Source organism: Hetaerina americana, unplaced genomic scaffold (assembly GCF_022747635.1).
Source record: "Hetaerina americana unplaced genomic scaffold, ioHetAmer1.1.p SCAF_9, whole genome shotgun sequence".
NCBI classification, from domain to species: Eukaryota; Metazoa; Arthropoda; class Insecta; order Odonata; family Calopterygidae; genus Hetaerina; species Hetaerina americana.
The window spans coordinates 72,329,459-72,431,735 of record NW_027287538.1 but is presented as its reverse complement, the minus strand read 5'-3'; the positions used below and the strand labels follow the sequence as shown (position 1 = coordinate 72,431,735).

The 102,277-nt window shown below is 39.2% G+C and overlaps 4 protein-coding genes across 11 annotated transcripts; 2 read left to right on the top strand and 2 right to left on the bottom strand.

Moving 5' to 3' along the window:
• Window positions 1-7,491: 7,491 nt before the first annotated feature.
• LOC139698745 (NADH dehydrogenase [ubiquinone] 1 alpha subcomplex assembly factor 2) lies at window positions 7,492-14,120 on the top strand. Of its 2 annotated transcripts, none has more exons than XM_071597649.1 (4): window positions 7,492-7,626; window positions 8,890-8,979; window positions 11,467-11,615; window positions 13,982-14,120. In XM_071597649.1, the coding sequence occupies exons 1-4, from the start codon at window positions 7,617-7,619 to the stop codon at window positions 14,045-14,047; spliced, it is 315 nt and encodes a 104-aa protein (XP_071453750.1). In that variant the 5' UTR covers window positions 7,492-7,616; the 3' UTR covers window positions 14,048-14,120. The 2 variants fall into 2 exon arrangements, with proteins under 2 accessions (XP_071453750.1, XP_071453749.1); XM_071597648.1 differs by having other exon boundaries at window positions 7,492-7,746.
• Window positions 14,121-16,504: 2,384 nt separating this feature from the next.
• RpS25 (ribosomal protein S25) lies at window positions 16,505-18,510 on the bottom strand. Its single transcript, XM_071597612.1, has 4 exons — window positions 18,425-18,510; window positions 18,112-18,210; window positions 17,753-17,936; window positions 16,505-16,652 (listed from the first exon to the last, which is right to left on the bottom strand). Exons 1-4 carry the CDS (start codon window positions 18,425-18,427, stop codon window positions 16,573-16,575), a joined length of 366 nt encoding a protein of 121 aa, XP_071453713.1. The 5' UTR covers window positions 18,428-18,510; the 3' UTR covers window positions 16,505-16,572.
• A 41-nt stretch (window positions 18,511-18,551) lies between these two features.
• Window positions 18,552-21,104, top strand: ZnT86D (zinc transporter 86D). Its single transcript, XM_071597611.1, has 2 exons — window positions 18,552-18,850; window positions 19,148-21,104. The coding sequence occupies exon 2, from the start codon at window positions 19,214-19,216 to the stop codon at window positions 20,282-20,284; it is 1,071 nt and encodes a 356-aa protein (XP_071453712.1). The 5' UTR covers window positions 18,552-18,850; window positions 19,148-19,213; the 3' UTR covers window positions 20,285-21,104.
• Window positions 21,105-25,004: 3,900 nt separating this feature from the next.
• On the bottom strand, window positions 25,005-98,273 carry LOC139698947 (ribosome-binding protein 1-like). 7 transcript variants are annotated; one of them, XM_071597915.1, is made up of 20 exons: window positions 98,143-98,273; window positions 97,222-97,692; window positions 96,657-96,839; window positions 92,736-93,102; window positions 70,625-70,767; window positions 69,735-69,992; window positions 68,044-68,193; window positions 65,399-65,629; window positions 64,312-64,580; window positions 62,507-62,618; window positions 59,410-59,505; window positions 53,419-53,511; window positions 52,789-52,947; window positions 49,265-49,438; window positions 42,038-42,112; window positions 36,069-36,224; window positions 33,717-33,881; window positions 33,273-33,332; window positions 29,358-29,447; window positions 25,005-26,088 (listed from the first exon to the last, which is right to left on the bottom strand). In XM_071597915.1, the coding sequence occupies exons 2-20, from the start codon at window positions 97,687-97,689 to the stop codon at window positions 26,068-26,070; spliced, it is 3,270 nt and encodes a 1,089-aa protein (XP_071454016.1). In that variant the 5' UTR covers window positions 97,690-97,692; window positions 98,143-98,273; the 3' UTR covers window positions 25,005-26,067. The 7 variants fall into 7 exon arrangements, with proteins under 7 accessions (XP_071454016.1, XP_071454018.1, XP_071454017.1 ...); XM_071597917.1 differs by lacking the exon at window positions 29,358-29,447 and adding an exon at window positions 28,833-28,872; XM_071597916.1 differs by having other exon boundaries at window positions 92,736-93,099.
• Window positions 98,274-102,277: the final 4,004 nt, after the last annotated feature.

The following is a 102,277-nucleotide window of genomic DNA, read 5'->3' as shown; positions in this document are numbered from 1 at the left end:
TTAATGTTCCTACTACTCTGCTCAACCTCCTCGAAAATACTTCCTGAATAGGTGAAGTCTTCTACTTATCCAGTTAATGGCCCCAAAAATTTGATGTTTATCTCATCTTTTTTACTTCTCATTAGCTTCATTTTAATATGATTAATTCTCTTCCCATGCCTTCAAGACTAATTCCACAATGTACCAAGTGATGATTGTACACCTTTGGCTGATGGCCTAAATAGTACTTGATCATTTGCAAGGGAATTGAGATAATGCAGTGGCTAATGTATTGGCTACCCTCTGAGAGAGTCTGGGTTTGAATCCTTGAGACAGCTGATATTTTTCAGTGGTATCTCGATCCATACTTGAGGTGCCCTGTGGAGAGCCCATAGAGTGAGTATGCCATCTGTTGGATGGAACGTTAAACTGCAGACCCCTTGGCACCTTTCTTTAAGAATAAGCTAATTCCGATGTTGGGTTTCTCCCCAACATTCATCCTTTCCCATCAATCCCTATTTGCGAAAATGACCTTATCTTTTGGTTGTCTCCCCTAAAACTACTACTAACATTTGCAAATCTAGCTGATTTGTGCAGAGTTTCCCATACATTTTTATTCCAGCTCTTTCCATGCCTCTCTTACCATTTCCTCCACATATACGTTGAAAATAACGGCTTAATAATATGAGTGGTGACTCCAAATCATGTTCCCCAGGGTGGGTGTGCGTAAATGGGTTGTGTTTTGAAAATGCAGAGAAAACTGAATTCTTGCAGGATAGAAAGTTCTAGGGAGCGGAGTAAGGCCCAGAACTTTACCGGACATGCCAATCAAAAGAGGTTCAATGGAGTCCCTGCATTACTGCCCATCCTAACTCTCCATTCGCTTACTGTTTCTGCGGGACAAGGGCAGGGTCCAGATAAGTCAACCTGGTGTCTCTCCAATTCACTCCTATCTCCTGCAAAATATTCATTTATTGCACTCAGTTTACTCTGTATAACACTTTCCCAAAGTCTACAAAGTATACAAATGCATCCTCGTTGTATGTCACGATTGTGATGTCATCAGGCTCATTAGCTCAGGCCCTTTCTTCATTTTCTTCTAGGGACTCATTTGCTCTCCTCTCCTTGATCATCCTCTTAGTAATACCTCTGCCAAATGTGAAATCTAACTTAGGTGTCCTCACATTCTGCTGCTTTCCCTATTTTGAAATTGGCAGCTATGCTGACCTAACTTAGTCTTCCAACAATTTTTTCCCCTTGTAATTGCCACAAATGAGCCAATCAAAACTCTCTCTTCCTTATCCTCCTGAATTCTAGCATAATAGGGCCATCTATTTCCCACTCTTTCCTATTTCATTTCCTTTGATGCCTTTTCATACTTATGTTCATGTACTCCTGGTTCTAAGCTATCATTTACAATATCCTATACCCCATCTATGTTCAAACTCCCTCGCCTATGATAATATTTCACTCAGTGCAACTTTATTAGTGCAAATAGAATTTCCTTTTTTACATCCTGACAGCTCCACCTTTCCCAATAGTATGTTCATTCCAGCCTGTCTCCTTAAAATCTCCATACCCTCATAGTGTTCTTTCCATTATGTTGCCATCTTGGTCCTATTCATTTCATGCCTCAGTATACTCTTTGGCTCTAGGTACTTATTCCTCCTTTCTTCTGGGTTCTCATTCTTCCTTTTCCTTCTCTCATCCATCTCTATAAAAATTTCTTCTGTTACCAATGGCTTTCTTAACCTATCCCTATTTACCATACCTATTGTTTCATATACCACTATCTAGTCAATGGATAAGGAATCAGAGTAAATTGATGAAATCCCAGGAGAATGGATCCAGGTGGCTAGAGGGGGTCTCCTGCAGTCCATGTACAATGTGTCCTGCCCGATATACCTCACTGGAAACAACCTATATATTCCTAGGTGCTACAGTCCCCATGCCCAAGAAAGTAGCTGCTTCCAAGTGCAAACACTTAGTCTCATTTCTTATGCATCTACAACTCTTGCACTTGAGAACTTAAGGTAAGTTTAAAGCATTATTATAGCACCAATTTGGGTTTAGGAGAGAGGGATGTGAGAAACTATTCTGACATTAAGACCGATTGTGAAGACAAGTGCAAGCTAACACATTTGGTCCCTGTGCATGGAGAAAACCTTCAACAATCTAGAATGGAATAAGCTGGTAGAGATGCTAAAGGAAACTGGGGTAACACTCAAGGGAAAAAAGAGTATTATGGAGGTCGTACAGTGACGCGAAGGGGCAGTGATAAAGGATGGAACACGCAACGAGAGCAATTAATGTATTAGAGATAGAGAGATTCTGTGATGATGCAAAATGTCTTAATTTTGCTTGAAGAGTTAGAGAGGTGTGCAAGGTAAGACCGTTTACTTTCATCCAAGCTCCTCAATGTGTGCTATGTTCAGTGAGTAATGGACAATGAACTTCTTGAATGGGTTGATGGAGGACTGATCAATGAGGGAGATGCTTCCTCATTCCCAAAGCTCCCATATGCTGATGATATTATTTTACATGACCAAAGAGAAGCTGATAGAGATTCTTTTAGAAATGCAAGACGTATGTGCATGAACATGTTCTTAGATGGAGTATTCATAGAGAGAAGAAGAGGAAGATCTGCTAATTAGGAAGTGAAAAACCTCTGATTGAAGAAGTTAAAGAGAAATATTGAGAAGGATACTACAGGAAAACATTGTTTTTAACAATAAAATGACATTTTTCATTACTGGCACTGGGAAAAACAAAATGTTTGGAGTGTGGACAAGCAGAGAGGAAAAGGCAGGAGACTTTTGACATGCAGTACTACAGGAGGGCATCCAAGATGAGTTTGACAGAGCAACTGATGAACCAAGAGGTTTTAAGGAAGGTGGACAAAGACACCATGAAAAAGATAGATATGTGGGATGGCCAATAGATATGGCATGAGGAGTTGATGAACAAAGTGTGGGAAGTCAAATACCATTGAGGATGACCTAGATTGCAGTAATATGTTAACAGGCAAGAGCAGATCTGGAATGTAGTCGATTCTGGGGACCGAAGAGGATGTCTGCAGATTGAGATATATGGAGGAGAGATACCGATCAATCCCAATGAATTGGATAAATGTAGCAGAGAAGAACTGTGAGCACAAGAAAGGAGGAATGAAGGATTAAAGTAATGAAGGCATTTAAAAGCAAACATATTTGACATAAAAGGTTTCCCTTTCAAATTGTCAAAACATTATCAAACTGTGATTTTCAGTAAAATTCACTCTATTTTATAACAATCTGCTGTGATATCAAGTTGTCCTTTGATGAATTTTGATGATAATACTTTGAGTAATTTTCTGAATTATTTTTCTCCTACGTCTTTTATTTATTTAGTAAAAATTGTGCACATACAGCAGGATTGCCAATTTATAGTGACACGTATAACAGCAACATAAAAGGACACAAACATACAAACATCGACAAGACTATACTATTGAGGGAGGTGTGAGAGATGTGTCAGAGAAAGGTTTATAAATGTGTTGGCTGGGAGTGAGAGGGGGTCAATACTTTCGGGAAGGGAATTCAGTAAAGCGGGGAGACGGAAGAAAAGGGACCGTTTGGTGAGGGACAATCTGGGAACGGGTTGGTGGAATAAAGAGTGATCGCGGGTAACTCGAGGGGGGAACTCTGAAATTGATAAGGGAAATTAGTTCAGGACAGTCGTTAATGGAGTTAAGGGTGTTATGCATGAGTTTTAAATCGGATTTTAGACGTAGAGTGGAGAGATTACAAATCGAGAGCGAGGAAAGAAGTGATTCAGTGGGCGAGTCCCGAAGATGGGGGACTCTGTACTTGACAATTTTACTGAAAAAATTTGTTATCGTGTTAAGGGTATTAAGGTTAGATAGGGCAGACATGGACCATATAGGGGAGCAGTAGGTAATTAATCAACTTATCAAATTAATTTTTCAACTTCCTACTACCCATACTCCCCTGCTTCCTCATAAATTGGTAACTGTATACGTTTACAGACAACCTTCTGCAACATTATGTTAAATTATGTGTAAAGATATGCTCAAACTAAAATATAATAAAATTATATAGAAAATTGCAAAAAAATTCTAATTTACCTTCATCTATATTTTTCTATTTACATAATATTAATCTGCATACTGCAAATTAATTCTGTTGAAACCCAGATGGATTGGTTTTAAAATACCTGGCCTCATTGATAAGGTGGATTCTTCCTCTTTAGGTGAAGAATTTAGGATTGTGACTGTATGGAAGCCTGACTTGCACATAACACATTCTGCCCATTTGCTATTCAAAACTTGCAGGTCCAACCTGAGGGCAAGGGTTAGTATTGATTTTTTCATTCTTACTCTTGAAGACTTACTTGAAGTCTTACTCAAGAAGGCACTTCATGTAATATTTTGAGGAATAATAATAATAGTTTTTATTTGCCTGAGGATCTGGGTACATACATGTTCCAAGATATAAGGCACGTCAATGATCATAACATAAAATAATATATGTACAAAACTTAGTTACATGCTCAGAAATTCATCAATGGAATGGAATAAATGTAACATGAAAAACTCCCTCACTTTAACTTTAAAAGTGGACATTTTTTCAATACTCTTGATAACCTGAGGAAGGTTATTATACAATGCGAGTCCTATTTTCTGGGGGGAAACCTGGACTTGCAAGTTCTTATGAAGTTCACATGTATATGACTACAGGTCCTAGTATAATTGTTGTGAATTCTATTGTTAGTGGCATGTAATGAAATATGGCGTTTAGCATAAACAATAGCACTTAGCATATATACACAGGGAAGAGGGAGAATACAAAGTTTTACACATTAGTCTTAGTATCCTCATTTGGATTTTAAATACAACATAAGCACAGGGTAATGGGCCCCAAAAAAGAATACTCAAAATTACATGGGCGTAAAACTCACCATAATAGATTGACATAAGTACTTCATTATTGACAGTTAGCCTGATAGAACGTACCAAATAGCACACTGAACAGAGTTTTCTGTTTAAACTAGAAATATGGCTATTCCAGTTTAGTCTACTAACCAGGGTAACACCGAGGAAGGAGGCATTATCACTCTTTGGAATAATCACATAGTCAAAAGACTCTGAAATATCTGGTAGAGGCTTATTTTTGTTTACGAAGTATATTAAATTTGTTTTATCCTTATTAATATGAAGAAAATTACGATCACACCACTCTTGCAAAAGGCGGACAATAATGTTAACACTTTATACCAGGCCGTTGATTGAAGAGGCAGACAATAAGACATTTGTGTCATTGGCATACAGTATGGGAAATGTATCAGGTACGGAATTAAGCAACCTTGGGAGGTCATTTATATATATGAGAAAAAGCACTGGGCCTAGAACAGATCCCTAGGGAACCCTGCAGGATATTGTTTTAGCAGGCGATACATGAGATATTCCATCTTTTGTAACACTTACACTCTATTGTTTAGAAAAGATTTAATCCAATTATAAGAAGTACTTCTTAAGCCAGATTCTTTAAGTTTCAGCAATAACATATGGTGATTGACACAATCAAAGGCCTTGGAGAAATCAAATAATAAAACAAGAGATTCCAGTTTATTGTCTAGGTCAGACTATATTTTGTTTATACAATGGTTGGTAGCAGTGATAGTGGACATGGATTTTCTAAATCCATGCTGGGAGGTTGATAACAGTTTGTGCGATTCCAGGTATGATATTAATTGAGAATAAAAGACTAATTCAAAAATTTTACCAAATTGATTAAGTATAGATATTGGTCGATAAAAGCTCATGTGCTATTCATTTCCTTTACCTTTATAAAGGGGGATGGCGTTGGTGCTTTTAAGGGATGATGGAAACTGACCAAGCCTAAGAGATTCATTGACTAAGAATAAGAGAGGGGCTTGATGACATCAATGCATTTTTTAATGATGATACAAGGAATGCCATCTGGACCTGCGGTGTACTTATTTCCCATTTTGTTTAAGATATTAGTTAATTCAATGTCAGAGCATGGGTGGAGAAATAGGGAATTACATTGGCTTGATGTTTGTCTATGAAAGCTTTGTTGAGTCACGTTGGGTGACTGATGTGATGTAAAAAAGTCATTAATAGCCATTGCAATATCAGAACTATCCTCAAGTATGTTACCTTGAGAGTCCAGTTATCTGAGATTGGGGGTTAATGATTTTGGAAATTTTGACTCCTTAATAATTTTCCATATTTCCTATTGTTTCAGGCTTCACTTCTTGGAAGTATTTAATATCCATACTAAAAAGAAAGACTTGTACTTTTCCACAGATTTGTGGAAAAGTACGAGTCTTTCTTTTTAGTATGGATATTTCCATATTTCATTTTGATCTGTTTCCAGCATTATGTATTATACGATCATTAAAGGTTCTTTTTGTATTTTGAAGTAGACATTTGTAATTCTTTCTCATTGCCTTGTATTAGAGAGGTTCAATAGGGACCGATCTGTTTTTGTAATAGAGAGCCATATTTTTCAAGACCCTAGATGCATACTGGATTACATCAGTGACCCATGACTTTCTGCCCTTAGACAGAGATGAATTTTTAATTTTAACGGGTAAAAGGAAGGAAGCATTGGACATTCAAATTACTATTCTCTCTTTCATATTTCAAGCCACAATATATTTGATGCAAAAAATTGTTCCCAAAGATAATTTCTGGAAATACTTAATTTTCTTGGAAGTCATCAAAATCCAGTACTGACACCTGCCCTCCTTGTCAGTGTGTTTTTTCGAAATACCCTGACTCCTATTTACTTTCGACCTTTTCAACTGGCGCGGAGAAAATGTGAATGGACAAAAATATCTTGTTATTTGAAAATTAAATGTCAAAGCAGTATGTAGTTAATAAGTTGGGATGTGAAGAATTAGATACTGTTAATTTCAATAGTGTGCTACAGAGTCATTTAGTGATCCACGATGATACTTAGAATTATACAAGAGCGTCTCCTAGACTACTACTCTCTCCAAGCATATTGTCAACCCACAATCTAGCCAGCCATTCCCGCAGAGGGTCATTATACATTAATATGGTAATTGGAGTAGTGGTAGTTTTTATGGGAGGCGACGGGCAGCCAAGGTCATGTGCGCCATTAGGGGTGGATGGGAAAGGATGAAGGGTGGAGAGAAACCCGGCGTCAGCATTGGTCTACTCTTAACGAAAGGCACCAACGTGTCCGCAGCGCGTCGTACTCGCTAAAAGTGCCCTCCACGAAGCACCCCAAGGAGGTTTCGGGATGCCACTGGTAATTGGAAAATTGTTACTAATTTCATATTGGATAACCCTTGGCGTCATGAGTGTGAACTTCGCTCGAGGTAATCCACGGCGAAATCATGTTAACCATACCCTGAAATAGATATAAACCATTGTGCAAAGTCATAAATGGCACTCATGGGGTCCGAAAACAACAAGCAAACGAAAAGCGTTGAATTAAAATGCAACAAAACAATTGATGCTAGTACCGCGATGTATCAAATACGTGCTAAAATGTTTGATGTCTATGTGTGTATAGTATAAAAAAACTTGGTTAAGAGATACGTGTTCTTTTTTCTGTAAGAACCCTAAGCGTCCAGGGGAAATGTCAGAAGGTAGAAGTATACTTGGCATGATTTTAAGAAATTTCATCCTGTCGTTTAGACCCCGGCAAATACGTGGAAATTTGGCTGGAAAGGATTATTTTGGCAACAAATACTATGAAATTCCTGCAGGTAAAAGTGTTAGCCAAACATTACATGTTTTATTTCATAGTATTCCTGTCGCTAATTTTCCAAATCTTGAAGCAATTTGTTCATAAACGCCCGATACCATGTCAACGATATTCTCCCCCTGACCTTTAAATTCCTTTGTGTAACTGGAGATACTTTAAATTGAAATCCACAGGATATTACGCATAAACCCTAGGAAATACACTCGAGTAAAGGTATTACTTTTTGAACGAATTTCGCAGACAAAATATACGACGAATAAAGCAAATGATGTATCGTGTGTACCAATAGGGTAAGTAGCAGTACCGTAAAATTGCACTCCAATTACGCCATCGTAGGTACTAGAACATGTCGAAATAAATATTTTGTTGGGTATCCACTCGGCAACCTCTCAGTTTTAGGACACAACCCGACATCATTGGCAGCTCTACGTCCATCACATAACATCGTGTAACTTTATTTTCTCATAAGATATTTCGGGAGGTGAGCAGTGTAAATATATTGGTAATATGAACTTTAAATACTTTCCAAGTTTGTGTCAGTTTTAAGTAGACTGAAGATATAACCACACAGCAGTGTTTTCCCAATGAATAATGAAAGCCAAACGATGGTTCAAAAGTGCCTGCTGCTACTAGCAGCATTTCCTTAGAGCATCATTAAGGTTCAATTTTTGATTAAATCTTCAAAACTTATGAAAGCAGAGTGCCTAGATTATACACAATAGCCGCAAAAATTGGGAGTAAAATTAATGCAACATTTAAACCAAATAAGGTTCAACTTGATTCTAAGCAAAGGCTCATTCTCGGAGTGAGGTAAAGCTGAAAACATTGTCACCAAGGTATCTTAAAGCTGTCATTCTGGTTGACACAATTTCCTTCTAACCTAACTTCGGAGTAGTGGCTTGATGGATGAGATGCAATGGTTAGGCTCCTCATTCAGGTCAATGACACTTTGCTGGCCAACCTTAACATTCAATAATGTACTCTCATTAATGTTATCACATTGAGAAGAATAGGAACTATCTTAAATCCATGGTCATTGCCATGAACTTACTGGCAAGGCATATGCACGGTGGTTCCCACAATCCCCTTCAGCCCCTGAAACTTTTTATGTCTAAAGTGGTGCAAACTTCATCTCCAATTTCAGACCCAAGGCAAGGGAAAAGGAAACCATCAAGGTGGTTCGAGCCTCTTGAAAAGGAAGCTTTTGACCAAGAATTGCCAGCTGAATGGGAAGGTAAGAAAATGAACTTTCCTTGTTTAATATGACAACATATTTCAGTACAATAGACCATGATCCCATGACATCCAATGTGCATTGACTTAAAAAAATGTTCTCTATACATTTCCTAATGAGCAACTTGTAGAAAATCAAGGTAACATGGAGGTGTACTAGTGTTGTAATTGGCAAACTGTGGCTGAATGCGACCCTTAACCTAAAGAGGACTCTGTGTCATAAAAATGTTCTCACAGGAGGTAATCAATGAAAAATTAGCTATTGCAATGCTTGTAATCAGTTCAACATTTTTAGTGAAACTTGTCAGATAAAATTGTGCTTGAGGATATGGTGGTAAATCCAATTGCCTAAGTTATCAGATCATTATGTATCAAAGCAGCCGATTTAAAAAATAATTGGTTGCATGGCTCTTTCAGAGAATAATTATTCTTTGCCACATCCAGCAAAGTACTGTAAATATTTAGCTGTAATACTATTAATTAGTGCTGGTGCATGTGAATGATTTCACAGCATAGTTTAATTTTAAATTCCTTGCTAATTTGTCTTACTTCATGCTAAGAAATGAGTTGAAACTTTTTTTCATCGTCATTTTGGAATTCTTTTATAACCGAATTAAAGTTCACTTAAAAATATGTTATTGACTGACTGTGAACTCAATACTTGTTCAATTAAAGGTATATGATTTCCAAACACCTATTATTGTATTACTTTGTCCCTTTGAACAGAAATTTAACATTTTGGGCATGGACTACATGGGTTCCAGAGGGACCAGCTAAGATGCATTTCTAAAATCAGCATTTTTATTTTTAAACTAGGTTTTACCACTCCTTGAGGCTACATAAAATCAAATGTTATTCTCTTGATTACTTCACTCCGCTCCTATCCAGATAGAAAAAATGGATCAAGGGCGTACTGATCGGTAGTGGGATGTTGAAGACTCTAATTGAGGGGAGAATGTTAGGCAAAAGAGGAAAGGGCAGGATAGGGATTTTGGACGGGATGAAGGAAGTGCTCAGAGATGAAGAGGGACCTGATGCATAGTAGGATGCTGGATTTTGTTTTGTTAGGAGTCACAAAATATTTATTTGATTGCTGTGTCCATCCAAAAACCTACCTTGACTGGTAGATTACCTAATAATAATACTTCACTCCATTAATATTTACAGGTGTAGTCCTTTCCTGGTAATATCCGCAATGTTCTCATTGACTGATAAAATATTTCCATATTCTTTGTTCAGTTTTTTACACACCTTCTTCAAAACAAGTGGAATTCCTTTCCTGTCATCTGATATCTAGTCCCTCTTGGTCAGAAACCCATGTATCTTTTTTCTTAACCAATAGATAGCCGTCATAGCTATGTTTTCCACATTGATGTTTGCTAATGTAAATGTTGCTCTTAAAATTTCAATGAAGATATTGAGTTCCCTACATATGCCTTATTTTTCTTCAGTTCTAATACTTCCTGAACAATATTAGTATTAAATCTCATTGTTTGCTTTGAAGTGTGAAAGGCGCCCATCGGAAGGTTGCTTCATGAGCATCATCTAGGTCTTCCAAGAAACTTCAGGATACCTCAAAATAGTATTGTAAAACGTGAGCCGGATCCTCTGGTGTGCACATAAATGGGGAAATGTCACAAGTGCAGAGAAATCATTCACTTAAGATCAGGATTTGAATGTGGATCCCTTGATTTACAACTGAGTGCCATGACTATCTCTCACACTCAACATTTCTAGTCCTTATGGGAAAATATCTCCAGGGAAATTCTTCCATGCTAATTGTTATCATGTGCAAGATGCCATTTTCCCAAAGCTTAAATCCAGTATTTAACCACATATTTGTCTTACCATTAGAACAAACTACATGAAATTGCAAGATATACTGCTGCAGATACTTTATCGGCGATCATGGAATGTGGTATTCAAATTTTGGCAGAGGTAAATGATTCTTTCTTGAACATTTTTCCCACATGCAGCTTTCAAATTTTCATTGCAAATATGCACTGGGATACTGCACCTGCCTCAATCATTGTATCATGGAAAAGTGAATATCAAAACTACTTCTTTGGGATAAAACCTATTATATAGCGGTGTCTAAATCTCTTGTATCTAACATGTAAAGAAAAAATATATGTTAAACATTTGGCTGTGGGAAGAACTGCCAAGTTGCAGGACATCAATTTCATGATTTGAGTCTGTACTCTGTGAAAATTCATAATCACAGAATAAATGAACTTGGTATATTTTAAGAAATAATTTTTTTGTGTGAGAAAAAACCAAGTTTATTTATTCAGTGGTCTCATTACGTATTAAAAATTCTTGAAAAATACAACAAATGAAGTACAAACAATACCTCTCTGGTTAAGTGTCCCAACTCTACAGTTGCCAATGTTCAAACTTAGTTTGAAAACTATGCAGTAAGAAAAAAATGTTAACTGCGGTCATAGCATGCAGGAAAATAACTTGATTTGACTTAATGCTTTGTCAGCATGGCTAAGGGGAAGAAGACAAGATGCTCCGACGGTTGAAGAGCTTGAGAAAAACTTAGAAATAATGAAAATGAAGAAAAAGAATGCACTCCTGATAGAACAAGAGCAAGCAGTGGCCAAGGGTGACACCAAGGAAGTGGAGAAACTGGTAAGACTTTTTAAGGAGATTCTTTTGCAGAGGAGGATTGGTGTCACGGAGTAATTGATTGGTTCCTGAGAACTTCTTTGAAATCACACTATCTGCAGTTTCCCATTAAACATTTTATTAACTGTAGTTATCCATAATTTTATCCATTATATCAAGGGATGATAGGAGTATTACCCAAATTTACCCATCACATGCCTACAAAATACCCGGCATCCCATTCTTTAACATGATATTCGCTCCATAAACTCCTTGGGTCATACACATGGCAGTTCTTGGGCAATCACCAGGGAACAAAACATCCCTCCCCGTCATAATCTCCTAATAAGTAGTCTCACCTGACCCTCATGTATCTAGCACGTGCATAATCACATTTTCAGTAATCTACGTAAGAGAGTTTTATTGCTTTCCTCCTCGTTGCCCATCGTCCTCCCCTTTGTGTTAACCCAAGTAAAGCACTCGACACAATCATGAGAATGCTCTCGAGTGTTTTTTGCATTATGTGATAAATGCTGATAGTAGCTGTTTTTTATAGTTACTATGGACACATTTTAACATATCTGTGCATTCTGGAAATTGCGGTCTCTGATTCAAATGGCAAAATTTTCTGAATACGAATTCTCCAAATTAATTGTTTTTGCTAGATAGTGAAATTATAAAACAAGTAGGATTTGAAAGGTCTAAAACTAAATTTCATTCTCAAAATATTGCCTCTTTAAATATCCATAACCCCAAATCCAGGTATGCACACTGAATATCTAAAATAAAAGCACCATGGAATTGGAGGGAATGCATATTTATGCTTTTTTGCCCCTGTTGTAACTCGTGGCTTGAGTCTGCTTTCACCAAGCCATCTAAATCTCATAGATGATGGTCTAGTGGAACATTATAATGCTCTGGAAGGTGGCAGTAGAGGAGTCCCTTTTCTAGAAGACACGTCAACAAAATTTCAAGCATTGTGCATTTCAGTAAATCGTACCCCTCTGTGATGGAATAGAATGCATTTTTTGAAGGCTCCATACACCCAATAATCTACATTCTTGTATCCGGTGACATTGATGCCAAAGCCAGAATTTTGAATTAGGGAGAGTTCATTCATGCCTGCGAACTGAACCAGCTTCCAATTAATGCATAAGTGGTGGCACAAGCAACCTAACCCACTGTTGAAATTCAATCAGTTAAAAGACCATGGGTTTTGCAATAAAAATTCAATTTGCTGGAGGACTGGCTCTAATGCAGTTAAGAACCACACTGCTAGAAAAGTACAGACAACTAAATAAAAGCTCTCAATAGTAAGTTCTGAGACAAATAATACCTTACGAACCAGCTTAATGTTTAAGGCTGCAGTCCAGCAGCTCTTTGCCGAGGAGGTTTAATAATGCAAAGGCCCGAGCTTCAAAACACAAGGGTTGGTGACTATGGGACGACACTATCCAATGCTGAAATACTTCAATCGCAACATTTGAATAAGTTAAGTCTGTACAATATTTAACTGCATAGGTACAGCTTACACATGGATTTCAACCCTCATCTACCCATTTCCTTCCAGGGAAATCAAGACAGTTTCACATTTCCTGTAGCGATGACTAGCTTAACAATTCTTAACCTTGGGACTGGAAAATATTTTGGGACGCGATCGGCAAGACGCTCACAATTTTATTTGGTGCCAATTTAATGGCTTCATAAATAAGCAAGAAAAATTAGTGTTGCTAATATCACAACTTTTGTCTACATTCCCTCTGGTTTGTTTAAACATTGCTTTAGTTGTAAGTGGAAATGCATCAAATTTGGAAAGTAAAATAACACATCACCATCAATTGGTCGTTAAATCAACAAATTTTTGGTAAAAAAAATCACTTGCGAATAAATTCAAAAATTACAACTTATATTAAGAAAAATGGGGATTTAGTGGCTGTATAGAATTTCCAATGCTAAAATGGGAAAGAAATAAATTTGATCAGACTTCACCAAAGGGAAAGACTACCGCACTCGGTGGCACTTCATCTTGCCCAATGTGCCTGTTTCACCTCATTGGGGAATTCCTTTAGTAAAACACTCTCATTTAGGTAGGATTTAGTAAATGAGTCAAGTAGTCAGTAAGAAGTAATCAATGAATCAGCAATAACAATTGAAGCAAGAGAATATATCCCAGTAAGCTGGAACTCAGGAGTGATGCTTTGGCTTACATCCATGAGAGAAACCTATGTACATATCTGACTACAATATTGTGAATAATAGAATTCTATGTTCTTTGTGGTTTTAAGGATTAATGCCATTGTCATCCTGAGTTAGGGTAATTTTGGTTACTTATGTACTGACTACCAAACCAGATCATTATATTTAACCATGAATATGGTATTTCTTTCCAGAGCCCCCCTACCACTGAGTTCCCAAAATATGAAGAGTATGAGAAATACCCAGGACAAAAAACATGAGCAGTATATGTAATGGTATTCAAATTTGTAAATAGCTTGTTTCTTTTCAATAAAATGCAAAATTAACTATAAACCTACATCAATGTTCTATATAGCAAATCCTTATCCATTCAAAACGCAAAGCAAGCCTTTTGACCATCTGAACCATCAATGTTTGAAGCAGACTGTAACTAGGCACCCAACAAATAGACATTCTTGGTTATATTATGAGGTGCAGTCATATAAAATAAACACCCATCATATCACACAGTCCATGCAAAAGGAGGCAACACTGTTGTCACTTATCGATACTGCTGTCATTGTGGTAGGAGAACTGCATAGTGAGAGTTCAGACGCATGCAGTTGGGTTATGTCCTTGTTGGTGCACTGACTGGTCTATTGTGTTCGTCCAGCTGTAAAAGTTGAGGCAAGCAAAGAAGTGCAGAGAGGTGTGGTTTGTTTTCTGGTGGTTTAGGGCGCTGATGTACTCAAAATTCATCATTGCGTGTCTGCTGTGCATGGTGAACACTGCATGTCCATGTATTCAGTTTTCATTTGATTACCCCTCGTAGTTTTTGTTGAGGTGAGAGAAGGAAAATTAATGACACACAGAAGGGGCTTTATGATAACATAATGTAATATTTTATCGTAATGATTTGAATATCCTTGAGCCCTCTCAGTAAGTATAAAATTAGGGAAATGTGTAATGCAGATCACTGGTGTAGCAGTTGAATCAGAGCCAGTAGATACACAGCCCTTCCAGTGGTAGATTACCAAATATCCCTGTGAATGGCATCACCATAAGAGAAAAAATTTGGTACATTGCCACAAGGTTGGGAATTGAAGATTTCACGGAGTCCAATGGTTCTGGTTGAATAGTTGTGGATCTTTGGAGGAAGATCGAAAAGGTGAGTTGGATAGAAAGGAAAGATGGACACAGAGAATGTAGATTGGGAAGTTGAAGACTGATGGAGGGGTGTTTGGTAACCGAGGAAGGGATAGGATGGAATGAAGGAAGTATATGGAATTGAAGAACTGTAATGCTAGATTTCAGTTTATTTTTCTGGTTAGGAGAGGCAATCAAATACTATGTTATACAATTGTATAGTTTGTGTCATCCATACTCTTCCATAACTGATGCTAGCCCTAAAAATGATAGTCTTTATTCACAGCCACATTTGGGCATTTACTGGTGTAGTTGAAACACCATACCACACCCTTCAAGCAGAGCCACGCTTCACATTTTTTCTTTGGTTTCCATTAGGAACCTAATTTGTTGGTTTTATATACCTACATTGCAAAGAATAATCAAAACTTCAACGACTTTCATTAAAAATCAGCACATCCCATCATGTTGAAGCTGAAAATTGCATGCCAACTTGTATTCCACGTGCAGTTCACTCCAGGGCAAGAATCATCTACCTCCTGTGGGGTGATTCAGGGAATTCAAAATATATTCTAGCCAAAACAATAAAAATAATTCACATGAATAATTTTTGAGAAGAATGGGCACTTGCTGATAATCAAACAAGTGCCATATGCAATGCTCACGATGCCTATGCTGTGGGGCCAGCAACCTTTTGCAATTCACGGATTACTAGAGGCCTCAGATTATAATAATTTCAGGTTCAATGCTACCAACTTCAAGACACTTCTTTGCAGTGATCCAACATTCATGGCCACATTTAACTTACCAATAATATTTCAGCACCATCTCTCCTCCGGACATTCATAGATGGTTATTGGATTGATTATTATAGGTTCAAAATGATTGCTTGCCTAAACCCCACCAATGGTAAAGATGACTTCTCTTCGACATTCCCGTGAATCCTTAAGAACTACTTCCAGAACCTTTAACCGACATAAAACCTATCCAAATTGCCTTTCCCCCACTTTGGAAACTGTTCTACATGGCTGCTGGTTCCTAGTCCTTGTGCTGCACATCTATTATAAATATTAACAAATTATGAAGACCCAAGGTTAAGGCCTTAATCCAACCAAGAATTCACAAAGCACAATGGCATTTTTGTGTGCTAAAACAAATCAACAGAAATGTTCACTAACATTTGATCTTTGGAGCAATTTTGGTTTGATTTAATTCACTAAATTAAAACACAGGCCCATGAAACATACTTGCAGTAAAAAAGTCACTAAGATTCACAGAATTGAGATGGTAGCAGAGCAACTAAGATTTAAGCAAAAATCTTGATATGGGAAGCCACAAGATGTAAACATTTAAAAGTAGCCTTGGGTGCTGGAATAGTCAACACACCCATAACTGAGGAATTTGGATAATTCGAAGAATCCTTGTCTCAGACTTGAGTTTCCCCAATTATCAGAAGTCTAAAACACAATATTGCAATACTGCGAGGAAGTTTAATACTTCCAAAACCTCTGCAATTACTCCACAAAACATTTGCCTTCTACAACCATCACCATAGGGTAATAAATGGGATAGTATAAATAAAATGCACTGGATAGTGTTTTAATGTTATATTGGTACCTCACATGTATACAAAAAACCAAGAGCAACAAAATGGTGACACTTATGCAGGAGGATCGTCCACCTTTGTCGTCCTTGTGTATATAACTTGGGCATGATGTTTGATCACTTGCTTAATTTGACCTACAAAAGAAGAATAACATTTAAAAATAATTGTTAGCAATACTTTCTATTATTAAAAATATCTTCAATGAGATTCCCTGAGCAGAAGGCCCTCCAAGGTAAAAGTCTTGGACATACATGTAATTTTCGTCACTTTAAGGCATCATTGACTTGACATCACCACTCTCTTAGGATTGCTTTAACTCAAGCTCGTCAGACGTAAAAATCAAAAGACAATAACAAAATTGGGGTCAAATTTGATATTCAATTAAATTTTACCACGTTCACGGCATTAAAGATTTGTTTCGCGGAACCATACACCAATCTTCATTCTCTCCAGCCACAGCCCAGCTGCGATGCCTTGCAGTAACCCTTAGAAATACACAAGTGGAGTGAACAAAATCGGGCGAACAGGCTAGTGACGCGAGAGAAACAGCACTATCGCAGTAATACACCGCCTAAACAACTTGAATGATTGATTTCCTAGGAAAAACAACCATGGAAAATGACTAATGGTGGGTAGACGAAGGAAATACAACATTGTATAACTGGAACAGGACCGCATTTTGTTTGAAGAACACTCCACCTTGATACCACTCAGACAATTACAACAAATACTAAAGCTAGGGCATGAGGAAGGCTCACTATTTGAAACGATCACTAAAGAATCTACGCCCTGACATATCGAGAAAAATGAATAACGACAGGAAGCTGGTTAAGGTATGAAATGAAATTTACCTGTGGAAATGTAACAAGCGAGAAAATAATTTCAAACGCCGAAAGAATGAACCATAGTAAACAAAGAACACTCTATGTAATTAATTAAATTTATTATGTGACAAAAACATAACACATATACATTACGTTTGAAAATATCCGACCGAAAAACCACCATTTTAGGCGTAGACAACAATGGGCCGAAGAGGTTAAATAACCAAACTCAACAACCAAGTACAAGTAAAGAAATTAAGGGAAATCACAACAGTCAAAAATTTTGAAGGAGATATGTGAAATCCGCTGGGTTATAACTACCATTGGCAACACAAGTTTGCTTTACGCTATAGTGCTTACTTCCATATGAACATTATAATTAACACTTTGGTGCAATTACGACAACATACCTTTGCGTAAAAGTTCCTCCAGAGCACGCCTCGCTAATGAACCTCGTACCTTGAGTCTTTCGCTAACTACAGATGGAGTGATTAACTTATAGGAGGGGACTTCTTTCAGAAGTTTGTCGTAAGTGGCTTGATCAAAGAGCACATTGTTGTTCAACTTGTCACGAACCTTTCCTTTGGACCACTTCTACAAATAAAAGACCATTTATGAGTACAAGGAATAACAAAGACTAAGTTTTTCGATTGAACAACAAATATCAGACTCATTAAATCAGTTTTAACCAACACAGTTTTTCTGGGAAGCATAGTCATCACATGGATTAGGTCAAACACATGGCAATGAATGAAAGAAACATACGAACCTTCTTCTTTGCCTTTCCTCCAGAACTTCCACCTTCTTTCTTTTTTTGTGTTTTCTGTGGCTGCTTCGAAGCACCACCTTTCGCGTCTTTCTTGGGTCCCTGGAAGTAAGAAAATTCGTATCACTCGTCACGAGCAAAAGAACGCCTGACTGCCATACCACACATATTTGCGTGAACACAAGTAACTGGGAAAATATAATCTCCACGAATATATTTTGCAGTTTAGTTGAATACCCATTTTGTATTTCAATATTAATACTCATTGCAAAGCTCTAAACACAAAGTCAAAACTCATAACACGTGTTCAACCCACCATTATGGCGACGTGAAAGAAACTCCGGTCGACACGGAAACCGGAAATAAGAGGCAGTAGTGCCACCTACAGGTACGACAGCGTTGTTGCCACGTTGTTGGAAATAGTTGAATTCTATGAATTCTTGGAAGTAATTTGCCAAAATCTCTTGAATACTGTTTTGTCGCACATAAGCTTCAGAATAGAATAAAATGTTTCCATAAAATCTTATGAAAACTTTACGCATACTTTTCATGAATCTAAATAACTGAAATGCAATGTTGCATTCGTGGACATCAACAGTGTAGCAGACCAATGGGGAATTCACAACCGGTGGAGGAGAGATATAAAACACAAATCTCAAATATTATACCATTACGATTCAAATGATTTACTCTAGACCTGAAGCAGTCTATAAGTTGGACTGCGAAGGAATTATGATGACTGGTAAGTTAAGTTGTGCCCGTCAAAATCGCTATAAAGATTGGTTCAACATGGTGTATTGTCACTGTTGGCATGTAGATGTGTATATTTTCCTTGTAGTCGAGTACGATTATCTTATGTTTATGCAGAAAATTTAGCTTTCATTTTAAATTGATTTTTGTAATTACATGGCCCCAATAACCTCGTTTCCCTCCCTCGAATTGCTTTACTTCTTTTTCACCAGAATAATCAATTTATCTGTTTGCCATTTGTCTTAAGGCCAATAATGAATAATTCTGAGAAATCTTTCATTTTTTCCAGGTGTGTGAATTTCATCTCGTCTCATTTTACTACTGTGCTCTTACTGCACAACTTAGGACAGTCAACATGTTGCCTGTGACTTTGAAAGATTCTCCGAGATCATTTACTTCTCGTATGAAAGAAAAGATACAAGGATGGATGCGTTTAATCTTTTCCGACAGGAACTCTAGAAATTTATTTTTATTTCTCCTGTTAAATCTTACATTTGCATTTGTTGAGTTGGCATATGGGGTATGGAGCAATTGTTTAGGGCTAATATCGGACTCCTTTCACATGTTCTTCGATTGTACAGGATTGTTAGCGGGATTAGCTGCCTCTGTGATCACCAAGTGGCGAGCGGACGATAAATATTCATATGGGTATGTCCGCGCTGAAGTGTTAGCAGGTTTCATTAACGGCCTATTCCTCCTTTTTATTGCATTCTTTATAATGTCAGAAGCCGTAGAGAGAGCGATTGAGCCCCCCGAAGTGAAACACGAGCGCCTTTTCTTGGTTTCGGTGGCTGGTTTCATTGTTAATCTCATCGGCATATACGCCTTCCAGCACGGACACTCCCACGGAGGCAGTCACGGGCATTCGCACGGGGGAAGTCACGGGCATTCCCATGGTGCGCATGGCCACTCACACGGCGACTCTGGGGATCACGGTCACTCACATGACAACAAGGGACACAACCATCTACTATCCAGTGGCAACTCACAAATAATGAAGGGTGTTTTCCTCCACATATTGGCTGACACTTTAGGTAGTGTTGGTGTGATCGTCTCGGCGGTTCTGATGCAGACGTTTGGTTGGATGATAGCAGACCCCATTTGTTCTATGTTCATAGCCCTGCTGATTGCTCTTAGTGTGCTCGCCTTGATCAAGGAATCTGCAATGATACTGATGCAGAGACAGCCCGTTTCGTTGGATTCGCAGCTTCCGGGATGCTACAGGAGAGTGCTGCAGCTTCCTGGAGTGCTAGGTGTACACGAGTGCCATTTCTGGACGTTGTGTTCCGATGTCTTCGTTGGGGCTCTGAAGGTGGAGGTGGCTCCATCAACCGACGCGCACTACATAGTGTCGAGCACGCATTCCATTTTCGCTGCCGTTGGGGTAAGGCAGCTCTATGTGCAAATAGACCACGCACCCATGTGACCTCCCTTGGCGCAGTCTGCAAGATTTCAAGTGGCACCCTGAGGAGAGGAACTTTTGAATGATCCCATGTTGTTTCAGTTATGTTGAAGACTCAAGTCACTTGAAATGTGGGCGAGGTCTCTCTCATGTGCTTGTGGACACAATGAATAAATGACAGCATGCAGGGACACGTGAGTGTAATCCTCTGGTCCTCAATCATTTCCAAATAGGTAATTAGAAAAATTACAAACCTTTGTGGGTAAGTCTTGTAACTGCAATTTTCTATGAATGAGTGTTTTAAAGGAATGTGAGAGTTAACTGGAAGGATAAATGAAGATTGTTTAAAATATCCTTTTTGGGCATTTAAATTAATTGCATTTTTATTATTTTTTTACAATCGATGGTCTTCCCCAATGCTGTGTCTGGTAGAGAAGTCTACTTTCCCTGTAAATTTAACATTGTGATACATAAAGGTTGTCATTTTGTATACAGTATTGGAATGATTTGCTTATGAACATTTTTACATAGACTTGTCTCGGTAATCGCCTTTAGAGTGCATATTCGCTTTCCATGTGCCTGATATGTCAACAGCAAATTCCATGAAATAGTATGTGCTCCTCACAAGAGAAGGCACTATTGTGGCATGGGTGAGCACTGTTTACTGTAGCCATTGTGCTGTGTCCAGGAATATTCCCACGTGCTTAAAAAGGGAAATGCCCAGAGAATATCTGTACATGACTTGTTCGGAAACTAGTTCAGGATTTACAATATTTTTTTACATTATCTTAATTTGATATTTATTTTTAGAATGAATAAAGTTTGCGCCAAAATTAAATGTTCACCCAAGTAGTTCTACATCTTCTCGTTTAGTTCTGAATCTCCAATCTCGTTGAAAACCTTGGGTTTCTCCAACAGAGGAAAGAAAGGTATGTTATATGAAGTGGATCAAGGAGAATGTGTGAACGAAAGCCCTTGTGCTATTGTGAATGATGGGAACTTGCTTCACAGTCATACTCCATCATACATGTTTTTGTTATTATTTTTATTTAGAATGTTTAAGAGTTATCATGAGTTTTGAAATGGCATTCAGCAATTATAGAAGTACTACTGTTTGATACATATTTGTACCTTCTTTGCAATTTAATTTTGTTGTTGCTCAAATGATGTAATAAATTGAGCAAACTGTTACATCAAGATTAGTTTATTATGAAATTTTATACTATTTTTGGTTTTCATTAAGTTTGAATCATCCAGGCAATCTGGCAATACACCCACTTAATTCCTCTAGGCTGATCCACAGAGAGAGAGGTTTTTCTCATGTGCACTGACCAACTTGCTCTTGGTCTCAAGGGCTTCCTAATTGTCCCAAAGGCAGTGCACGTGATTTGGTCATCAAACCAGCGTCACAGGCATTCACTCGGGAGGAAACCTAAGAACGATTAACTCTGAAGATATACCAGGTAGGAGCACCAGATCATTCATGTGCACAGTGCTTTCTTGAAACCTGGTTGTCTCTTTTGTTATGATAATTTGTTAATACTAGTACGTGGCTATTTAAAGTGGATGTCATTTAGATTCCCAGAGAAGAATGAACTCCTACAGTTTTTTATGGCTGTGCATTGCTGGTGCAAAGGAAATCTGATTTAGTATGCACTTCATTATGTTAGAGTTGATAGACATTTTTATACAATTTCTTTTACGCAGCGTAACCTTTGTATGATACATGCAAGGACATGAGTGCAGTGCATATCCTTAATGAGGGAAACCCTGTTTTGACTTACAAGGTCCTCATCTGGTGAAAAGTAGCAATAATTATTCGTGGAGCTGGCAGACAAGACACAATCATTTGCACCATGAAAGATAGGCGAGTGATTGGGTGGAGGTAGGATGAGCTGGGAATGGAGGAAGAAGAAGAACGTAGAGAAGCTAAGCATCTACATTAAATCAAACCAATTAACAAAAGTTGCCAAGGGGTCACAATTTAACATCTCATCCGACGGACTGCTGGCTCCACCTTAACTGCCCTCCTTAAAGCACCTAAAGTAGGGATCTAAATAAATTAAAATTCTTGCAATTTTTGGGATTTTATCTTGGGCCCTCGGGATGGGAAGCCAGTATTAAAGTCTAGTGGGGTCTTCTGTAGTTAAGCTACCCCGGCATCCTTAATATGCACTGAAATTCCAAGGTTAAGGTGAATGATTTTTTCGCTTTGTATTTGTTGCATTGTAATGCACATTAGTGGATGACTGCGTTAATTTTACTGTCATGAAATCCCCTGCGGTTCCTTTGAAGATGGTTTCTGTTCATACTATATGAAAAATTGACTTAGAGCCACTGCCTCAGCACTTAAGATATTTATTTGGCCAATAACTGTGCCAACAATTATGGAAGACTGATTTTTACAGAATAAGTAATAGAGATGAGAAAAAGTCTGATAGGTTCACGACCAGCCCTCTTCTTTTCATTCTTAAAATTCAGAAATGTGCATTTCCTTTTTGTCACCTTTGCAGGCATTTTATCAGGCAAACTGGATAAGAAATTCAAGGTAATGCCTTGCTTGAGCTTCTACCTTGTCTAAGCATGAGATTTGGGGGCATTTCATTGGCCTGCATTCAACCCCATAAGAATGGAAGGGGAGCAAGAAAGTAAATTTGAATGGTGTGCTTGCATCAATATTATGAAGTGCATTCATCAACAAATGCTCCATTCATTCCATAATCACTTGCACGTACAATGTCAAGCAGTTAAGTAATCTCACCTCTGGAAATGAAACCCCATGGTTGCTTGGTTATTAAATGGATTGACAGCATCCTTTCTGATGGCCCAGCAATTTATATGCTAATGAGAATGAATTTCAAAACCATGCACTTGGACCAGACTATATTTGTGTGCCTGAGAATTATTAAATATATTTAACAAGTAATTAATCTCAACAAATGCAGACTTAGGGACCTGCCCTCTTCCCATTGATCAACCAAATTGCATTATGTTTAAGTAACCAGTTATATTGCACATTTTGATTCAACCATATACGATCTTCATTTCTGTGTGTGTAAGAGGTATATTTATGATAATCTGAGCATAAAATCTTGATGGGTTATTAACCACAAGATTAATAGGAATTAATAGAAAAGAATATCAAAATACACCCATCACACAATAATATGTACATGCAAATAGGAATTACTTGTTAAGTCCTTCTCTTTCACTGAGGAAGTAAAAATATCTCCATGGTATCTTTCGATTCAATGCATGTTAATACACATGCCATCATCTGATCATTCAAGTATTTCGTGCCTTTAAAAGTTGGTACATATATTAAAGAAATAAGAAGTCATGATAAACATACATATATGGCAAAGACTAGTAAACTACACTCATTTTTCTGAATTGTTGCATTGAAATGCACATTAGCGGATGACTCCGTTAAAAGTTACTGTTGCGGCATCTCCCGCAGTTTCTTTGGAATACTTATCATCATTTACTGTTACACTAATTTACATCCCTTTGATGACTTTTGGAATTTTTTTATTACATTAGTAATGAAGTATCCACAATCATCTTGCACCTTCCATGATTTTCATTCTAATATTTGCTCGGCTCACATCTTCTTATGCTGAACAAATAAATTTCAAAATTATCCAGAAAAGAAAGTGTCACGTGATGATAGCAATTCAGCCAGCCGCTGGCCCTTGAGCGGATGCCGCAGCCGCACTTCCAGTGCAGTTGAGGTTGTGCCAAAGCTGATGGTTCTCTTCAACTGAGCAGGCATGGCCATAGGGACCCAATGCTATTTTTTCAAAACGATGTATCTTTTCTGCAATTTGGAAGAACATTAACTCTCTCTCATCTCTCAATAAGGAAATTAAGACTTTCGGAAATGAGAGGGCCACTCGAAATTACTTCTCATGGGACATTTCAAAGATTGAATTATCACAAACCCACGTGACCGTATTTACAGTTCTTACTGCCTGGATAAAATTAAAGATAAAATTTTTTATTTTTATTAATTAAACACTCGTCTTTCCTTTCAAAACTCACAGGCACAACAAAATCAAGGTTAAATTTACATTTGGCAAGGGTCACCATGGAAAGTATGCAACCCTGTGGCATTGGCTCTCAGGGTGTCGGATACTCTAGCACTGAACGCATTTGTCTCTAATCTGTCAACATCTCCACTAGAGCTGGTACATTGTATGGGGGGAAAAAATCAAGCAATGCATTCTGAAATGGCTCTTAATACAAATTCAGGCCTTGCTCATCATCTCCGTAAGCATTTTCCAAGGGGACAGTCATGCAATGCTTGTACTCATCATTTGGCATTAATTTTTACTATATGATACCTAATTTATGTATTGCATAATAAAATACACAACTCCAATGGCAACTTTGTGGAGCATTCCTTGAATGCCCTCCTTGGATTATAAACAATGATTTTTGACATTCATCCATGTATTTTCATATAAGGGGAGACAAGGTAGTCCAGGGCCGAGGACCCGGGTTCGATTCCCGGGCAAGCATCTCTGGCCCCCCCTAAGCTCCACCCAAGCTGTGTGATTTTTCAGGAACCAGATCTTTCGGGGAACACACAGGGAAAGGAACTGGCCCCCCTTACTAAATCCTTATAGGACTATTCAAAAATAAAAAGTTGCTCCAACAAATTTTTTTCATTAACTTACCAAAAAATCTTTAATGGTATAAAATTTTAGTCATGTAAAGCAAGAATTTAAGGAGTACAAAGGACTGTCAACATTCTCTATTAACATATGAAATACATAAAAGACTACTTTTTACTTGTTATACAACAAGGAACAGGGACATTGTTTTCATCCACACGCTGCATATGAAAATAATATTTTTTTACACAGTAAATTACAAGTAGCTACAATCATCTTGGAAACAATAGTAAAATTACAGGTCTTCTCATGGAAGTGTCACTACCCCAGACATACTCTCAACAGATTAAAACAAAAGAAAGTGCTTCACCAATTCTCAGTAATCTATAAGTGACTGAAAAACAATGATAATCATAATTATGATGGGAGAAGTTGAATTATAGAAGAAAAAAAAAATATATATATATCTGTATATATCATAAAGCTTAGGCAAGTATATTTCCACTGATATGCCAACCCAATTATAATATGCTGTCATTCATTCAAATATTGCACTTCATTGCTCAAAATTTCATAGATTATATGAATTTATAACAATTTCAATACCCAATAAAGACAACATGTTACCAAGTAAATTAAAACCGTAGCAATATCACCAAAATTAGGCCTATAAACAATTCATATTTGCATATTCAAATTCTTGAAAAAAGAGGGGAAGAAATAAGAAATTTCGAGAAACTTTTTTTCAAATGTCGCATCGTCATTGGCGAGTTTCCAAATGATGCACGGTTTCATATTTTATAGATTTCTTAATTGCTATTAAGCACCATAAGTGACCCCACTCCCCAGCATACATATGTGGGCCTTGGATACACGCACAATCTTGTGCACCTCTCCGCTCACACCAAAGTTGCCCACCACAGGCACGCAAATGCACAAAACCACTCACTCACACACACGCACAAACACTCGACATATAAAAAATGTAGAGTACAAAACCCGACACCTTGCACTCCTCATCATTGTTACATGAGGACGTGCTCAGTTCCTCAAGAGTGATGAGACTAAGAAGAATGTCCTAATTTATTTTGATCTTTCCACGCGTCCACTCGCTCCACAGGACTTGCTCCCTTTCTTCGACTCAAGACGAGGAATCAGTGGCCCTCTTGGCTTTCTTCCCCCTGCTCATTAGTTTCTTGCTGAACCACCCTAGGCAACAGAGAAGGAGAAATTAGAAACGTTAACCGAGGAGAAAAAAAAGGTCTTCATAATTGCTCAAATGAAAAAAATCACCCATGATATATGAACAACAGGCAATGACAAAACATCTCCCAAAACTATGCATTCTATCCATTATGAATCACACAAGAATTACATGTACATGGAAGTCAAAACTCTTGTAAAGTGAAAAAATTAAAAAAAAAAAAAAAAGAAATGCTTTCACAAGCAATGAAAACACACATGCCTTCACTACATGCTATTCAACAAACAACAGTGATACCTGTCCCAGGAGCATGCAGTCTCCAAGCTACCCAAGGTAATGCTGCCACTCTTTTCAACCACATCTCAAAGAGTAATGACAGCGACCACAGAAAACTGCTAGGTTAATTTTGCTTGTAATAATATCCATATTCCACATTTATTTTCCAAAAAGCTGCACTTAACACAAGGTAACTTCAGGATTACTGAACATATCTTAAAAATGAGCCTCCAAGTACAACCGCTAGGTAATTATTAAGCAAAAGCAAGAAAGCTGCCTAAAAATTAACATTTTGCAACTTCACCATCCAGTGCAAAGAATTGTTCCTTCATGGCAAAATTATATGACTTTGAATTGCAGTTGCTAATATTCTTCATAGTGATATCAATAGATGGGCAACATTTTGGCTTCTATAACATTTGTGCACTGACCCACCAAGCATAATTCGTAACAACGGCAACAGTTATATCCAATTTCATCAAGCGCAACCCACTTACATATGATTCCCTCCGCTTGAATCACACACACGCATGCACAACCCTCAATTTATTCCATGGCAGCATTCGATAATAAACTGATGCCTCCGGCATTGCAAATGGAATTGGATAACACCAGGATGGATGCTTCAGAATTCTGAGGGTGCCTAGTTTGGTGCACAAAATGAGAGCAATGAGAGGCTATTGTAATTAACAGGAGTTGACTCAAACTGAGGGTGACATGCGTGTATGTATCACATCTATGCAACAGGATGGCTCTAATAAATTTTATTCAAATTGAGACAATCATTCACTCATTCTTTTACACCTGACTCAAAAGCAACGAGTGCATAATTGCACTGATTGCAGACCAATATACATAGTGAGGGTATCACTATTAAGTTTCATGATGTGATGCAGTTTGCATATCTCCCCTCGCCTCTGATGCTGGGAGCATGACATACAGTGCAGGAAGGCCACTCTTCAATCTTTTCAAGTCAACCAACCTATGTTGCATTAGGACCACAAGTACCTCTTCCCCAACTGGCATTCACCCAGCCAGCCTAGTCTGCAGGAAACAACGGCTCATTTCATGCCAAGAAGGTTCTCCGAGCACATATGGTCTCTAGACCAAACAAATTGCTTTACGAAGTGATACCCAAGTGAATAAGGACCCTAAGGACTTGAATTTTAACGTCATCAAAATGAAGTCTGGGCATAAATAACAATGTTATTTCCCAGAATATGCTATACCAAGATTGCTGAAGATGTCATATATTTTACCATCTCTTTATTACGAACACATGTAGGGATATTATTCCATTTTCCCATAATGCAATACGCAATGGAAATATTTGGCACCCAATCCAAATTAACGATCTGCATTTGGTTCGCAAATACTATTTCAGGTTAAATAACTTCTAACATGGCACTTCAATTCAGACAAATTAATTGTTAAAATAATTTGATACTTAATAAATGAAGAAAACGTCTACTGGATGTTGACGTGTTAATAAGTATTGGCAAAAGAACATTAAGTTTAATATATATTTTCCATTTTTTTTAACAAAATGGAGGACATAAACAATTTAATAGAAGCTGAATAGGGCATATTACGTTTTGGTTTAGCATGCCCTTATTTGTATATGCACTACTCCCCATTTCCTCCTCCATGATTTGGTTTAAATTTGAAAGATCATCCAATTCTATGCGGTGATACACATGTCAGGGCATAACCGTGACCCAAAAACTGCTATAAATTAATGATTGCCCACTCTAAAAAACTGAAAGAATTCCATTCTTGAAGACTCGAAAGAACCTTCATTAATGAGAATCCTCGTGCATGGGCTTAAAGGAATGAATTCGGTATCGACACCAACCGATGACATGGCAGAGAGAGCCAATACTTTGACCCTAACAGTGCAATAGCACTGATGAAAATTAACTACATCTTCAAATTACACTAAATCGCGATGAAGAGTGATAGTTTCAATTTTCCTGTATTGTCAATGATGCTTCTGGATCTTTTTTCATCTATATCCAACAATGAATACGTGGACCTTTAGTGTCACACAAAATTACATCACATCATGCAACCAAAAGAGTGACGAGGACTCCAAGGATTGAATGCAAGTACACTGAACAAGCCATCACCACATTAAACTTGTCCGACAACACTTCCAAGTGGCCCAGCAATGAGGCTCATCTACAGGCTGCAAAATATCCCAAGACTCATCAGCTCCACTCCAGAGAAACTCCCTAAAGCCATGGCAACGCACAGAGGGAAGAAGCAAACGGCTCAAACTGGACATGAGCAATCAGCACCAAGAACAAAGTACATATAGTACGTGCCCCATCCCACTAAACAAAAGAACAGCCAATGACTCACGCAAGCACACTCACGACCAAATGTACAATTGATGAATCTATTCACAATTCATGTGGATAAGATTGAAATGACACTTAATATCTTTTTAAGCCCCCACCAAGTTCCCTACCTGATAACCTCCGTCGCTTGACGGAAACTGGCTTAGTAGTCTGTTTGGAGACAAGAAGACAGTGTTACTTGCAGCATAGAGAGAGGTACACCTGGGACAGGTGGAATCACTTTTTGGTTTTTACTTTTGACACCCACTAATGTTTATGTCAACAGAGGGCTGCCTCGCATGGGGGGCAACTAAAAGAGGTGAGAGAGAGAGAGAGAGAGAGAAAAAGAGAAGGAGGGGGAAAAGTGGGAGAGGGAGGGAGGGAGGGTGTGAGGGAGTAGTAGTGCTCACACATTGTTCACGGGAAGAGGAGGACGGGTCTACAATTAATGATTGGCTCTAATGAGTCATCGTGCCATGCAGCAGCAACGTGTGCCGTAGAGGGTAGAAGGTGAGGTGATGGTGGTGATTGTTTTGGCGTCGGCATGGCAAATCTACAAGACTCAAGTGAACACTACTCTGCACGCGGCAATCAATAGAGAGATGAAGAGAAAAACAGCAATCAATCATCCAATCCGCGTGTCAGGCACATATTACCTTTTTCTTTTTACTTTTTCCTCTTTTCTCCACATTAGGGAATTCAGATGACACAGCATTCGACGAAGATTTCACTTCTTTAGAAAAGGACTGAAATTTGAGATTCTTTAATGCACGCAACGAGCCAAGAGACTTAATCAACAAAGAAAATTGACAAAGAGTCAATATAGAAGATTGAGGTAGTAAAGAGAGTTACCCAAATTTGAACTACAGGAATTCAAGAAATGCTAATAGACTATGAAGCTGCAAAACATCAGGTTACATTGAGATCTGAATTCCAAATGTTCCCTCGACCAAATATAAGGGCCCACCATTGAATGCCAGCACACAACCAAAATGAGCTTATGTTACTGAAGCAAATGAAACATCAATAAGTATGAAAACATTAAGATCAATCTCACGAATTATTCTGGCGACATATGAAACTCTTAAGGCCATTGTACATGATGCATTTTCATGTGCCCTTGTGCAATGAATGGCACTTTTCTTACTTGAGATGATATTCAGATATGAAAAATTTGCAGGAGAGGGTGCATCACAATTATGCCTTGCTCGCCTGGCGACCTTCCGCTCCAGAGCCCCCGCCCCGAGCAACTTGACGCTGTGATGGGAACACAACACTGTCATGCACCAACACACACTGCAAAGTTACCTGAGATCGCCCACCTTTATATGCAAAATGATATTCATCCCACGAAACATTTGTTCGAATTTATTTCCATGAATATTTCCTTAGAATAAACATTTCTCATTCATGCACTGAGACTCACTATATCCTTTGAAATTAATCCATCCTTGTTGAATATATTTCTCATATTTGGGGAAATGGCAATCTGCACACATGTGTGGATCCGCCATTTACAGATGAAATGTAGCAGGCCTTGAAAACGAATGCACATGCATCTTTTATGCAAATGTTACCCTTTCATAGTTTCTGACATCCTCTACCGAGCCACGTGCGGACTTCGCCCACTCACCCACTGCCCCGACACACCCACTTCCTCCCTAAGTCACCGATGGGACAGACAAGACTATTGTCCGATGCTTCAACTGTAACCTTCCCCAGTGCATGAACCCCAAAGTGACCGAGTAACTAATTGAAAACCACAAGCTAGATATTTTGTGAAATTTCCATAGACCTCTTAACACAGAAGTTTTCTAATTTCACTTTTAGTGCCACCCTCAAAGTCTCCTTTTTCATATTCCATTGCACTTTAAAATATTCATTGCAAAACAAAATCATTGATTTAATTTTTATTACCAAAATTTCACCAAATAATATTTTGGAAATCTACTACATTCATTTAATTGATAGAGAGTTTAAATGACGACCCCGGTCTTTCCAACCTTCTTCCAATGCCATTATGCTCACTCATAATTATTATAAGCAGATCTAAGTAAATTTTTCATCTGCCCACATCCGTTGACCCTAATATTGCAAAATGCTGTGAAATTTAATCAAGAATTTGACAAAATATACATATGTAGGGTAAAATCTACTTTCTTTGAGTATGGCTTATGCCATCATTTTATACTCCTTTCACCAATAGAGTACTGCTAAACTCGTCCTGTTACGCAGTTGATATAGGTTTGCCAATTCAACCAAATGGGAAATTCTTCCAATCGTTTGGTCAAAATTACTGGTGCATCCATAGAAATGTCATCTTACTCACTACATTCCAATAGCACTTTGTGGTGCCAGTTCAATCTGGCACAGGGGAATCCTATTAAATGAAAATCAAACCGGCAGGTTCCTCTATTACTTGTAATAGATTTGCAATAGCATTGTCTACTTTTACCATATTTCAGTAAAAAATTCAAATTGCACATGAAATGCAGAATTATACCTTTTCGAAAAGCGATATAATGCCATTTGTCATCAAAACGCAAATTAAAATTTTTGTTTTGGTTAAAAAAGTGTCAATCAATCTATGTTTTTAGGCTTAACTTTGTGGAAATCCATGATCACTGTAGTAAAAAAATCACCCACTGTATCTTTCCACCTATTTTGGATTGGTAGGGAGATACATTGTGTAATCCACTTCGGTTGATTCCATGCCAATACATTGAAACTAGTCATACCTAACCAAATTGGGGGAAAGATAGACTGTGTGATTTTTTACTTCAGTGAAGTGTTAATTACTTGCAATATATTGCCATTTATCAGTACAGTTATTTTAACCCTTGAATCCCATGTTGGGGCCTGTGAAGAATGTGTCTGGTTAGAAAAAAATGTGATTCACTTAGTTAATTATTAGTTTATTTAGAATCGTTAATTATAAGATTAATTAGAAAATATTTAACTTTGAACATCCCTAAGGATTACCTCATTTTGTGTAGGATGATAATTTGATAATTTGTCATACATCCCTGATCAAATGCATTCATCACTTGGCACGAGACAAAAAACAGCATAAGCAGACAGGCGCATATTATAGCAAACTTTGACATGATAGTAGTAATTTTCTTGTGAATGACTTCAGACATTTGAAAATATATAGTTAAAATATTATGCCAACCTTTGATGCACTCATATACTCCCATCTATTGGAAAGGCCTAACGTTTTAAAGGTAACACATCATATTCTGGTCTATAGATGTCATAATTCCATTGCAAATTCATCGCTCTTGTGGAGGAATGGTGCCATTATTTTCCCCATCATTTACATTCCCAACTAAAGGCCCGAATATCAACGTTTAACAACAAACTGCAAACAAATCAAAGATTATACAAAAATTGGCCAGCACATATTTTAGAAAGATCACAGACTGTTGATAAAGGTATCCATTGGTGAGAGCCAGCATGGGGTAAAAATTTCATAATAAAGCCAGTTTACTTGCTTCCTTTGCTACATGATGCCACTTCCGGGTAGTGCGTCAAATACGTGATGGGCCATTTAAGCATGAGGTAAGCTTAGCATGAGATGAGCTATACCCTCACCTACCTAACTAACTTTTGGATTAACTACTGCGATTTGGCCCCAGCTTCGGATCGGTGCAATAATTACTTCAATATTTCTTCTATGGATACAGACTTTCTGAGAATAGGTCTCCTCTTAATTAACTTAGTAAAAGCACATTCCGTTGAATTTCCAGTGATTTATATTTCCGGAAAGTTAGAAGGAAATCTTATACAGTGATATTTATTCTGCAATCCTGCATTGCCTGCCTACAGTACGCAGGGAGCTGATGGTGTATGGAAATAACACTAGAGTTAAATCAATGATGGATCACATTTTGGCAGGCCTAATATTCTAGAATAAAATAAATTGGGGCTAAGAGATTACATTTGATAATTTGGGTGGATATCCCCCAAATTTAAAGCTTGGCTGTGTCATAATTAACCAATTTCAGTTGAATATTACTCATTAATGCGCACATGTTGCCCAAAACATAATCTGCAGTTTCTTCAATTGCTCACATTTTCATCATTCACCGCAATCATTCATGTGCATACTCACTTCATTTGCCAGCATGAAGTTTAATGAGCCTTAAAATGTATCATGTATTATGACCTTTAAAATTTGGCCGCAATTATAAAGTTTTGCAATACTTATAAATGATATTGGTGGCATGCCAATTCTCTACTTAGGTACCAAGGGTCTGGAATTCAATTGAATGGTAAAAAAGAAGTTAAAAGTGGATTGACTCAAGCAGTCATTAGTCTCCTTCCATATTTTCACAGTTTCTAAAGGTAAAGATACAAATTAAAGAAATTTATTGCACATGTAAGGAAATATGTTAAAAAAATAGATGTTCATGAGTACAATAGAGCAATACATACATGTAAATGGAAAATAACTGATGAGTATAAACAAGCAAATTAAGGCTTTAATGATGAATAATAGTTGAAACACTTAAGTCTGAAATGATAACACTATTCAAGATAAACCATAATTCATGAAAGTAACTTACCTCAGTGATAGATGACTCATTAGCAGGTCCATTTGTGGCAGTATGGTTTTGAGGTTGTGCCTATCCAGAGAAATATTGTAACACACGCATTAGATGTCACGAATGAATACATATGCACATGACAGAAAATTTGTTACATACCAATTTAACATTAATAAATACACTATTACAGGAATAGCAAGTTAAGTATCCACTGTCGTGGACTATGTGGGGGTATTGTTTTTAAGAAATTATTACTGTGAAATAACCAAGATATCTGGATAAAAATTAAAATGCATATTAATTGATCCTTATGCACATAATGTTGCAAATTACAGCTATTAATGTTGATTTGTTTCAGGAAGCCATAGATTGTAGTAAATAGCAAACTTGGCAAACTTAATAACTTGGAAAAATGAATTAGATCGTTTTCTTGAAGGTGAGAACAGACAAATGAATACCAACCTTGAGCTTTTCTATTTCTTCCTCCATTTCCTTCACTTGCATTTGCTCTTGACTTAAGGATGCTTGGCCTATCTTGACCAAACTACTCAGCTTCACAACCTCCTTGGAAAGGTCATCATTCTGCTCTTGCCTCCTACTCAGCTCACTTGTTAGGGAACTCACCTCCTGCAGTCAGGGGGAAAACAATCGCAGCGTTGTAAAGAAGGGCTTGTGTGCAAATGATATGACACGCCAAGCTGATTCTGGCTTCATGATGAGACCACAGGAGAGGAAAGGCTAGCAGTGGGGTACACTGTATTGCCATGGCATTTAAGACATTGTGGCACATTGCAAAAGAGGAATGATGGTGAACACAGAATGAAACTTGAAGATTAACTCCTTTTCTGGTGAATCTGCACACATTAGAATTGATAGAGGGCTACTAAGATGAGCAATGGTGGAATTCTTATTCGTCGAAAACAGAGAGAAAGCAAACAGATGGACAGAGAATGTTAGACATTTCCATGATACACGAGTAGATAAATTCTAATGAGAAAGAAATCTGATTTTGTGAGACATTAACATTCATTTTAATTAGCTAATGACACAGTTGGTTAATTATTGCAAAAAGTTAATGGAGGCTTTCAGCAAAGTCGTTTTTCTCATTGGAATTTTTTAAAATTGAATATTTTACAAACTGTAACATGGACGGATGAGTTATTTTGTTTAGGTACTGGAATCCATCGCATGGCAACAACATGACCTCTTATCTTTGATTGTGACTGCAACTGGAGTGTGGGAAGTTTTTTAAAAAATTGTGTAAAAGGACCGTTACAAAATCAAAATAGGGACATTAAAAATGTAGGTGATGACATTGAGAGGATCTTCGTACAATTAGTACCCCATCTTTGTTTAACAGTCATAAAATGTTCTGACAGTTGTCTATCCTGGCAAGCAATGGCTAGTGTGGACACAAGAATAATTCAGAACCACCGTCAAGATTATGAGAATATACCATAGTAGATAATGCGATGGATGCTTGCTTTGACTTTCATCACAGTTTATTAGTATGCCATAACATATTCATTGGGCAAAAAAGCAACTCAGCACATAAACATAATGGGCAAAGACTGGCCAACAGTGGCGGCGGACTAGTGTGTATCATATCATGTGAATAATTGCCAAACACCAGGCCAAAATTGAAAATGAGGAACAAAAGTCTCATCCATTTAAGAATTTAAAGCATATGACATAAAAATAAAATCAGGTCACTTTAATTTTTCAGAAATTTGAGAATATGTAACAGAGGACAAGGAAAGAACTAATAATGGATAAAATTACATTAAAATGGATAATACCAAATTAAATATAAAAAGATTCTAATTGGATATTAGGGGTTCAATGAAGAAAAATGGTTCAGATTTAGGATTCAAGCAAATTATATGTTTGAGCCAGCCCTAAAATTTTACAAGACATTATCAATGGTTGCATTGAAATGCTCCTGCTACATTTTCCAGACACTATAAATACACACTTAACTCAAAAATGTTTACTAGAGCCTCCATTTTTCTCCACAATATGCATGACTTAGCATTTAGATTTAAAATTGAATTGGTTAAATGATCATTAAAAAAAATAACCCTATAGCAAATTACTATCTACTTCGCGGTGAAAAATTTCAAGCAAGTTTGGGTACACCTATTGAACACTTTGGGTTCACCAAACCATAAACTTCTAATTTGATTTTGTTTCCATGAATGTGAAATCATCGCTAATAAATGCGAGGGAAATGATAATGAGAGAGTAAGGATGGTACGAAAATGTTTAAACTGAAACATTAAATACTACAGACTACTTTTGATTCCGTGTAAAATAGCATTTTTTTAAAAAAGTATATCGAAATTTCAAAGCATTTAATTATCTTTAAGACTGTAATTTTATTAAAATTTCAAGGTGAGAAAAAGAGAATAGTATGGATAATCCTCAAAATGGACAATCTACAAGACAGAGGAATGGATAGTTATTTATAGACAATATATATACACACATATACAGGGTGCAGCGCTTAAATTCGGACAAATTTCAATTTGAATTTCCCACCATATCATATTTTCACGGGACATTGCGATTGGTGTTATTAAAAGCTGTAGGCATCTAGTAAACAGTCATAACCTCAAAATGGCCGAGATGCTAAGTACAAGTCTGGGAAGTCTGGGGAAGGTTTTGCTAACCCAGCGAGGAAATCTCATTCGAGGAAACGCGTGTTTGCCCAGATTTAAGCACCGAACCCTGTATACATACACACACATACATATTTATACATAGTTGCAGAAATGATTAGAAGATATGAAAGTAAAACAAATTACTCATTACCGTTTTTAAATCCTCCACAGTCTTTAAAGTGGTTGTGAGTTCCTTTTCAAGGTCACAGTGTTTTTTCTGAAGGTTATCACAATGAGCGCTCAATTCCTGCCTCTCATCCTCCACCGTAACCAGCCTGGATTCCAATTTCTGCACTTTCTCCTCCGTCTACTCTTCCAACGGCAGCACCGAGGTGGTGTGGGAGGGAGGTCCACCGGGGTGCATGGGACACGGAGGGAAAAGGAGATAGAGATAGAGAGAGAGGGGGTGTGGAAGGAGAGGAGGAGGCGGAGAGGGACAAATTCATTAGAAACACAGAAACAATACAGCCAACAAGTCACCCAACAGCACACAGTTTGAATGCAGGGAAGATCCAAAATGAGGTCAAAGGGGCTCTCAACTAACACTCAATAAGATATGAAAAAAACATGAATTTCCACCCAATAGCATTACATAATTCAATACGCTAAAGGAAAACTATGGCGTGTGAGTGGCCATCTTCCTTGAACCATACTTGCTGCTCAAGATTTGATCCTGAATTTTAAGCTCCCTCTGGTTACTAGTACTTTAATCTCTTGGTCTACTTAGAGACAACTGATTGCAAGCTTTTCGTTTGCATTTGCAGATTTCTCACAGTGCACGCAACCTGTACACTACACCTTCACGCAACGGGAGCAAGACGCTTGTAGTTGATGGTTGTGGATGATACTTGATGGAAGAACTTACGAAATCAGACTTCAGTGTCCCACTACTTAAAGAGATATTCCACTGGTACGACATGCTCCACCAAACAAGCGCCAGTATACTTGATGATGCAACAGTGTGGTGAAACATGCCGTGGTAGCTAAATATCTCTGGCACAGAGGAACACTTAGGTTGCGATTCCATGGTTCGTTCGTTTCAAGAGTGGCACTTCCCTGTCGGTGTTCACATGGAGAATTTGGCATCAGTGTGACACATTCTTGGAATAATGAGTGTGGACTGACTTTTTTAAGTGTTAAAATTATGAGTTTATCTTGCGTGGAGTTGCTTTGCACATTGCTTAATACAATTTTACTCGATTAACCACATATAACTCATAACAATGCGGCAAAATTCATTCCGCTACAAAGCCATCAATTATAAAATAATCATAATCAGAAAAATGTGAGAGTTAAAAGTGCAAACAAACATGATAAAAGAAACTTTCAACTGAAATACGCAACAACTACTACCATGCAAATTGGATAAATATATTTGAAAGTCTACTGATTCCCTCACCCCAGGTATTTCCTTTGAAATTAAAAAAAATTATTTTTAACATCCTAAAGCCCTTTATTCCAGAGGAAAAATGTGCCCAGGTGCAATGGAACAATTTCTGTTACAATAACTTATTCAAATTATTCTTTAGTGAATGTCAATGAGTCTATCAAAAATGTATCTATTAATGACAAAGATCTAAAATAAAAATTCCCAAGTCATTGATTGGCAGATTACAGAGTCTGATCTTGATTTCCATGTCTTACATTTTTCTGAGACACTTTTAAAGATTAGACCATGTTCTTTCAAATTCCAAAGAAACTGCGGTAGATGCCGCACCAGTAACTTTTAACGGAGTCATCCGCTAATGTGCATTTCAATGCAACAATTTAAAGCCCCAAAATTTCAGAGTTTTAGAGGACGCCTCGGTAGCTTAAGTGGCTAAAGCACTTGACCGGATATTGAGGGATCTGGGTTCGAATCCCAGTCAAGGCGAATGATTTTTACACTCTGAAATTGTTGCATTGATGTTCTTTCAACTTTCACTGGCTGCCATCTTACAAATACCCTTACTTGGTGCACGAAGTGATTTTTCAAATGAACGAAAAAAATCTAATTATCATCGCATGCACACTGTTTGCAAATCAGACAGAGCAGCAGAGTTTGCAAATCTTGAATAAAAAATTACTTCATTACTTCAACACAGAAGAAAAATGCTCAGCAACACTACTACCAGGTATTCAGTGTTCTCAAAGATCTGAATTAATTTCAAGCCTTCCGACAAAAATCATTAATAAAATCTAAAACATTATAAACCATGCGGCCAGGGGCATGCAGATATAGCGAGTGCTACTGGTGTTGCCCCATCACCATTGCATATCATATTCTGTAGAAGCAACCTAAATTTACCCTTGCTTGGAGAAACTGGCTCCAGGCAGGACACTCAGCAAAATTAAATGGGGAAGCAAAATAAGGAACATCATGGGAGCCCCTTCACATGAAAATTACATGAACTCAATAGGAAGTTCACTGCTTTCAAAGCCATTCACCAAACGACCTTCAATGCCCAAGTATTTGCCCAAAAATCTTCTACGGGACACGTTTCCTCATGATTTATTATTTTAAAATGCACATGAATATGGTAACTTGGTACTTTTCTGGCTCTGCTCCAAAAAATTTGTTTTCACTAAGCTAGCACTTTCCAGGTGAATATAATAAATTTCTCATTCAAATCTAGGCCACTGGAGGTTACTATCAACGAGCAAGAATGAAAAATCTATTTCATATCTATGTCCTTTTGAATGCATCTATCACCTGAAGTGCTTGACCCTTATTAAATATAATATATATGTATATATTTTTATAATATATATATATATATATATATATATATATATATATCCTTTATGACATTGCATGATTGCTTCTTTACTGTCCTTTCCTCTGGTGTTTGTGTATTTCTCCTTTGGTGGGTGAAACAGCTCCCTAATGCCATCTCTTGGCCAAAGAATCGGGGCACTTGGTTGCATAACTACCCCCCTTTCCCACAGATTTCAGAGTAAATTACGTTTCCTCGACAGCTCAAGTGGTTTAGAGCATCGGCCTAGCAAGTCGAAAAATCCGTGTTTCAAGTCCCGGTCATGGAAATATTTTAACACTTGTGATTTGCCTGATTCCGCCTTCTCCACCTCTCCTGTGTTCGTCCTTTGTGCGTGTTCCTTTCCCTTTTCCTTTTATCTATTTCCATTTGAATGAATACTGTTTTCCACATGGCGGGTTTTCATGTTTGTATGTATTTATATTTATGGATGTATATATACAAGGAAAGCCAAGAAATAATTGCAGGTGATGGGAGGTGGGTGACAGCTTGGACAATTGTGTGCACAGAGAGGCTGCCTGCTTCAAAACAAATCTTATTCTTCCATAAAGATTCTGAATGCTTATGCTGTCCATGGAGGAAATGAACAAATGACAAGGGAGAAAACAATCAATTACAAGGAAATCTACACTGCCCTTAAAAACTTGGAGTTTTCCCTTTTACAATTTAATATTATAGACATTCAGCGCTTGGAGAGTGCAACTCCCCTAAGCATCCCAGCCCCCCTCCATCCTCCCCCTCCCCCACCTTTGCTGCCCACCCATTTGATTTCTCCTCCTGCTGGCCACACCTCTCCCATCTCTATTTAGAAATGCCTCTCACACAGAATCAAGAGTGCATCGAACAAGTGCAGTCCATCCAGTTTCAAGCTGACCCCTGACATACATCTAACCATCACAGAGGTTTAAAACCTAAAAGATCACCATGGTAACAAATGTGAGCATAACTTGGCCATAAAAGATTGAAATGTAATTTTGCTTGAGCCCATTTTGTTTTCAAGAACTGATTTCCAAAATTGAACTATAAGGGAATTATCACATTCATGGGTTTAAAAATAAAAAAAAAATGTTTTGTTCCAAAAATATCATTTGGATGATTAGTTCACTTTGGTGATAAGTTACAACAATGTCTGTCTCAATACGAAGTACTAATCTCGAAAACAAAAACGTCAAACTAGGTACTAAAATAAGCATAAAATTCAATTGAAATGCAATCCTTATGCTCTTACCACAATAGCTCAATCAAGCAATACCCTATATGCACTCCTACATAATGATTTGTAATTCCACATAAGTTCAATCAATTAATTTATGCAAAAGATATTTTGAAAGCATACAATCCTTTGTTTTCATCAATGATTAGTTCAAGCTTTTGATTTTCTTGACAAACATTATCCCCAAGAAAACTCTAATGACAAAGTTCCTGGTTTTGAATGATAATCCATAAAAATAATGGCAATGAAAGAAACAAAAAATCTGGTGAAGCAAAAGCATTGTTTACTAATTAATTTATCCAATGAGTGAATAAGTTAGTAAGTAAGAGGGTTCAACTAACTGCACGGCAGACCCAGTACCCAAAATACCAGTTTGGGAGAGGTTGAAGATGCCCAAAGACAAGAGGAATGGAACTTTGGAACTTGGATCCTCGGGTCTGTGGCAGAGTGCTCTTGCCACTCAACCACTACCCGGCCCATACCCTGCACCACATTCAAGGGTGCATTAGAGAAGAAAGGAAGCATGAGGTGTTTAAATGTATCCAACTATGAATGTGCCGTAGTTCACACTCACTTCAATACGGTTTAACCTTCCAGAACTATACTTGCCCGGCATTAGAATTTGAATTATGTTCATGAACGGATCCAACTTAACTAATACCTACTAGTTAATGAGTGGGATTATTTGAGGAAAATACATTGGCAGATAACATACTCTCTAAGCTGCATATTTCGGTCTTTTAATAGACAAGTAGCCCAACTTAAACCACCACCAATACCTTGTTCATCGATGGCACCCTCTTTGAAATCAACAGCAAAGATCATTAATGCCTGATCACTCTCCATTGAGAGCAGAGGAAGGACAAATGAGAAGAAGACCACATTCTAGCTAGCTCAACATCTGTCTTCAAAACAAGATGAGTGTATTCCTTTCCCTGTGCCGCCTATGGTTTCATGGCTGGTGAATGGTAGCAATGATGACGTGTGTAAATATGTTAGTACCCACGACGTAAAGATTCCAGATTCAAACTACATGCAGAAACCCACACAAACAAGAGGTCGGGAGGAGGGTGACAACGGTTGGTCGTTCAAGTGCAATGGTTCCATGTGATGTGTGCATCATTAAACTCTGTGCCAAGTATTTCCACATTGACCTCTGGAAACATCTCTTAAAATGGGTGTGTGTCATAATCAGAAATTGATGTATCTTTAAAGCCCAAGAGTGAACTTTTTGCCAAAGAACTATTTATTACTGATATAGTACATAAAACAATGGCATCAATGTATTTTATACCTACATTGCTTTATGAAAATATCTGATTATGCTTTCTAAATATGAATAAACTGATTCAAGATAGTGGTCAACTACAAGGAAGGGAAACTAATATTTCTGCTGTACTTTTAATTCCTTGCATTAAAAAATCAATGTCTTTTGTTTAATAGAGCCTAACCATTGATACTTATAGCACCCGAAGACTCAACTCACGATTCATCATGTGCATTAAATCATTCACAGACATTAGCGCACTTGCATAACCTTTAAGGAAATGAGAAATAACACTCGCAGTACCTTTGGCCTACAACTTGAAGAGCACCCATTATTTCGCGTAATTTGCATTATTTAATACGTGCATGTTAAGAATCCTTCAATATCAATGATGGTGAGTAGAAATGAAAATGAATTTTTTTCCCACTAATTAAGAAGTTCCAAGAATGAATGCCATTGCGCACAAACAAGACATAGTAATTCACACAACACAGCAGAGGGGAAACGCCACGGAATGCACATGACGCTCATTATATTTATCTAAATTCCCTGGCATTTCCTAATTTTCGTTGCTCTATCATAACACTATGTCAGCTACTAATGGATTTTCCTGAATGATGGACTGATTCTAAAGGCCATAGAATTGGGGAGAAGATTTAAAGTACCTTCATTCAAGAATGACAAGTTTATCCTAACACAAAAGATGAGCTTTCAAGCACCAAATTACCATAATGCATTAATCAAAATGTGAGGGGGTAATTTCCCAGGTATTCCACCATCTTAAACTACGAGTACACAGATCAAGAGGAAAAGCAGGCAAAGAGGACAAGGAAGGAGCTACAAAGATCACAAGGGAACCCGTCAAAGGATTTTCAACACCATACCTCAGTCAAAATTGCAGGAAGAGACTTTTCAATACAGCTAAGTGCAAACCGGACCCCACATACCTCCATGGTTCCCTGTAGAGGAAAAGAGATGCTAACTACTTCTCACACTTAGCCCAATGCTTCTGAACATGCTCCCATAAAGTTATGTGCTGCAAATTCTAGGCCGGATAAAAATATGAACTTTCATAAAAGTAAACACAAGCAAAAATTTTGTTTGCTATGAACAAAATTCCATTTTGGAAAAACCGGGAGGAGGTTTTTAATGAATGAAGTGATTTAACAAGAAACTCCAATGCATTGATGCTTTTCCTATACTCTTTATGGGGAATAAAGCATTATGCACAATATCCAACAAATGAAAAATGAATGAAAAATTAGCAATAGTTGGGTTTTGTTCTCTTTTTCTTGGAGATAATACCTGTGGCCCCGAGAAAGTACCAGCTATATATGCCATAATTTCCGAAAGTCTGCAAGCAGTCGAGAGCATACCATGAATCGAGGAAAGGTGACAGAGTTCATTGCGCATTGGCATTTGATTGGCATTCTCTGATGGGCACCCCGGTCTTTGGAGTGTTGTAAAATCACCGCGGCTCCAATGCCCACTAGCCATTGGATGCCATCACAGTGAAAATTTTCACTTTTCCCCACAGAGACTACATACAGACTCTTGGAAATTACACCACGGGCATCCCTCGTGCTGCGTGATAAATTGGTGGCTAGAAGTAGCTGCACACGCATAAAAGTGACCAATGAGTCACACCAATAGGTAAAATTGATAGGCACTCAACATGCACCATCTCCTTACAGACACACTATGCAATCACACCACCCCCAAATCAACTACCATGCTGGTGTATTAATGTGAACACAAGTATTCCCTACTGCTAATTGCAACAGTTTCACTGGCCATGCGATCACACCACAGCAGTTTTCATTGCATGCATGTTAAATCTGCACAGTGCAAGAACCTATCATAGGATTGCTTTCAAAGCACTCCTCTGGCTTCAATGAGCAATCCGAGTGGCTCGGAGCAACTGGCAAGGGAGCCACGCAACGAGAAACATCAAGACCTGAAGAGCCTCAAGCCTTACATTACTACTGCACCTGAGCCATCTCCCAAGTCAGACCAAACTTCCAATTTCAAGGCTTTCAATTTTTTTCATTAACTGCAAGAGTTGCAGGTGGCATTTCAAGGCAAAGGTAGAGAAAACCGTCTTATTTTAATAATTTTCATTCAGTATTTACTTCTCAATAAAATTGTTTTCAAGTTCAATACCATTTTTTATGGTTTTAATTTTTAAATTTTAATCAACCTCAAAGCCTCTCCACATAAATAATTGCATCAAGGCCTGGCCCTGACACTTTATTTCCAAGAATTAATTGTAAATTGGCATTTTTTGCATTATTTGAGGCAAGTTTCTTTAAGTTTGTAAGTGCTATAATTCAGCTTGCATGCATTTGGACATTCTACATTTTCTTCAAATTTACCCTAAGTTAACTCATACACGTATTTCACTTTCAGGTGACTGACAAAACCAGTGTCATCTAGATCTGGTGCCTCTGAGGATGGGGGAGAAAGGTGGGGGGAGATAGGTGTCATCAAATGGTGTGGCTACCATGGATGGTGTTTAGGAGACAATAGATGCATAGATGGCCTTTTCTTTTCATTGTTTTTTGGCAAACAGAATATTTAACAGCACCATCCTTCTCCCGACAAGGATATGAGCAGAAAAGGAGATACACATCATTTCCTTTGTAAATATGCAAAAATAGATGCAGTCGACTGTTCATTAAACGATTTAATCTGACAATTTCCCATATTTAACTTAGGCACACTGCAAATCATTCCCTTAAATTTTCATCAAAAAAGTATAAACATGGTAATCGACCCAAAGGAAAGTCAGTTTGGTACACGAGGGTAGATCTCACCGATTGCTAAGCCCAATGGGATGTGAAATTCACACATTAGCAGGGTATGGGGGCCAATTCTTTTCCCTGAGCCTCCTATGGTTTCTATGGAAACTCTGGTATCCGATCATATAGTTCGGGTGCCCAGAGAGGCATGCCAGGGAATCGAACCTGGGCCCTCCGTTCAGTGATTTGGACTCCAACCCCCTTGACTACCACAATCCAACTTATCAATATGCCAGAAAAAACTCTAGGTTATTTTTTGGATGAAATGCTTTTTTCTGCTAAAACTTTCATAACACTGAAAATATGTAATTTTTCCATACATCCCAAAACAATCCACCGAATTTTGGATGAAGAGAACAAAAGATCCTCTGAAGGAATTTTATTTTAAATTTATTTTGCCCAATACTAACAGTAAACAGCTTAAATGTTTGCACTACCATTTTTAATTATGCCACAAAGCATTTTCATAGACAATTAATAAATTTGTTTGTGGCGGCAGAATGTAAACCAATTAATTAACCTTCTCATTTATTCCTGCGTGTAACATACCAACAAAGAAATCTACATAACATGTGAAAAGAAATCATGCACACAATTCCACACAACCACAACTAGATAGATAGACAGTGGTCTTTATTTGGGCGAAATTGAGACCAAATGGTCCCTTCTTCCATTTAACAACTAGAGGGAGTTGTGATAATGCACCAGCCAAAGCTTCTCATGCCACCCTCCTGTCTCACTTAAGAAATTGCGCCCAAGTGGGGGAGGACTTGGGAGTGGAAATTATTCCTGCGATTAAGTGCCATATCAACACCCTGATTTTAGTTTTTATTTAACCTCCACAAAGATTCCGGAATAGCTCCAATCAATTTTATTGAGCCATTTGCATCCATATTATTTTAATATAAAAATAAAATCAAAGTTTTTAAAGACTCTAGAGCTAAGAACTTATTCCAAATCCTTTAAAATCTTTATATTTCCTGAGTCAACAATACTCTTCTACTTGTAACAAACAGACTATGGCTTGGGGTGCAATTTGTCTTATTCTTGATAGATAAGTTGTTGTCGTCTCTAGTAGTGTGTGTGTGTGCCGTTTTGGAGGGTGGGATGAGTGGCACAATCGTGCTGCAGTCAAGATCATGAGCAGCCATGGCTTATTCGGACCACCCCCACTCCCAGGACTCCCTCCCCCACCCATTCCAGGCATTCCATACCACATTCAGTATACCATCAGACAAACTGAAGTTATAATGCCACACAATGACCTATTAGGCCCTTTCTTCATTTATTAGATGGTTTAATGTCTTTCCAAAGTGATCTGTGATGGTGGAATTTCCATTTGGTCCAGTGCAAGAGGAGTTTTAATATCCTGACTAACGTTGGATTCTTCAGAGAGCAACAGTCATAATTCAGATGAAAATGGATTGAGAAACTTTGCCTTTCACTGCCACCATACAAAAATTGTCCCAGTTGTAAAGGTCTGGTGGGATACTAAGAACAATCTCCCAGGAAAACAAATGGTATTAAGTCTCAGGGATAGCAACACATGCTGTAATTTCACCAACCTTAGTGCCTTGTGCGCACATACATATATGACCTCAATTTCCTTTAATGTCAGCAAAAACTTCACAGCATTATGTTTGGCTCATTGCCTTTGTTACATTCACTACTGAGTCTACCGCCAATTCTCAAAAGATAAACCAACAGCTCAAGGAGGAATTCATGGCTGCAACAAATTTGCATTCCACATTTGACCATTGTGCAAAGCTAAATGCTCCACTGAAATTCAAATAAACACATCATTCAGTCATCAAGCATTGATTTATTTTGATTTAGAAACAAACAGCGGTATAAAATTTAACTAACAAATATATAAATTCATTCAACAGTTAACAAGCATCTTCCAAAACTAAATAATATGCAGTACACATATGCGTATGAGGTAACAACAACTCAGGAGCCTCACGTTGTACCCATAAACAATCACCTTTCATTAACGAAATCAGCTGGACTGATTCTTTAACGAATTTCCTCAAGAGCATCCATCGGGAATTGATACTCTGTGTTAGCACTGCCAATCATGCCAAAACGAAACTCATGCTGGTTAGTATCCATTTAAAGGTGCCAATCAAGTGAAAAAGATTGTGGTGCCTGTGGACACATTGCATCCTAAATGAAACAGAAAAAAAAACTCTAGCACTATAACACAACTGAAAATTTAGCTAAGTAAACTGCATATAAGTTTTACTTCCAAACTGATGAAAATATTAATTGTTTTCACATTTAAAAGTGGAATGTGACATCAATCATATAAACAATTATATTGTCTATGAGAATAACAACTCAAAAAATTGTAGCCATTTACTTGGATTAATAAATTATTGAATTGATTGTTCAGGAGCAGATAGCCTCCAATACAATGAGAACACCAGAGGAGTGTTGCCACAGTAAATAAAGACATCCAAAAAAATATATCATTTGATAAAGAAATGCTCCTACTAGTGTTTATTGCAAATTTAAAAATAATGACACTCAATATTGGAATATTTGTGGAGAATTGAGTGGAGAGGAGTGGGGGGAAGATATTAATAGAAGACGATATACCATCAGTGCAGCACCAGAAAGACATTGCTAAGAGTACCATAACCAAGCATTGAGAGTAAGAGATAAAGCCCCATTTAAACACTTTTAAAGACAGTTTGTACAGGATATGGGAAAATTCTAGCACAGACTACTCAACGGTGAGCAGTGAGCCTTGTAGGGCAGAACATCTAGTCCCAACACTTTGTTGAACCACACACACAAACAATCTTTGTCCACTTCACAAGGCTTCGGTCTTATGTGACCGGATGTTCAAGGGGAATGGCAGCGTCAATGCTAAGAGGCCCACACCTCCCTTGGGCCAAGAATGAGAGGCGAGGATGAGCTAAGATGAAGGTGTGACTGGCAAAATGCAGATGGGCCTTCTTTTATATTCTGGGCTCCAAAGATGCCACGCACACAATTCAAAGATCCTGCTATTCTGAGTGGGTGAAGTGAAGACACCCATTTTGAGAGCAGGAAAGCATCAAAATGCCAATTGGGCCTTCTGTGCACATGCATAAAAAAAAACTTAATTTGCTTGCGGGGTATTGTGTAGATTTACATAGATTAAGAAATAATTGGCATAAGGCCTCATGATTTTTCATCTCACAACACTTTGGTCAGACTTGGTTGATGCCAAAGACTGATACTGATTTCCTACCATATTACTATTTAGCTTATTCAGCCACAATCTGTGGGACAAACAGGAAGAGACAGACATGCAGCACAGATAAACCATGAAACATATTTTGAGGGATACGCCCAACTATCAGGCTTTTTCAAAAAGCATGAATTAGCTTCTTAATAACCAGCTAAATTCTTCATTTTTAACTAAAAAGAAAATTACGAATAATCATTGAGAACTACATTTTTCTATTAACAGCCCAATCATAAGGAAAGAGGAAATATGGGGAAAAGTGTTAATTTGATAACAAATCAATTCTGAAATGGACTAACTTACATTTTCAACCACTATTCTCCATATCATTAATAAAACTTGTCCAAGGATCTAGCAATAGAAAAGGGATTTACAAATGCTAATCGCCCATATATTAATTTCAAGTTACAAATTCAACTCCAGGATAATTAATAAAATAATTCACACAAAAGGTGCCATTCAAAACGTTTGAAAATGTGTGTATTAAGTGGGAGTATCGTTTTTAAATAATTATTACTAAGAAATAACAGAGATCTTGATAAAATTTATTCTGCACATAATTGATCCTTATACACATAATATTGTGAATTACACCATTAACGTTGATTCCTTTTATTTCAGGAAGCTGTAGATTGAAGTAATATGCAGTATAGAGAAGATAAGAGGCTCGCAGTGGGATTAAATTCCTTCATTTTAAAGGTTACAGAGCCTGAAAAATCCATGATCGATGAAATGAAGGCTATCTATGCAAATGGTAGCCTGTCTTCATAAGACCCAGTTGTGAGGTAGAAAAGGAATTTTCAAACTGGAAGCCAAATGTATCTCAGAGACAATCCAAGAAGTGGAACAGCACCATTCACGGGCGATGCTGCCACAGTGCCAGACTTTATCCTACGTACTACACTGAAGAGCAGCCATCCAAATGATCATGAATGAGACTTATCTCAGTTACGGCAGAGGGTGAAAAATTATTCACAAAGAATGGCACATGTCAAAGGGGAGTTCCCTGCCTACTGACTCCTCTTCAGAAGCAAATACGGCATGACTTACAATTGCAACCACAGCATGACCAGAAATCAAAGGGATGTGGCATTGAAATTTGGCTATATCCGTCCTATTCTCTTGATCTCACTCCAAGCAACTTTTTCTTATTCCCAAAACTCAGAAAATGATAGCAGGGTCAGAGATTTGACAGCCACAAATGGTGTCATTCAAAAGGTTGAACAAAATAGTCTTTGACACAATCTGTTGAGTTCTACATAAATGGCTTCCTTCAAAAGGTAAAGAAACGCTGAGAGAAATTACTACTCTAGATGTTGAATATGTAAGGAAGTCTTAAGAATAACAAATAAAAATTAAGTTTCTATCTCAATTATTTTTTAGCAATAATTAAAAGTTCAAGATACCCCCTTGCACCACACCACTCGGCTCAATTGTCAATCATAAACAGTTTAATATTTTAACAAGCTGTAATATTACTTACAACATGCTGACATGATTTATATTGCCTGAATGTTCTCATGCTTTCTTGAGATCTCTTTGATACATCATTGTACACACACACACACGGAAATACAGATGTGAACAAAAGACACATGAGGGTGTATTTTATGAAATGATAACTATCCTTGAATTCGTCGACTGCAACTTTTGGGTGGATAGAACACATTTTAACAAAATAAAACGACCATTACGACAAACAATACTGAGGGAGAAAATACAATAAACAATGAAGAAAAAAACGTTCACAGATAAAACAATGTCGCAACAAAGCAGAGAACAGGGCTTGAAAAACTTTCCGAGAAGGATTAAGACGCCATTAAATATCTTATCAGAGAGGTGAGATCCTTGGGTGGCATACTAAGGCCACTGAATACGTAACGAATCCCTCCCATCAGATATTCATTAATTCCCCACAACCGATCCTCGCCCATCGAGGACCAGCATCATGCACCTCTCCTTTCTCAAGCCCTGCCCGACAGAACGCTCTGACTTGGCGACAGAGCCGGCAGCCCCCAGAGGAGGGGTTGGGGGGCTGCTCTCAACTGGGGTGCATGGGGAAAACGAACCTCGGGATTGGCAGGGCCGAGGGAGGCGGTCCCCTGGAGCTCGTGCAGCGTGGTCACCAGGTCGTCTCTCTCGCATGAAACTTCCTTCAGCTCCTTGTCCTTCTTCGCCAGTTGCTCCTTCCAAAGCAACTCTTGGCTCTCCACTGTGCTCTGCAAGCTGCTCAGCATCGACTCCTGTCGGGGCACAACCACATCTGTTAGGGCACGCCTCGTACCTACGTCTTCATCCTAAACCACGGACAATCACTTGCCTTTCACCCTAGGGGCATCAATCGCCTTGACCCAAGGGCAAATCTTGGTCATTTCCGACCATGTTCAGGGAATATTTGTCAAGTGCCACATGTCTTGAACATCTTAACACAAACTGCGACATGCGACTTCTGCATCATCATGGGACTCACTGACCTAGCGAAACAAACTAAGGTTAAATAATAAATCATTGAAAGTCTGCTACAGTTACTTTCAATGTCCACAGTGAGAAAGCTATGAATAACTTAATGAAGAGATCCAAAAAAACATAAAAGGATAACCTTATCGGACATATATATTTAACTTTTTAACCAATTCGCCACTAGAAAACGTCTACAAAATAAAAAATGAACAAAATGGAACACTTCTAATTTTCACTGATATCAGGGGAAATTAAAAGTACAACAGAAGACTGATATAAAGAGAAGGGCATATAATGAGAATCTTTATACATTGAGTAATATCAAGTTAAGCCTCAATTGCCCCAAGCTCTACATGTAAAATAAATTTGGTAATATCAAGATCAACTCCTGGCACTTTCAGTGGTCATTCAAGATTACGAGGGATAAAACATTTGAGTGAATTCGGAAATTGTAATATTACATCTTTCTTTTGTGGCCAAGTAAATACATTCTCCACCATATCAGGCTGCAAATAATGATTTCCAGGCGAATGTGCTTTCTGGGCTCATTTGCCTCCTGCTGAACAGCTTATCAATTGGTCATTGTAATTATTTGTAAATGGATTCAAATTAAATTCTGGACAACAACAGAATCTGCTCTTTTCCATTGGTTTTGTCAGCAGCTGGAAAAGGTGCTAAGGAACAACTACAGGGTTCGTCCGGAAAATAAGTGTACTGACTCCTGGGCTGGGCGCGCCGCTCCAGGCGCGCCCAGCACCGCTCTGACGGGCTGCGATTGGAGGGGGGTATGTTGGCAAGCGACGCTGAAAAAGGCAGTCAGCTCTGAGCTGTGGTGTAGTGAGGAGCTCTGTTAACGAGAACCTCCACGCTCGACCCACGTCACGGTACGCGATGCCGAAGTTTTTGGAGCAGCGTTATTCCATCAAATTTGCGGTAAAGCTGGGGAAATCGTCTACCGAAACTGTCGGTATGATTAACCAGGCTTACGGGGAGTCAGCCATGTCCAGAAACATGATCTTTCGGTGGCACAAGATGTTCGTGGAGGGCAGAGAAGAGGTCGATGACGAGTCTTCGAGAGGTTCCCGATGATGCCTTCGCGGGAGCGTTCCAGGAATGGGAACGCCGCTGGAACAAGTGTATCGACTCACTAGGGTCCTATTTTGAGGAATATTAGCTTAAGATATGTAAAAGTGTAATACATTTTTTTCCTGAGCTCAGTACACTTATTTTCCGGACGAACCTTGTATACCAGCAAAGGACAAAATGTTCTGAAAAGCCTGAATGAACTTGGATGAGAAAAAGCATGGTTTCACCAAAGCCTGACCCTGATGAGGATAATTTCTATCTAGAAGGGCACATTTCATTAAATAATGTCAACAAAGCTCATACTAAGGAAATGAAACATGACTGTTCTACAACCTGCCAATACAATCTCTGGATAATGTGTCACCTATAAGTGGTGGATGCAGAGGATTATTCCAACATCAAAGAAAAGTAAAGCCATCAAAATAGACAATAAATTATTATCAATAGTTACCTCGTTGACACCCTTATTCCTGTCACCTAAAAACCTACAACGAAAGCAACAATATCCTGAGAAGTCATTGGAACCAACCCTTAAAAGATCATTAAATCATCATAGGTAATAGTAATCAAATAAAGAATGTCTGGGACAATTGGGTTCAAATACAAGAGAGCAAATTTAAATAGCTAAGAAAATTCATGCTCTTTTCTAAATGTATCGTATTTATATATCTAGACTAGATGACCTGAAATTGCAACTTATATTACAACCATAGTATAATTTACAACCACATGAGTTACTACATTGAATTAAATATGTTTAGCTTCAATTGTAGAGTGCTTCTCCCCCCTCTATGCTGTTATGAATTGCAGGGCAATCTCAAGTAAGCGAAGCTCAAATTTCTGCCACAAATGGCAGGTGGCTCTTTTTACCACACTGTGCCAGTTTCTAATTCTTAATCTTCAAATTACAGCCATCATATGTACTGTTCACCCATGCCATTACAGACATGAAACCATTCTAAATGCAGTGTAACCAAACAAACTCAACTGAAAGTTGCAAGATAAGTAGCAAGTTGAAGCTCACTTCAACTTGCTACTTATTAAGACACCTGTATGAAACTACAAGTAAAACTGTACCACTCAATTTATACTATGGTGAAATTTAATCAAATATAACTTACAGTATAATCAGCTGCTATTTCTCAAATCATCTTTAAAATGCAAAAGAAAGCTATTAGAATCATCACCAGGATACCTCACCTAATTCCATCAAGGCCTATTTTCCATGAATTAAATTTGCTACCACTCCTGTGCATCTTCATTATGTTTTTAATTCAATATATTAAAAATAACATTGGCAACTATTCTCTTAACTCTGCCTATCATCATCATTACACCAGAGGAAGGGATGACATCCATTATGGGAATATAAGAACTGAATCATTGAAATTAGGGCCCAATGAAATGGGCAACAGATTATACAGATTTACCCGTATAACAAACTACCCAAAAGTATCAAGGATACAAAGGTAACTGCTGCATTCAGGCATAAATTAAAAAGATATCTACAGCGTAATATGTTCTACTAAGTTGACGAATATCTCAAAAATATTCCCAACCAGTAAGTTCATACTTATGGTTTATAGCAATGGTCATGGTCCAATTCATATTGGTATCAATGATTTCTCTGAATTGATATTTCATATGCATATTACAGCCAATGTCCATGGGTGTGTGCCAAACATTATTCAACTGTGAGCATCATTTCTTTGATGTATCTTAATGGAGTCTTTGCTCCTTTTTGACGTGCCTTACATCATGTACATACACCACCTACCTGGTATTTGTGTATTGTGATCTCTGGGCAAATAAAAAGTAATAATAATAATAACTTAACTCTGCAAGAGCAAATAAAGACTATGATTATAATTTGTCAGATGCACGCAGAATACTCCTCCACTAACTTCTTAAGTTACAAATCATTTGAAGCTTAATACATTCGAGCTGAAATATCAAAACTGTACACTCACACTACTCTCACTAAATCTTATAACTGAATAGCCGCAGTTAGAAAAATATTGTAATTTTTTTCTAAATAGGTACTTACAGTTTCCTTAACGATATTTAAATAATGGGACACTCTTGCTTGGAGCTCCTGAATTTCTTTCTGGTGGGCTTGACAGTCCACGGGCTCCTCCACTGCGACTTCTTTGCTGAGGTGCTCCTTGGCTAAAGCCTCAAATCTCTTCACCCAATCTGAATGCGACTGAAAGTGAAACCACTGTTCAGGGAGTAGCCAGGGGCAGCAAGTGAATGAAACATTCATTCACTTCCTCTCTCTACCACTACGATGTAATTCATGGATAATGAGTCCAAGATGAATTAACCATGCCATAAAAAAACCTTTAAATCAGTTTACCAAAATGTTTCTTTGGCTTCACCATGCAGCTATTAGCAGTCACACACTGTAGCCTCAATCAAAAATGATCTCAAAGGTTCTACTGCATCATTACTCAATTACACATAAGCAAAAATGAATTCTGCATCAGGAATTCCATTCCCTTTGCAATGGAAAATATTTGGTAAAACAAGCCTTCTTGCATATATGAACATTTAATGATTTCAATAGTTTTACAGTGTTATAAAAAGAGTTGATTGCTGCAATAGATATTTCTAATGATTGAATATTTGTCAGGAAAAAAATTGCAACCGATGTAAATAATATGGCTGAACTAACCTCTGCACTCTCAACAGTGACATTTGGGAATAATCTCTGCAGCAATTGCTTCACACCCTCCTGCTCTTCCACAATGGCTTTCTGGCTGCCCTCCTGTTTGGGCAGATAATTAAAAAAAATTCCCACAATTTAATACCATGCATAAAAAAATTGCACAAAAGCAAATTAATATGTTCAAGTAGAAACCATTACAATCATTTCAGTTATCGTATCCCCCAAAATGCACTTGCTGAGCGTTTGGCCAAAATATTACCATGGAATGTGGTAAAGACACTCTTTCCCATTGCTAACAAGGGTCATCCGAGATTAACCTCCCTCCCCTGCAGCCATTCCAACATCAGGCATTGCTGCAAAAACTTCAGCAACGGGCAAGTTGCTCATTTGGATCTTGCATGTTTATGAGCACATTCATATAACTTCTCTAACCAAACAGATCGCATTTTCAAGCAAATGATAACTGCTCTTCTCCCAAATGGATGAAAACATAAAACGAATATTAGAGCCTCTGTAGCAAATTGAAACAGGAGGAAAGAGAGGCAATGCTTTGACTAACAGAACACACCTTGATCTAAGAGAGACAATGCTATTCCCTGGAAGGGTGAGCGAGGGAGGGATATATTGCAGCGGAAGAAGAAAGGGTGAAACAAGAGCACAGGCAAGAGGCTGGGGCAAGGAGGGGGGACCATTCTCTCTCTCAAGACTGCTGGCGACAATGCAGCAATGGAAATGGCTCGTTCCCCGGGGTGAAGGGCCCCACTTTCATTGACAGCCACAGGCTGTTTCCCACCTTTCCCCTAAGAATTTAAAGGGTCAGTCCTGCTTTCCTGAAACAACTGCCCTGGATGGAAAAGAGGGTCTGAAGAAATAGGAATGACTTAGGAGCAGAACTAAGCAACGAATTCTCATAGTTCAATCTCGCTAATTTTACTGATACACATAAAGGAAAAGAACATGAATGAGGAGGTTTACATATCATGCATGCTACAAAACTTCTGCATGTAAAGAAATTAAAAATAGCTCAACTATTCACATTCACACTGTAGAAGTGCAAATGATTTGTTTGCAAAGAGTAAAACGCTACTCTGAAAGTGCATTAGATAGAAACAAATTATCCCATAATCATTAACGAGGGTCTACGTTTAATATTTTTAATGAGAATATTAGGGCTAAAAGAACATCTACACTTGATACACATTCATAAACAACTGTGTCCTTAGCTCGAGTCCATTCACACAACAACTGCCTCTGTGGCTGACATAGAATACATTTATAATAGGCATAGATTTTACAACTCTTGAAGAACCCAGGTAATATTAAACCAATAAGACATTGCAACACATCCAAGTTGCAACAGTCAAAAGTCACAATAGGTCACACGGTCTCTTGTAGTTCTAAACAAGAAAATTAGCCATTGATGACCATTTACAAGATTTAGTATTAATCTTAAATAGCAACTAAGATGATTTTCCATCCATTCCTCCTTGTGTACCAATAATTTTATAACTATTCAGATCTCATCAAGACACAATTATGTTAATGAGTCATTTGAAAGCATATTGTTTGCCATAACCAATTATGATATCCCATAAATGAATTCACTCCTCATCCCATTCTTAACCAGAACACATGCTCCAGCACATGCAAAAAGAAACTTTCATCATTATTTATTTATTAGGAACACTAGTATAATTCCACCGTCAGTTTCAATACACCTTGTTTTAATGTAAAAGATGTCAACCAAGATTTCAAGAATGTGCTCTGACCAGGCTGAAAAGCTAAACAAAGCACTAGGCCACCCATCATTTCCATTTGCACATCAATGCACCTGTGCGGTGGCCCTGAAGCAAGCACACTGTGACCACACATCAACTCTGCGGCCAAGAAGTAGGAGACCAGTGTACCACACACTGATAAGCAAAGGTGCAGAAACAGCAAATGGTTGCGCAGATGCTTCAAGGTGCTTCAACAGCCAATCATAACGCATCCAAGGAACATGCTCGGCAAATCATTCAAAAAATAAAGACTGGGGGGACTATATACATGCAGTGGAACCTCCCACCGAGTGAACACCATTCAATGGTACAATCTCTTAAACCTCTGCCATCCAAGAATAAATTAGGCTGCTCCGATGAAAACAGTAGCAGGAGCAGACAGTTTTCCTCTCTCACCAAAAGCTACTGAGCTATGAAAATCTGCCAGTGCCAATTAAGATAAGCAGTCAATTATACATGGTTAACCCTTTCAGCCCACACATGTATTTTTTCATCAGATATGCATGGGCACACTTAATAGAATCAAGTATGACAGTGGAAAATACAGATATTCAAAACTACACCCATAACTATGCAGTTTCCCCACTGGAAATTTAATGGTGATAAATATGGCATAACATATTCAAAAAAACTGCGGGAGATGCCATGACAGTAACTTTTAACAGAGACATCCACTAATCTGCATTACAATGCAATAATTGCAAAGTGTAAAAATCATTAGCCGATTAATTTTTACATTTTGAAACGGTTGCATTATACTGGCATAACATGCTTTGCAATCCTGTAGCACAATCATGGGCTAATTAACAGCATTTTTTTTCAATTATAGATATGCATTGGTTAGAAATATGGGCCACTAATTACTGTGTGGATTTTTTCTGAATTACTGACAATTTTCTGCAAAAATTAGTTAATATTTGCACAAGATTCAAGATTCTGCCTTGTTTATATAGATCTCTGGCAATAGATCCCACCACCTTCATCCCATTTGCATTGGCTCAATTTGAAAAATTTCAGCCATTGCCTCTACACACTCGTGCAACTGCACGCGAAGATTGCAATGATTTTTGCCAGGTAGTCTGAAGGCATGGAATCGTATAAACAAGTACTATAAACCCTTAAACATTAGTAATAAAATAAAGGCCATAAGTGAAGCTGAGAGTGGAATGAGAAGAAGATCATTGTGATACAGTTTGGAATGGATAAGGAGAAGATTAGTCTAGCCTTTGAAGATTCGAGTTTAGCTCCAGATAGGAAAAGACTCAACACCTCAAATCATCTTCAATGAGAAGAAGCAATGTTTCAATGGATGAACAGTGCCGGGCATACACATGTGCAAGTTCAAGGGCCTTTGGTTCATGAGCAAGTTGACGAATTCGCCAAAGATATGGGAATTGAGTCAATTTTAGGCAAGTTAAGGATGGCTAAATAAGTTAAAAAATCAAAATGGAATTCTTAAAAAAAAAGTGGATAGAGAGCACAAGTGTTTCTGAGGCCAACTGTGACTATTGCCATGATAAAGTGCTACCCAAACTCCTGGAAGGGTAAAATCAGAATTATGTGCTTGATGCTGATGAGATACAGGTCTTTTCCTCAAAAGTTTAGTAGAGATGCATTTGAGGATAAAAGGTGCTACAGGGGACAAAAAAGTATGGAAAGAGAAACGGTGAAGCTCAAAGAGCAAACACCCTTGAACAGAAAAAAATGAGCCTTCTGATTATGTGGGCGTGAAATGGGCAAGGGATTCCGCTGGTAGAAAAGGAAAAGCCTTCTTATTTTGGATAGGGGCCTGATTGAGATCTCAAAAAACCTCTAGGTTATTTGAGAGATATTCCGACATTTAATACATGACAGCCAAGGTGCGATCAATTAATCAAGGAATAATTTAATTTTTTAAGTAGATGTACAAGAAAAAAACGCATCCAGCATACACTTATTGTAACATTGAAAACCTAAAGACGACAATTTATCGGAAGCGATAAGTTGTTTTGCTACACAATTAATGGGAAGGTGAGAAAATTGGAAATTTGTTTGCAAAGCTGGTTTTCACAATGGCATTTCAGGCCCTGAAGAGGGAGACACATTATTCCCATGCCTGAAGAATGGCCCACTTTTCAGATTGCACTTTCCAGTGATGAGGAATGCGAGGTTTTTGTGGGCAGGGAAAATCAACTAATAGTAGTTGAGCATCATTGCCTGCAAAACAACAATGATCCTGACCCAGGCAAGAATGAAAATTAGATTTGATTGCAATACCATCAGCAACTATGACATTATCGAGGCTCTGGCAACAATTCAACACATTGTCCAAGGACACAACCATCAGTGATAATAACATTTTCAGAACATTAGAAATGCTGGAAACTTTTCTGAAAATCGACGGGGGTAATCAGGAATCAAAAAAAGATGGCCGACTACTTCAAACCGGGAAATTGAGAGAGTTCAATTTAAACACATCCCATTCATTATAAAGCATCTTCATTTTTTGGCAATGTACAATTTATCTTTCATACATTATTGATATTCCACTTTTAGGTGCCAATGTTAAACTGAGTTTAAAATGGAGGTTTAACAGATTTCATGAAACATTTTGGGCAAATTACCTGAAGCAAAGAATATATGTTAACAAGGTCATATTTTGTGTAAGCATTATTAATATTTGCTATGCATCACCTTGAATTTCATTGTAAATACTAAATTGAAAGCCAATCTACGCATGGGGCATATCAATTCTCTTGATCTGGTGCACCACATCAAAAACATTACCCTTGCAATATGGCATAGTTTCATAATTCTTGGAGAGAGTGAATATAGGCTTTCAATGTACTTGTATTGTTTCCTTAGCTTTCTGATGGTGAAATTATTTAACTCTCCTTTTGAATGTGAAAAAACACCAGGCTGGGGGCTGCTTTCCTATCAAATCATTTAGGACTTAAACTTTTAACTAAAGCAAATTAAAACATTTACAACTGGTTCTTCATACAAATAAAAAAATCTAGAGTAATCATTTAAGTATGAATAGTGAAACCTTCTCCAACAATCTATGAAATGGACCCAATTTTAATGCGCTCAATAATCAGTTCAAATGAAGAAGATTCTTCACTTTACCTAACAGCTGGGTGAACCATGGTTTTCAAATACGCTCTGGGATCAAAAGGGGGAAATTTTGTCCGACTTATGCCTGCTGAGACCACAATAAACGCTATCGGATACAACGAAACACTGGAAAACCCCAGATGGGCACGTTAGAACCAGAGAAGAGGAATGTTGAGTATGGACATAAAGCATTCTCTAAAGGCAATGCTTGCCCCCATATTACCCATCATACCATCGCCCACCTGCTAGTTTAAATGGAACATCATCACCCACCCAACCAATAGTCTGGATTTAGCACCCAGTGATTATCACCTGTTCTGCAAGTTGAAAGAACATGGCAAGCTGGCACGGTGTGGGCATACCAAACTTATCACAGCATTTACAAAAATGCACTGGCTGAAATGACAATTATGCTGCAAAATAGACAAATGCTCAATCCTGATAATTAAATAAATATTATAGCAAATAATTGGATTTTTGAATGACTTAAATAATACGACACCTAATATTTGGGATTACCCTCATATCTACTATTAGGGCTAAAAACTATTAAAGGGCAGACTCTAAAAAGAGATTCTGCTTGTGGAGATGAAACATCAATGAACACTGAAGGTGTATGGGCAAGAAAATGTTTATGAGATTTTTTTCTACATCAAGCAATTATCACAAATTTACCAACTTGCTTTAATTAGAAGTTTTAGTCCTATTTCAGAGCAAAGAAGATGGGTCTCAATAAGTTTTCCACTAGAAAATTCTATGCGTTTTGATGAGCATTACTGAACAATGAACAATATACAACAAAAAATAAATAATGATAGTATTTTCCACTACTATAATAATCTAATTTATAAATATCAATATTGAGATGACTTTAGTTCTTAATAATAATTTGAAAGTGACATATTTCTCATTCTTGTGGATGCTTGACTCAACAATGAAAAGAGGCAATCGATGTGGTATCAATGGTGACATCAACTCAGGCATACGCTTTGTAAAGTTATGACTACTTTGGGATTGGATGTCTGGGACACTGCTCAATAACTCACAGTGACAGAGGGGAGGGAACAGCATGCTGGGGCATTAGGCTACTAGTACAGTGCAGTGCAACAAGAGCAAAACTTACAATCGCAATATTTTGGGAGTTTTTCAAGTGAGCTTTCAGGGCATTTTCAGTCGTTGTCAAGGCTTCCATGGCTTTCCAGTTCTTTTGACGCAACTCCTAGACCACCGGAAAAAGAACATTATTTCATTTATCACACTCTCACAAAAGGAATAAATACATGCTGGCCAGAACAACAAGCAATTATTAATATCCAAAATGATAACCATGCATCGATTCCTTTAAAATGATATATCATCCAACTAATTTGAGGGCAACTTCTCATATCTGAACAAGGAAAAAATATTGCATACTATGATTTATGAATACACATATACCTATATTGGCAAAACTACTGATTCATTAACCCCACATAATCAATCAAAATAATTTCAAATTAGGTACTGGCACAAGCCCTATAGAGGGTTCAAAATAACCTCCAAGAAGAAAAGAAAAAACTATTAGTAGGGTATTATCTCAGATAGCTCCTCAGCAAATGAAATGACAACAAGTTGATCACAAAAAATAACTGAAATGAAGTTGACAGAGGGAATAAAAATTCACCAACCCATCTCAATGGGGAATATTAAGGGCCGGATACGATACTTCTTACGAAAAGTGCCCTCTCTCTGGAATTATCACTTTAAAGGAGATTAAAAACCATCATGAGTAAAATATTTAGACCATGAAAACTGATTACATGCTCAAATTAATATAAAAAAAAGAAACAAATTTTACAAAAGTAAAAAATAAACATGCAAAGGAATAACTGGCAGTAAGTTATTTAAAGCAACTGTTGTACTCCATGTCAATCCAACAGGGTTCCAAAGCAGATGTTCAAACTAGTCTTCATTGTTGTATTTTGGCAAGACAACACACTGCGACGACTCCCAGAAAAAGGCCTTCAATGCCCCCCCTCACACATTTCTTACAAGCCATTATTTCTAGACAAAGGGCTATTTAAGGCAGCCATCAAAATCTTAACCAAGAGTAAATTTAACTGGAAGTGCTACTACACATTTTATTTTTGATTGAGGGTCCAAAATTCACTTGAACAGCGAACTCTCAATTATCTGTGCTTGTGATTTTATCAAAACTCAAAATTTTAATGAAAGTACGGTCATTATGATAATTACATGCTTTGATTTACTTTTAAAAAAAAGTTTGAAATACCTGGGATTTATTTAAGGTTTTTAATGGGACAAAATCGAAAGTTGTCAATAGTATTTTGTTTTAGTTGAAACATGTTTTTTTACCAGCCATACTTTCCCATAATTGCTTCCCTTGAATTCATTAGCCCTGAGAATTACATATTCTCCTTTGTGGCGAGCTAATACCATACAACGAATCAGTCATTAAATATCTTCACTGCATTATTTCAATTGAAGTCACAATAAAAATATCATTCCACATCAGCAATCTTTATTTAAAATTTGTCCTTCGCCAGCCATTTTTTTCCTCTGGCTACAAGATTGGTTTAGCTTTCTGAGAAAAATATGTGCTGCTATTCACTTGATCAGATAGTGCTATGCTCTTGTAAAACGAAAATTCCACTCTCATAAAAATGGCTGAAAAACAAAAAAAAAATACTTTCTATTCTTAAAAAAAACTTGAATTGATAACACTTGAATGAAAAGGAAAGTTTCTGCATATATTTGTACATGTCACAACCATATTTTCCACATATTTCGGTCGCTTGTTTTTTCCATTATTCATCCCTCATCATGCATCAATTAGTATGCATAATCCAGAGTTTACAGTATTTTGTGTCAAATCATCGAAAAAGGTAACTCCAAGGTTTCAAAGAACTGCAAATCATTGAGAGTCATTTGACATTGGAAAACGTTTTCTCCTTAAAATGATAAGAATAACAGCAAATATAAATGTATTGACATTTTATGCCCTTCTAGATGGCCAAATTCAACGTAAAATGAAGACGTTCCCTAAGTGTTGTAATGCCACATCAATGACATACTCAGCAAGATGACTGAATGAGAATCCGCACCACAAGCAACAACGTTTCAGATGGAGCATGCAATCACATGGAAGAACACACACAAGGTGGAAGCACACACATGCAATAATACCACCACCACTTACACACACATTTACACCTCCCTCTCCTCTACAACAAACAACCTTGTGCACATTACGAAGCATATTTGGAAAGTAAGGGCTGTTTACTTTATATATACATAGGTGAGCCAGAACAAAGTTGTATGAATACAGTACCATCTATTGATTACTTCTGAAGACACTGCAATAATTGTTTTTATTCAGTAATCATTTGTCTGTCGGTGAATGCAGAGATCACAATGTCTGCAAATATCTTTGCACCCACCAGTTGCAAAGTGCATGCTGTGATTTGATTTTTGAGAGAAAGAGAATCATCAGCTGTCCAAATTCATCAGGAATTGGTGCTTTCTTAAAGTAAGTAATGAGTCAAGGAAAGGTTAGACAATAGTGTCAAGACTTGAAATGTGGCTGCACAAATTCGCACGATGAAGAGCAGACTGGCAGGCCCAGAACTCAGATTGATGACGTTGTTCAACAAGTGGACCACAAACTGTCATCCGATCGACAATTGTTCTCTGGCTGATAAATTTCCTTTTGTTGGAGGCACCACAATGCATATATATGATTGTTACAGAAAAGGTCAGATATTGCAAACTGTGTGCAAGTTGGGTACCAAAAACGATTACTCACCAACACAAAGAGCAAGAATGTTGCATTGATGAGCATTTGCTAACTGTTATGGACAAGATTGAGATCACTTGACCTCACACCTAGCGACTTTTTCCTCTTCTTGCACTTGAAATAGTCGCTGGTCGGACAATGGTCTGAAGACGTCGAGGAACTCATGAACACCACCGCAAAATGGTGCAATTCCCAGGTGGTAAACTTATATGCCAAGTGATTTAAGAAGCTGGTACAGCTTTACGGAAAGTGCTTGGAAATGAATGGTGATTATGCAGGAAAGTGAATTAGCTTTGTAGGAAACTAAAAACGTCAATAACAACTTTTTCTAGCAAACATGTCTTTTTACGACCAAACAGCCCAGACTCTTCAAAAATGCTTCGTACATACAAATGCAAATGGTTCCTTAAAACAATCAACTCACATCATTCTTCTTCTTTTGGACTTCCAAAGCTTCAGACAGCTTTGGGATTTCAGTCTTGTAGTAGGACAACTCTTCACTGATTTGTTGAATAAATGCATCCCTTTCTTGAAGCCTGTAATATGAATTCAGTGCACTGTAATTATCAACTAAATCAACTTAAGAAACATACTTTAGTAGATCTGTCAAACATCAACCAAATATAAAATTAAGCAACTAGATAATTCAAACTGGAATTTGATACAAACAACACTCATTAATCTTTGAATGAGACAAATTTTTATCCAATTTAAACTTCATGCATAAAAATAAAATATTTATGAAATATTCCCCCCCATGAAATAAATAAATTGTCAATGTAATTAGAGACAGCATTATAACCCTAGCATCTTATTTTCTACACTGACATGGGTTTAGCTGCCGTTTAGCTAGAGCTGCTTGCTTCTACCAGGCCCGTCATTGGGCAACTACACCCAAGCATGGCAAAAAATACAAGGACTGTGGATATTTGATCCCACAAATGTCCCACACACACACACAAATAAATAACCACTGTCTTTGCATAAGGCTCATATCCCAAATTCCAGCCAAATACATGTGTATCACTGAAAACTCTGCTGCTAGCGACCATGTTGCACCTTCTTACTTTTTATGTGTGATCCTCATGAATAGTGCTCAGATATTTGATAGTAGGCTTTACAAACATGTGTTTCAAAATAAACTGCACAAATTTTCTTCACATACTACCCTATTTTTTGCATTTTTATCTAGAATTCATACTTTATGTTTGATTTCTCTTCATGAGAGGTTTTCAATACCAACGCAACATTAAACCCACTATCGCTTTGGGGATGCCGTCAAAAAATAGACCCTCCCCAGACTCCTCCATAGAGGCTTCTGCAACACCAATGCAAGAGAGGACTGTCCCATCAGACTGTGCATGCCTGCTAAGCAAAGGCACCACAAATTTTGTGCACAGCACTCAACTGATGAGGTTCCTTCACCGTTACCAATCTCTTCCTTTTCTCAGAAAGCAACGTCTTGAAGCAAAAGGAATTCAGTTGAGCAAGCTAAAACAATAACTGGGGAGTACTATTCTAACCTTCCAATGAAACTTAATGCAAATATTCATGAAAGCAGACCTGACTTGCAGAGGAATAAGAAAATATTTTCCATCAGAACAATGCACCTGCTCACTAAAGTCTCTTGGTGATGGGAAAATTGATGGAGTTGCACCTAAGTGCTGAAAAATGCACCCTATCGCCTGGCTTTGCCTCCTTTGGATTTCCACCTCTCCCAAAAACTCATGAGTTTCTTTGCTGGTGAACATTTTTCAAACAATCAAGAAGCGATTGCTGCAGTAAACGAGAACTTTGCAGCACTCCTGGAAGAACAGTATAGAGAATGGGATAATGGCACTGCAACACTGCGGGATGAAATGTAATAATATCATACACGTTTATGTTGAATAATAAAACTTTTTCGAAGACATATATTGCCATTTTCATCATCAGGCCGAGAACTTTTCAGATCATCTGAAAATCATAGCCGTCAGTCGCCTCCCCTAAATACTACTACTACTCTTCTTGGGAGCCATCAAAGTAATTTGTACTGACTCTTCAACACTTGAAATTATACGCACACTCCAAAAAGCACACTGTGTAAGAGTATGGAATATGAGAATGTTTATATTAATACAAAGTGCAAACTCCGGTCAATGCATCAACTTCAATGTGATTTGATTGGATGGAATTTTGACATATTTCACACTTCCAAATTGCCCCCCCCCCACCCTCCCTTTAACTCACAGCCTCTGGTGGCTCGACTGCAGTTCCGCCTCCACTTGTCCCCCCGCCACCCTCTGCGCCTCCGCCTGCACCAGCGCCTCCTCCACCCTCCTTGCCCGCTCCTCCGCCGACGAGAGTGACGTCTCCAGCCTCACCTTCTCCGTCTCCGCCTCCGATTTCACACGCCTCACCTCAGCCTCCAGCTCTGCCTCCCTCATTTTCAGGGCGGAGGTCACCGCTTTAAGCTCAGCCACCTGCTGCTCACGCTCAATGCACGACTTCTGCGCATCCTACAGAGGATTGAAATTCATTCATTCAACTTATCTCACCCTCCATCGCACCATATCTACAAACTGAATCATAGAGCATCATTAACTTAAGGAATACTTAAATTGATAAGCAGCTAGAATAAATCCAATGGCTATTACAATGACATTATTATGCTCCAAAACATAGAGCTAAAAAAAAAAGAATTATAAAATATCAAAGCTTGCTGAAGTCTTTCCAACCACCAGGATTCAACAATCACTATTAGCTACATTTGTCTCCGCTTCCCCAAACATTGATTGGCCTAATCATTAATTAATTTAAATATTACCACTTCCTCATTTCCAAATTAAACATCATAGATTGTGCTAACACTTAACATAGTAGTAGTTTTGAGGGGAGGCGACCGACAGCTAAGGTCATTTGCGCCATAGGGGATGGACAGGAAAGGATGAAGGGTGGAGAGAAACCCGGCGTCGGCATTAGCCTACTCTTTACGAAAGGCGCCAAGGGGTCCGCAGTTTAACGTCCCATCCGACGGACGGCGTACTCCCTCAAAGTGCCCTCCACAAAGCACCTCAAGTAGGGATCGAGATACCTCTGAAAAATATTCAACACCGCCGGGATTTGAACCCGCGCCCTCAGGGTGGGAAGCCAGTACGTTAGCCCCCGCACCATCTCGATCCCCACACTTAACATATATTTCATAAACGACCCATTACAATTTTCAGACATCCCAAAAGTTTGTGACATATTTCCCGAATTTCCATCGGTTAGAACTCTGAATGATGACCTGCATGCAAATTTAATAGATATTAAGAGGATTTGTGGCTGGACTTACTTCTTTCATTCTATGAGCCATTTCTCTGGCATTATTTGCATTTGCGTCGGCATTTGCAGCCATTTCTCTCAGCTTCTTGCACTCCTCCTCTGAACTTGAGCATGACGCTTGGAGTGTCGACAACTTATCTTGTGCTTGCCTGAGCTCCGCTGACAGCATCACCTGAGACTCTTCATGGTTTTTCACTTCTTCCTGAAGTCTTGAGATGTCGGCCATCATCTTCTCCGTTTCCTGGAAACAGGACCATCAATGAGTTATTTATGGGCAGGAAACCCAAAGGTGGATGGTACTTTTACCTCTCTGACAACATCATCACCTCTGAATCTATAACATCATTTTACCCTGATGGAGTATGATGATTCTCACGAGTTTGATAAATTGACTGTTGTTGGTTTTTTATTCCCACAACAACACCTATAAAACAAAATATCTTTGCACATCCTTTCCTAAAGCCTCAGCCAAAAATGGAACATGCATGGTGTAAATACACGTGCATTCTAAGTTAAATAAATGGAAACGACCAAAACAAACTTTTCCTGAACTTCTCCAAGCATTCCACATCTTAGGGGACAGTGTCTAGCCACGGCAACTGAAGAAAACAAAAATCTATGCACTCTAGAACATAAATCTAGATCAATACCCTGCGAGCCACCAAAAAGGTTTGTGGCAGGGGGTTCAGCACCACGAGGAAAGGGTTAGGGGAAGACGGGATTAGGGTTTTCCAAATGGATGGGGGAAGGTGGGGGGAACTTGCAACAAAAATATATACATTATATATAACCATGCACAGTCTCTAACTTGTAGGTTAATACTCATTGTGTCGAACTGACTCCTGGGGGATTTTGATTACAAGCATTCTGGTCTCTTATTGTTCTTGGAAAAAATGAAATTTTAAACCTGTCAGTCTTGCAGTCAATCTCTCTAATCTTATATTCGTGATCCCTCCGCCCGTAATACGTTGCAGTTTGTATTATGTTCTTGATTTCATCGGAAAAGGACCCATCTTTAAATGTTTTTAATAAGTTTAATCTATATTGTAAACGCCGCTGTGCAAGGGAATCCCAGCCTAAATTTTCTAGCAAAGTAGTTATGCTACTTCGCTGGTCAAAACAATGTTTAACGCATCCAGCCCCCCTCCGCTGGACTCGATCTAATTCCGAAATCAAATTTATCTCTTGAGGATCCCATATACTGGCGGCTAGGTGGGGCCTGACTAGGGCAAGAAAACATCGTTCCTTCACTTTTTCGTTGAATTTACCTAGCACTCTTTTTACAAATCCCAATTGTTTATTAGCACGACTGCTTATTTCTCGTAAGTGCTTTAAAGGAATCTAACGTCGTGATTTCTGTGTGTTTCACTTGGTAACCAAATGGGAGGGAATTACTCTTTTCCCAAAAATGTATTACTACGCATTTTTTCAAATTTAATTCCAATTGCCATGTATCGCACCAAGTCTGGATTGCATTTAGGTCGTTAGCTAACGTGACTCAGTCTTTGCGACTTTGAATGTCCCCATAAATCACCGCATCGTCGGCAAAAAGACGGAGCCTGCTATTAACCACGGTACTGAGGTCATCTATGTAAATAAGGAACAAGAGGGGGCCTATGACACTTCCTTGTGGTACATCCAACATGACCTTGACAGTATCTGATGATACGCCATCCAGGACGACTGTTTGAACATGATTTTTTAAGAATTGTCTAATCCAGCATGTAATACTCTCGTGTATTCCATAAATTTCCAACTTCACGAGTAACTTACAATGAGGGACTTTATCGAAAGCTTTTTTAAAATCTAGGAATATCACATCAACTGGAATGTATTATATCATGAACAAAGAGTATGAGTTGAGTTTTGCAGGATCTACCTCCATGGAATCCGTTGGTTGGTTATTAATCAATAAATCTTGGCTACTGAGGTACTTCATTATGGAACTAACAATGATGTGCTCAAGAATCTTACAGGAGATGGAGATGAGCAATATTGGCCTATAATTACTCGGGTCTCCATTTTTAAATATGGGCATTACAGAAGCTTAGCACACTTTCTTCTGCCAATGATTTCTGAAATATTAGGTCAAGATAAGGGGCAATTTTAGACCACACGAGCCAGTATCTCATCAGGTCCCGGAGATTTGTTGGAGTCGATATTAATAGTTTATTACACCAAGATAGTCTGCAGACAAATATTCGATTCTTCCACTCCAATATTTAATGGCTCATGCATACATAAGTTCTCATTCTGTCAACAAAATACAACTATGTTACAACATCGAAAGGGTTAGCAAAAATTTATGTCCAATTCAGTACTCCTAACTCATTGAACGAGAAATGTTCACATACTCGTAGAAGGGACAACATGAATATAAAAGCATATTCTTAGTCAACATTATTTTCCCTTCAGAACAAATTTTATTTTACCTTTCAAAAATGTTCTGACAAGGCCTTCTTTAAGTTAAACTACACTAATTTTTCCCCAGAATATGCCATTTTTAGATGACACGAATGGTATGTCCACCGTTCATTTTTAGTCCTGAAGAAATATGTGATTAGCGTTATGACAACACTCGTCGAGGTTTTCAAATATTAATTTGCAGAATAATTTGTGAAACTGATGGATATTTGATGTAAATCCCAGACTTACAACTTGATGTTGCTCACGGAGACGTGACAAATGCACATCCAGCTGCGCATGCTGGCCACGCAACTCCTGCTGCAACGCAGCCACACTCTGCTGCTCCTGCTCAATGACCTTGCTGTGCTGTGTGCGGTCTTCAGCTATCTTGCTTTGGAGCTTGGGAGGAAGGAAAGACAGAGAGAGAGAGAGGGATGTTGATGAAGACGTGATGACTATAACAAGGGCATACCTTTTACAGCTTAGAACCTAGGCATAACTCATTACTCATTTCATTAGACAAATTAAGAACCTTATAGAGACGTTGTTAAACTAATTATCATTTTGAATTCATTTCTATTATAAAATAATTTATAAATTCATTGGGAGTCAAAATTAAAGTTGGGTTTCATTGAAAGTATTTCACGATCATTAAGGACAAAGATAAATTTTAAAGACCAACTTAGTGAAGGATTTTATTTTTTATTCATTTCCATGCAGATTGCCATGGTTGCTAGATAGCACAATTCTGCATTCAGGACACAGCTGGCACTGTAACATATGGATACTCGAAATGGATACAACTAAGAAATCAGCATGTTCAAGTTAACTACTGTCTTGTTTATTCAACTGTTTATCATGAGGTCAAGTTTAATTATAGAAATATTAATAATAATAACCAAAAAGTAAGGGCATTGCAGATTTGTACCTTGGTAATTTGTACAAAGATGCCATAGGTTATGATATGAGGACAAGAGGCTTGAGACTCCTCCTTTTTCTGTGCACATTATACACAACAGCAAGGTCTCCCATTTCAACATTCAACAGTTGAATCAGAGAGAAATTTTTCCTTTCCAATGTTTCCCAAGACCATGTTAAGTATGCATTGCCAGAGCTATATGGCTACATAAACTCATTTACCAACAGAAAAGTCTCTCAAGTATGAAAAACCATGACAGTTAATTAACTATATTACACTATAGGCTATTGCATCGGTTGATTCTCAACTCAAACTAGAGTATTTGGGTGTAATAAGGGGAGAGGGAGAGACCAGGGGGATGGGGAGGGGAAGGGAGAAGTAAGATCTGGTGCTTTCCCAGCATATTTGCTTGATGAAGTTTTCTCAGGTTTTCCACTGGGTCAGAGTTTCCATAATGGCCGACGTTTGATGCTAGATTCTTAAATCATCCTCAGGGTAGATGTGTGCCACGCGGCATTTGGCTGTCTTATATACATGAGCCCTATGATTGGTCCGTGGTGGAGGAGCCTCCCAGTTTGTTGCCATGGCATTGTGTTGTGCTCCTCTCTTTTCTAACCTTCATCAGCACCGGTTTCCATGCGTTGCTGAGGGAATAACCTGAGTCCCTGTTGAAATAACGTCTTGCCATTCTTATTTCAATTGCTTCTTTAATTATTCCGTCCCAGTAACCACCAATGCAGGCACGTTAACTTTGTCCCATCGAAGTTAATGGTATGATCCGTCCCGATACTGAATTCAGCGATGGCCGATTTCTCCAACTGCCCCAGCAGTAGGCTCATCTATGCATAAAAGATGGCAAAATGCAGCGTGACACATATCTACCCTGAGGCCGATTCATGAGTCGAGCATCGAAATACCAGCCATTATGGAACCCCTGACCCGGTGGACGACCTGAGAAAACTTCATCCAGGGGCAGGGAGGTTGGCTTTCTGCTCTTTTGGTGGGTGTCCACACCCCTCACCTCTTGGACCTGGGCCACAAGGGAGCGTTTCTCCTCTGCGTGCGAATCTGACTCCGTGCGTAACTTTGCGGTGAGCTTCTCGATGCTGGCCTCGAGTGTGCGGACGGTCGTGCCAAGTCGAGTGCGCTCCCCATTCAGCTCCGTGCGCAGCTCCCTCACCTTCACCTGCCACTGCTGCGAAGCCTCTTGCTCATCCGCCAGTGACTTCTCTCGCTCCGCCAGCTGCTTCTTCAGTTTCACCACAGGATCCTGGCGGCCCTGTCAAAGAGAGAGCACGGCACTCTCAACGCATGGCATCAGGTATCACAATTCCAAAAAAAATACTAGGACACCTTTAGAATGTAATAAATATCCACTAAATAAAGTACCCATTACATTCCATCGGCAACATCTTTTCCCTCATTATAAATCTATAAATGTCAGTTTAAATCCATAATGATGACAAATAATTATGTCAAGTTTTAGCAACACTTCACCGTGAAATGAGTAGTCCACAAAAAAACAAACTCTTCACAGTTTCGTTATGCGATCAAGCCTTTGTTGTGAACTACTGGGCTCATAGGCTTCATTCAACGGCGAATATTTTTGGAATTAAGCCAACGTAATATAATATTTTCAGGGTGAAAACTAAATCATTATTGTTAAACACTAAAAAGAGAATGTTTTTATGAAATGTGATTTTATTTGCTACTTATAATACGAAAAGTACAGAGCTATCATTTTAATTAAAGATGGATTCCTAAATTTGCAGCTCCACCACACTAGGATCACCAAAACACATTTCCCTTAATTGCATTCTAGTTTGATTCAGGCTGATTGATGAATAGCAAAAACAACAAGTTAGGTACCTCCACAAATTGAAAATATTCAAAAGATGTTAACTGGCTTACCTCCGTCCACTCTGAATCTTCTGTGGCAGATTCTTGTTGCTTATTCAAGAGAAGGTCTATCAAATTTTGAACCTCGGACCGTGAGAGGTCAGCCTTGCGAATTAGTGGCTCCAACAGGCTGATATTGACACCACCTGGTCCAGCTAGAAACAAAGAGAAGAGAATGCAATTGATTAATTGTGCAATGAGGACATTTATTCTTTTTATCTATTGACTTGATTGGGCAAGGTTGAGACTTATAGTCCCTCCTCCCACCTATCCCTTACCCCGCCTGCCCCTGAGGCTGGCCTGGGGCCACATCATTGATTGACAGGTGCACTAAAGTTAGTTTTCAACTATCACACGACTGACCACATGCGCATGTTTTTGCACATCTCAGGAAACTCTCAAATAAAGCACTGCTATGCATACCTTAGAAACATAAGCATTATTTCGGAGGACTGAACTTATACATTACCTCTACTATGAACAAATAGTGTGGACGGCTATAACAACATGGCATGGCATCATAAATAACTTCATCATCACAAAATCCCAAACAAAGCTATCAACAGCCACAAATACGGTCATAATGGATATACACCTGTTGATGGATTCGTAAAACAGCATTTGGAGCAAGCTCAGTTTATATGAGTTTAATTTGACAAAGTCTGCAATGGATTGGAAAGATGAGCCTTTTCATGCAAGTGACTCATAAAATAAAACTACTGTTCTTTTGGCAACCATAAAAAAAGGACATTCTCATTCTCCAAAAATGGAAATTTTTTCTCAAACTTTATCTTGGAAAATGCTATACACGAGCCTTTAAGTTTCAATGCAAAAATTAACAAAATCTGAAAAGTGTTACAGATTTTGCGATGCAACAAATGTAGACAGATGTGACACAACCCTCGAAGGAATCGACACCAAGTCATAATTCGACGAAAAAGTTAGCCAACAAAAGACGAAAGTTTCTTCTTCAGAAGAAAATAAGCTTCTTCTTTGGCCTAAAGAAGAAGAAATTTTCATATGCACTGACACTTAAGTTTTCATTCAACTGATTATTGACTAAAAGTAACCTTCACCTTGCTCTGCCAACACATTTCATGTTTACCTATCGTAGAAATGAAATTCACGCAAAAGTGGCATTGATTTATGAAATCTGTAATACATTTTGCTCCATGACAAACATAACCATGTCATACACTTTAAAAGTCGAAGGTTCTAAAATTTTGACACCTATCACAGCATGATATCACAAACTATGCAGAGTTCTACTAGAGTAACATTCAATAACAGAAGTAATTGAAACATTTTAACTAATATTATGCCCACATGGAGAGACGGTGTCACGTAAATACACTATTAAGGAAGGTAATTGGCATTATTAATCAATCACCTCAATTCTTTATCCCACCATGTTATGATGGACACAGATACAGATATTAGTCAACTACAGGACCCATTCCTCTGGGCCTTATGTCTTTCCAAGCAGTGGGAGAGGCAAGCCTTAAGTGATCATCATCACATGAAATCCTTGCAAAGAAGAACTGACAGCAGCAATTGAGTTGAAGACAGAAGGGGACTGAACTAGTTAGATTAGGGAACAGGAATGTTCGGATGATGTTGAGGACAGGGAAATTTAAAAAACACAAAACAAGAGATGGAGGCAGGAAATATATAAATTTTTGGACTTTGCAAGGTGAAATCTATTGCATGAGGTGAGGGCGATCATTTTAGAGTAATATACAGAAGAGAGGAAGGGATTCATCAAGGAGTGGCAGTAGTATTGGAGAAAAGGGTAGGAAGAATGATAATAAACATATATCAGGCAAGTGGTCGAATGATATTGGTCGAAGTAAAATCTGAACCAACAAACATGGCCATTGTTCTGGTCTACATTCCATCAAGCAATAATGGGAAGGAAGAAGTTGACAGAGTACATGATCAGTTAAACAATATCATTGGGGGTGTTCCTTGATAGAAATTTTTTATAGTTATGTGGGATTGAAACACGGTGGTGGGCGAAGGGAGAAATTTTAGGAAGGTCAGGGACTATGTTTAGGAACAAGGAATAATGACGGGAAGAATGCAATGGAGTTCTGCAGGAGACTGGGCCTAATTATAATAAAGTTACTTTAACAACACAATAGGCATAGTAGGTGTACTATGGATAATACCCGAGGATTCAGAAAGATATAAGACTATATTATGGCTATTCACATATTTAGGAACATAGTTATTCCGGGAGCACGTTCAAATCACAATGTTGTACTAATGAAATTTAATAAAAGATTCAAGAGGATAAGCAAGCAAAACTATAGAAATAGTAAATAGGAAAGGCACAATGAGAGCATGGATTATGGATGAGAAAAAAACACCCGAGAAGGAAATGGAAGAATGGGATCGTAGATTTTCGCGGCGTTTAGATGAGAGCAAATGGAGGAATGTAAATACAGTGTTAGAGAGAAGGAAGTATAAAAAACTGAATACTAAACAGAGGGAAACTAACAGAGTGAAAGAAATATGATAGAAGACGTAATGAGATGATATCGTGTGTTTACAAAGGAAGAGTGACTGGTGCAATGCAGAGGAAAGTGAAAACACTGTCAAAAAGTAAGAAATGAATACTTATGCAAACAATCACCGTAAATTAGAAAACTTATTGATTGAGCCAAGAGAGATTCAAGAGAGCTGGAGGAAAATATTGCAAAGACCAACAAGCTTTGAAATAGGGAGTATTTTTTTAATAATCAACTTATTTATTTCTATTTTTCATATTCAATAGTAGTATAATCTTCATCATATATAATATACAAAGAATTACAGACAATCAATAAAACATACAATTACAGAATCTTAATTATATACCATAGTGATATGATCTTCATAATATACGTAGCATAGAATAGTACTTATGCTGATAAGGATAGCTTCGGTTCTGGCCTACTTGATGGCAAAATGGGAAGGGCTTTAAGGGAACTGACATCAAATGGGCCACAGGGGTAGTAAAAATTTCTGGAGATACTCTATGTTATTAACGAAATAATAGTGGAAGAAAGTGTTTTTAAGGAATAACTCTTAACATGAGGGAGAAATTTTGCCAGTAGTTTTGGTCCCATCAGTGTTGGTTCCTATTCCAAAAACATAAAATGTAGGCATACAGGTATGTGAGGACTATAGAACAATGTCTGATTTCCCCACACAGCTAAAATGGTACTAAGGATTTTAAATGATAGGCTGGAGAGAAGGGCAATGCTTACTCATGGGATTATCATTTAGGGTTCAGAAACAGGTGAGAGATGCGAGATGCCACAGCTGAATCTCACTTAAGAGACTGATGACAACCAATCAAAAACGAGATTACATAACCAGTCTTTGTAAAATTCATTATTCAAAATAATTAAACGGAAGATGTTTTCTCATACCAAGCACACTAAGAAAAATATTTCATAAACAATAATCTGCAATAATTGTACTAAATTTCATTATTTATTTTTCCAAAATTTTTTTAATTGGGAATGGAATTACTGATTTACCATACAATAAAATCAAACATTAAATTTTCAGATAAAACCACAGATAATGTTAGCTAGTTTGAAGTTCCACTGTATTTATTTTCTAGGGAGTGGAAAAAAAAAACCATTTTCTTCATGGGTGTCACGGATGGCCATGGTGATGATGAGTCACAATTGACTTCCATTGCTTGGATTTTTGCTTGTCTACTGGTTATAATTACTGTCGTGGGATCCCACTAAGTGAATCAAATCACATAACTTTCTTAATTCACCAGAGCAACCTTCAATAATCTTCCAAAGCTAGAAAGTGATAAAATTCATGGAGTTTAAAATACGGAAGATGCTTCTTATGAAATCTTCAGAATCAACTTTAAGTTTAACGAATACTTAATACATGTTCTTCCATTGCTGCAATTAAAAAAAAACTAACTGCTGTTTATCGCACAAATTCATCTTGCCTTATAAAATAAGCTGGTGTATTCTACACAATAGAGATGTTTAAGCAATGGAAACAAGTACTTATGTTGAATGGATTGAGTCTTCTGATTTTCTTCAATTTTCATATATTGGTGCTACCAAGTATGCCTTTTTGTGTTAAAAATTCAAAAGTGAAATTGGTGCAAGAACTTCTCTGATTTTGGCCATAACCACCATTTTGCATGGGGATGTCTCAAGAAGAAGAGAGTTGTTATAAGTCACCAAAAATAAATATGAGCATGTATGTGTGATGCAGTGCATAAACAGAAATGAAATAAATATGAAAAGATATGAGTAGCAAATGTGAACAAGCAACTGCATCAAAACCAGAAGGATCTTCAAAGGACACTAAACGCATTGGATCAAGTCCTACAAAGATACAACATAAGCAAGAGCAAGACGAAGACTAAAATCCCAGTATGTGGAAGATAGAAGCGGAATGCAGTAGTCACACTGAAAGGACATAAATTAGAACAAGTGGATTCCTTCACCTATCTCGGAAGTTCACAATGAAAAGACAACTGCTGTGTTCAAAGGAATGACAGACGAGGAAACAATACATGAAAACATTTGTATGGAGCGTGGCACTCTATGGATCAGAAACATGGATTGGCCACACCCTGAGGCACAATGGATTTCTGGACATTATAATAGAAGGAAAAATAGAGGGAAAAGCCCCAAGATGAAGGCCAAGGGAAAAATAAAGAATAAAGTACATTACAAAAAACACCAGGAAGTAAGCCAATTAGCATCAGATGGAGTAGGATGGGGGGGCTGCAGTCACCCAATATTTGGATTGCACGACCAATGATGACGATGAGTAGCAAGGAAGAAATTAGTCATTCTATTTCCTGAAGTAACATAAAATGAAGTTTTGGAATAAGTGGAAGAGTTCTGATATTTAGACAGCGAGACTGCTGGCAATGGAAGGGGCAATGATGAACCAGTAAGCTGAATAGGAATGGCAATGAAGTTACGCAGCTACTACAATGATGAAGAGTACAAGCATCGACATAAGGAAGCAATTCATTACATTTATATATATTAATTATTGTCATATATATGGAGTGCATGGGTCGTGGTGGTCCAAGGGTAGACCGTTGGACTGCTGACCGGGGGGGGGGGGGGACCCTAGCAATGTGATTTTTTGGGCACCAGATCTTCCTGGGAAACCATAACCAGCACAGGGAAAGGAACTGGCCCCCCTACCCTGATGTGTGAATTTCACACGCCGTCGAGCTTTGTATTGATTGAACTCTACCATCACCTACCAAACCGACCTTCGGGTTGATTTCTGTGTTTATGGTTTTTATATGGAGTGTACACTCTTGTGCAGATGCGAGAGCTGGTCGATGGGAGCAGCCGAGGGAAAACATGTTGGGGGTGGAGAAGCAGAGCCAGAGAAGAATGGTGAAAATAAAAGGACAGGCTGAGTAACGAATGAAGAGATTACAGAGGAGCTAATTGGACACATCCTAATGCGCAATATAGCATACTTAAAATCAAAATAGAAGGAAACAGAGGGGTAGCATCATAGAGCAAGGCCAAGAATGACCTGGGAGACGCAAGGAGAACCAGAGAATGTTGGTGCATAGATCTGTGTGAGAAAGAAGGGAGATCACAGAGTGGATACAGAGAAAAGGATAGTTTAGAGGGCTACAACAAACCAAAGCTCGGATTGATAGCCGCTGATGACGATGGGTTTTTTTTTAACTTAGTCTAGCAGAAGGAATGTAACTGACGAGCACGCTCGCCATCAATCGCAATCCATCCCAGGGGAATAATACGAACTCATCCCACAACAGAAGGGTCAACATCGGCCTTGTGAAGCGCGGATGGCGTTCGGGGCGGCTTGTGTGTCCCACGGGAGGCGGAAGGTAACCAAGTACGCCACAAACCGGCTCGGGGAAGGATACTACGCCACCCCCGTGAAGGAGAGCGAGAGAGGCCGCCTCTCGCACACACGGTGGGTGCGAAAGGCGAGAGGGGTGACGCCCTGGATTTCACGCGCGCCCTCCCAGAGATCGGCGGGGCGCACCGGGGGCCTCCACGTCGGAGGCTCTCGTCCGCCCCCCCCCCCCCCCATGGGGTCACGCACACGTGGCGCGGCCCCGAACTCCCTCGGCACGCCCACTCGATACATCGCGGAGGCTCTCCACGGAGCTGTGGGCGACGTCGGCGGCCGGCCGTCCTCGACCACCCACTAGTGCTCCCTTCTTCTTCGTGCGTCCCACACCATTCAACGTGTCGTACGCACAACTAAATGGGAGACTGCAAGAACCGTTGAGTCTAGATTACCTCTCACACTTCCCTTACATGAGGAGCCCAATGTTGGGGGCGAAACTAAACCGTTGAGCAACACGCCAGGTGTCCTTACCACAAGTTACCGGAAAAATATAAACCGGACCGGATATAAAAATTTGTCGGACCGTCGCTATTGATCTTTAAAAAAAATCACGAGATGAATGCGTGGGGCTACGATGACAAATTTCTCCTCCACTATTTCAAGACGCAAATATTAATTTCCAAGAGCATAACTTGGATCATTCGGAGCAGAAACTCTGGTCAACAATGCATACAACCAATGATGGTCTGAGTAGAATTACGCAATATCATTCCTGCCTGCTCGAAATTAAACTTACGACGAAATTGCTGCGATAGAGTAGCCGATGGACGATGGTGAAATAATGAATTTCATTGCGGGAAGAATACCGCGGATTTTGCATAATTTTTAGTAACGGATCGAAGCCTAATCCAAACTAAATTTACGTACATTACCTCCTGCTTGAAATGCACCATCAGCATACTGGCTGTAACAGAGCGTTTCCAGTTATTTCCTCAACCTTCCAGAAATATCAGTTATTTTGATCAATCGATGATTTTATTATTTTTAGTACCCTGCCAGCTACCGCTAGGGTGTTCGGCAGGGGGTGAATACACACCTGAATAATTTTGCCCCGAATACTTTCGCCGCTAGCATGGTCGAACAATGTTGTTCTGTTCCCCCGTAATTCGTGGAAAAAGTTATATCATACATCCATCTGTTCTACACTTAATCTTTCTAATTTTGCTAAGATGATCTTTTCTACCGTAGTAAGATAGGGGTAATAATACATTTTGAACATCACTGCTAAAGAGACATCCTTCCAATCTATTCAAGAGCTTCAATCTGCAATTTAGCCTCCGCTCCGAGAGTGATTCCCAGCCTAGGTGCTCTAATATTTTGAACACCCTTTGGAGTTTACAATAACAACGTTTTACAAATCTATCTCCTCTACGCTGCACGCGATCCAATTCGGCAGTTAATCATACTTCGTGAGGACCCCATATACTAGCAGCATATTCTAAATGAGGCCTAACCGGCGAAATATAACATTTCTAATAAATTCTTTTAATTCATTTTCGGTTTATCTCCTTGATATTGTTTTCCCTTTGCAACCCCTTCACAAACATCTTACATCAATAAAAAAAATACGACCCAAGTATTTCCCCGTCAATGAATTTCAGTCCTATCATTATCGCCACTGTATTCCAACCTAATTTCAAGGACCCAATTGTTATCTCTTTCACCTACCTAACCCTCCTCCTATTCCCTTTTTCGTCCATCTCTTTCTTAACCTATGAATGCGTTATGTAACTTCACCCACCCCTCACACCCTCCCTCTCTGGCATCCCATCGAGCCTCCGTTTCGACTTATTTCACTGCGGCATCGCGGAATATTCCCCAATCCTCACACACTAACATTAGTACTCCGATAGCTTTGAAAATCGTACTAATATGAATTTGATCTGCATAAACAGACGGGGTGTGGTAAGCTGATTTGGTTGTGTCCAGGGAAGCTGTATAACTCGAATCTGCATTTATAAATGGGCCACTAAACGTCAACTCAACCGATTTCTGAAGGTCCCCAATGCACATAATTATTTTCTTTGATTGATTGCAATCTTGGCACAAATGCAAAATATTTTAGCGTAGAGGTTAATGTTTTTTTAAATAGAAGGCTCTGTAACCACCAAGGTACATACGAAAACTTTTCCCTAGTGCCCATATTTGTAAATCTTATATACATACAGATTAGATATTTCTTGCAGTTCCGAAAAATTAAATGAAGCAGCTAATGAACAAGGGAAATTTAAATTTGCTGAGATAAACTAAACAATAAACGAAAATTGATATCAGCGCTCCGACGGAAAGATTCGCCACCACCGTGAGAGAAGAAAGTTAAAGAGCGCCATCAGAAATATTAAAACTTTCTTTGGATGACACCCACACATTGGTAATGGAAAATTTTCGCATGAGACGTGTTTGTGTGCAGTGGATTCCGCGTGGCCCACCACTAAACGGTCTTACGAAAATCAATGTCGACTGTTTTCCTCCTGCTCTCTCGTCCACACCTAGCCCCATGTGACCTTTCCTGCTCCTCAGTGAGAGGAGACACTTTCGTGGAAAACAATCTCTATCATCAGAAGCAAGCATGAGCATTGCAACATCAAAACGAACGACTTAAAAGCCTTTCTTTTGGCGTGTCTTTTGAAGCAAACTTACTTTGATAATATAGTACCCTGTAAGCCACCGATAGAGTGTGCGGCAGGGGTTGAATGAACACCACACTAATTATGACCCGAAAATGACCCTACCGCGGTCGGACAATATTATTCTGATACCTTATCGTCCGTGGAAAAAATTATATCTTAAATATATCTGTTCTACACTTAACCTCTCTAATTTGATTGACATGATTTCGCCTACCGCAGTACTATGGGAGTCTTCTTTCCAATTTATATAAGAGATTTAATCTGTAATTTAACCTTCGCTCCGAGAGTGATTCCCAGCCTAGCTGCTTAAATATTTTGAATACCCTTTTGAGTTTGCAATAACAACGTTTTACAAATCTACCACCTCTACGCTGCAAACGCTCCAATTCGGCAATCAATCCAACTTCGTGAGGATCCCATATACTTGCAGCATACTACCTTGATCAAAAATTTCCCGGAATTTATTCAGAAAATTAAAAATACAAGTTTATTCATCTAAATCTATATTGTCCCCTTCAAAGTAATCCCCATCGACTGCAACACACTTATGCCAGCGCTTGATCCAATCCTCGAAACATTTTTTATATTCGGTTTTCGGTATGTCCATCAGTGCTTCCTGCGATTTTTCCATTACTTCCTCTCGGCTGCTAAAACGCGTTCCCCGTAATGGTTTTTTTAACTCGATTGAACAGAAAGAAGGCACAGGGAGCCAAATCAGGAGAATTCGGTGGCTGTTGGATGGTATTTGTTGCATTTTTCGTCAAAAAATTACGAATAATGATAGCACTGTGCGACGGTGCGTTATCATGGTGCAAAATCCACGAGTTTTCTGCCCACATTTCTGGTCTCTTTCGGCGAATTGCTTCACGCAAACGTCTCATAACGCCCAAATAATACTCTTTGTTTACTGTCTGGCCTTCTGGCAAAAATTCATGATGCACTACACCGTTGTAATCCATGAAAACCGTCAGCATTGCCTTCTTTTTTGACTGAAAACGACGTGGTTTTTTTGGTCTCGGCTCATTTGGTGAACGCCATTCACTTGCCTGATGTCTGGATTGCGTGTCGTACTCATAAACCCACGTCTCGTCTCCAGTAATGATCCTTTTGATGAATGTGGGATCGGATTCAGCCTCGCAAATCATGTCTTTTGCGACGTCAACACGGTCTCTTTTTTGCATGAAATTGAACCAACTTTGCTGCTACACGACGGAAACCCAAATCATTAACCACAATGTCTTGGGCGGATCCATAGGCAATGTTCAAGTCCTCCGCTATTTCTCTGATGGTTAATTTGCGGTTATTGACCAACATTTCTTTTACTTTATCAATTTTTTCACCGACTTTCGATGTCGATGGTCTGCCACTGCGTTCATCATCTTCGATTGACTCACGACCACTTCTGAACCGCTCGTGCCACTGGTAAACGACCGTTTTTTTTTAGAGAATCGTTGCCGAAACACTTTTCCAACATTTCCAACGTCCGTGCGCCACTAAATCCGTTTTTTACGCAAAATTTAATACAAGTTCGTTGTTGCAAATTTAAATCCATTTCTGAAATTGTAAAAAATCGCCAACACACACAGAGATAGATGTACTCTTGGCTACGTAACTTTTGCAAATGTCAAGTTATGACACTAAGATTTAAAGGGAATATCAACAACAGATGTACCAATTTAACAAAAAAAACAGAACTCAAATCGGAACGATGGGAGCGCCACACGGTGGTTATTCCGGGAACTTTTTGATCAAGGTAGTATTCTAAATGAGGCCTAACCGACGACAGATATCATTTCTCTTTGACCTTTTCATCACATTTACGCAATACTCTTCCAATAAATCCTGATTTTTTATTAGTCATACTATGATTCTGGGTGGAATCATTAGTTTCCTTTTTCTCACAAATATCATATACATATTACTTATGTCGTTGAAATTCCATGATTAACTCTTTTTGTTGTAAATTTACCGGCACGGTACAATATGTGCCCTTTTCAGATCTAAGGGTGAATCTTGGATGTAATCGACCCGAAGGTCAGTTTGCTCGGTGATGATAGAGTTCGTACCCAGTACTAAGCCCGACGGCGTGTGACATTTTCACATCAGGGTAGGGGGGCCCCAGTGGCGGTTATGGTTTCCTACGAAGATCTGGTACCCGAAAGGTCTGGTACACAGCTTGGGTGGAGCTGCGGGTGCCCAGAGAGGCAAGGAAGAGAGGAGTTCCTTCCTTCTCTACCTTGAGAAAGGTGGCTTGACCACCTAAAATTCGAAAACATGCGAGTTTCTTTCTTTTTCGTATTTTCCTGTGTTTTTGTTCGCTGGTGCTAACTTGGTATACATTATTATTCACATCAGTGAGACTTTCACATAAGATACATATGTATGCACGATATGTATAATTAAGTAATCTACCGGTTAAGATAGGTTTTGGATGGACACAACTACCAACTAAATATTTTGTGACTCCTAACAGAACACAATCCAGCAAACGTCTCTACATCAGGTCCCTCTTCATCTCTGTGTACTTCCTCCCGTCCAAAATCCCTACCCTGTTCCTGCCCTTTCCTCGTTTGCCTAACATTCTCCCCTCTATTACACTTTTCAGCATCCCTCTGCCAGTCAATACGCCCTTCATCCATTTTTCCTGCCTCCATAGGATTTCTCCCAACAAACCCCTTTCCTCGCCCACCATACGTAGTGCTTCCTCATTTGTTTTCTCAGAAGGAGAGATGGGAGGAATGTGGCCAACGGAACTCCTTAAGGCAAAGAAACCTCGGGATGAGAAAAGTGCTTTTTCGAAACAATTTGAGAGATGTGGGACACGGAGGCGAAGGAATATATGCAGAAGGCCACGGGGCAGAGGGTGGAAGGAATCGCCGAGGCGAAGCAGTTCCTGGTCGCAGACAGAGAGGGGGGGGGGGAAGGGAGTTGCCCCGAAAGGCAACGTGTAGACATTGGATGTGGGATATGTCTGCGGGCACGAAATGAACCTCAAGTAACCTCGCGCCAAGAATAATGGCCAAACAGCCCCCCCTGGGGCGCCCGATGGAGTCCCGGTCGCAAGCAACAGGGGGGGAATGCCCCCCCTTCCCCAGGGTGTCTCGGGTCGGCGGCGGCGGAGCGTGTCCGGAGGACGCAACCCGAGGAGGACCCCTCACCTCCTGCGACACGCACTCCCGCACAGGGGACACCCGAACCGCGCGGCGATACGAGATATCGCACGCGACGGCGCGCACACACACGCCGGCTCGACCTTCCGACACCTCCTTCCCCGGCGCCCCTCCAGCGGGGGACCCGGTTGGACGCGGAACACAATCCAGCACACCCCGGGGGGCGGGGAGCAGCTCCCACGGCCGTTCCACGGGAGAGAAGGGCGTCTGTCCCGCCTCGACGGCGGCGGCAAACCCCTCTGCCGACGTCCACTGTCCTGCACCACTCCCATCTAAGATCCTTCCGTCTTATCGAGAGAAAAGAAGGCTACGTAAAATCATCCCAGACAACTTTTAACAACCCACGATACATCGCACTTGCATTCGGTGCCGTGAAAATATTCTGCCCGATAATACAAATGAGAAATCATTTCTGTAAATTTATTCGTTCAGCTCAGCAAAATGTGAACATTTTTTCGGGGAAGGCGCATATAATTATTATTTTTCGCTTTCTTTGTCCTAGTTACAAGATCCTTTCTGTATGCATAGTTCTTCAATTGTAACTCACTCGATGTTGGAGTTAATAAAAATTATCAACGAGTAATACATATGTATATTTTTTAAGTGCCCTGCCAGCCACCGCTATGGTGTGAATACACACAAGACTAATTTTGAACCGAATATGACCCTATCGCGGGCGGACAATGTTGATTTTGTAATATTTCACCCCGAATAATACATTGACGTGGCCTGTTTCTATGGCGATTCGTCATTATCAAAAGACGAAGGCGACCGCTAGGATCGAAGACGGTCATTTTTATAACACTGCCCGGAATATCACACAGCACTTTATTATTTACCAGTGATTCCATTAAACTAGCATGCATGCCATCACTTTCAATTAGAATGCAACTATAATGTATCTTTAACGATATAACTAAGAATAAATAATGTATTAAAGTTGACGAATGCTTAACTCAATTCAAAAACATAACACCGAGTTCATGATAACCCGAGTTTGAAGACAGCGCCGCTCGAGATTCTGGAAAATATGTTTAAGTTAGTTTTGTGTAGCCATTTAGCGGTTAAATACGCATTTGAGAATGCGACAGTATTCAAGTCGCTTGACTAGACGTTTCTCAGTGCATGTAAGCCATCAAACCAAGGTACAACGTAGGTATTCATATTTTCCAGATTCTCGCCCCACTGGTGACTGACTATAGACTTTTGGAACTTAAGAGTAAAATTATATTTAACTGTAATGGCAGAAAACATGGAAAAACAAAGAAACACTTATAGCTGGTGTCCAGAAAGTAACGTAAAAGATTTTTAGTAGGTGTGGCTGGCTTTGTTGACTTGGCACCCTTCCCCCTCTGCACCTTGAAATGCGACAGCACGACGCATTCCCCTGAGCGAGCTCATTCAGAGAAATGTTATCTGTCGTTGGTTGAGGCTCATTTCGAATATGCTGCAAGTATATGGGATCCTCACGAAGTTGGATTAATTGCCGCATCGGATCGCGTGCAAAGTACAGAAGCTAGATTTGTAAAACGTTGTCGTGATAAACTTAGTAGCGTATCCAAAATATTAGAGCAGCTAGGCTGAGAATCACTCACGGAGCGAAGGTTAAATTACAGATTGAAGCCGTTGCATAAACTGGAAGGGCGTCTCTTTAGCAGTGATTTTGAAAATGTATTTACTTTAATCCCATCGTACTACGATAGGTGAGATCATGCTAATAAGGTAAGAGAGATTGAGTGTAGAACAGATTTAACTCGTAATTTTCTTTAACGTTGTTTCCCGCGCCCAGATCACGGACCGACAAGTGCATCGCTGATGCCCCCGCCTCCAATCGAAGGAGTGCCACACACTCCAGGGTGAAAAGTGTACAAATAACTGCTCCCCCCAATGGTGCGATCGCCTCTTCATCTTTGAACACAATGCAGTTGCATCATTGCCTTCTTCGAAACGCCTTCGCAGAAAGCACTTCCTGTTATGCGCGTCCTCGGAAACTAGCAGCTAATATTCCTCAGGTGATTCCCCCGAAGTGATCCTCTTGGTGCCCAACACATTCTGGAAAATCACACGAAGAACGGGACATAAGGAACCTCTTGTCCCGTAGATGATGTCACCGGTTACATATCAAACCAACCTCAGGGTTTCTATCCCAAAACCTTCTGATTTCAAATTTCTCGTTCTTAAAACAGACCAGTGACCCCATTACTGATCACCGAAAGCGATCATGGCCAAGGGGAACCCATACTAAGAACCATCACTGGGATGGGCATAGTTTTCCGTCGCAATCCCAGACGGCGGGAGAGACAAGGGCAATGAATGAGGAGAGCCCCCCCCCCCTCACCCACAACAGACAGCCGGCTCTTTTTCTTCTACTGAATTAGGTTCTCCGCATAATTAGATAGATAGATAGTGGTCTTTATTTGGGCGAAATTGAGACCAAATGGTCCCTTCTTCCATTTAACCCATCGTCATATACATATTATATTAGCCATTAAACTTATAAATACATTCATACGTACACATAAATACATATAGACAGACATCAATTCATTAACACAGATTTGCACATCGAAAAGAAAAAAGTATATACATATATATAGACACACACATACACATACATACATAATTAGCAATGAAGTTTTACGATAAGTGATTACGCGTAAAACAGAGGAGTGTAGTATTTTTGTGAATCGCTCAGGTTTAAATCAGACGATTTTGAAATATAAACCCGAAGGTTGGTTTGCAAGGTTGATTTGAGGCTTTCATAGGTGAGGGCAAGGTTTGTGTCACTGGTTGAAGCGATCAAAATTTGTGTCCTCTCGTGTGGAATGCGTCGAGTCTTTTCGCAGAAAGAAACTTACACTCTTAATTTCTCCTGAGCCAACCGTAATTAAACGCACAACGAAGGCCAGCGTGCATAAATCGAATACTTCTCGGTGCATACGTATCGCGAACCAAGAGGAGCGGGCGCCACATCACCTGTAAGCCTACAGCGCCGTCGCCTCCGCGGAATCGCACACAAGAAGAGTCGAGAACACCCTTTGACACATTATTGCATCACTTAATTACCCTGATCACCACGACTTCTTTCGTTGAATAGTTTCGCGCCGAGGACGTCAAATTCACACTCGGGAGAAAAATGATGATGGCTCCCACGCTGAAATTCATCACGTACTCTCGAAACCCGTGAGTCACGACCTTGCGTCAAAACGTGAGTGGGTTGCCCCCCCCCCCCCTCAGAACGGAAGGGCACGGGGGAGGGTCAGCCCACCCGCCCAATGAGCGACGTGTCATCCGACGCGGCCGGATCAGGACACTTCCGAAGGTGGCCCTCAAGCCAGCCCCCGCCAGCATTAACCCTCGAGTTGAGGAATAGTTGAAATGGCGGCCGCTAACCACTTGCATTCACGCGACCTTTGCCACGTACACAAGAACGGTTGGCGGCCCCCGCGGTGAGGGGTTAACGAATCGCCATTAGACAGCGAGAGCATATAACGGAAAAACATAGTGTGCTTTCGAAGTTAATGTTTGCAAACGATACCGATCTGTTCCAGATTATTGTGTGTAGTGAACGAGAGAAATATTTGAAAAAGAAGCATAGAATGGAGGATGAGGAGCACTTCACACCGTGCCTCTCGTATATAATTGATAGAGGCTTACAGGGTACTGTCACTACAGAGGGCATCAGAAACGTGCCCCCTGATTTTCATTGTAGCCATTTTGAAACAAAATTGCGTCACACTCCCACATGCGGGGGCGTGTGGTAACAGGCAAACGTTTGACCAGTCCATGACAAACCAGCATAAAAAGCTAGTAGTAGTAGTATTTAGGGGAGGCGACCGACAGCTGAGGTCATTCGTGCCATTGGGGATGGATGGGAAAGGATGAAGGGTGGAGAGAAACCCGGCGTCGGCATTAACCTACTCTTTACGAAAGGCGCCAAGGGTTCCGCAGCTTAACGTCCCATCCAACGGACAGCGTACTTACTCGAAGTGCCCTCCACAAAGCACCTCAAGTAGGGATCGAGATACCTCTGAAAAATATTCAACACCGCCGGGATTTGAACCCGAGCCCTCAGGGTGGGAAGCCAGTACGATATCCACCGCACCAATCCCGATCCCCCATAACACCGACGCAAAAGTGACGGCGACCTCTGTACTCAAACATCTACCGCCAGATTACCACTTGATCTTACAAAATGGCAATCAACCCACGAATATCACCGAGGTTCATTACTTGCTGGCAATGTGGACTGTAATCATACCATTCCAGTAGTCCAAGGGAGTGCCGAAGTGCCACAAACACAAGCAAGCATTGTTGCAACATTTGTCGAGCTCACTGGCGCATGCATGCGGCTTCCGATGCCTCACGACACAGTCACTTTTCTCAATTTCCAACCCAGTCGCTCAGCAACGCAGAAGACATTCTGGATTTCCGCCCGACGAGTAAGACACCAAAAATGTCTACGCCCTCGGTGCTAAGCGATCTTTCGAGCCATCTTTTATTAATTAAAATGGCCATCCGGACCGCTTCCTCCCCGTAGTTCACGCCCCTCCCGTAACAAAACGATGTGGCAACAGTTTGTCAACCTCTCCGGTGCCGTAATCACCGTATTAACTACCCTTACCCAACATTAACTGCCCCTACGACATTGGCCACCATGTCCGAGAGACCAACGATCCCTTCCCTCGCCACCCGCTCTTAACACCACCCACCAGTTCCATACCACGACTTCCTCCTCATGTAGCAACGTAACACAAACCGCGGAAAATGGATGCGAGATCGTGACCCTTGTGACCAACCAACATTTCAACCTTTTAGCATTTTGCGAGAAAAAAGAAATTGCGACCCACAGGAACGATCAATGGATGGGTAAGCTTCAGTCGCTCCCCTTAAAAGACAACGCTGGGGAATTTCGAGGTACCTGTCGAAAAAGATCGCACCGACCAACCCTTTTGGCAATACGACGTGATCCATTGTGACGTTCAAGAGAAGGCAGAAATCCTTGCGACGGGATTCCGTAGAACGATCACTCTAAAGACTGTGAGAAAATGGAGGGTGACGGGGAGGCGAGGACAGCCGAGGCCAGCCCTCGGCCAGCCAGCAGTCCTCCCTTCACTCCAGTCAGTGGCGGGAATCCGGCTGGAAATCAAATCTTTACGTGTATCACGTGTATCCAAAGAAGGCGCCGGGGTAAGACAATTGTCGAACCGGCACCTTCTCAATGCGTCAAGCCAGGCCATTCTTTTATCTTGCTACTTCCCCAAAGCGTTGAAAATTGCTAAATTCTGTTTACTCCCTGGATCAGAATAACATTGCCCGACAGCGGTAGGGTCATATTCGGGTCAAACTTAGCCTGATGCGTATTCAACCCCTGCCACATACCCCAGCGGTGGCTTGCAGGGTACTAAAATACATTTTTTAAATAAATAAAATCAGGGAAAGATTACCATCCTATTGAACAGACTTTTTTAACCCTATCTTTTTTCTGTCTAACATTTCCTAACTTTTTGAAAAAAAAAAAACCATTACTAAGTCTTCAACCCTTCATATGGACAAATGACCTAATCCGACCCGAACAAAGAAAGCTCGCGACAGTCTCTCGAGGAGTCCGCAAGCCTTCAACAAGTCAAGACTCACATAAGAGTGCATCTCCCAAGGGTTTCAAAGCCGTACTATTCTTGTACTCCAAGTTCATCGACCAGATCTGGCACGTGACTCTTTTAGATCGAATGCCCCTGGACACTTGCAGAAAAAGATTCAAGAGCTTCCTCTCCGCAAGCTCGTTGCACGAGGAAGATGCACCGTCGTCCGAAAAACCGATGAACTGTGGCGTCCCCCAGGCCTATTTTATATCCTTTGCTCTTCAAAATGGTTTGCCAATGATCTTCCTCCTTCTCCACTAATCACCGCTTTCACATTCGCCGACGATACCGCCATCGCGGCAGGATCCTGGAACGGGTTCTAACCAAGCCATCTCCAGAATCATCTTTCGCTCCCCGAACAGTGGACCGTCAAGCCGAAAGTCACGATAAACGCCGCAAAAACTGCCATCGCCGACTTTCACTAAACCCGGAAACAGCCCGCCCAAACATCATTTACCTCATAATCTACGCCATTTCCAGCGCTAGAGGCCAGATAGACCAAAGATCCCACCTTTCTCTTCGCTCTTGTGCTCCCGTATAACGCGGCGGAATAAGATCACACTTTACTAAGCGTACACCCGCCCCCAAATGCTATATGATGGCTGAGGAATTTTCGGTAACTCATTTCTCGCGCTCAGGAAACGCTTAGAAACGTGACAAAATAAAACACCGCACTACACCTTCCAATCATGACTCACGACACGCACACAAAATTCCACGATTCTATGAGGGCTCGAGTCGAATGCCTTGGGACGTCCCTTCCACGGAAACGCTTGTGAATGTTGCTTTGGGACTCGTACATTAAAAGTGCTTTAAAATCTTTAAAAAATTGCCTGACATTAAAAATTCTCTCGGCATTGCAGACTTAGAAAAGAAATATATTTTCGGCAACCACCCCGAATTCTTTCTCACGCCTATTCCTTCAAATTTGTCCTTTCAGTTGTCCATAATTGACTTTTGCTCAAATGTTATTTGCACATTTTCCTATTCCGATCGCGGAAGGTACTGCTCCGATTTTACTCATCCAACAAGCGACAAAAAAGTCGCCAAAGTACACGTGTTCTTTTCCGAGTGGCAAAAGAAAACGCCGAATACGCGCCATGCGTTTATCGGCCATAAGTCATCGTGGCTGCCACAAAAAACTAAATGACATCAAGAAGAAAGCAGAAAAATATAATAACAAAATGCGGTGCCCAAACGAGTATACGGGTAACAAAATAGTTTCCCTTCGGATGTTTCCGTACAATTCCACTGAAGAGACGGACGGACGTCGTCTTAGCGGAGCAGAGCATTTCATTGGGTCCACGAGGGCGATATCAATTGAGGGCTGACTGGCATGTCAGCCGAGGGGCTCGGGTGACGACACAGCAGTCGTCTTTCTGAGGCTGCAACCCTGCCCCGAGCACGTGGACTCCAGATGAAAGACGACGAGAGGCAGCGCGAACCACCACTGGCCCCGCTGCTTCGGTGGCCAGCGTGGAAAGTGACAATCGCGGCGCGCCACGTGGGAATCTCTTACATTGGGGGGCGGAGGGGAACGGCGCGCCCGAAGCGAGAAGGGCGGCGCGGCAGTGACACTGACCTTCCGCTGAAAATACACGAGCGAAATCTCATAACGCGAGGAAATTTCGAACGCGATCACAAAAACGTACACGCGTCATCGATATGAAGCGAGGGTCGCAAAAATGGATAACCTATTACGATAGCAAAATATCTGACCAAGTCGAAACAGACGGACCAACGCACGCAGTGAGGCCTTTGCAGAAGCGAGCATTACTTTCGAAAGGGGCATGCGACTTATTTGAGTGAGGACCATGGAAAATTAATGTTCTCTTACGGCAAAAATAATTTCACATTAAGAGTGACGGTAGGGCAGATATATAAAACGTTTTGAGGGGATCGAGATGGTGCGGGGGCTAACGTACTGGCTTCCCACCATGAGGGCGCGGGTTCAAATCCCGGCGGTGTTGAATATTTTTCAGAGGTATCTCGATCCCTACTTGAGGTGCTTTGTGGAGGGCACTTTGAGTGAGTACGCCGTCCGTCGGATGGGACGTTAAACTGCGGACCCCTTGGCGCCTTTCGTAAAGAGTAGGCCAATGCCGACGCCGGGTTTCTTTCCACCCTTCATCCTTTCCTATCCATCCCCTATGGCGCAAATGACCTTAGCTGTCGGTCGCCTCCCCTCAAAACTACTACTACTATAAAACGTTTTGAGAAAATTTTCACTGAGAATAAATCAGGAAAGTTTGAGCATATTCAACCTTGTTTTCAATCGTTATTAAGCACATGTCCTACATCAGGATAAGTAAATAAGGGATCACAAATTATGCTTCGACAGGCAGAATGTAGGTAATGACGCATTCCCAGTGCAGGCAAAAGATTATGGAGTTGATTTATCTCTATTAAAAGTCGCCTCATCAAAATGAAACTCTGTTATATTGGAGATCCATTTTTTAATTCTGGTGATATAAGGGTAGCACCACACCATGAAGGGTGGAAAGAAACCCCCTTAAAATGGCCTGTGTAGTTTGGGTACAGAGGATGGAGAGAGGAAACCACTGAAGAAAGTATTTCACGAAATGACCCTGACATATCTTGTAACCTGATTTCTCATTCCTCCCAAGATGTCATTTGATCAGCATACTATCAGAGGAAAATTGATTGCCATACAAAACAAAATCATTATCATAAGACAACAAATTACAACACTGGTTACTCTACAGTGGAAGTGACGATTCTATGCCTGCTTACGAATAAGAAATCCATAGGTCAGAAAATTTGATGCATGCAACAAACATTTGAACAGCTGACCAAAGCAATCTTTTAAATCGGATTTCTGCGAGAGGAGAATATCATTTCAGATTTTTACTGGCAGCGCTCCCACAACTTATTGAAAATATTTACCAAATATATCACTCTCAATGAATACAGGTGAAATCACACTAAAGAGCTTGAGAAAAATCTCTTCAGAAAGGGTCTTGAAAAAAGTTGATGGTGAAAGAGCTACTCCTTTCCTGAAAAGAGTAGGCAAGGGGCATGATACCCCCCCTCCTCCCCCCCCCCCCTGCCGTAAAGAGCCACCATAAAGGCAAAGAGATGAGAAGTTGAGCAATAGCAGTGGCAAATCCATCTCGAAATGGCACAACTACCCCACATGATTTCCTGCCCTTCTCCCTTGCTTGTGGGGCTGACATCTATGTCTGTGCAATGCTCTACAAACTGCTGGAATTGTGTGCAATTGGGGCACCAACCCTATAGTCATAAATATGCATTTATGCATATTTATGAGAACAATTCGAAGCACCAGAGGAAATGCAGATGATTCCCTATTTCTGTAACATCTATTCATACAATGCAATCTCATTCCACCATGTTAAAGTCAATGCACTGGACTTAATGTTAGATATTAATGAAAACCCAAACAGCACAGTCATGAAAAGAAATGACAAGAGTATGTACATACACATGGCAATGTTCCTCACGCATAAAATTGCAGCTTCAAAATTGAAAAGACCAATGAATATAGGAGCAGGCAAGAGTGGCATGGTTAACCCAACATTTAGTGAACCAAAATGATTTAGGGCAACATGTTTGTGGAAGATTTCCAGAAGTGTTAGCGGGCAATCACATGGGCTTTTCTTATGTATTACAGAAACTGACAGACTGAACTGATTCATGTTTTATCATCACATTACCCAGCTAAGATAAACGTCGATAGAAAGGACTTTTACAAAAGAAATTACTCTGGCCATTGGCACAGATTACATCACCTCAGGAACATGAAATATTCAGCATGCAAAGTCAGTGATTCGGTTTCTAAGTACAAGATTTGAGAAAATATTCTGGGATGTACGTCACTTGAGAGATAAAATCATAAGATAAAATTTCATATCTGGCTTTGCACCACCACAAGGATAATGCAGCTTTGAGCTTATCAGAGGATAAGATTGTCTCTGTACTTCCCAAATTCCAAAAAAACTGCAGGAGATGCCGCAACAGTAACTTTTAACGGAGTCATCTGCTAATGTGCATTTCAATGCAACAATGGGTGTAAAAATCATTCACCTTGACCGGGCTAGGCAAATGATTTTTACACCCCGTACTTCCCCTTGCTGAACTATGCATTATGATATGTCTTCACCTGCTCTTACCTTTCACACAAATGCATTTGAAAAGATCCTGGTCCTTGATTAATGATTTAGAGCAATGCATTTTGGTTATATTTTAACAATGGACTGCACTAGCCTATGAAGTTCCCACATTATCAAAAAATAATCTCAAACTCCCAAATTATCTACTATGTAATAATCTGGGATAGGACAAATATTAAAAAAAATACGGCCACTGCACATTGAAGTTAACCACTGTACGACAGACTTTGAGGCATAAAGTTTAGAATTTGAATAATAAGTACAACTCAAACACAAATTTGAATGAAACACAAAATAAAATGGTCACTCTTTCACCATCGTGACGAAAAACTCCTGACCTAAACGCACAATCTCGCCAGTTTTGTCAGGATTGATTTAGTGGGCATCTTTAATTCCTTCATAAATATGACTTTCCATCAGAGGCTGCTATTGGAAACATATTGATTCAAAGCAGAGGCACAAAGTCCCCAGCAAAATAACATGAGCAAAACTTAATACAAAACAGATTAGAAACCGTAGGTATCACGTTGCTGGCCTAAATACAGTCCCACCGCCTCCATTACAAATCTCAAGAATGCCACCTTGGTTTCCTTGCCGTGCCACAAGAGAGATTGTTATGAAAACAGGCAACTCACCCATTTGCTGGAGGGTCAGCAGGTCATTCTTTTTCTTCTTGCGTTTGGTCTCCTGATTGCTAGGGGCTGCTTGTGTCAGCTGGGCAACTTGCACCTCAACAACCTCCTCCTGGACCGCATCATCCTGTGCCATGGCCTCACCCCCAGGAGGTGAAACCACAGCCGAGGCTGTCTGCGGCACGGAAGTGCTGCCACTTCCATGACCAGCTTGCGCTTTCTCTTCCTGCTTGTGATCCTTTTCTCCATCAGAGACCTTGGTCTTCACTTCGGATGGCTCCAGGTGAGGTGGCGGCAGGGCACTCCTGTCACCTCCAGAAGCCCTTGACTTCTCTTTAGATTTTTGCACAGGATTGCCTGCTTCCTCCTTCTTGGAAGAATAAACTAATTATGACCCCAACGACAAATTTAAATCAAATGTATTACAAAAAAGATACTTCCTTCCAAAAACAATGATTAACTCAATGAGTTGGCGTCAAAAACATTGTTTCAAACTATACGAACTACATCCAGAAACTATCCAGCCAAGCAATACTTTGAGAAAAACAGCATACCTAGAACAATGAACCCTTATTCCCTCGAGACCTCATACACTTATCCCAGAATCTCCTCCACTTTCCTAAACAATTAGCTAGTTCTTTTTCATCGAAAAGGTCATCAGCTGCCCCATTGCATTCTCCTTTATCTTGTCAACTGACTGCTAGAAAGACTGGGCTTTTGTTTCAGGGTCATAGCAGCAGACCCACGATTCATCTCAAGTTAACACCCTTTTTAGGAAAACCTGGGTTCACGTTTGTTGCATGGCTTGGAGTGAGTCCCCTGCAACCGCAGCATGAAATTCTTCATGTCGACGAGATAAAAGAGTGAGACTAGCCACCTAATGAGCATTCCAAAAAAAGAGTGGAAAAGATTCTATTTTTCTCAAAACATTTGCACGGCTAGATCCTTTCCGGACAGACCCTTATACCCTGTGCCTACATACAACAGGAGAGAGACACACTAGCCTCGTTAGGAAAGAATAGGATGTCATAGGGAGAAATACCAAGAGAGCAAGTAGAGTGGATAGAAATATTTCACCGGGACTGAATGAAGATGACTGCGATAGAAACAAACAATATGTTGAGAAAGTGGGGTGGATAGATTAAGGGATTAAATGGTTGTTTTGCATGTCATGGCAATGTCAGCCTAGCAAATCACAAACAAATGAATTTTTAAATTTATATGTTCCACAGGAAACCAGGGGGCCAGGCCTAATCCACCGCTTACTGCTGAATGCCTACTAATTAATTGTTATTTGTCAGCTATATGCTAATTCAAAACTTTATAAAAAGGATAATGATCAAGTTTTAAGTTAACAACTCATCAAAAGTTTTTGGAGGCATCATGAGATTTCTGAAACAATAAGAATAGCTAATACCTCCCAAATGAATACCGATTATCAAATTAACCATTCGTCAATATTTTGTGCACCAAACTTGGTTTGTATAAAAAGTACCAGAAAAATATATTTCCGATATTGCTATAATTCCTCAATATCCTTCAAAGTACATCCATTGTGAGTTGACAGACTTTTGCCAGTGACTTCGCCACGACTTGAAGGCTCCATGGTAGTCGGAGTCAGAAATTTCCTCCATTCCCTTCAGGGCAGGACTGCAAGCTTCTTTGAAGGCACTTATGGCCTTCCTTTGAGGGAGGATTTCACTTTTATGGGGAATAGGAAATAATCTGCTGGTGCTAATTCAGTAGTGTAAAGGGGTTTAGGGGACCGCTGGGCCACTTTGCAGGCCTTCACAAGCAGACACTAGACTCTGCTTTTGGTTGTCCATCTAAAAACCTACGGGAAAAATTTAGCGCAGATCTTTCTCGTCGCCAAATTTACAGTAATGATAGTGAGCAATGCCATTTTATCGATGCCAATACGATCTGTGATCATGCACACACTTAACTGACGTTCTGAATTCAGTAAATCACGCACACATCAGGATAAAATTGTCACCGATACTTTTTATACAAACTTTGTACATCGGCTCCATCAGGCAATGATGCACACACGCGCCCCAATTGTCTAGGCAAGATTCCTATCACTATGTGCCAATGGCATAGGTTTGTTTCCATTACACTAAATCTGTGACAATGATTCTCACTTAAGTCAAGGTTGCCGGTTCAAATCAATCGAGCAAAGAGAATTTTGAGTGAGCATGGAGATATTAGGATTTACATGAGGGAGGTTTTGGAAGAAAGTAACCGAGGTAAACTACCATTCGTCAAGGAAAGAAGAGATCATTGCAACTCAAAGAAATAACATAACACTGACACATGATGGACAACTTTATCAAGAGAAGGTTTTATAAATGAAAATTTTGATTGAAAAATTCCTTATGATATGAGAAGACATTCTACAAATTCTCGATGCAATGGAAAGAGATTTCAAATGAATCCAACAGAGAGGGACCAACATATGTCACAGCTAAAAAAGAATATTTTTAAAACAATTTGAAGGATCTGTCAGGGCCAGTTACCTTTGAGTTAAACAATTCATTTGATCACCCATGTCACATGAATATTGGGACGACTTTAATCCATGACTGGCATGTCATCTGAAATAACCACACCAATAACTGAACAATCAACGCTAAGAACTCATGACTATTAGACGACATGACTGGCACTACTTTTCCTTTGATTACCTGATTAGTGATGGAAACAGATAATCATCATAAAAAGAGAGACAGGTGATTTTACGTACAGGTAAATCAGATATCATTTATCAAACCACCTGGCAATGTAAACTACAATCTTTAAACTAGTGAGGTGCATTTGAATGTCCCTCCATTAAGCTTTGAAACCATATTCACCAAATAAATGTGAACACGAGTAACTTCTAACTTTATACTTCAGAATGTTGAAAACACCTAATGCATACACTACACTGTCAGCAAACTAAATCTTCAGATTAGAAATTACAATTGCTAAAAAATGCTAGCTTATGTCTCTTACAAACATATCAATCACACAACAGATGACACAATGTATACTCTAAAATGAATTTCTACCCGAGGGTAATTTAATCAATTAACTCTAAGGGACTTTAGCATCTGAAAATTCTTCATTTATAGTTTGGAATTCAGGAACAACAATTATCACGCCAAATCCAAATGAAAATATTGATTAGAAATGGCATTTAAATGGTTATTAAAATGTCAGGTCATGATGCTCTGAAACATATAAACCATAAACACCGTAGTCAATCTGAAGGTCGGTTAGATATGATACGGTGGAGTACTAAGCCCAACGGCGTGTGAAATTCACACATCAGGGTAGGGGGGGCAGTGCCTTTCCCTGTGCATATCATCTATGTACTCATAAATCATGATGTAGATGGAATTTCAAGAATTCCATGGGATTAGCTGGCGAAATCATAACCCCACGGTTGTAATTTTAGGGACCAAAAATAAATCCACAAGATATTGCACAGGAATATAACCTTGAGAGGCCAAGATATATATTTAATGAATCATATACTCCACAAATGCACCCAATTCTCCATTTTTCAACAAGATTTTCATTGTTCTTATCAGCATTAGACAAGTTGGAGAACTCGCCATGAGAAGGCTCACAATAAATTGTAAACATTTTATAACATATTGATAATATAAGCACACAAATCTACATAACAAATACCATTAACATAGCATTTGTCTTGAATCTATTCCTCGTTCGTGGAATTAAAGGGGTAACTTAACAGCCATGTGGGCATTTTGCATTTGAATAAGGTCCATTTCAAGATTACTGGAGAGTTTGGCGATTATCTTTATTCCCAAAACGTTGTGGTGGGCCATTTTTTAAAGTTTGTACTATAACAGACATATGCAACGGGGCATATGTAAACGGTTGGAAACTTTCCGGTAAAAAATTGGAACTTACACTATGCTTCCTCTTCAGAAACTCATCTTTCGGTTTGCTCTCCTCAAAGTGGTTGACAGTGCGGGGAGTTTCTGGCTCGTCCTTAATGAGGGAAGTATCCACCGGACTCACTTCCTCCCGATTCAGAAGGATTGGCTTAACTCCCTTATCAGCCTTCTTCTTTTTCTTTGACTTTCCTTCATCCTAAATGAAAGTAGGAATCGTGAAAATTCATTTCATCCATCCAAAGCAGAATTAAAAGAATGAAACAACCGCTACAGAGCATGTAGCGTAGTTTTTGTCTCGGCTAGGGGGCATTTGCTTCCCTTAGTTAAATTATACGAAATTTTGATGACAAAATACCTGTTACTGGCAAAACAGGTTAACAGAATTCTCGTAAGGAAAATAACTAGTGTTATTACTTAGTTCTAAAAAAATATCTGTTTACTGCAGTGGGTTAAGCACAACAGAATTTGGTTATAACGAAATAGTGTAACTCCGGAAAACAAGTAATTGGGTCGCTCACATGCGAGTGATTGTTGAGAACTTTAAAAAACGTTTAAACACCTTGAAAAATATTTCCTACCTGAGAGGCTGCTTGGTCATTCTCAAACTCTGCTTCAGGTTTCCCAAATTCTACAGCCCGGTGTTTCTCTGAATGAATTGGCGGAATTGAAATGGTTGCAGGAGGACTTGGTTTAACAGCCGACGCATTGGAGGATACCTTAGTTACAGGTTCAACTTTGCTTCCAGTTAGGACAGCATTTTTTTGAACTCCATCACCTTTCACGGATCCACTGGGAGCCACTTTAGTCTGCACATCTGCCTTTTCTATCGGTTTTTCTTTGGCCTTCTTCCCAACTTTTTTGATCTTCTTATCTTTATTCTTATCCTTACCTCTACCTAAGAGCAAATGTTCTAAAGGCATATTTCTCTGTTCTGCTATGGCTTCTTCGTAAGTTTTTCCTCGCATTGCAAACCTGTACACTCTGTGAACCACAAAACTGCATATTGACACGGCAAACACAATAATAACTCCTTCGACTAACTCCATGGCCTGAAACGATAAGTAAGCATGCCATAAATATATACCCATGTTTTACTCAGATTCAAAGCTTTCCACACGATGAAATATTTTTCGAAATCATTAAGATAACATATACTATTTATAAGAATACACACAAAGATTTATAACTGAGAAAAACATAAAACTCTTTTGCAAACTTCATTTCACTTAAGAGGTTACCATAAACTTTAAAACATGACAATTTGCCGGTGCAATAGTTGCTTAAATCAACTGATTAACTCTCCAAAGTTCATTGGGCATTCCTTAATCATATGTTCTCTGACAATTAAACGACCAAAATATGCCTGAAGAAAATCATGCATTTGTGTCGAGTAAATTGATAAGAATGGTAAAGAACTTAAGCAATTTTCCTGAATTATGTCAGAAACACTTTTTAAAATCAATGAAAATATTGGAAACAGATAATATATTGAGCATTACCGCCTGTTACTATTAGTCCTTCCCCGACGTTGAACGACCGATGATAAACCGGCAATCGCCTTGTAAGCAATTCCAGGACGAATATCATCTACGAAGCAGTCGCCAGACCACGCCTATTCGGCATGGTAAAGGCTCTCCCATTGGCTGAATGCAAAGCGGCTCTTCTGTCTGACCCCCTCCTCTCTTTGCCACGTATGACAATAAACCGTAACCTCCGTGTTCCTACATATTCAGTTACTTGATGTACTGGTTTTCCTTTTTTATTCCAAACTTACGCGTCAATATAGATATGCGAGACACTTGGTAACCTTAGGGTGACACAGTGTGAAACTTTTATTAATCGTGCCCGCATATACATTTACAATTGCATCTCACACGATCTAAGAAGAATTACTGTTTTCTTTGAATTTGAAAGACACTTCTAAATCTATTGTTAACCCGTATGCAATTCTTTTCCTGCGGACAATTGTTTTCTCAGCGGATTCCTCGAAAAAATGTGATGCCAAGAGCATTAAAAGAACGACAAAGGTTTTGTTTCCTAACGATAGCCCAACAATTTGGAGACATGATGAAAATAAGTGGAAAAATAAAGCAATTTTGAATGACCGATGCTACGAGGAAGAGAGCATGCATTTCCACTCATTCAAGATAATAAAATTATCAATTCTTTTCCTAACTCTGAGACGAAGAGCGGATAAAGCAAATTAAAAACCGAAAAGTTTCGCAAATGGTGTAATTAATAGACGTAATATACGAATGGGATAATCCCTCTCCCCCGGCTCTCTACATTATCAATATGTGTGTGCTTCATTGGTAACAATATACATTGTTCTACTTGAAGACCGCTCCAACCATCAGCTGATGCGGTCCTAACTCTGTGGCAACTCCCTTCTGACTTAAGCTGAGAGAACAGACGTAAGAGATATTCGAACAAAACTTATCAAGATCATTCGTTTCAGCTATATAATTACTACTCCATTGCGAGAGGAGGTTCTCGGGAGATGACCAATACTCTTTCGACCCTCCTGTTAAAACAGAAAAAATAAGATACTTGAATCGGACATTGAAAAAATTCCCAAATGAATAGCAACATCTTCACCTGGCATGGTGACTCTATTAACTTAAAAATAATAATTAAAAACAGTAATAATATTCGATAAATTTTACAATCGGACGACTAGGGCACCGACAATACCGCGCACAAGCCTTTCCTTCTGGTGTACTGGCTGGCTGATTACTGCCATCTGTGGGGGTGGACAAAATATTTTCACCGCACATCACATTTCAAAGAAACAGAATATTCTGCGCCATTTGAAGATTGATAATTAGCTCATGGAGTATTACCTCTAGCCTCCTTCACTGCAGGCCTCATTACACATTATTCCTTCCACATCTCTGCAAATCCTCCAGGGAGGAGGAAGCTATCAAGTGAATTAAAGGCTATCACTTTAACTTTTGGCTTAGCTGGAAAGTATACCCATTATCACAGATGTGCTGGGGCTTTTACTAGATATGGCATAGAGCACTTCTAAATAATGGGCTTCAATTATGCTGCCTTAAGACAGCAAGATGCTGGTCTCAGTCAGTCTTCATTAGCACTTACAGAAGCTTTAAACTTGTCTCGTAGACCATTCCAGATCTGCTAATAATATAGAGACTGCTACACGAGACACTATGATTTGGATTCTACAGGTATACGATTAATTTTTTAATTGCCACATGCGATTGAGAACAGTTCAAGTATGGAAAGGAACCTAAATTCTTAACCAATGGTCAATTGTCCAATTGGCAACAAGTCAGATAGATGACAAACATTTTTCACTCTACCCAGAGATAGGTCAAAGAACAGGCCTGATCAATGGCAATGTGTTTTTTTTTGCCAAAAACAGATTTTTTTATGATTGTATTGTGTCACTTAAATGTTCTGAAATTTTTTTGTCTCTGGCACAACTGTATGGAATTTACATAAAATATTGAAATGAAATAATTGACTTTTTAATTCCACACATTTTATGTAAAAACACGACCCAGGTTTCGACATAGAATGCTTCACTTTGAAAATAAAGGTCAAAGGCTTGCTGGTTTAGAGCAGTTGGAAATTTTGAATTGCATCTGTTGGAAGGATGAACTTGCCAACAAAAGTTTGTATTAATCCTTAGGCTTCCGCGCCGTCTATCTGATGAATCCATGCTGATTTCCGGGAATTACCGTCGCGTAGTTTAGTTTAGCTACCAACTAAACTACGCGACGGTAATTCCCGGAAATCAGCATGGATTCAAAAGTTTGTATTCCTTGCACCACCCACTCCTAGACATATCACTCTTCTAAGTTAACAATTGACACTGAAAGATGTAATTCTCTTTTCTTCCCAGCTATATAGTACTTTGACCTTTTTACCCCTCCATCTCTGACCAACCCTCCCTCCCCTGATAAGAAGGTATATTTGCCAAGTTTTCTTCTATGAGGACCACCTAATGATGACCTAGTTTTTTATGGGGAGGCAAAGGACAGCTGAGGTCTTTTGCACCATTCGGGATGGATGGGAAACGAAGGGTGGAGAGAAATCCAGCATCAGCATTAGCCTCTTCTTGTTGAAAGGCACCATGGGGTCCACAGTTTAACGTCCCATCCAACAGATTTCGTACTCCCTCAACATGCTCTTCACAAAGTACCTCGAGTAGGGATCAGAGTACCACTGAAAAATATTTGTTATCTCCAGGATTTGAACCCAGACCCTCTCGACAGGAAGCCTATACGTTATCCTCCGCACCATTCCGATGATGATGTTCAACATCGAAACCTGGGTAGTATTTTGAAATCAAGTGTGTGGAATTACAAAGCCAATAATTTCATTTCAATATTCTAGGAAAATCTTTCAACAAGCACTTTTTTATGAGTTAAAAATGAGAATATCTTCTTTACTGTTTCTTTCACATAAAAATAATTTTTGATTACATTTTTCTTGGCATCAGGTTTGATAATTTATAGATTTATCTGCAATTAATCAATGCCTTTTATTGATCTAGCACCAACACGCATGAAATATAAAACCATTAACATGGTAATCAACGCAAAGGAAGGTCAGTTTGGTTGGTGACGGTAGAGTTCACCCAATACTAAGCCCGATGGCATTTGAAAATCATGCACCAGGGTAGCAAAGGAGGCTAGATCCTTTCCCTGGGCTGGCCATGGTTTCCCAGGAAGTTCTGGTTGCTGAAAAATCACACCGTGGTTGAGCTGAGGGTGTCCAGGAATCAAATCCAGGTCCTCTGATAAGTACTCAAATGCTCTAACCCAGGACTACCACATCCATGCATGAAATATATGTAGAAAGAAGATGTGTGAGCTGTTGGCTGTGAATGTGAAGTTAAGTAAATTCCTAGGGTCAATAATAAGAAAACTTAAGAAAGCCCCAAAAACATTATTTCAGTCAGCTGGTGATCATCAACAGGGAGAAGACCAAAATTCCACTAAAAGAATTTTTTACTGAACGAGAAGGAACATTATAGTGTCCTCACTTTTGTACAAGGAATACATTATGTACTTGGGCAGGCTGATGTCATGGCAAAAAAGTTAAGCCAAATTTGATCAACTTCAGCACATGTAGTGACAACAGAATTAGCCAAACATAAAACCACAAGTACAGAAATCTCCAGCTTATAGCAAAAAATGTTCTAAATTAAAAATTGCCACTCTTCCTGACATCCTAATACACATGCATGAGGATTGCACGATGCTGAAGTAATAACTCACTGGAGTGTCTGGCAGCAAAACTGACAATTAATGGCAAGGCTGAATTAATATTATAAAACAGCCTATTAGCACACCCAAATAGTAAAATAGAAATTTTTGGCATCAAGCATAAAAGCAGTTCAGTAGCACAGAGTACATTGCTCTCAACTGATGATGCCTAATTAAAAATATGAAAATCTTAGGTTTTGGTTCCCACCTTAGGCAAAGATGTGCACCATAATTAAAGCTTAGAGTGAACCACCCATGGTGCAGCATTGCTCAACCAATGACTAACATCACCATTAATGTCTAAAAATTTTAGAAAAAGTGGACACATTTCTCCCTGCATATGTATTTTTAAAAGCTGTACACACCATTTCGCAAAGGAAAAGCTAAAACTGAT

Excerpts from the sequence above, each read along its gene's own strand:
- LOC139698947 (XM_071597915.1), bottom strand. The coding sequence starts at position 97,689 with ATGGAGTTAGTCGAAGGAGTTATTATTGTGTTTGCCGTGTCAATATGC. Across the intron at positions 64,581-65,398 it reads TGGCTCATAGAATGAAAGAA|GATGCGCAGAAGTCGTGCAT; the intron begins GTAAGTCCAGCC and ends AATCCTCTGTAG. Across the intron at positions 52,948-53,418 it reads TCACTGTTGAGAGTGCAGAG|TCGCATTCAGATTGGGTGAA; the intron begins GTTAGTTCAGCC and ends TTTCACTTTCAG.
- LOC139698745 (XM_071597648.1), top strand. The coding sequence starts at position 7,617 with ATGTCAGAAGGTAGAAGTATACTTGGCATGATTTTAAGAAATTTCATC. Across the intron at positions 8,980-11,466 it reads ATTGCCAGCTGAATGGGAAG|CATGGCTAAGGGGAAGAAGA; the intron begins GTAAGAAAATGA and ends ATGCTTTGTCAG. Across the intron at positions 11,616-13,981 it reads CCAAGGAAGTGGAGAAACTG|AGCCCCCCTACCACTGAGTT; the intron begins GTAAGACTTTTT and ends ATTTCTTTCCAG.
- RpS25 (XM_071597612.1), bottom strand. Across the intron at positions 17,937-18,111 it reads GAGGAAAGGCAAAGAAGAAG|AAGTGGTCCAAAGGAAAGGT; the intron begins GTTCGTATGTTT and ends TTTTATTTGTAG. Across the intron at positions 16,653-17,752 it reads GGAGGAACTTTTACGCAAAG|GTCAAATTAAGCAAGTGATC; the intron begins GTATGTTGTCGT and ends CTTCTTTTGTAG.
- ZnT86D (XM_071597611.1), top strand. The coding sequence starts at position 19,214 with ATGTTGCCTGTGACTTTGAAAGATTCTCCGAGATCATTTACTTCTCGT.